At 39.7% G+C, this 144,179-nt stretch overlaps 3 protein-coding genes across 11 annotated transcripts; 1 reads left to right on the top strand and 2 right to left on the bottom strand.

The window, feature by feature from the left end:
* Positions 1-15,325: 15,325 nt before the first annotated feature.
* Positions 15,326-23,541, bottom strand: LOC309602096 (monocarboxylate transporter 13-like; the record flags this gene model as incomplete). The annotated part of the gene is made up of 4 exons (XM_082335401.1): positions 15,326-15,552; positions 17,412-18,218; positions 19,359-19,502; positions 23,340-23,541. The coding sequence occupies 4 exons, from the start codon at positions 23,539-23,541 to the stop codon at positions 15,326-15,328; spliced, it is 1,380 nt and encodes a 459-aa protein (XP_082191527.1).
* A 15,627-nt stretch (positions 23,542-39,168) lies between these two features.
* On the top strand, positions 39,169-58,950 carry ERMP1 (endoplasmic reticulum metallopeptidase 1). Its single transcript, XM_082335679.1, has 15 exons — positions 39,169-39,461; positions 40,410-40,711; positions 44,128-44,255; positions 44,602-44,707; positions 45,597-45,743; positions 47,318-47,410; positions 48,561-48,773; positions 49,757-49,977; positions 51,567-51,741; positions 52,331-52,521; positions 53,165-53,317; positions 53,853-54,055; positions 54,794-54,909; positions 55,377-55,540; positions 56,683-58,950. Exons 1-15 carry the CDS (start codon positions 39,172-39,174, stop codon positions 56,845-56,847), a joined length of 2,667 nt encoding a protein of 888 aa, XP_082191805.1. The 5' UTR covers positions 39,169-39,171; the 3' UTR covers positions 56,848-58,950.
* A 3,068-nt stretch (positions 58,951-62,018) lies between these two features.
* RIC1 (RIC1 homolog, RAB6A GEF complex partner 1) lies at positions 62,019-118,687 on the bottom strand. Of its 9 annotated transcripts, none has more exons than XM_082337197.1 (26): positions 118,291-118,686; positions 107,262-107,369; positions 102,567-102,643; positions 91,221-91,328; positions 89,948-90,090; positions 89,570-89,706; positions 88,475-88,563; positions 87,311-87,399; positions 86,151-86,295; positions 85,592-85,640; positions 84,342-84,494; positions 83,784-83,987; positions 82,313-82,351; positions 81,934-82,044; positions 81,246-81,335; positions 75,948-76,108; positions 74,816-74,954; positions 72,799-72,915; positions 71,181-71,909; positions 70,701-70,859; positions 70,457-70,590; positions 69,138-69,424; positions 68,147-68,341; positions 66,030-66,219; positions 65,701-65,889; positions 62,019-65,312 (listed from the first exon to the last, which is right to left on the bottom strand). In XM_082337197.1, the coding sequence occupies exons 1-26, from the start codon at positions 118,429-118,431 to the stop codon at positions 65,027-65,029; spliced, it is 4,269 nt and encodes a 1,422-aa protein (XP_082193323.1). In that variant the 5' UTR covers positions 118,432-118,686; the 3' UTR covers positions 62,019-65,026. The 9 variants fall into 9 exon arrangements, with proteins under 9 accessions (XP_082193323.1, XP_082193321.1, XP_082193324.1 ...); XM_082337195.1 differs by having other exon boundaries at positions 88,475-88,566; positions 118,291-118,685; XM_082337198.1 differs by having other exon boundaries at positions 66,030-66,207; positions 88,475-88,566; positions 118,291-118,685.
* Positions 118,688-144,179: the final 25,492 nt, after the last annotated feature.

The following is a 144,179-nucleotide window of genomic DNA, read 5'->3' as shown; positions in this document are numbered from 1 at the left end:
ATCATTATGTCTTTATTTTTTTTAAGGTTAGTTTTTGCTAATTATTTTTTTTGTTTTGCATCAGATTAAATTTATTTTGTTTGTATCATTCATCCAAAGAGATAATTTTCAGTGTTATAAGGACAGGAATTTTTTTTTTTTTTTATATTGAGAATTCAGACTAATATTGAAACTTTCCTTTAAGAGTCTTGATGCAAGTACATTGTCTTATTTCCAATGTTAACAATTTAGGCAGCTTATTTAAAATTCATTGTAAATTAGCCTTTTCCCTATTCTAAAACTATTTAAGCACACCCATAACTTGACATATATATTTATCAATTAAGTTATTTTAACTTTTTTTAAATTATAGGTTTGAATGTTCATCTTTCCATAATGATTAGAGGAGCTAAAATCTTCAAGTTTTATAATATTCCCTGGCAATTCTTGTCAAGGTGTAGTATACCAGACACAGTGCATTTGTTTTTTGTCAGAATGGCGAAACATCTATTAGGGAGATATTTGTTTATTCAGTATATTTCAGCATTCAGGTATTACATCAGTCTAATAGATTGCATAATGATCATACAACTTAAGAATAATGGTAGGTGAAAGAAGAGAATTTCTTAAAAGAAGAATTCTTAATAGTAGATTTTAAAAACCCTTTTCACAGTAAAAATTGTGCAAAATACTACTTTTTAAGTTAATGTAGAGGCATTGAAGACCCAATCTGGAAAGCACACCCCAACAAATAAGTCATCAACAAGTGACTGTTCACCAAGATTGTCTCACCATGTCTTAAGTTTATGTTGTAAGTAAATGAAACCTTGAATTGCTACTTACCACAGAATTAAAGTTTCTGTACTCCTGCAGAGCCATTTTGCAGTCCGGTATTGTTCCATCACCTACCACGGTTCGTATTGTGTCCACACTAGAGCTTTTGCTCTGTGACAGATCATAAAGAAATATGAGGAAGATGAAAGGAAGAAGAGGATGTGAAGTTGCAGCAAATTATGCATCATTTAATATTTGACAGCACCTTTACTGTATGGATTAGAATCTGGGATTAGAGCCAGACACAATGCCATCAAGTAAAAGAGAGGGAATCTACCTGTCACTTTTTGCTGTGTCTGCTGAAACAAACTCTCTCCTGTATTCCCCAATTACATTGCTAGAAAAATGAGAATCACATATTTTAGGTCCAGGACTGCTGCAGGAAATGACACCTTCTCATGTACCTGAATGCCTCCTCCTTTTAATCCTACCTATTTCTTTCTTTAATCTCCAACCTTTTTCTTTTCCATTTTTCCACCATTTCTTTTGTATACATTCTGTACCACTTCTCCCCTAGCCAAAACCCTAACAAAAATCTGATTTTCAAAACCAGAAAGCAGCAATCTGCAATGAGAAGGAATTAAAAAAGAAATTGTGCTTTTTGCCATGATGTACAAAGCAGGCATGAAAGAATTCTGGTCTGCTTTTTGAAGTTTTTTTTGAGCATTACCATCATTTTTGCAACATTTCACTATGAAAGGTCAGGTTTTATGTATTCTTCCAGTTCATATACATATTGGATATATCACTGGAAAGGTAACAGGACAAAGTTATCAGAAACAGCAAGGAAATGAATTTGCTGACTTAGGTGAGAGGTATGTTTTTTAATTCCAAATGGTCACATCTTTTTTGAAATATTAGGATAACTAAAACATATTCACTGTAAAACATAATTGGATAAAGGTTTCACTTTAAAGGATTAAAAGTGGCCTCCCTTTCATAGGAGAGAGAGCAGAACTTCAAAGATAAAGCTTTAAGACCTCTAACAACAGATGTTATGAGAAGGACTGTACCTTTTTTAATATTTTTTTAGAAGACACAAAGTAGAATTTTTTAGAAGTAGCGTTTATAAAGCAAACTTCAAACCTGCCCTGCTTTTTTATAGATCTTAAAACTGCAAGTCGACTTTTATACAAATACATCATGCATCACCCATACACGAACATAATATTTACTTAGTTACTTGTAACAGTTATTTTTCTTCTCTGCTTCCTAGATTTACTCTAACCATATCTGTCCTTATTTAGGGGTAAGTCTTATGAGTAGTGAATATGTTATTTAAATGAAAGTAGAGAGAACACATCATGGTTTTGTGTAAATATTGAATATAATGCTTCCTAGAGATCAGTTTTTCCACTGATGTTTTGTGCAAAGTTGGTCAACTGGATTCATCTCGCTATGCTTATGCTTCCTTTGCCTCAGTTGCAAGTTCTTCAGGGCAAGGTGTGTTTCATACTGTGTGGTTTTACCTGTGTATATGTCAGTGTACATATTGCCTGACATAATGATGTCCTATTACAGATTTTATATTCTCTGCATTAATGCAACGCAAATAATGATATTATTTTGTCAAAATAATAGCATGCTGGAAAGTGAGCTGCCATGCTTACCCGCAGACTTTTATAGCCATTACGTCTTTTGTAATAATAGCAGCCAAAGATAAGTAAAATGGCCAGCACCAAAATGAAGAGTCCAATACCCAGAGCTCTGTTGGGAAAGCAAAACAAAATAATTGACACCAGAACTAGATGCACTCTTCTGGGAGCAAGAATTATTAGAGCAAAAGTTTGTATCAGTATCCTTTTATCACAGGAAGGCATGGAGCAGAATTTACCTCAGAAAACAGAGAAAGTATTAATAACTTCAGCCAGTTTCTGTAGATTAAGCAGCTAGCTAAATTGTCTGCCAAGTTCTTAAGCATTTTAAAAATGAGGAATACATTGCTTTGAAGATAATAATCTACCAGTGACTACTCCTTCTAAAAAAATCCCTGCCTGTAAATCCAGCAAACACCATTGCGATGTTGGAAGAGAATCTGAAATAAATTAAATGCCACACCTGCAGAGACACAGCTCATGTTTATTTGTTAAATTTCTCTAGGCAGCAAGTATTGAGAAATATATCCTAATTGCATCATATTGCGACAACTGGGGACAAAAGGATTTTTTTGATACATAAAACACTACACAACGTCAAAACCCGAGTAAGAAACTTCGAATTATTCATAAAGAGCTCTATAATTCTTTAGTTCTTGTTTCGTGACATACTAGGCACAATATTGGTGTCACTGGGTCATTTTAGGCAATGTAGTCTTTGCAGGCTGTGCTTCCCACTGCTTACCAAGGACTTGGGAGAAGTAGCACAGTTCCACTATCTGTCAGAAAGCAAGCTGACAAAGCAGTTGCAAGTTTCCTAGTCACAAAACCCTTTCCTCCTGTGCTAATATCCTCTCTGTTAAGACATAGAGAATTCACTCCCCATTTTTTTGTTCTTTGCCTGTTCAGGAACAGCAGACCCTTCAAAACGCTCAAAAGGAAAAGAGGACAGGAAAAAAAATGACCACATGAGTCAGGACAAACCCATTCTAACATACTTTTATATATCTTATATACAGTTGCCCTGCAGTAATCAGCACCAGGCTTTTCCATGGGGCCTGAGGAGTGGGGCATGTGACTTATGAGAGACCTTTTATATCTGTTTTCTATCATTTTCACTGACTCAGAGTCTCATGAAGGAGTGTTTCCTTGTGACCTAAGAAGCCTGAAAGAAGATGCAAGCAGATTCATGTGGCAGAACAGGCTGTCTTTTTGTCTGAACTGCCTGTGGGCTGTTTGAAGCATGAAGCCCCTTGGAGCCAATGGGATTTTCTTTTTCACAAGTACCTGAACCTTGCAAGGTGCTCCTACCCCTTCAAGGCTTTGTGTTGGCTGGAGATCTGTTTAACCCAAGAATAGAGCTCACGGCATTCACTTGCTTTCTGGTGCGGCCGTGTTGCAGCTGATCTTCAAAGTTAGGAGATGGCTCCACTGGTTTTGTTACTGTCCCCAGCACAGTTAAAACTTGAAGAGACTACTTCTGCAAGCCACTGCTGCCTTTTCTGCATTTTGAGACTGCTTTCTGCTTTTCATGTGCTCTGTAGTTTTAGCCGTCCATTAGCCTGTATCCCCCACGGAATGTGTGTCATTTCTGGAGTTGGTGATTTTACCTCTGTATTTGCCATCTAACTCCTTCCTACTCAGAGGCTAGTATGAAAAGTGTGTATGCCATTTCTTGCAATTCCAGTTAAAGTTGCAGCTGTGATATTAGTAATCTGTGCTTATATCTTGAATGCTCCTTCTGGTACTGGAAGGAGAGAGTCACTTTTCCCTTGCGTATCTAGAAAAGCTGCTTACAGTTGCAGCCACTGGAATTCATGGCAGTTAGACGTGAGCGTGCTTAGTTTCAAGTGCTGAGACATGCGTAGCCAGCTTTCTCTTTTTGGAGAACCGAACTGCTATGGAAGGACTATGAGAGTGCCTTCCCCTTTGTTTATTCTCTCTGCCCAGGGATGAACACGGAGAAGCAAGTATCTTGCAGCATGGGGGGGGGGGGGGGGGGGGAACAAGTCACCAAGTGTGGGGGCCAATAAGCCAGTACCAGAAGCACATTCCACATACAGATATCCCAAGCACATTGGAAATATTTGTCTAAAGTAATAACAACACATCACCAGTGGGATAGTGTCTCTAGTAATCCAACACTGAACATATTTAATTGTAAGCCAAAACTAACAAAATACTAGCTTGAATTAGTTCTGCTTAAGTGGAGTCTCACCCAGAAACAATTTACTGAGAGTCACATTTGTATGGCATTGATGTCCCCATCTGCTTTTGATGGTATTTTACCATTACTCTGGGGTATTCACTTACATTATTCTTTAGGGTGAGACAATGTCCCTTTGAGGTTCTGAAGAGAGGTATGTGGATCTGGAGATAAAACTTACCGTAAAGATCACGTTGCAACAGCCTCAAAAGAAAATTCTAAATAAACCTCAATAAACCTAGTGATTTTATTATAAAGGTTAATGACTTGTGATCAAACTCTAGATTCTTGACTTCTGTAATTCTGATTTTTCTTAACCGTTGAGGGCTCTTTATGATTCTGCAATGACAAACATTAGAGACAACTACAGGATAGCTAAAATGCACTCCACCTATATACAACAGTGACTTTTCCTGATACTATTTTGTACATTTCTTTCAATGTAAATTTTTTTCATTCAGCTTACACACTAACATAGGTTTTGCTTTATACTTACTCTTCTACTGCAAGATAGCTGTATCCTTTCCCTCCGAAAAAGTCACCATGTGGATGGTGATTTCCTCTGGGCATTTTGTGAGCTTGGTCCTGCTCAAACCTACAGGATAGAAATGCAGTGCCTCACTGCAATAAATAATTTGTTATCTTTAAAGCATAATATTATCAACTTCTTTGTTTTAACGGGAGCATTTTAGGGAGGCAGGGCAATCTGATATCTTCAGAATCAAGCAGATCCATATACATATGCTACTGTCCCAATTTAAGGCAAACCTCCAAACTGTAACTATAGTCTACATTTGAATAGCTCCACTGACATCAAGGTATTTGCACCTGAGTGCAACAGAGAAGAATTTGACATTGTCTCTTTAGATACTAAGCAATGGCAGACTTCTGAAGTAAAATCTTTTAGGAATATAGAAAGAAATGCAATTTACCTGGACAAGAAAAACTATTCAGCAGAAGAAAAATTAATATTGTCCTTACAAGTAGTTTTTTCTTTTTTTCTGTTACTCTCTGTAAACGCTCAAGGGCCAGGTTTTCAATTCGCATAAACTCTCAGAGAACTGTTGATTTTCGGATGGTTATACTAATTTATATCTGCTGACAATCTATACTTAGATGTGCAGTGAATTTATATTATAATCTTAATTTCCAGTCGTAAGGGAATAATCATCCAGTTAAAAGCAGTCTGAACAGTTAAAAATCTAATTGATCAAATATAGTGAAGAAGAAATCCACAAGTAATCATGTTTCTGTCATTTAAACAGCACAACAACAGATCCTACTTGATAGTATCCAGCTAATCTACCTACCTTACACAGGTAAAGTATAAAACCCGATGACTTTACTGAAGAGAATTCTAGCCAAGGAAATAAAACATTTTCAGAGTTCACTTAGAGACAGTTAAGCCTCTTCTGAAGTATAATTTTGAAGCAACACAGAAAATTTTGGGTAGAATAAAAAAATATAAATCTTACCTCTGTCAGACCTGTATTCTGTCTGTTAACTGAAAGGCATGTACAGCTTTCTTTTCCTTGACTTGGTCTGTTTTTTCTTCTTTGATCTGTTCTCTTATGACTATCACGAGTTTAAATTCCTTTCAGTACAGCTTCTGAATGCATTAATTAGCATGAAAGAGGCAAGGAGACAACTTTTCTTTTTCTTTTTACAGTCTGCATCCTTCCCTCCTAATAAGCAGCTCAAAAATCTATTTCTTCATTTATTACATACCCTCTGAGAAATTGCTGAACACCATTGTACCTGCCTAGTCAGTACAAGCTCCTAGAGTGGGCAGACTACTTCTAAATTCAAACTTGTTTTGATTTAGGGCTGATTATTTTGCGACAGAGGGCTGGTATAAACAGAGTTTTCTCATTTGTTTAACTATAGCTTTGTATATGCACACTTTTTGCACCATTGTAACATGGAAACTAGTATAGTTAGAGCAAAACTCATAGATGTATACCATGATAGAAGCGATTACAGCAAGTACAGTTTAATGCTCTACTGGTAAGCAAATGCTGCAACAAAAAGAGAGTCTGTCCCATGGGCTGCAGAACTAACAAAGCCTGGTTTCCAACAGATTAGTGTGAATTGCCTGTGCTCACGTTGCAGTAATTCCATTTACAACACTAGGCAAGAAAAAGCAGTCTGTGATTAATTCAGAGGTCTGGGTGCTGTGATGGACCAGTGGTGTTAGTTACTGCCAAAAAAAAAAGAAGATATAAGAACCATGTTCTGCTTGTCATTTCTCCCAATGAATCATTAATTTGGGCCTCTCTATCCTGCCACAGATTTTTTTTTTTTTAAGTTTGAAGAATTCAAACTTAAAACTTTGACATTTTCACTTCTCTTTGAAGCTGTGAATCTGGCTCTAAATGAAAATGGCTGACAGACTCAAAAGTGAACAGGAAAGAACAGATAGTGTGAGAGGTCAACATCCATTTCCTTACAAAATCAGATGAAAAGTCTTAACATCAATATTCTTAGCTAGTGCAGGGCTGGGAAGAGCCAGACCATTTTTCTGCTTGTGTGTTTTATGGAATCATAGAATCGTTTAGGTTGGAAAAGACCTTTAAGATCATGAAGTCCAACCATTAATGTAGCACTGCCAAGTCCACCACTAAGCCATGTCCCTGAGCACCACATCTACCCGTCTTTTAAATACTGCAAGGGATGGAGACTCAACCCCCCTCCCTGGGCAGCCTGTTCCAGTGCCTGACCACACTTCCAGTGAAGAAATTTATCCTAATATCCAACCTAAACCTGCCCTGCCAGCACCACTTCAGGCCATTTCCTGTTCCTTCCCTGCTCCTGCTGGCCACACTATTCCTGATACAAGCCAGGACGCCATTGGCCTTCTTGGCCACCTGGGCACACTGCTGGCTCATGTTCAGGCGGCTGTCAACCAACACCCCCAGGTCCTTTTCTGCCAGGCAGCTCTCCAGCCACTCCTCCCCCAGCCTGTAGCGTTGCATGGGGTTGTTGTGACCCAAGTACAGGACCCAGCACTGAGCCTTGTTGAACCTCATACAATTGGCCTTGACCCATCGATCCAGCCTGTCCAGGTCCCTCTGCAGGGCCTTCCTGCCCTTCGAGCAGATCAACACTCCCGCCCAACTTGGTGTCTTCTGCAAACTTACTGAGGGTGCACTCAATGCCCTCATCCCAATCACTGATAAAGATATTAAAGGGAACTGGCCCCAATACTGGGCCCTGGGTAGCACCACTTGCACCTGGCTGCCAACTGGATTTGACTCCATTCACCACCACTCTTTGGGCCTGGCCATCCAGTCAGTTTTTTACCCAGCGAAGAGTACGCCCATCCAAGCCGTGAGCAGCCAGCTTCTCCAGGAGAATGTTGTGGGAAACGGTGTCAAAGACCTTGACAGGTAGACAACTTCCACAGCCTTTCCCTCATCCACTAAGCGGGTCACCTTGTCATAGAAGGAGATCAGGTTAGTCAAGTAGGACCTGCCTTTCACAAGCCCATGCTGACTGGGCCCGATCCCCTGGTTGTCCTGTACGTGCCACATGATGGCACTCACAATGATCTGCTCCATAACCTTCCCCGGCACTGAGGTCAGACTGACAGGCCTGTAGTTCCCTGGATCCTCTTTCCAGCCCTTTTTGTAGATGCTAACATTTGCTAACCTCCAGTCAACTGAGACCTCCCTAGATATCCAGGACTGCTGATAGATGATGGAAAATGGCTTGCTGAGCACCTCTGCCAGCTCCCTCAGTACCCTTGGGTGGATCCCATACAGCCCCAGAGACTTGTGTGTGTCTACATGTTGTAGCAGGTCACTAACCATTTCTCCTTGGATTACGGGGGCTTCATTCTGGTCCTTGTCCCTGTCTTCTAGCTCAGGGGGCTGGGTACCCCAAGAACAACTGGTCTGACTATTAAAGACTGAGGCAGAGAAGGCATTAAGTACCTCAGCCTTTTCCTTGTCCTCTGTCACTATGTTTCCCCCTACATCCAATAAAGGATGGAGATTCTCCTTAGCTCTCCTTTTGTTGCTAAGGTATTTGTAGAAACATTTTTTGTTGTCCTTTACAGCAGTAACCAGTTTATGTTCCAGCTGGGCTTTGGCCCTTCTAATCCTCTCCCTGCATAACCTCACAACATCCTTGTAGTCCTTCTGAGTTGCCTGCCCCTTCGTCCAAAGGTTGTAAACTCTCCTTTTATTCCTGAGTTCCAGCTGAAGCCCTCTGTTCAGCCAGGCTGGTCTTCTCCCCTGCTGGCTTGTCTTTCAGCACATGGGGATGGCCTGCTCCTGCACCTTTAGGATTCCTTTGCTGGAGAACGTCCAGCCTGCCTGGACTCCTTTGCCCTTCAGGACTGCCTCCCAAGGGACTCTGTCAACCAGGCTGCCGACCAGGTCAAAGTCTGCCCTCCAAAAGTCCAAGGTGACAGTTCTGCTGACACCCCTCCTTACTTCTCCAGGAATCGAAAACTGTCATTTTGTGGTCGCTGTGCCCAAGACGGCCTCCAACCGTCACATCACCCACCAAGCCTTCTCTGTTCACAGACAAGAGGTCCAGTGAGGTGCCTTCCCTAGTTGGCTCCCTCACCAGCTGTGTCAGGCAGTTCTCTTCCACACACTCCAGGAACCTCCTAGACTGTTTTCTATCTGCTGTATTGTATTTCCATCAGGCATCTTGTAAGTTGAAGTCCCCCACGAGAACAAGGGCTAGCGATTGTGAGGCTTCTCCCAGCTGCTTATAGAATACTTCCTCCGCCTCTTCATCCTGGTTGGGTGGTCTGCAACAGATTCCCACTATGATATCTCCCTTGTTGGCCTTCCCCCTCATTCTTACCCATAAACACTCAACCCTATCGTCACCATCGTTAAGCTCTAGACAATCAAAACATTCCCTAACGTACAAGGCCACCCCACTGCCTCTCCTCCTTGCCTATCCCTTCTGAAGAGTTTACAGCCATCCATTGCAGCACTCCAGTTGTGCGAGTCATTCCACCATGTTTCCATGATGGCAACCATATCAGTTTTCCTGCTGCACAACTGCTTCCAGCTCCTCCTGTTTGCTGCCCATGTTGCGTGCATTGGCGTAGATGCAGTTCAGTTGGGTTGTTGCTCCTGCCACCTTTTTGAGGGGAGAAGCCCTCATTCCTACGTGAACATTCTCAGGTGCTTCCGTGGTTTCTAACACATCCATAGCCCTTCCGTCTTTGCTGCCGCATGGATCTCCATATTCTGCCTCCACTGGGATGGCAGACCAAAGGACCTCACTAGAACACCGTCCCTCAAACATTGGTGTGCTGCCCCCAGGCTTATCTCTAGCAAGCCTGGTTTTACCCCTTTCCCCCTTCTAATCTAGTTTAAAGCTCTTTCAATGAGCCCTGCTAACTCCTGTGCTAGGATCCTTTTCCCCCTTTGAGAGAGGTATAGCCTGTCTGTCGCCAGCAGGCCTGGTGATGTGTAAACCGACCCGTTATCAAAACACCTGAAATCTTGCCGGAGACACCAGGCTCAAAGCCAGGTATTGATTTGCTGGATCTTCCTGCATCCTTCCTTATCATTCCCTGCAACAGAAAGGATAGAGAACATTACTTGTGCTCCTGATCCCTTAACCAGTCCTCTCAAGGCCCTGAATTGCCTAATTATGGTAAAAATCTGATCTTTCTTTGGCTATTTTTCCATGGTGGTGCCCAGTGACAAGACTAGAGGCAGTGGGCACAGACTGAAACGCAGGAGGTTCCCTCTGAACATCAGGAAACACTTTTTTACAGTGATGGTGGCTGAGCCCTGGCACAGGTTGCCCAGAGCAGTTGTGGAGTCTTCCTTCTTGGAGATATTCAAAAGCTGTCTGGGCACAGTCCTAGGCAACCAGCTCTAGGTAGCCCTGCTGGAGCATGGGGTTAGACCAGATGACCTCCAGAGGTCCCCGCCAACCTCAGCCATTCTGTGATTAACACCAGAAAGATGTAATTGTTTTTGCTAGACCTATTAAAGTTTGAAAAAACACATTTTTTTTGCGGAGGGAAAAATAAAGGGAGGAAGAAGAATGAACATTAGTGAGGAGCATAAACTTGCTCATTTGGCCAAATGGTTCAGTGTTTCTCTTATTAACTCCTCTATTATTCCAGATGAATTCAGTGGGAGTTTCAAAGGTGAAAGAGATGTAAGGAAAATTTCTGTAGATATTCATGTGTGTAAAACAGTAAGTGTGCGCTATCACAGTCTATCAAGTTCCCAAGCAACATGCCAGCCCTTGTGCAGTACTCTGAAAATGTCGTAGGGCTCATTATCAAATCATGTGTTTTCCTGTAGAAAACCTTCACTTCTGGGAGCGGATGATAACTGAAGGGTACTGTTTGTTCTTCTCAGAATCAAACCTGATTTTCACTGAAAATCCATGTGACACCAAAATGAGTCTCTGCCCATTCCTTGCCTCCAGCAGTGTGGTGAGCAAAATGTCAACTGATTGAACATTTTGAATGTCCAGTGTTCTGAATGAGTCTCTTATTAACAGTATAACAAGGAAGGGAAGAAAAGAACAACTTTGTCATGGATCTGTCATGCCGTCTGGTATGTAAATGCACAATGCTGGTATTGAGGAACTGAATGGATGAGAAGGTGAAACACCATGTCCTGGTTCTGATCTCAGGTTTTTTACAAAATCTTATTTCTCTGAGGTGGTGCTACTAACTCCGTCAGTGTAAAGTCACTGGAATTGATGTATGGATTCCACAGGTGTTACGTTTTGAAAGATAACATTTCAGGAAGAGAAGAGGATGGAAGAGGAGGAGTACTTAGGAGAAGCCCCAAAGCAACCCAGGCCTTTTGTGATAGCCAGCAACCTGTGGCAAGCCTAGGACACTGATGAATCTTGATGATAGGTATGAAATGAATGCTTCTAGTGTAACTGAAAATAACATGCTTGACCTTTTAAAAACAATAGCAGTTGTTTTTATGCATTGACAGTGTGATTCCATCTTTCTAGGACAAGATCCTGGGATTTTTATTCATTTGTTTATTTCCCTTAATTGATAATTATTTTTCTCTGGCATTTGACGCTTCCTACAGCAGACAGAGCAAAGAAACATAAGTACCTTGACACCTGATTTAGTAACGGCTTTAGTTTTGAGTTTTACGGGAATTTCAGTGCAAATTCTCAAGTATTGCAGTGCTAAATCTACATTAACAGTAACATAGTACAGTAAGACTGAATAAGAAGATTATACCCCTTTCAGGTGGTGCTGAGGATCCTCATCTCTCCATGGTTTGGGGATTTACTTTGAAGTAGGTATTATCTGGATTCCAGAGCCACTGTAAGCCTGATTTGGAACTTTTTGAAAAGAAGCTATTCCTCAAATTGCTGCTACCTCAACTGCAGACACCACCAGGATGCAACATGTTGTCCTGTAGACTGCCTTGCACAGACACCATTAATAATGTTGTCATCCTGAAAGCCTGGTTCGTGAAAGTAAGTTCCTCCTCAAGTAATTTCAAAGTGAAACTGTGGTCCTTAGTGTCAGACCCATCACCCTCTGCTCCATCTCTCAACAATGTACAGTACAGGAGTGGTAGTCTTAATCCTGTAGTAGCTAGGCCAAGAGAATGCCATGAATGCAGTGGTGTCTGCACCTCGTTTTTCCAAAGAAAAAAGATTGGATAACTTTCTGGCAGTGTTTTTCTTTGCTGCGACTTTGCTCGTGGTTGACTGGAGGTTCTGAGCCCAGGGGATTTTTCAGATTTATGGGACTTTCTCTATGAGATGCAGGATGACCAACCATGGATGAAAACTTTTTGGATGCAGTGCGACACTATCAAGGTGAGGCAGAGTTATGACTTTCCTTGCATGTAATTTCAGGAGGCCATACCTGGATTCAAGAGAATGGTGGTTCTTTCTAAAGCCTCACAGTCCTGTTTCCACCAGAGAGTGGCTAACAGGTTTGGGGTGAGAAACTCCTTGCAGGTGAGCTCCTGATTTAGGTCTCTGAGGCCATCTCAGAAACTCTTTGTTTGAAGAAAGTGAATATAGGCAACACTGACTACATCGTTAGCCACTTGGAACAAAACAGCCCTTTGCAAGTGATCCCTGCAGTAACAGTCCAGTGAAACTTAACTGGGAATATTGCTGCTAAAGCCGAAGTAAACGCAGTCCCAAAATTAATACAAACACTTGGTACTTTTTTTGTGCTGTTAAACAGATACGTAGTCATGAGCTGACAGAGTGTCCAGGTGACTAATACTATTCAGTGCATTTGGCAAAAAAAAATAAAAGAACGACTTCTCATATCTCCCTTCACAGGGTCACAGGATCCTGTTCAGGCTGGTGGGGGCCTGGGGAGGTCTCCAGCCCCTGCCCAGAGCAGAGCCAGTTCTGGGCTGCTCAAGGCTTCACCCAGTCGGGGCATGAAACCCCCAAGAATGGAAACAGCCCAACCTCCCTGAGCCCCGGCTCCACCGCTGGGTTGTCCTCATGGCTCCAACCTGAGCCTCCTGTTTCAGCTTGTGCCACTGCCTCTCGCCCTCCTGCCATGCGCCACTGTGAAGAGCCCGGCTGCATCTCCTCCATCCCTCCTGTCAGTGCCAGGGGTGCTGTTGGGTGCCCCCAAAGCTGCCCTTCGTCCTGGCTGAACCAGCCCCGGTCCTGCAGCCTCTCAGTGGCCCTCTGCTGAACTCTGTCATGTTTATCAATCAACTGCTTTCCTGTACTTGGTGCCCCAAAATGGATGCACAACTGTGGAGCAGAGGGGAATAATCACCTCTCTTTATCTACTGTCTGTGCCCCTGTTCATACATGCCAGGATGCCACTAGCCTTCTTCACTGCCCGTGTTAGATATCAGGACATATCAAAATACAGAAATCAGTGACTGAGCTTGTAAATAAAATATAGAATTTTAATAGAAAGTCAGAGGTGGAAACTGCATCTATTAAGCATCCCTCCATTCCTCCCCCCTCCAACAATTCCCCTTCCTTTCATTTTATAAAATGAAGAGTTATTTTAAGTATTGGAACACTGCAGAAGACTGAAGAATAATACTTTCTAGAAAAATCTAAGTTTTTCAATTGACATGATTGAAAAATGTTTTGTCAGAAATTTCAGGGCCTTGCTACAAGACTTTGCTCACCCAGTTTTGTCTCTTCCAATGTGTGTTCAGCAATCCAGCCCTCACAGATAGTTGATTTATTAGTGGTTCAGCTAATATCTTGTAAGTTAAATTAAATTTTTGAAATAATTGTTACTTTTATGAGACAAGAAATAATTATTTTAGATGAGTGATTTATGTTAAACTCGGCTTCACAGATAAAGTGTTTCAATGGTAAAAATTTCTGAAGTTCGTAACCAGAGCAGCTATGACATTTGTAATAGTTTCAAAGCTTTTAAGTGCTATGTTTTTTATTTTTGCTATTTCTTTTTAAATGTGATGCAGCCCTCCCTCCCTTCTTTTGCATTCTCTTTTCCACCTGATAAAATAAAAGAACCGAAAAAAGTTATTTGGATACAGACTCTTTTTATTCCCATAAATTGAGTATTTGCTCAAAGACCCTCAGGACAGTTGAAATGTGGAACTAAAGAGGACCTCAGGTCAAGTCATCGAGTCCATCCCACTGTTCTGAAGCACAATTGAATATATTTAGACTCTCTCTCATGTCTTATCTGTTCTCTGATATCTCTGTTTTCATATTCTCCCTGTAGTCTGTTTCTATGCTTAACAGGCTACAACGAAGGTTTTTCCCCATTACATAACTCTGCCTTACTGCAAATTGTATCAATTACTAATTGCCTTAACAAGGAAAGGAATTAATTGTGTCTTCTTTACCTTAACCTATTATGGATTTAAAGGCTGTTCCCATGCTCTGTACAACCTTTCATCTTCTAAACCAGACAAACTTTATTTCTTACACTTTTTCTTTAAGCTGTTCTTTCTTAACCTTTCTCATTCTTATTCCACTTATTTTTTCCAACTTAGGTACCTCTTCCAGTTAATGCCTTACAAGCATCATTATCTCCTTTATCTTACCACAGCACAAAAAGACATTTACTATTTTTAACATAGGGTTGCATTTGGGATTCTTACTTGGTTTGAAGTCCACTGTAGCCTTAGGTCTTCCTCTGTTATTCATCAATCCTTCTCCATTTTATGTGTGTGTATTTTGCTTTTTACTTCTGATATTTAGGAATCCATTTCTCTCTACTGAATTCTATTATTCATGTAACTTACCCCATTTGTCAGGCTTATTTATTTATCAGATTCCAGCCTTGCTCTGTAGAGTACCTGCAAACCCTTTAGCTCAAAACTATATTAATGTACTCTTGCTTTCACATCCAGCTTGTTTACTGAAAATACTGAACACTACTTCCCCCAGCTAAACGCCTGTGAGCTGATGCCTCTTCCTATTTGATAGTGATGGCTGCAGTCTGTATTTGGGGGGAGGGTTTCTTTTTGCTGCCCACAAGCTTCATGGTAATTTCATTTAGACCACAGTTTCCCTAGTTTGCTTATCACGGCCCTGTGGGACTGTGTTGAAGACTTGTATAGTCAAAATGAATCTTCAACATCAAAATAATGTGAAAATGGTTACTGGTCTAGTTTGCTTTTAAACTAATGACTTTCTTCCTCAGTTTCAAACATTCCTATCCAAAACTTCCATCATTTTATAAATCCTACTAGTATTGAGTCTGGAGAAAATAAAACACTTCCATATGTCCTGAAATGCTGTAAGATGTCCAATGTGGTCACACCACTACATCATGTTCTCGATACCTTCTGTTTTGAAGTTTCAGGGGATGGAGGGAAGGGTAGGGTAGTGTTGACTTTTCTGGTTTAGTGTTAGTCTGGCTTCCTCTTTCTTTTCTCTGTTGGAATTGATCTAAAGTAACTAAAAATCCAGCTGACAGGACAAGAGTGGCTCCTGCCATGTAGAAGCCTGCTCTGTAATCACCAGCCATGTCCACAATCAGACCTAGAAAGAAACAAATGACAGCAATGTGATTGATAGAAAGCAGGCTAACGTGAATTAGCTCAGCAGTGTCAACATATACTCTCCGAAAGGGAGTATGCTGGCTACATACCTGTCTTGCAGCTTTCTACATCATGAGTGCATGGAACATCACCCCATTATAGCATTTTAAAATTTGAAACAAAACTCACATCTCGTTTACTTTGCATATGTGAATTGCTAGTAAAACAAAATGCTATGCAGTTTGAAGCACTTTCCAACCTAAAACATGGCAGACAATGAAGGTAATGGCAGACAAAAAACAAATCATGCAGCTTTGTATCTGAGTCGCCCCACATTCTGTGGCATAGCTGCCATTAGTTGCTGAATTTGGACCATAACTGTACAGCACAAGAGAGTTTAAATAAGGAAAGGAGAGGCCTCTGCTGGAGACACAGCTGGACACGTTGCCTGCAGTGTTATGGGCTTTCTTGCTCATCATTTACAAAGAGTCACAGATGTTAACAAAAAGACCCTGGTTTTTAGGTAGCTTTAAGACAACCAAAATACCTAATGCCATTATGTACTGTACTGAAAAAACAGTAGTATAGTAGCAGTACTGCAGCAGTATATGTGGTAGTATCGGCTGCTCTGTGGGTACAAGGGCAGGTTCATTTGTGGGCTGATGAAGGCTGCTTGCTTGGTCTCCCATTGGAAAGTTTGTCCACATTTAGTGTACTCCCTAGCCGTCGTTCCAATCTAACATCAGCCCTGTTAGGCAAAGGAACTCTGAATCCAGACCTTTTAGATTTTGCTGTTAAAGTAGGAGAGCTCCAGAAGCGCTTAGTGTTCCCTCCTCTTCCATACCTTCTTTTTAGCTTACTGTATGTACACAAAGGGGTCACACTGATCTCCAGGTAATCAGCACTAGTGACCAGCCACTATGTAAGTGTCTCGTTATCTTTGTATTTTATTCAGATCTTCCCAACATACTTTTGATACTGTTCTGACTCAAATTCTCTGTAAATCTTCCTGATTCCTGTATTTTCAAAAGTGAATTAAAATGTTCCAGTATTCAATCTGACCCATTTGTAACCTATTAGTGGTGTCATCACCACAAAAGTCACTGTAGTGTGTGAGCAGTGGTCTTTGGATGAGGACTGAGATCTGCATTTTACAAGCCACAATGGTCATTTTTCTGCCATGTCACCTTGTAAAGTCCCTACAACTTGCAGCTTGTTTGTCTTGCGTTTTTCCAAGATGACTTTGTCTCACTGCCAGCCCATAAATCTGTGTGCTGTCTCACTGTCTGCTCTCTCTTCCCACTGTTTTTATGTGTTGCCTCCCCCATTTATTATAGTGGTTAGCTCAAATGCTGTCTGAAAACAGCAGGCATCTCTGTGAATATTTCCTTGAGGTTCACGTAGCCAAATGTTTCAAGCTGTTCATTTTGACCTTCTGTAGAAATCCTCCCAACAATACCAGCATTTATGCAACATCACTAGTGTCAAATTTCAGTTTCTTCACTGAAAGTATGGATCTGCTGCTTGTCCCAAAGGTACACTTTCGTAGCAAGACAGTGGGAGTCCATCAGGTGGGATTCTGTGGGATTCACAAAGCAGGAACACCACCATGCAATCCCTGCCATTCTTCCCTGCTTTCATGTTGAACGGGTATCTCTAAAACCACACAGAAGAGAGGGAGCAAGATATTTTGGAGAGGAATTAATTAAACTGACTCTCTGTTTTTATATACTTCTTGGTCTAGATACCCCTGAGCTAAAAAAGGGGGAAATTTGGGTCCAGATCCAAGTTTTTTAGTTCGGGTTACCATTCCCCTTTCTTCTTGTAAACTATATTTGGCAAAGTATCATCTTAACTTACCAGCAAGAGGAGGCCCCACAAAACCTCCAGTGCTTCGAATGAGCATGAAAAGCCCTAGAGCACTGTCAAAATCTGGCATGCCTACAACATCTGCTAGCACTGTAATGTGAACAGCAACCGTTGTGCCAAAGAAGAATCCATAGAAGCCAGTGAATATTGCCAAGGACAGGTAATTGTTAGCCAGTGGCAACAGCATCAGGGAAGTACTGATCAGTGTAATTGTCATTGTCAGCAAATGAATAGTTTTGGTAACGTGCAGATTGGCATACCAGCCACATAGCAGTCTGCCTGCAAAGTCCACCATAGCCAAAATGGACAGGAGGGATGCAGTCCACGACTCATCTATGCCCAGGCTGTAGCTAAGTGGAACTAAAAATAACGGAGGAACAAAAAAACTCATAGCAGCTAATATACCAAAAACAGCATAAAGTACAAACTCTGGCCGCTTCACAAGCATCCAGTTGAAGGTTTTGTGTGTGATGGGAGACTCATCTTCTTTGTCTGTCCTAGATGCACCATTGCCAGGTGGTGTCTCAGTTTCAGAATGGTTAGCCTCAAGGAGGCAGCTGCTTGCCAGGGGTCGCATCAGTACTCCACAGACACAAATATTGAGTTGGATGCCGCCTATGATCAAGAGGGCACCTTTCCATCCATATTGACTAATCAACCACTGGAAAAATGGCCCAAACGTGAATGCAAAGGCACATTCTCCAGCACTGGCAATAGCATTGGCCAAAGCTCTTTTCTTGGAGAAATAATGACTAACAATGCTAATGGCTGGTGTCCATGAAAAGGAAATCCCAAGTCCTGAAAAACACCAATACAAATAGCACCAATTAGACACTATTGAGGTATTTTGTGAAGGTGGAAAATAAAGCAGTCAGTAGTCCGAGATTTGCAAAGTTAGTTAAAAACTGGCAAAAGAAAAACATTTTTGTTCCTAGCAGAAGCATGAGCTCAGCCACACTATGTGTAAGAGTATATTTGTGGCATATGTTCTGTAAGAATGTTGTTGTTGTATGTTCAAACAAAAAAGTATGAAGTATACACTATTATATCATCACTGTGAAAAAAAAAAAAAATGTTGGTTTGACAGTTTGTCACTGGGTGAGAAATCACATGGCTGTGTGGTAGAAACCAGACAGATCTCAGAGTGTCCATGCTGTCCTAATCAAGGCTGATACTAGATCAGATTGCTGGGTTAAGCTGAGCTGTGTTTGGGGTAGAAAGTGAGGGAGGACATGAAGAAAGCTGGTGTATTACCTCTATTTGTTCTTCATTTTCTTGCCTGACTGCTTTGAGCAGGCTTCAAACCTGCTCTAACTTACAGTGATTTTAATGGCTCCCTAAAAACTATTTGGCAGCCCAGGACTGCCAAAGGGCTCAAATTCCAGACATTTTCTCAGGCATCCAGCATGGAACTGGGAATGGTTTATTTTATTCCCTGCCAGCATCGCTTCCTGTTCCAGGAAAACCTGCTAGCTGTTGGAGACAACTTTCTGGCCTGTTTTCACCTGGAGTAAAGCAAAGGATTGGAATCAACTGAAAGCCCGGGCCTGTGTTCAAAATATAAGATTATTTGATAGCAAGTACAAAATTTGGGATGTCTACGTCCTTGTACTTCAGCACCCTTTAGGTTCTTTAAACCTTCACAGAGCTCTTGGCTCTGAGCAAAAAAATAAACCACTTTTCATTTTTTGGTTGCATATAATTTGCAGGTGAAAATTACTATCATCTAATTATTCACCTTCTTTGTCATTGCAGGTTTCTAGCACACATTCTAACTTCCAGAGTGGGACATGAGGGAACTGACCTTTAAAGAGGGTTGCTGGTTCTAGTTGCTCATAAAATCAAAATAGAAATCAGATTTTAAAACTCTACCATTATCACCCTCAAATAAGGGCTGAGTTGCTGGTGAAAGAAATCCATAAAGCCATAAAGTCATACCTTGCAGGAAGCCAGTTGTTGCATACATCCAGACCATGCTGAGTCCAAGAAATCCCAGTGCCATTCCTGAAAAAGCCAGGAGTCCTCCAGTGATCACAACTGCCCGATGGGTGTACCGTACACATAGTGAGCTGGCAACAGGGGCTGGATCAGCAGCAAAATAGGAGAAAGATAAATACATTAGGAACATTAAGCTGTCCAACAGACCAAACAATCAAATAAAGCATTTGGAGGAGAAATACCCTTATAATGCCTGTCTCAAACAGCCTGAATTCTGCTGGACAGGGCGGCCAATTGAGATTTTAAAATTGGATCCTTGCTGATAGGGAAATGACTGTCCTTGCAGCATAGATTTTAAAATATATTAAAAATATGTGGACTTTTTTAAAGGGAAAGAGCATTTCAGTGCCTTCCTTGCGAAACAGTTCTACTGAATTTCATGTAAGGATGCAACTAACAACATGACAGAAATTCATGTAGCCTTTTAGCAGAAAGAGAAACCACAGCCATAGATTCTCTAGGTTAAGCTATAAAAATTGTATTCTTGCAAGTGTATTATTGATATGGCTGGCATGAAAACTTTCTGGAGAAAACTAATCTTTATCTTCTAGAGCTTTGTAAAATCATCTGTTCATGGAATTGCAAATGTTTTATAAAGGACCAAAAATTGAGGTTTATTTTGAGGTAATATTTTTCCCATAAATTTGCAGTTCATTTCTTAAATTTTTATTTCAGTCGTAGTTTCTCTCAGCAGACTGCAGAAACTCTTCAACACATGAGGGCAAAGTTGCACCAGGTACAGATCTGACTTGGTGCAGCAATTCCCAAAACCAAAGCACTGGTCTCCAGTCACTGTCTGAAAGCACCTGAAATGTTAGGGATATTTTTGCTTAATTAAGGATCAGTTATACCGCCTGACTGTTTTTCCATCAGCATCACAGAGTTAAGATCAAGGCCATACCCATCATGGAAACACATTCTGTTCTGTAGGAACAGTTTCAAACCCCAAGTACAGGATTTTTTTTAAATAACCATGGCCACTAGAGGGATCCCAAGTAACACCTGACACCACCAGTCCTCAGTGGGGTTTCACACTGCAAACAGGGAGTCAGCTCCCTACAATTTACTGACGCTCTGGAAATCGGAGTTCAGGGATAAAATGAAATTCGGTTAACGAGGACCACGTTTATAAACTGAAATAAGTGGGGAGACAATGAAAAGAGGGCAGTCAGCAAGGGAAGTTTTATAGTAGTTTGCAGGGGCAGGTTGTTATACATTCACCTAAGTAAGATAAGAAAGAAGAGCATTTGGCAGCTGGGACAAGTGAGATAAACGTGGCAGAGAGATATTAATGGCTGAAAAATCTGCAGGATGTACACTGTCTGACAGCAGGTAGCTGGCAGAAGTCCTACAAACCTCAAATGTCTCATCAGCATTTACAGCAAAATTACAATGATTTGATAAGCATGTAAAAATGATACTGGAATTCAGTCATGGTCTGTAAGATGTAGTGGAAGGGATGAGGCAGGATAAAGCATATACAGTTGGAGAGTCATACATATATGATGAACAAAAAAAGAAAAAACTAGACTCAGGATAACAAGAGAGATCCATGGAAGTGCTTAAAGACAAGAGAAAGATCGGCAGCTGGTGGAGAAATACTACCAAAAAGCAGTTTTTTTTAATAGAGGAGAATAAATAGGCAGAAATTGAATATGGGGGAGCAGGAGGAAGAAAGAAGCTAGCCACAGAACTGGAAACGGAGAAGATAGCCAGGGTCCAGAGTCTGAAAGGATAAAGGGCAATACACAGAAAACTTAAAAGCAATGGAAAGGGATGATAAACACAGTGCAAAGAGAAAGGTGATGGGAGATATACATCAGTACCAAGAGAAGGCCTATGTGTGTGATGAGGAGAATTCTTGCTGTGGTAAATTGAACAGCTTGTCACTGGTGCAAACCCCAAAAGTAGAAGCACGTGCTCTCCTTCCACACAAGACACAGAGCTGCTGTTGAAAGGATCCAAATGGGAAAAATTAATAATTCACTGATCATCCTTCATACTGAGCCAAATGACACTGAAGGTTACCCAGAGAAACATATTAAGAAAGACTAAGCCAGGCCAGGAAAGATGATCAAAGAACTGGAGGCTCAGATGATCTTCAGCAGAAAGTCTTCTGGTCCCTATAAATGAAGCAAAGGCAGGAGAAGATAAGGAAAATTACCTAGTGACCCGAGACATTATGAACTGCTATACATAAGGGTTTTGGCACATTTGGCCATCAAGCTGTATTCACTGAAAGACGATTATTTTCATAGGATTTCAAAGGATGCAAAACAATTTCTGCTGAAAGTTATAGCTGCCTTCTTTGAAGTAGGCCAGCCTCACACCTGGCTACACAAATACAGTTTTGCTGGTTTATACTTAATATTATTACTTGATATGCTCTATCCTTGATACATTCCTATATAATGTAAATATATATTCAAAAAAAAAAAAAAAAAACCAAAACCAAACAAACCCAAAAAGCCTAACACAGGACTTTGAGTTCTTTTATTCTCCTACGTTGGCTTCCTTTTGTCTCATTAAGTTCATATGCCTGAATGACAAAATATTATCACAATAGGTCAGTGATAAGTCTAATTTGTAAGCCAAATTGATATATTCCCATTTATTCATTTCCGTAGTCTGTGAAGTAGGTGGAAAAGCAGGTTTTTCATTGATCTTTCAATTAATTATTTCTATCAGAATGAAACAAGCTCTAATACTGCAAATCAAGGATAGCAGTTTATAGAACAGATAAAATATTTTCAACTCATGACTTTTGCTTTATCTTTTTACTTTGACTTTGAATTACTGTTTTGTTCTTCTGAATACATTTTTCAAAGAAAGATCAGTTGCTCATGATCTTTGGAAGTACTGCAATTACAAGCAATAATACAAATAGGTGTGGACTGAGTAGGATGCATATAATTATATAGTGTCTATGCAATGAAGTGTCTTCACAAACAAAATTATGGTAGCATTTATTACGTAAGGGTAGTTACCTATTGCAACTATGTATCTACATGAGAATATGTAGAGCAGACTTACAAATTCTGTACAGTTCCTGCCTGCACGTTTGGAATCCTCACCATAGGGGCAAAGGACCATCCAGTTTACAAGGGCACAAAGGACTCTGTAAACAACTAAGTTAAGAGTCAAATGCAGTATGTTTGATACTTTTCCCTCCTTCGTTTGGTGAGATATGGTATTTGACCTGATCCCATAGCTCATTGACTTTGACTGGGATAGTTCACTCTCTCTTCCCTTACTCTCTGTTTGCATCATCTTGTCTTCCTTATGCTCTCTGTGAGTGAACTGAAATTTTTTTTTCTTTTTAACTCGGTGAGTTTTCTGTTAGATCAAAGACTTGGAATCATTCTAAGGGGGAAAAAGGACAGCCAGAACTGGCAATACATGGAAGAAAGGGGGATCTTGGTGAAGACAAAAAGGAGAGGTGGGGGGAAAGCGAGACTGAGAGTCACCATTTTGGTAATAGATGGCTTATCTGTTAGGCAAGGTCATAGTCCTTACGTCTTAAAGTACTTTGAAAAAGTGACAGTCACTGTGAGATCAGTGAACTTGCACAAACTTGTTTAAGAGCCTGATCCAACAAGCTCTGCAGTTCTTAGGATTATCTCCAACGAGTTTGATTCAAAGCCTGTAGGAAAACTGAATCATGAGTCTAGGTACATGGAGTTCTTTAAGGCAATCAGATTCCTGTGTATATACAGAGTCCTCATTCATTAACCCATTCCATGTCTCAGGCATGGATACATTTTTATGAGAGGAAGCAAATGCCAATTTTCTGTAGAGACGGAAGAAGGAAGTATTGTTCTTACATCTTTCCAGTTTTTGTCTTTTTTTAAGGAAGCTCTTCAAAATTTCTTGAGTAGGTAAGACATTAAAATAAAGTGCTAGAGGAGCACTTCTACCTACCTCCTAAATGAAAGATGGCAATAGTTACTGATGTGATCCAGGAAGTCGTGCTTGCAAGTTCATCAAAGTGCTGCTGGATTTCAACAAAGAACAGACCAAAAGTCTTGAGGACGGCAGCAGTGAGGCCCATCACCATGAAGGCTGACACTACCACAACCCATCCATAGCCACCATCTGGTGGATTGCTGTCTTTGGCCTGCATCTTTTCTAATTCGCAGATCTTCTCTCAGATTTTTTTGCTGGGGTGGCAGTGATGGTGGTGAGGATTTTTAAAAGATCTGCAAATTAGCAGAAGGCCCAGTGTTAAAGAAATTAATTAAAAGATTCTAGGAATGGCTTACACAAGTAATTACCAAGTGAAAATACTGTATGTGTTTCAGTGGTTTGATTGAAAATATTACCTGGGAAACAGACGCCCCAGGAGACAGAAGGCAGAGTAGAAAGGAAAACAAAGAAAGCAAAAAACTGAAGAAAAGGAAAATATTCAGGTAAGGAGGGTAGAAAAAAGAAGCATGCAGATATGAAAATAGGAGAGAAGACGATGGGAAAAGAGATGATGCAGACACTAAGATTTTCAAAGACAGGCCCACCCAGGATCCTACCCATTCTAGTAACTTCAAGAACCTTATCCCACCCACTTTTCAAACCAATACATTACAGTAAACAATTAGAAGATCAAATGCCTGACAGGATACCATACTTTCTAATGTTCTCTGGGCATTGCAATAAACTTCACAAACTTCAAAGCCATCAAGGCTGCTGTTTGTACCCATCAGCCTCTTGTCATAATTGTGTGTATGGATAAAGCATAATTATTTGCCAAGTTGCTCCTATGAGTGGTTTCACTAGAGAAACAGAATAAGAGGTAGAAAAAAAGAAAACATTCCTAACCTTAAAAGGGCAGGAAGTCTGTCAGTTTCAATCTTCTGGGTATCCACATAAATGGAAATAAATTGAAGCTACTTCACTTATCTGGAAGTCTGAACCTAGTGGACTTTCCATTCCTGAAATGGCAGCCTCTCAAAGAAAGATTTCACCTTCCACTTGGCAAATACCAAAATGACATTTTAAAACAAAAGAATTCAATTTGGAGGTATTGACTATGGGATTCTCTCAGCCTTGATACTGTCTATTTAATATTGCATAAGTTCCAGGAATGCTGCAAACCTGCTTCTTCTGTTTGTGCTTTGTCTCTAAAATCCCACGTGAAGTGGCAACTTCGACTAAAGAGCAGGAATGTATAAACTTAACACTGTGTCTTGCTGTTGTTGTAAGCAATACTCAAATTCAGAACCATAACAATAATTTCTTAGTAATGCTAGTGGCAATAGGTCTTCTCCCTGTGTAAACAGGATGTGTGTAATCTCAAAAATGGTATTCAGCATGGCACTGGGGGTTACTCTGGTCTCTGAGGAGTGTATTAGGGAACCAGTATTAGATATGGTACTGGACATCTGAACACTACCTGTACACTGTGAAACTTTGGAGCTCCCTGCCACATAATACTATGGATACTAAAACTTTACATGGAATTATTAGATAAATCTGTCCTGTACAAAACTATTGAGGATTACCAAACACTTAAAAATGGTCCCTGGCTCAGGAAGTCTCCAAGCTGCAAGTAGTCAGAAACTGGGAAGTATCACTTTATTCTTAGTCTAGTCTTAATCTTAAACATCCCCTTGTGGTCTGAACCAATATAGCTGTTTTTATAGCGTGAGTAACTTGCAAGGACACTGCATGAGAATTTTAGGGTCCTCAACATCTGAGCATTTGTTAATATTCACAGCTCCAGCACTGCAAAGCATTTTTGCCAAAATATGGCACATGCTTCCTTGAAAAGGCATCTTAACAGGCAAGCACATCTTATTAAACACATAACTGAAAAAGCGTATTTCTCCTTAGAAGCTTTGTGACAAATTTGGAATCATCATGCAGTTCACGGAGGACATAGGATCTGGCTGAGGGAGGGCACATTCCTACTCTTTTCTTGTTTCTTCATGGACACTAAATTCTGAGTGCGCATGTAGTACAAAATGCAGGACACCAAAAAAGACATGGCACATGAAGCAGTTTTGTTCTAAGAGGGAGAATGTGAGCTAAAGATAGTTAATGTACTATACTTACATTTACCTTCCCTGGGTGCAGCAGGGAAAGATGAGGGTTAAGGGAATCCATACTACTAGAAGCCATCCAGTACAAAGCAGCAGTCACTAGTCCCATGATTTGCCCCACTGAGGTACATGATCTCAGGAGGACCTAAAACACTGCAGCAGGGTGGGGGAAAGAAGCTGTCAGAGCCTTGTAGGGATCAGAAGCAAAATCATTCTGCTGCCATGTGTCTGGCTCAAACTTTGGACTAACATGTGGCACTGGACACATTTGCATGACAGACATAGCCAGACAGATTAATCAGTTGCACGAGGTCTCAGACAACATCCTGAAAATCTTAAAACTTGGCCACAAGAGAGGGAGGAATGCCTTGTGGTTGAGGCCTATATGAAGGAATCTGGTTTTCATTCCACAAGTTTCTGGGCGACCTTGAGCAAATTGTTTGATCTTGCTGTGCGTCTGTTTTCTCAGTTGTCAAATGCAGCTAATACTTTCAAAGATCATGAATTCTATGAGGTCGAAAGGTTGAAAATGTTAATACTTGTATTAGTCCTCAGATACTCTAAGAAAATACAGAAACTAGATGAAGCTGTAGACATGTCTTCTTATATTGCTGGGCTCAAGTGGCATGGTCATAATTTGTTCTGAGGCACTGAAGAACATAAAAAAGGATGCAATACTTAGGCTAAATGAGCCTGCCTAGGCAGAGTGACACTGATATTACTGCACTCTGCATGGACATGCCTGGGCGAGGGATTATGATTTCTGCCGCAAAACAGACACAAGAAATCCTGCTACTTACCAGGCAGCACACAGACTAAAAGGGGCATGATAAAATCTACTACTTCCTGACACCATCCAGCACCCTTCACCTTCATTAGGCAAACTCTGCTCTAGGAGGAGTATAAATCAGGTCCTACCGCTCACAAGACTTAAATGAATTGTCTTTTTCCTGACCACAAATACATCTTTTATGTCACAGCTCAAAATACAGCCTCCAGTTTCTTTTAATGATCACAGTGTTGCATGCAACTCCAAAATGAAATTACTATTTCAGTTGTGTGATTAATTAATGAGGTAGTTATCTCCCAGGAGCCCTACAGATTTGAAAGCAGTGCAGCTACATACTGTAGGGAATTGCTGGAATGCCTGAACAGAGTAGCAGAAAGTGCAGATGTTGCAATGGGTGGACATGTTGATCCTGACATCATGCTCTGCTTTCTTCTCTCCTTCACTTGCAAGTGAAAGTTTACTACAAGCATGTAATTGAGAAAAAACTAAGCTAAGAAAACACCCAGGATCTCTTTTTGCTTTTAGCTATTGAGTAATGGTAAATGGTAAGGTTTTCATGTCTTCACTTTCTGTTCTTGCCCCTGAAACTAAACTTTTAAAAGAAAGGAGGAAAAACCTGTAGGGAAACAGCCCTTTCTGTTGTGCATGGCCACACACAAGATCTCTTAAAGAATGTAAACCCATGCCTTGGAAGCATTATCATTCTGCCTAGCATCCCACTGCCTCCTAACTCAAAGCTTTCCCATGGCAGCTGGAATGGATGCCCTATGAGACAGGGGCTTCAATCAGGAAAGCCACAATGCTGTCGTCTGTGCTTGGTGTGTGCATCAGCAAGAGCAGACAGCTCTGCCAATACTATCATTCCCCTTTCGGCAAAATTTGTCAGCAAGAATATGCAGGCAAAAGTGCAACCTTTATCTTTGCAGCTGGATAACTACAAAGGAACTTTCTGCGGCACTGGGGGTGTTCCTCTATTCATGGTCTACAAGTTCTCCAAGCTATTTCTGCTTTTATTCAGGTCAATGATTCAGAAGGTTTATCAGACAATAATAAAAATAAATTATATAAAGTTTGTCTGACTGCTTGCATTTTAGGGTGCCATATAAACTTGTGAAGACTGATACTTGCGTTACTTGGTTCTCTTGTGTTCCATGTTCTAATTTGCTTTTTACAGAAGAGCAAATGAGTTTAATATATTTGCTGCACTTTGCAGAACAAGTTGGTGGTGGAATCAAGAAAAGACTGTTGTTGCCATGAATCCTAGTCGTCTTGTTTTCATGCAACTCATACATAAAGCTCCCCAAATAACTGTATTCACTCTCCCTTAGAGCTCAGGTGGACTCCCTGTGAGCTGGTGGTACTTAGCACTTTGCAGAAACTGGTTCCCCAAGAAGACAAAAAAGGCAAGTATTGAGATTTTTCATGCTTAGATGAAGAAACGTGACTAGTTAGTGGGGGTTTGGTTTGGGCTTCCAGTACAAGCATGGCACTTTAGCTTGGATTTGGACTTACCCAAAAAAAAAGAAAAAGAAGAAAAACACACTTGATGTACACAAAGGCAAAACTACTTTTACCAAAGGCTGATATTGGGACAGGACCACCAACTAGACTACCTTGAAGTAGGAACTATTCAGCAAAATCAACTACATAAAACTAAACACAACACAGATCTTTAATAAATTGGCACCAGATTAACAAATATAATCTTGTTTTAGTTGTTGTATTAGAAGAAAGAGGGAAAGAAACATGGAAATAAATTGTAATTTATGCTGAAGCTTCCTTCACACATGTGCCTTTGTAGACAGACAGCGAACAGGTACTTACTATGTTTGTCACACTTCTGGTCTTCATCTAACACTCAGACTGGCTCTGCTGATGCTCTCATACCGCCACAGCTTCAAATAAAACAGAGCTGTGCTAGCTACTGCTCTTCAGATGCAAATTCAAGAAGACTTCTTAATAAAATTCTCCTTTCTAACTTCATTAACATCATTTTAGTAAAAGCCAGTCTAATGAACATGATCTATAACACAATTTACTGACAAAGCAGTAAATTCCTATCAGGATGGAAAAGAGGGGCTGAATGCTCTGAGCAGCCAGTTTGAAGTAACAAAAATAAAGCACACCATAAAGAAATTACCTTATTCGGGTAACCCAGGCTTGTATGGGATATGAAGCTCTTCCTTCACCTTCTAGCTGTACGTAAGTTCTTGAGTTGTGCTGCAAACCACCAGGTCATCTTACTCATTGTTCCTTGTAGGCACAGTCTAGTTGAACAAACCAAATCTGTCTCATTCAGGATGCGTAAGCCATCAGATTTTATAAGAATCCCCTCCTCCCCTCCCCAAAAGTCATTTGACTCCACCTACACTCAGAAAAACAAAGTTCTGTCCTGACTGAAGATCAGAGAAAGCAAAATCAGGAATGGGTGGAGGGAACGAAAGAAGGAAGGCAGATTTTATAATATATCTGCACTGTACTTGTACTAGACTTGGACTACTGTCCACATTTTTTATTGACCTCAACTACTGGGCCAACCAGAAAGTTCAGATGTGTCAGAGGACCTCAAACTCCCCAGTGTTCTGGGGCAGTTACTGCCAATGTTTGTTCAAATATGAAATTCATTTGTGGCTTCTCTATGATTGTGCTGTTGGGCAGATGTTGGCTACAGCTGAGCTTCACATAGCCTGCAGCAACTACAGAAATAATAGGAAGTTTGAATATGCTCTCCAGGTCCTGAGCCTGCAACATGGATGGTCAGAACCTTTCACCATATCAGAGCAGTCCCTTTGTTGTGTGACTTGATTTTTTACGGGCCCCCAATTCCTTATATACTGCTGGATCTTGTAAAGCTTTTATCTCCCAGCTTTCACTGCTAGTTATTGTAACTGATTTTTTGTTTCCTAACAATCTGCCTTGCACTAAGCATGTGGTGGCTATAGCCTGCTGTTGTAGTAGTTGGGGGGAGAGGGTCGGTTGTTGCGGTAGCTTGTCACTTTTTGTAATCTTTTTATTTACATGCTTGTGTGCTTAACTTATGACCGGGTCAGTAATCTGTGTGGTTAGTGTGTGCTAAAGGGAAGTAGGAACGTATGGACTGGTCAGTTAACTTGCACAACTAAGAAACAGATATATTTCATTTTGGAGGGCATTTTTGAAGTGGAAAGTCAGCGAGTTTGTGTGGTGATATTCTCATTTTCTTTTGCTGGGAGGATTCTCTAGGACTGTTTTGTAGGGCTGGAGAAGTCAAAAGCATGGCAAATAAAAATTATGGGGTAATTTCTGAAGTGTATTTAAGTGTGCACTGGTGACAGAAAAGTTGCTGCCATCCCTTCTTCAGCTTCCTGATCCCGTGTGGGCTTTTATGCAGTGAACCAGACTGGTGACCTGACCCAGCTGGGCAAAACACTATGCTGGGGCAGTTCCTCAATTCGGAGAAATTCATTGTGTGCCTTTACAATGGAGAAGGCAGAAAAAAGTGGCCAGGAATGAAACCTGGCAGATGGGGCTGCTTAATCCAGTGGAGAAATTCACATGGCAATTGTAGCACAATTAGTATATTCACACACCCCATGAAGCTGTGAGCCTAGAAACTCTGCCAAGGAAAGGTAGGTGACTCCAGTGGTGCCAATGAGGACTGATAACTGAATTGTAGACTTACTTTAAGACAAAGTTTCAGAGTAACTTGTCAGCAGTGACACTGCTCACGTCTCCCTTCTTCCTCCCCACACTGGAGGGAGTTATGTGCTACGTTGCTGCACAGCTTCTGTCTGAGAAACCTGGGAGGCCGTGAGCTGAAAGATGTCTTTATGCTGGATTTTCTTATACCCTGATACATATAAACTGGATTGGTAGGTCTGGTTCTTTCACAGGCTTATTTTCCCTCCTAACTCTGTAGGCCTGAGTTACCTTCCAGAGCCCCACTGTGAAAAAAATAAACTGTGTAGCAATTGTGTGTGCATTGATGGATGACACTAAGCTATACGGTCCAGACAGATATGCATATGACAGTGACTGTGATAAGCAAGACTACATATGATTCTATGATTTCTTATATAGTTAGAGATGTAAACCAGATGGAGACAAACGGCAATCCAAACAGATTTTGTTGATCATAGCAGAGACGAAGCCTCTCTGGACAACTTGTGCCAGTGTTGTACCACTCTCATTGTGATTTTTTTCCCTTAATATCTAATTTGAACTTTCGTTGCTGTAGCTTATGACTTTGGCCTTTTGTCCTTTTCCTGTGCCACTCAATAGAAAGTAAAAGACAATTCTTCATATGCCCACTGCAGGCCTACGGAGGCTTTTGAAGTCTGTTTTGCCAGTTGCACTGAACTTCCATTCAGTCCATTAGAGAATATGGCAATGCAGAAAATTAGGTATAATGGATAGCCTAGTGAATGAGGAAGAATAGCTGCTTGAAACTGCCAACCCTACGAAATACTAAATAACAAGGCATACCATGTAATCAAAATGAGAAGATTTCCATTAATAGTTTGTATCTGGTTTTTTGTATCCATTTTAAATGCATGAGACATGTTAGTACTTAGGAATCAGACAGTAAGCCAGCAGTCAGATGAGAAGAAGCCCTTAAAGATTAACAGCCTCTAAGGTTTTTCTTGTACCTGGTAAAATACATGGGACAAGAGCAGGATTCTTTGTATTAAAGAGTCTTGGAAAGCTATTTTGAGTTTGTTATTCATGAAGAATTTTTCATTATTCCAGTACTATGTTATGTTTTAGTCATGGATGTTCAAGTCTATAGACAAAACAATGATCTCTGGAATAGTTCATCGATCAGTCCATCAGATTATTTTTTAATATTATATTCATTGAAATTATTGGAGATTATGTGCAAAGGAATATTGTCATGGCCTGTCATAACTGTGGCTTAAAAACAGATTGGTCTTGTACATTGAAAGTTCACTTTCTACAGTACTTCCTACTACATACATTTAATCTTTACTCATATCATTTAGTTTGGGTTATCCATAACTACTATTATGAATTACAACCATAGCAGCTTTTGCTCAGCTCATCAGGCTGAAATATTATTTTCACAACTTTCTGTCAATGTATGGAATCTTTATGCTATACCTGCAGCTTTGTACAGTACTTCTCCCTAATCATCTTACTGCTTTTCTCCACATTTTACATTTCAAAATCAAATCTAAGCCTCTCTCATTTCTCCTTAAGAAATAAGAAAAAATGTAGACTGTACTTCTAAAAATACTACTTACATTATTTCTTGTTTAGCATTTAAGCATTTTAGAATACTCTTAAGAGAGCTTTCAGGTTTCCATTCATACATCTGAGAAAACAGTTTATTCCAGGTGGCAAGAAGAGTCACTTCTGTTCAGATCTAGTTTGTCAGCTCAGCTTTCACTAAGTCCAAGCTTAGCTTCCACTTCAAGTGCTTGAGGAAGCACAAAATATGTTCATAGGTAGACTGCTACATGAAATATTTGGTGTGAAGTGAAATGAGAATCTGCCTGGAACATCCGTACTTTAGAGAATAACAGTGATTCATGATTAGGAAGAGATTATGCTTAAATGCTGTCCAATCACGTCATAAAGAATTATTTAACCGTTCAGGAGTTAGCTGTGTCTTGGCTTTTACTATTAGGCTTGTAGAAACTAGCAATGGTTTAAACAAGAGGCTGGCTACACATGCTTTTCAAAATGCCTTTTTCTCAGTAATCTCAAAACTGAAGTTAGTGACTGTGTTCTCTGCTGCTGCATTTCAACTCCATTGATTTCAAAGTTATTTCACCCCTTTCACCACCAGAGAATTTCTTCACTGATTTCTCAATTGGAACACGGCTGCTTTTGAAGAAGATACAATATATCTACCTATTGACTATTTATTATTATTGTAGAACATACAAGATGTGGGAAACAAGTCTCCAAAGTGTAGTTCTTATTTAAATAAACTGCACAAATCATAGAAGCATAGAAGCATAGAATCATTTAGGTTGGAAAAGACCTTTAAGATCATCACATCCAACCGTTAACCTAACGCTGCCTGGTCCACCCCTAAACCATGTCCCTAAGCACCACATCTACACGTCTTTTAAATACCTCCAGGGATGGAGACTCAACCACTTCCCTGGGCAGCCTGTTACAGTGCCTGACTGCCCTTTCAGTGAATAAATTTTCCTAATATCCAATCTAAACTTCCCCTGGTGCAGCTTGAGGCCATTTCCTCTCGTCCTATCGCTTGTTACTAGGCAGAAGAGACCAACCCCCACCTCACTGCAACCTCCTTTCAGGTAGTTGTAGAGAGCGATAAGGTCTCCCCTCAGCCTCCTCTTCTCCAGGTTAAACAACCTCAGTTCTCTCAGCCCCTCCTTGTAAGACTTGTTCTCTAGACCCTTCACCAGCTTCATTGCCCTTCTCTGGACACGCTCCAGCATCTCAATATTCTTGTAGTGAGGGTACCAAAACTGAACACAGTACTCGAGGTGCGGCCTCACCAGTGCCAAGTACAGGGGCACTATCACCCCCCTGGTCCTGCTGGCCACACTATTCCTGATACAGGCCAGGATGCCATTGGCCCTCTTGGCCACCTGGGCACACTGCTGGCTCATGTTCAGGCGGCTGTCAACCAACACCCCCAGGTCCTTTTCAGCCAGGCAGCTCTCCAGCCACTCCTCCCCCAGCCTGTAGCGTTGCATGGGGTTGTTGTGACCCAAGTGCAGGACCCAGCACTGAGCCTTGTTGAACCTCATACAACTGGCCTCGGCCCATCGATCCAGCCTGTCCAGGTCCCCCTGCAGGGCCTTCCTACCCTCCAGCAGATCAACACTCCCACCCAACTTGGTGTCACCTGCAAACTTACCGAGGGTGCACTCAATGCCCTCATCCCAATCACTGATAAAGATATTAAAGGGAACTGGCCCCAATACTGGGCCCTGGGTAGCACCACTTGCACCTGGCTGCCAACTGGATTTGACTCCATTCACCACCACTCTTTGGGCCTGGCCATCCAGCCAGTTTTTTACCCAGCGAAGAGTATGCCTGTCCAAGCCGTGAGCAGCCAGCTTCTCTAGGAGAGTGCTGTGGGAAATGGTGTCAAAGGCTTTACTGCAGTCCACCCTTAAATGTAAAAGGCAAGGCTGCCATAAATACACACAGAGCCTGGCAAAGTCTCCTAGCAGTCAGCTGTGGTCAGGTGGAAGGACAGACAGCTTATGAAACCATGCCTCCTGCATTCAGCAGTCCTTGGTGGTGATCACGCTTGTCCCTCTGCCTGGAACTACCAGCTCTTATCACATACACACTCTTTTTTTACTGACCAAAGCTTTCTGAAAGCATTATATATACAGAGAGTAAGCCATGATAAAATATTGCCAGGTCACATGATTTCTCAACTAAGAGAATGTTTATCAAAATTACTGAATCAAAATGACTGTATCTTTGGTTTGTGGTGTTAAATGATTGCTGGTGTAATATAGGTAGCCTGAACATGAATTATCTGAGGACTGTGTGTAGGAGAGATGTTAGCATGGGAAAGGATTGGGAAACTACTATGGAAGAAATAAACATGCTGACGTTACTGCCAAAACAGCTGGCATGGGATGCTAAACCAAACTCGGTAAGAAATGTAGGCGAGTGTGGAGAGAGCTGAGGTCTTGAAGGAAAAAAAGATATCGATCTTGATGTGATTAGAGAAGGAGAACCACGGAGGTGATTCAGTTGCATAATGTTGTTAGGCTGACGAAGGAGGTGATTTCTGTGCTTGTTTTGTGGAGATAGGATAGTTGACAGTGACAGCTGGCAGATATTGGAGGGGCTAAAGAGCAGAAAGAGGTAGCAATCAAGCGTTTGAGTGATTAGGGTTTGGCAGAAGGTGTCAGACTGTACAAGCTGCGATATTTCATAGATAAAGGAAGACTAAACTGCTTATATTTGGACTGGGCTCTGGTTATCCTATTATCAGCGTAACAAATTATTATTAGTTTAAGATTAACTGAACCTTTCCAGGCTGGGAGCAAAAGAAGAAAAAGCCTTCTGTCTTGAAATCACAGCAGGGGGTGCTGACCACCCTCCTCCCCTCTCTCCAGGGTAACATCAAGCCCTGGCCTCCCTTTAATAACAAAAGGAATGCTAAGCCTGCATGGAAAAGGGGGCAGAGCATCTACAGAAAAGAGGGTGACCTAGAGCCTGAACTGGCTGCAAAGGGAGGGTACGTCTATCAGAAGAAAGGTTGTTTGTTTTGTTTTTCGACAAGTAATAATCAGCTCATTTTCTCTATGCAATTATTGGTTGTGATTACAGCTCCCATTACAAAATAACAGGGTGAAAAAGAGGGAGCACAGAAAACGAGTACTGCTAAACAGGGAAGAGGGAAAAGCACTGCTTAAGCTTATCAAAACAACATGGTTAAGTACAGTGCTGATGCAAACAACAGTCTACCTGTGCCCTATCAATCTAGAATCTGTGGGTGGTTCTTCCACTTCCAGTTCTCAAATGAGTGACCAGTGTTTAATCACTCTGCTTTAGTTCTAGGATGATGGTGGAAATGCCCAGTTATTGGGTATGTCTGGAGTGTTGATGAGGCATCTTCTGCCCTTGTACCTTGGGGAAGAGATGGATCCATTTGGCTAAATGAGCCCTCAGTGTCCTCTGGTTGATGCCCGAGAAAGATTTTTACAAGGATTCAGCTGAGAGCACAGACATTGACAGATATAAGCTCATTAGACTCCCTGTGCCATTTTCTTAAACTAGACTACCGTATGCAATGCCATCCATGGCTAGATGCAGTATTGTGGAGTTACGTGATAAAGTGGGGCAATAACCAAGAAGAAGAAACACAAACTTCCTTGACGGCATGAAGTGTGCCTGTGTAGAAGAGTTCTCAAAGCGAACAGCTGCTTATCTCTGAACTGAATACAGGCTACACAAGACTGACCTGTATTTTTACAAGGGTGGATTCTTGCACTGAGTTCTTACAATATTCTTCCTGGTTTCATTTTTAAGACTAGGATAGCTACAAATAATGAAGAAGAACACTTGTTGATTCAGAGCAATACTGAATGCTTACCAAGTTTGCAAGGCAAACATTTTCAAGCTTGCAGTATAGAGAATCAGAGGTGGGCCATAGTTAAGGGATGGGGACTGGACTGTGGGTAGTAATGACCAAAACAAAAAACCCCTTGAAGACAGCATAGAAAATTGGTTCAATACGAGCTTCCAGTTACAACACTGTGGCTACAGGAATGAGTTGACTGGTGGGTACATGAGTGAAGAGCGGATAGATCTGATGCCTGAGGGAGGAGTGAAGATCTAGCTCCATTGCAGCAGGAGGGCTCAGATGCTCAATGGTCCAACACTGGCTTCAGCACGCGGAAGAAAGATTTTTCCAAAGCCACAGGTGTGACTAGGAAAGGCTGACACAATAGGCCCTGGAAACTCAGGATGTAAAATCTCATTTCTCCTCCTCGCAGGGTTTCCTGCTTCCTGCTGAGTTCCAGTTTCACTGAAAGCTGGTATGGAAGATCCTGCCTGTCAGAGAAGCTATGGGACACTGAGTGGATGGCTGGAACATGCTGTAGTGACAGAAACAGATTCCCACGACAGCTGGACAGAGCTGACACTTCAAAACCGTGTCAGCATGCTTATGTTAAAGGGAACAAACAGCTCTGTCTCCCTGCAGAGTAGCAACTATTTTACCTCTGTATTTGGCACTGGTGTAGGCGCTGGAATACTACTTCTCCTTTTGGTTCAGCAATGCAGGAAAGTTACTGAAAAACTGGAAATCACCAGAGAACAGTGAGGAGGAGGATGAAAAGACTGTAAAGGTAACAGCTTATAAAGCTCAAGCTTGAAGATGAATGTAAGAGGAGTCTTGACCATGATGTATTAATACCTACAGTGGACCAGAAATGCTGTAACAAAGGGATTTTCAATTTATCACTCAACGATATAAGAGGATCCAATGGATGGAAACTGAAGCTAAGAAATTAGTACCACAAATAAGTCACATTCAAATGAGAAATATGACTATGAGAACAATTTACCAATTATTTGATGGATGCTTCAGCATTGTTTATTTTTAATCAAAACTAAAGGCTTTTCTGAACACAGTGTTCTACTTCTCTTACCCTAAATAACTGATGGTGGCCTTAACCTATAAAACGTCCATATCTGTATTTATTTGCTAAGCAAGCATGTTACCCTGCTATCATTTAACTTGGTTTTGCTACTAAGTTAGAAAAGAAAGCAGGCCCATAGTCCCTGTGGGTGAGAGATTGGAATTTTTACTTTTCCTGCTTAAAATGTAGTTTACAGGTATAATTCATGCTCAGTAAACAAGGTATTTCCCTCTGTTGTGAGATGACAAAACGAAGCAGCGTAGATTGCAAGATACTAGGTTAAGCATCAGCCTTCTTGACATAAAGTCAAACTGAATCTATGCTGAATCATTTGTTTGGAAATTAGATCCAATTATCTTAAATCGGTCATTCCAGACTAACAGAGCAATAAAAGGCACTGTATTTGTTGATGTATTTGACCCTGATGTTCCAGTCATGTCAAAACATGTATGCACTATACTTCCAGCTTAATTCACATCGCACAGTGCCCTCCCAAATGCTGTAGTCAGAACAGATGATAAAAGGGCTCTTGGTACTCCAACATCAGAAGTCTTTCTGATCTAAAGCACAAAATTACTTCTGAATTTTGAATTGGCAGAATATTAAAATTGTTTTGACATGTAGAGTATGACTGTCACCAAAATCAGTATAGTCAGGTCTTTTTCTTAACTGAGGGGTTTTTAGAGTTCAAATGTTGCCCAAAGAATGAAAGGAAAACAACCATTAAGAAAAGGATGAAATTCTTTTACAGTTCTAATCCTCAAGTAAGCATAGAGCCAAAATAAATGAATGATGCGTAGCTCCTATTTTCTCAAATCGTGTATTACCCTCCAGATCAATAATGTAGGGCCTGGTCTGACAGAGTTAAATTGAAATGCAGCAGAATGTGTTGCTGGAGAGGAACTGCCCCTGCATAAAGCTGTTTAGGTGAGTTTTTCGGGAGTGGTGGCCCCCAGTACTTTAGCACTGATGATATTATACATGAAACCAAAATAAAGCATTAAAGTCCATACTTGATTCCTTGTTTGACTCCTCTATACAACTTTAAGACCTACTTAGGAATTTTCAAAGGAGAAATGCAGACCTACACTGGCTATCTGGCTGCATCTTTCTTATGTATGTTAGTAGTACTACCTTATCATCATACAGATTATTAATATGACATTTTCAATGGGCAGTTTCCATTCCATCACATTTTTGGGGCCTTACATTTAATAAGGTTAGGTTATTCGTGTTGCAAGCATTTCACCAGACTAATTATGCACTTATATTTTTAAGAAAACCTTGACATTGGAATTTTTCATAGTAGAGCTGTTTCTAACGTAAAATCTACTTCTGAGAACCAAAGCTGGGGCTATGTTTGTCTACTTGTGAAGAGGGAGGTAATGCAGGTAAGTGAAGCAAAAGCAGGAAGGAAGGAAAGAAAAATTGAACAGAATAAAACAAACCTCTCAGCCTGGAACTATGTTACTGGGTCTTAAATGTAGTAGCATAATCTGGAGTTGTTAAGTCATAAACTGTAAGCAATAATCTTGTCTGTACCAAGGGTGCAGTGAAGCAAATGAAAAAACTCATTAAACCAGAATATGGACATTTACTGAAGCACCTGAGGTGTGCAGACAGCGTAGTCATCACATTTTAGTGCACCACTCCTTCAGACTTTTTCATCCCGAAGAGCATTGCAGCTCCTGGTAGGAAGCTTCCATGTGGCAACACAGAGGCAGGGTAGAAAGCAGCAATGTTGAGTGTTTATTTGTAACACTGGATATATTGAAACAGCCATTTCTCTGGATCATGTCGTTACATATTTTGTTTCCAGATTACGTCACAGAGCACAAGAGACAAGTATCTTTCAGGATATCTTCAGGAGTAGCCAGGTATGTTGCAAAGCAGTATGATAAAGGTAGGAAAGCTGACCATTGAACAGCTCTGTCCCATCACTCAAAGGCCCTGCGAGAGCAGGCAGAAGCATGCTCCCCTGGGGAGAGGCAAGCGGAGCGCTGCAGCGGTGATGCTCCGTGTCACAGCTCGGGCCGCCGCCCGCACCGGTGCGCTCCTTGGCACGACTTCACTAGAAGCTGCTATTCACTAGCACCTCCAAGAGTTACTGCACTTCACTGCCGGCCACCTGAACTCCCGTCAGGGCAGTGCTACAGCTACGAAATGCCGAAAACATAATGCAGCCAGGGAAAAAAACCCGCCAACCCCGACCACTGCCAGTTCCGTGATGCCATGTCTGCGAGACTTCACCACCCCTCGTCTCTGCTGCAGTGGTTTGTGGCACTCTTTATGCTCCCCCACTGACATTGCTTCTGCACGCTTTCCTTTGTGTTTTAACAAACCAACAGAAAAAAAAGCCGTGAAAACACGAAGCCTTGTACACCTCTGTGAGCGAGGCGACGCTGCCCAGAAAGCACGGGGCGATCCTCGGTCAGGCGCAGGGTCAGGCCGTTGCTCGCCCGGGCGCTGCGGCGGGACAGAGGGCTGCACCGCCACCGGGCCGGTGCCCTCCACCGGCCACCGCCGCCGAGGACTTCCCGGCCTCGGTTTCGTGGCCGGACGCCCGCCCGGGCCTGCAAGGCGAGAAGCGACCGGTGCCGCCGCCCAACACCACGCGCGGCGCGCGCAACGGACCCCAACGCCCAGGGTGCTCGGGTGCTGACGGGGCCCTGCCCGCCCCACGTGACCCGCCGGGGCCACGCCCCCCGCCTCTGCCCGCCGTCGCCAGCCGAGGCGGGGGCCGGGCGCTTTTTGACCCTCGTCAGTTTCCGTATCGCGCCTCTGCGCGCCGGAGCTCGCGCCGGCAGCCGCGACAGATCGCGCGGCCCATGGAGGGGAACGCGGCGGCTGTGAGGCGGCTCCGCGCCACCGGCGGCCACCGCGCCCGGGACCAACGCCACCCGCCGCCGGGAGAGGACGGCGACCGCGACATGGGCGGGAAGAAGCGGGGCGGGCCGCGGCGGCGGCGGCTGCTGCTGCCGCTGCCCGAGGCGCGGGGGGCGCCGCTGGTGCTGCTGTACCTGCTGGGGCTGCGGGCGCTGGTGCAGCTCTCGCACCGGCAGCTGCTGAGCCAGCCGCCCGCCGCCGGGCCCCGCGACTTCAGCGCCCGCCGCGCCAGGTACGGCGGGCGGGGCGGGGCGGGGCGGGGGCTGCCCCTCCTGCCGGCGGAGGATGCGCCGGGCGGGCGGCCGAGGGCCCGGAGGCCCTGCCGTGTCACGCCAGTCCGGGGGCAGAGTCCGCCCGGCCTTTCCCCGAGGGCGGCGGTATTGCCGTTCGCTCTCCGCAGGGTGCCCCGGCGGGGGGCTGGCAGCGGCGGCCTGGCCCTGCCTCCGAGCCGGCGCAGGGAGGAGCCTGGCCCTGCAGCGTCCAGTTAGTGGGGTGTGCGCCCTGGGAGTGCCGCCGGCTGGCCGCGGCCCTGGGGGCCTCTGCCGGCAGTTGCCAGGTTCCTGTCCCCTGCAGGGTGCTTCTGCCTTTCCCTGCCCTGGCAAGAGCGCAGAGCGCGCCTGGACGCTTCCAGAGAGTAGGTGAAAATATTGTAAGGGCTCCAGCTCTGTATTGGCTGCCTCTTAAAGGTGCTGTTTTGGGCTGACCAAACAATGCATCCTCCACAGATTAATTCTGCTGGTATTATAAAGTACTCAGTGTCTGGGAGAGTTTCTTTGCAAATTTTTAGTTGGTGTAAGTCTTGCTAAGAATGTGCTTCTTCAGACGTTCAGGGGAGAGCATGTATGCATATGGAGAACCTTGCTAAAGATAAAATCTTTAGCTTCTCCATTCACCCTTTTGTTTCTTTTTGGATTGATATGTTCAAACCAGAAAACCAGTAGTTTGATTTGATACCATGATAGATAGGATGAGGAGCCCTGAGGAAAGATTGGTCCTATATGCCCATTACCATAATGATCTTCGGCATCTTGACTGCAGTTACCGTGTAATTGTCTAAAAGTCACTTCCACTTACTGTGAGTTTTGAAATAGGACAGTGTACAACAATGTTACAGTTGTAGATAACTTACATACTAAATGTTGAACGTGTTGATGCTGAACGTGTAATTTATCTCTTACAGGGGATATCTTGACAACATAACAGCAATTGGGCCCAGAACAGTTGGAAGTCCAGAAAATGAAGTTCTTGCAGTTAACTACCTCTTAGAACAAATTAGGGCAATAGAAAGAGAAAGCACAGATGCTCACAGGATATCTGTAGACATACAGAGGCCCACAGGCTCTTTCAGCATTGACTTTTTAGGAGGCTTTACTAGTTACTATGCAAACATAACCAATGTCGTAGTGAAGCTGGAACCCCGAAATGGAGCTGAGCATGCAGTGTTATCCAATTGTCACTTTGATTCCGTACCAAATACCCCGGGTAGGTCCACGTGTTCATTCTGCGTTTCTGTATATTACATGAGGCACAGAGCTTGGCTCACTGTCTTCTCCTACCAAATAACCTTATAGCCACATGCTAGAATACTGCATGTGTCAACTAGTCTGCTTGATTTTGGTGAGATTCAGTATTTAGAGTGACAGGTTGGTCCTATTAAAGTCAGGATTTCACTCTCACTTTCTGGTAGCCAGCAAATTACAGGTACTATATTTAGATTTCTAGAAAGTTTGGTTATATCTGCCTTTCTTGTAATTCACTGCTTATGCATGTAGTTCATGTGCTGCTTCCACCTGTCATTCAGGTCCTTCCATACTTCTGTACTGATTTAATCCTGGCTTTCCTTCCACAGGATGCTTTGTGCCAGAGACTGTTCCCACTCTCACTAACCAGTCTGTGTTTTCCCCTCCCTTTGCTGGTATCATACTTTATCTAAAATTTTTAGTGTGATATCCTTAACTTATGCCAATTTTTTTTTTTCTTTCTGCATTCAAAGCTTCTGTCTCAAAAGACTGTAGTGATCAAAGATTAAGACACTGTTGCCTTGGTAGTGTGTACATTGCTTTCACTGCTACTTTCACTGTTGCGTGCTCTCTTGTTCTTGTCCCTCTGCATTTTTATAAGTCTAATCATGTTAAATAATGATTGCAGCAAGGGTGTAAACAGCTTTGTAACTACATGGTTTTAACAGTGCCAGGAAGGTAGGGAACTGAAAACCGCACGAAAACATATGTTGTAACACTCAGCCACAGGTGTGTGCCTGTTATTGCAGTTGAAAAATACCTACAGATTTCAGGCACCAACAGCACAGCTTTTACTGAAGTTTCTTCATTTGCACCCCACACAATATTTTATTTTTGGGTGTAAACCTTCTGTTCTTTAGCACATGCAAATAGTCTTCCTTATTGAGAAAACAGTTGAGTACTAGCTGGGGAAACAAAGCACTTGCCGTACTCTGTGTGCCTTTTTTTCTGCCAACAAATAGTATACAGAACTTCTCTTTCTCCTCAATTGTATTTAGGCAAGATGAGTTTCCAAATTAAACTTAATAACTGCATGATTATTATACACGCTCTGTGATTTAGGAACTGCAGAGATGCTAATTACTGTATTTATAGTCTTAATATGGCTGCCTAGACTTAGAAAGAATACTTCACAAGCATAATACAACGATTATTGAAAACTGCCCTATGTAAATTGCGTCTCTGCTTCTACGGGTTGTAGCACAGGATTATGTCTACATCAGTTATTTTCTTTACAGTTACTCAGACAGTAAAATATTTCACCAACCTTGCACAGAGGAGCCAAAAAATATTAGTGATTTATCTAGGATTATGCAGAAATCTGTGGAGGAGCCAGAAATCAGCCTGTGTGCTTGCCCTTAATCACAAGACAGCCTAGCCCTTTGCCACAACAGTGAGGAACTGCTCTGTCTTTTGTTTTCTTAGTGTAAAACATGCACATAACTTAAGCAAGAACCTTTTGTTTTCTATTCTGTATTTCTCTAAGGTATTTGCTTACAGCTTTTTTTCATTACCAAAAATGCGTTATTTAACCAGAATCAGCAGGACTCAGTGATCAATGAGTAATGTATTTGAAAATCAGATAATAAAACATAATCTGCTGTTGATGCTTATGCATACAAAATGAGTAAAGCAAAACCCAGTAAATGATTAGAGCTTCAGTGTTAGAAAGCTTGAGTTCCTTGTGAAAGAAAAACATGACTGTAAACTCCTAAAAAACATAGGCTGTAAACTCCTAAAGCATGTCTCTTGTTCTAATGGTACTAATTTTATACGGCCTATCTGATTCCTTTCTAATAAACTTGAAGGCAGAAACATCCTTGAAATTATCATCGCAGATGTAGCTGATAACGTGGTTTTCTTGGGTTACTGGTACTTGCCATAAAATCTGTTTTAACCTCCCATCAGTTTTGCTGTATGTGAAGTATTTGAGGATGATACTTTCTCTGTGAGCTTATGTCATAGCCATGGCTACAGGGCTGCTTTAATCAGAAGTAAATCTGTATGTCTGTTGAAACCAATAACTTTTATTTTTCTTAGCTTCACAGCAAGACAGATAAGTGATTAATCTCGCTGAAAACTATAATCACTGTTGAGTTTTCAACACAGCATAGGTTAGATAAAAGAACTCAGTGTAGCTATAAATTTGGGTAGCAATATAATCAGGGCTTTAAATCAGATATTTTGGGGGGGGCTTTTTGGAAAGCTTTTGGCAGAACAAAGCATTAATTTCTGAGAAACAGATTAGAGGACAGTGTATTGGAAAGATTTTGGGTTTATTTATTTATTCTAAAGTACTTCCATACAATAAGCTAAGGCTAAAATTTAGACTGAGGTTTGTATCAGGAATATGCCCTTTTCACAGAAGGGGCAGATATGTCTAAATTTTGCCAAGTTACAAGCTTTGGAAAAGCTGCTTTTTTTGTGGGTAAATTAAACAGTTTTAGCAGCTAATGGGTCTGCCCTAATAGCATGCTGAGGCCTGACCACGCTGTCGTTGTCATCTCAATACACGTTGACATCATATGTGCAACCCAGGCCTAAAGGAATGAGGTTAAATTTCTCTGTTTGCTCCCAGATTTTATTTATTAGAGTGGGGTAGGGAGATGCTACAGCTTGCACTGAAGTGAGGGAAATGGGGCAATGGGAGACCTTGGCTAAAAACTGGATGCTTAATAAAGATAAAAAAATGGCGGGGCATGGGACGAGGTGTGAGGAAGTGCGAGTAACTCTAGAATAGTGTTGGATGAGGAACTCAAACAGAGAACAGACTACTGAGCTCAGAGCAAAAGGGGTTTTCTACAAAGAAAAGGGAAAGCATCTGATCATGAAAATACTGTATTATAATATGTACTTCCATTTTAAGAATGTTTTAAAGGTGTGCATTCTGGTGTTTCCTTTGCTTTATTTTGCAATCTTGGCCTTATGTTACTTTGAGGTTTTGTCCACTTGCTTGAATGCATTTTAACAGTGTAGAGTGCTTTAGGGTGACTTGTGTAGGAATGTTTGGTTTTTAAAATTTGAGTATGCTGTAAGTGAAAGTTATGTCCTTGTTTATTTGTATTGGTCTTTAGAAAAATAAATAATTATCACTTTACTTGCTTAGTAACCTGGTTAGTCTACTTTTCTTCAACAGTAGTATTGGATCTGATAACCTGTACTTGCTCAACTTTTGAACGTAATTTTTCTTTCTGCTGTTGCTTTTAAGTAGTATAGACAAAGGGTGCAAACAGTAGCAGAAAATATACTAAAGCTTGACATAGTTGTACCTCAGTTAGATTAAGTGACTGAGATAACATAAAGTTGTTTTCTTCTCTTATCCTTGTTGCAATTCTGTGTGTGTGTTGTAAGCCATACTATTCTGCTGATTATTTTCAGGTGCCAGTGATGATGCTGTTAGCTGCGCAGTGATGCTTGAAATACTTAATACACTTTCAAAATCATCAGAGCCCCTGCAGCATGCTGTCATATTCTTATTTAATGGTGCAGAAGAAAATATTTTGCAGGTGAGAATATGCCAGAATTATAAAATATACATCAAAGCTGTGTATTAGGACTCTGGCAAAGGAAAGAGTAACTGCAGATATGACTTGTATTTAATCTGTTGAAATATTAGTTAAATGCCAGTCTTAACATTCTGAGGAAAACGTATTTGATTTCAAAGAGAAAAATATACTTAGATTAAGAATATTGTCCGTATTAATTTAATTAGAAGACTTGGATTTTCTGTTTGTGTTGTAAGTGATCTGGCTGCCTTGTCCAGTCTTGAGTTATGATCATATGTGATGGAAAATAACATTTAGGCTGGTCTGGAAGATATTTGACCTATATTTTTTTTGTTTTCCCATCAAGGCTAGTCACGGCTTCATTACACAACATGAGTGGGCCAAGTCAATTAGAGCTTTTATTAACCTGGAGGCAGCAGGTGTAGGAGGAAAAGAACTTGTTTTTCAAACAGGTATGAGCTTGCATTGTGTCCACTTTCTACACTGGGATAATTTGATCGTAAACAATGTAGACTTGAAGGATTATTGAAAGTGACTCATAAGCAAAAGACAGGAGAACCTCTGTGCCTCTGTCCCAACCCTGTGCAGCAAATAAGTCGCTCTCCGTCTTTAGATACATGTAGGCTAAAGCACTGCCACAGAAGTTGCCTCATAGGTGGGAAGCCTGTGTAGAACAGAATTACAGAAGTTGTATTTCCCTTTTACATCAAGGTAATAAGGAGAAAAACAGATTTTGATATCTCCTATATCTTGCATACTCTTACTTCCATATGCTTTATTTAATTTTCACAGCAATTCTTCCAAAATCTTTGCAGGGAAATATTGGCATTAGAACTCCATCTGCTGCTCAGGAAGCAGCAAAACTTCTGTGTTTTGTAGGCTACAATTAAACTTCTGCTCCATCCTAGTTGGACTGCAGACTTCCTTCTACTGCTGGAGCTGCTTAATTGTTTACTTGCATTGAATGCTTTAGTGGAGAGACTTTTCTTTAAACAACAGTTTTGAGCTGTGATACATAGATGATAAATTGCAAACCCTGCTAAAGGTTGTGACTTCTTCATTAGTGCTGAGTCTTTTTTGGGAGATGTCTTGTCTACTCTGCCACTGAACACTCAAGGCGTCAGTGGGTTTTTTTCCCCCAAGCGTAACTAATTCTTTCTCTCAAGTGTGAGTCATTCAGCCAAAACAAATGCACTTAATGCATTTAAATTCCCCTGGGGGGCAACAGCGTTTAAACTCTAGTGAGTTCCTTTGCGTTATTTATTTGTTACCATAAAGATACACATCTTAACTGAAGTTCAAAAGGTATTTGTTGTGAACTTTCTGCTCATCTTTTGTTAGGACCTGAGAATCCTTGGTTGGTACAAGCATACGTAGTTGCAGCCAAACATCCCTTTGCCTCTGTGGTGGCACAGGAAATATTTCAGAGTGGTATTATCCCAGCAGATACAGACTTCCGTATCTACAGGGACTTTGGCAATGTTCCAGGTATGTTATCAGAAGACATGTCAATGTGCATTAGGCAACCATTTACTGTAAGTTTATAACAAGGAGACTGCTCTGCAGTTCACTATGTGAAGGTCCTCAAATTTGGTTTGTCTTTCAGTTTGGCAGCAAATTTTCCTGCTTTTTTTCTAAGGCAAGAGCCTTTAGGTTTGGTTTGTTGTGTAGATTGTTAAGGATGTTTTTTGGAGACTGCAGTTTTCCAGAAAGAAACTACATCACAGAAAAGTTTCCTGAAAAATCAGGAAAACACTCCAGCAATTAACAGTATACTATTAAATATTCTGTTTTGAAACCTTTTGGTAATGATGCTAATAACCTGCGTTCAGGAATTAAATATCTGTACCTAATGGATAAACCAAAATCATCTTTTTTAAAGATAGTGACTTAGCGATTAATGCGTTTTCATTATTTTTTCTTTTTGTCAGAATCGAGCACAGGACAGCAGTTTTTGGTTTTGCTAATGTGTTTACAGTTTGGTATCCATTCTGCAGAGAATGACCAGTGGGAAAAAATGTGGAACACACAATGCAAACACAGTTCAAAGGAACATAAACTTCTGTAAAATCCTTGCTGTCTGGCACAGGTTGTCTTTGGAGTCACTTTCAAGAAGTGATATTTCTGAACTGATTCCTAGAACAAAACATGTTGGCATATTCTGAACTGTTCCAAAGTACACTTCTAGCCTGAAAATAAAGTAGCTGATTTTGTACAATGTGCTCTTTATTTGTTCAGAATTGTACCTGGATCATAAATGAATTCTCACTGACCTCTGTTTTTTCTAAATAGAAATGAAATAATTGAGTTAAATAACTAGTTTGTTCCTCTTTGTCCACTGGTAGAATTGAGGTCTGCTTTGTTAAACCTCTGCAAAATTGTGAGGATTCAGACTGCATACAGCAGCTTTTTGCATATGCAGCTGAGGGGGTGTGTGTTTGGAATACACTGAATGTGTAATTAATCTTGCAGAAAACCTTTTTTTTTTTTTTTTTTTTTTGTAAATATTGTTTGTTTATTTTTACAAATTATTTGGACTTTTAAATAAAGAGTAAATTTTTAAATTTACTTTTTAAATAAAGACTGGCTATTTGAAAAGCTGTTTACAAATTAGAAGTAAAAAGAATACACCTGGTATTTTGAGAAGGTGTTTCTATAGTTCCGCAATACTGCTTTTTATTACTTTTCAGCGTGGATCTCTATTGATGTTTTACTGGTAAATGTTTGGAAAGCACCTTGTACATCTTTTCTGAAGCCGAGATGATTAAGTATTTTCATGTGTTTTTCCAGTAGAGGTCAGTTTGTGTACAGATGTCATGCAAATCAATACACTAGAAAGGACAGATATTTTAAAATGTTTTAAAAGTGTATTTTTTTAAATACATGTGGAATCCCAGTTAGTCTTGCTTCTACAAAGCAGACTGTTTTGCTCATCTTTGAGGATCATCAGTAAGCTACGAAGTCGAGCAACGTTTTGTGTGAAATATATCTGAGGTTTTCATATGTTTGTTTTGAGGTTTTAGGTTTACATAATTTCAAACATGCTTTTTCTTTCTCTGTAGGAATAGATTTGGCTTTTATTGAAAATGGCTACATCTATCATACAGAATATGACACATCAGACAGAATTTTAACAGATTCCATTCAGAGAGCAGGTTGGTATTTCAAGAATTCGGTAATTTAGTAGAGAGTTGTGTTGTAGCTGTTTTTTCCCTTTGCTTTAAGACTACCATTGCAAGAAATTTTAATTACACATTTAGAACATGCTAGACATGTTCTAAAGAACAAAGAATTAACTGAATGCATGTCTTTAAAATACAAAGGAAATATGTTTAGTCAACTTGGGAAGATAAACTTTATCATCATCTGGTGATGTTGATTTGAAAGTAGGTGTGGAATCTAATTAAGATTATAATCCAGCCATTGATACCTGATTGTTCTGTGTTCCTTTTCTCTCAGTAAGTCCTCTTATTGATTGATGTTCATCATGAGGAGCTTATGGTTTAGTTGGTGGCATAGAGAATGATCTGCCAACAGAGGTTTTTCTTTTAGAATGGTTCTCAGTCAAACTTACGTGGTAGCACATAGACTGTGGATAAACAGGATTTATTTTCTACTAGCAGGCTGTGCCCATAGCAGGCTATTTGACAGACTGTAGTAAAGAAAATTTCAGTAAGACCTTGAGTTTCCCAGGAAAAACTAACATAATCCTAAATGCCTCCAGGATTTTGACCATTTCCCTCTTTAGCTTATACAGAAGCCAACTTAGATGACCAGCATGAATAAGAGTTTTAAACACTTTCTTGCGCCAATGCAGTTGCAAGACAGAAAGTAACGCTTCTAAATTCCTGTTGGAAAGGTGATTTTACTGGTCATGGTAGTTACATAGAACATCTCTTGCTAAATGTATCACAGCTAAAAAAAAAAAAAAGACAAACTTTTCAGACAGTAAGCACTTTTATAGGTCAAGTAAAAGCAAAATGAAAGCTGAGAACAATTGTTCTTACTTGATCACATGTGTTTTGGCTGTACTGTGGGAAGGGAAGAGATGATTGGTGCCTGTGTTTAAATACATGAAGCTTCCCAAGTACACTTATTTTAGTGACACTATAGATTAACTCATGAAAATACTATGCTGTGCATACCATCAAATACCTGTTTCAGAATAATCAATTCTATATTCATGTCTTTGTTGAGGATATTTCAATACAGTTTTATTTTTAAGAACACTTACATTTAAAAGAATGCTGTGTACTAATTCTTCAGCCCTGATGTGGTTAAGTTGTGTATCTGCTTTTTTAATAGGTGACAATATTCTAGCTGTCCTAAAATACCTAGCAACATCAGATAAGTTGGCTAAATCTTTTGAGTATCGACATGGAAATGTTGTGTTCTTTGATGTGCTTGGTTTATTTGTCCTGGCTTATCCTGCTCGTGTTGGCACCATCATGAACTATATTACAGCAGCAATTGCTTTTCTTTATTTAAGCAAGAAAGTATTAAAGCCCAAAACCAGAGGTAAGTCTAGTTCTTAAAAAAAAAAAAAAAAAAAAAAAAAAAAAAAAAAAATCACATTGCTCTCTAACAAATAGCAGTTAGTAGATGAAGTGTTTAGGCGATTAAGGTATCTTTTTAGATGAACTTCAGAAATAAATTTTAGGTTTGTAGCATGCCATAGCAGTTGCTTTGTGTTTAAATCTCTGAACTGTGAATAATTATGATGAAGAAAGACTATGATAGGCCTAGATCTCTAGCATTTATGCATTATGATTATGTCTCTTATCCTTTCATGAAGATTAAAGTTAAATCTTTTAAAGATCTGAAAATGGAAAAAAAAAAAATTGCTTAATATCTGTATAAACTCTTTGTTCTGTTAGCACAGGTAGGGCTTCAGAATCATGTTTCTTTAACACCTGTCCAAAGGCAGGAGCAAATAAGAAAACAACAAATGGGGAAAAAGATAACAAAGCTTAATAAAGGGTGTAAAACAACTTAAATCTTCTAGTTAGACCTCTTCAGGTATGTGTAGGAACATATCTGTTTTTAAATAAAAAAAAATCAAACCAAAACCACCACCACCCCAAAATCCAGCAAACATTTTTAGAGTAGGAAAAAGTTACAAGAAAAGCAATTTTTTTTTTGGGGGGGGGGGGGGGGGGAACGGGACGGGGACACGACACACACGGAGGAGGGACACTTTATAGATGGTAGAGTGGCTCCACTGGTTCCCTAGAGAAATTTTTACTATCGGGAACATGTTAATCTGCAAAATACACTAGGACCCTGGGAATAAATCTTGCAGTGGAGAAGACTGCAAAAAGACTTGCAAAGAAATAGGCTCAGTGATTTAGACCATGCTGTTAAGAAATCTTAAGAGTGGACTCCTCATGCAGTTTTATTTTGATCATTACAGCAATTGTACTGTGGGGTAATTACAGTCTTGATGACAGTCTGCAGTGGAATACATGACTGTTGAATGCAACTTTTTTTCTTCTTCATAGCTATTCATAACCTGAAGAAGTTCTTTACTGCATTTGGCTTAACACTGATGAGTTGGGTCTGCACACTGGTGACAGTCCTTATAGTGGCAGTGTTCGTCTCTGTCATTGGGCGGTCTCTTTCTTGGTACACCCATTTCTACGTTTCTGTGTTTCTGTATGGCACTGCAGCTGCCGCTAAGCTCATTCTTGTGCATACACTAGCCAAGAAGTTCTTCTACAAGGTAAGCTTGACTTCATTGCTAATGTTGAAGGGGAATGTAGTGTTTAATCTGTGGAAGACTTAATTTTTGAGTTGATTAAAAAGACGCAAAAAGTTTTCTGTATTGGACAGAAGTATTTAAAATGTTTCTGTAAAAATTGCTTCATCTAAGCATAGGGATTGCTCTACTAAATCAGAGAGTTAAGAGCTTTGTGATTTAAGGCTTTCTCCTTGTTAATGACCTTTAGCACCTGCTTCAGGAAAAAAATGCAAAAGCCTAGTAGAATACAGTATAAGGTGCTGTTTCTTTCCCTGTCTGCACCTTCCCTTCCTGCTATCACTTCAGTGATAAAAGAGCAGAGCAACAGCTGGAGAATTTAGGTTTTCTGATACCTTTCAATGTTCTTGATAATTACAGAATCTACATACATACTCGAATGTTCTTTGAACCTTACTGGATTCTTGCTTCTGAATGTACTTGCATGACAGGTTCCCTAAATTTAATAATTTATTTTGGTATGGTACCTCCTTATGTATCTTTTAATATTTTTATTCTTTATCTAGTCTAATTTCTAATTTACATTTTGTTGTGAAACTTGGAATTCCATTTCTCACTGGTTTATTCTGCCCTTTTATTACGCGTGTTGTTTTGGTGCTGTCATTTGTATTCATAACTTTCTAAGGAAATAATACAACCTTTTTTTTCCCCAGATGGTTCACATGAGAGCTTTTTTCTTGCATGTATCAGAATTTCTAGTTCTGGCATGCCTTCTTCTAACATAGTAACCTGTGCTGTACAGAGCTTTCTAAATGAAGCTGTTGTAAAAATTTGAGTAGTCAGCCTTCCCCATATGATTATTCCAATTGTTAGTTATTTTGACCACATCTGGAGATGGAACAGAACCCTTGATAGTCCATGTTCTTTTTTGCAATAGGTAAAGGTCCTTTAGGTCCCTGCAAGGCTTGTTGGGGATTTGGTGCGTGTTATCTTTCCATTGCTGTCATTTGTCATGATTACTGTCTATCTGCCGTTTTTGCTTAGAATTCTTTATGGACTAACCAATACAATTTAACGTGCATAATAATGTCATAATTATAGCTCATAACAATCTCATATATGTAGATGATAGTTTAATGGGTTTGTATTAAAAAACAAATAGGTCCTTGAGGTGGTGCCATGAGTTATCTGACAGATGATGCTTTTCCAGGGCAGAAGTCGACTACTTGAGCCTGTTAGGTTTAGGTTTTAGGCACAGTAATATTTAGTCATTCAGCTTGCTGTTCTTCTCAGTCATTTGTACAAGCTTTGGGCAAGGGAATGTTGGAAGCCTAAGTTGTCAGCCAAATCCAGCTTCATCCAAGTATTTGAAGAAGTTTTAAGAACTTAGTGAACTTTGACTGTATGGAAAGTTATGGGTAGCTCTGTCATGCTTTTATCTGGAAGTGGGTTTTGAAATTGTTTGGGGAAGGCGAGTGTGAACTGGTATATGTATGTTAACAAATACGTGTACGTGGTGTTGTCCAAGAAATAAGGATTTTTCTGTGTGTTCTCATGTGATGTGATACATGGAATATGCTCAGTAGTAAGTGTATTTGCTTTTCTTGTTACAGAATACGAATGAGCAGTACCTGGGAGATATTTTTTTTGATGCCTCATTGATGATTTGGTCTATAGCATTGACTGTGATTACCCAGATGGGCCTTTGTTCAGCATTCATTTGTACATTATGGGTAGCATTTCCTTTACTCGCTAAGCTGATGATCCATAAAGAATTCAGCCAAAAAGGTATGAGTTTTGAGGGGGGGAGGTTGCATTTTGAAACATCTACCCTTACTATTGTATATTGAGTGTTTCCTCCAAACTCTTATTTAAGCAAAAGAAATACCAAACTTTGAATTTGAATAGTCAAAGTAACCATGTGACATTTTTGTAACAAGAAGTGTTCTTGAACTAAAGACAGTTTGCAAGTATGGAGAAGCTCTTTAAAAAAAATACACTGAAAAACATCCTGTGTTTCAGACTAAAAAGAACAATACTATGTGAGGTTATTAATAAGTGATCAGATACTTTAATGGATAGTAAAGGTGGTTAAAAATACTGTAATATTTGAACAGTGCTTGGGACAGAACACCTGTTTAATTTTATTTTTTTTTTTTTTTGTAATACAAGAATAGTTTTGTGGTGGTTTTGGAAGAATTGTGTTGGCATTGACTATGCAAAACGAGATCCTCTTTCCATATCCAGGTCAGGGATGAGGACCAGTATTGTGTATTGGGCCTTGCAGCAGTATATGCATATATTAGTAAAGCTGTGTGTTTATGTCCTTTTAAGCTTTTACGGTTTTGTCTTTTGTTTTTTTTTCTGTCTCCTGTAGGTGCCACAGTGAAGTTTGTCATGATGTACATGCTGGGAATGTTTGTTCCCTATCTGTATATGATGTATCTTAGTTGGACTGTATTTGAAATGTTTACACCTATCATGGGACGAAGCGGTTCAGAAATTCTACCAGATGTGGTGTTGGCAGGATTTATTGTGGTCATCACTATGATTCTGTCATCCTATTTTGTAAGTAGAATTTGTAAATGTTGTTTAAAACTTCTAAACTTTCTCTAGAGTCTAGAATCAATGTTCTTCTAAATTAATACTTGAAGTTAATGATAATTTGACAATGTCTATTGTCAACAATATATGTTACAGGAAACTTCTAGGAAACATGTCAAAGATGCCATGTTTTGTGTTAGTCAAAGAAAAGTCATTGAAGCAAGGGTTACAAAAATACATCTGCTCTATGATGATGTAGTAAAGATTGGTGTAAAATATGTAATTTAATGCTGGAGTTTGAACAGGCATTCGTTTTACATGAAGTATAGTATGTGGCTGAACAATACATATACTACACTTCAAAAAAAATTCTCAGGGCGGGGAGTTGAGGGGGTGGTTCTGCTGCCCTTGCTACAAAGGTTCTATGTTTTTGCTGGCAGATGTTTTAAAAAACAGGAAATTTTTGAAAGCTCTGGGAAGTACTCACTTTATTCCTTTTGGTTTTAAATACTGAGATTACAAAGAAGCATCTTGTGTCAGGTGGTACTTGCAATGGTATCTTTTAAATGTGCTTTCAGTTCCATAATTGGATTTTAGAGTTACATGAATAGTGTCTTACTTCTTAAGTCTTGCAGTTTTATAACTCGGCTGTCTTTTTATTCTCTAGATTAACTTCATTTACCTTGTCAAAAGTACAAAAACGACGCTAATAACTTTAACTACTGTGTTTGTAGTCACTCTGATTCTCGTTTGTAGTGGAATCTTCTTTCCTTACAGTTCTGATGCAGATAATCCAAAGCCTAAGCGCGTCTTTCTCCAGGTAAGAAAAGCCTTGCATATCATATTGCCTCTGTGGTTGCACAAGTGTTTGTTATTTTCAAAGTGGAAACCTCCCTGCCTCCCACCCCAAAAAGAGTAACCTTCCCTTTCTTGCTAGATTTAAGAGCTCTAACAATTTTTCCTGGATTTGAAAGAATTGCTAATGTTTCCCTTGTTCAATCTCTGTGTTCAGTTTTTCTGTGTCAGAAGAGCAGGGTTTTTTTAAGGGGTTTTAAGTGGGAGAGTTGAGTAAGCAATGATAGTTTTAAAAGTGAAAGTGATGGGAGATGAGCAAATACAGGCACAGTCATCTTCTGAATGTAGGTGTTTTTATTGTATGTTTCTTTTATCTGAGTAATTCTCTCTACATAGTCATAAATACTCAGATATGTGTTCAGTGCATACTGAAAATGCAGTAGACCTTAAGGACTGACAAGGAGGATATTTCAGAATCGCTTCGGACTCCTGCAGACTGCACACGCTCCATCATCTTTCTGTGTATCTTTTTTTTTTTTTTTTTTTTCTTCTTCTTGTAGCACACAAGCAGAAGATTTCATGATCTAGATGGAAATGTGGTTAAAAGTGACTCTGGTATATGGATTAATGGATTTGATTATAATGGAATATCTCACATAACTCCCCATGTACCTGAAATCAATGACACCATTAGAACTCCATGCGAGGAGCAGGCTCCTTTCTGTGGACTTCCTTGGATTCTGCCAGTGCATTTCATGTTCCGGTTGGTGTGAACTCTGCTTCACTTGAGCACTTAGTGCCAAAGCACATCGGTCATTTATGCAATCTTGCTTATGTAAGGGAAGAGTAAGTAAGGATAACTTGGTCTAAAAGTAAATAATCCTTCCACTTCAGGAGACACTTAAACCTCTGTCCAGATGCAGTGTCTTCTGTCAGAATCTCTGCAAGAGATTGCTGGGTCTGCTGCAGGAGCTGTAGAAATTGATGTGTGCAAAATCGACGTCAGCACCAGTGGAGAAAAAGGTGAAGGGGGTGCCTTCTAAAGGGCAGTTCAGGGTACAAGTATATGTCTCTTCCCTTCTTCCCCCCCCTCACCTCAGCTGACAGCAGAGAAAGTCCAGAGTAGCTGGTCTCCACAGAAGAAAACTAGCTTCTCTGACTATTTCTCATACCCCAGGAATCTTGTGAACAAGAGTGTAGCAGTTTGGAGATGCAAATATTCTTACTTAGTTTATTGTTTTGTAAATTAGGGCAGATGAAGGTAACGAATCAACGCACTGGTGACTATTTTTCTATTAATATACCCTTTAAATATTTGTCTGGCCACAAGCTGCTACTTTTACCTGCCTTCTGCTAGAATCAGTAGATTTTGAATATTTCATTTAGTAACAGTAACAGTCAGCTATACTATACAAAAAGTTCTTATGGGCTTCTCATATTTAGTACCTCTGAGTGTTGCATTGAGAAGAAGTTAAAACTTCTTTTTTCCTCACACCCCCAGGAAAAACTGGTATCTTCCTGCTCCAGAAATTTTTCCAAGAAGCCCCATTCACTTTAAAGTTCTGTCCAAGGAGCTGATGCCCTGGAACTCTGTGAGATTAAGCTTTGAAGTATCTGGTGAGTGACTGAAGCTTCTGATTTGTGATTTGTATTTATTTTTATGCCCATAATAAATCAGGTTTTGAATCCAGTACTGCACGTTCTAGTGCCATTCTCAAGATAGTGAGCTTTGTGAGATTAGCATCAATTCAATTTCACAACACACTAGAAGCTGTGGGTGTTGTGTTGCAGTTGTTACTACTTGGGGGACTGATAACCTTGTGTATTTTGAGTAAGCCTTGATCTTTTTTATATCAAGTCCTTCCTTAGAGTCCATTTTATAGCTCTGTCACTCTCCTACATCATAACCTCGTTTATCTCACCACTTAAAATAATCGAAGCTTCTTCTGTAGAGGAGACAGTTGTATCATGTTTTGGAAGATATGAATAGTAATGCACAGATAACATGCTACTATATAGGAAAACAGATGGTTATTCTACCTCCACCTGTTGATACCTGTAGATACATATCTCTGTCTCTGCAGGTCCAAGTCACATGTCCCTGTACGTTCGGCCGCATGAAGGGTCAGCTCTGTCCACCTGGTCTCTCGGGGATGGTATGCCGGTTGCTAGCGTAGGAGGAGACTACTTTGTGTTTTACTCCCACGGGCTGCAGGCTACACCGTGGCACTTCTGGGTAGAACTGACGGTGGGTATGCTGCTCCTGGAAATCCGGCAATCCCTTGGTCTGCCCTGTTGTCAGCATTTCTGCATTCTTTTGTGAAAAAAGTCATAATAACTTTCTTAAGCTTTGCTTTATTTGATAGATCCTAATTCTAGCTTCCCTCTTTTAATTTGTCCCTCAACTTTATATATCAGCTCACATGTATGTTTGATGCTTAGTCCACTAACTTGCCAAACAGCCGAAGGGGGAATATTTTCCATGTCTCCATCGTCTTAGGTCGTAAGTTTGGATTTCTCTCATCTTAACCTCATAGTTCTTGAAATTTTATCTTTATTACTGTTATTTCAGAGTTCTTATTATGAGTAGTTTCCTTTTCATGTGTTTTGTTTGCTTGGTTTTGGGAAATTACAGGGAGTCCACAGTGGGAAACTTACCTGTCTTGCAGATGAAGACGGTTGTAAAAGCACTGTTTTCTAAATTTTCTTTTACATTATTTTCAGTTGGAAGCAAGGCTTCCAGCATTGCTCTTCCAGTGGGATTTATGATCCACCCCTGCCATTAAGTTGCCAGTGAAGAACTTTGTGCAGATCTGTATGTTTTTATTATAGGTTTAACAGTGTTTTATTCTTTGAGTAAATATTAGGAGAACCTTTGAAACTTCAGAAAGTTCCTTGTTCCTTCCTGGATCAGGCAGTCTGAACACTTAACCAAGTAATCCTCTGAGGGTACTTGATAAAGGCAGACAGGAATCTGCGGTGTGGCAGGCTTTGCAAGATTGATAGTGGCAAAGCTAGGCAGAAAAGGCTTTTCATCCTAAGGATTCACAACAGAAGGATCAGTATAAATACTATGTTGGAGTCCATGTCTTGAGTTGTCAGCAAAACTGACACATATGCAAACATTGAAGTTAAAGCATGTGCAAGCTGTGTAACATGTCAGAGGCACTGTGATCTAAATACCTAGTTGCAAATTCAATTCAAATTGAACTCATGTAATCAGACTAATATGTTTGAAGATACGAAGCGTTTTAACATATAGGACAAAGAGCTGCAGGATGAAGTTTGTTGCATAGATCTTAAGTCTATAGCAAAGTACATCTGGATTGATCTTATGTTTAAAAGCCATGAACAACCATAAAGACTGTGTTGCCCTTTTCTCACTTTCAGGCCCCAGAAAAGCATTCAGATGGGATAGTCTCCCTCGCCATAGCAGCACATTACTTTTTTGGGGAAGATCAAAAGTCACCTCAACTCTATGCCTTACTGGAGAGGTTTCCAAACTGGACGTTTTCTTCTGGTTGGTCCTGCACTTACGACCTTTTTGTCTTTTAACGTTGACAGTAATGCAGCACTAATAGGGTAAACTCTTTGGCGCAGAATGCTGTTGTAGCAAACACATTCTAACAAGATGCCAGAGACTTCCACAAGATTTTAAAGTACTTCGGCAACAAATGGTGTTTCTTTGGCAGTGTGACTCTTTAAAGACTACTGCTCTCTTGGGGATATAGTGATACTTCGTGTCAATGTGAATACGGTTCCCTGTGGTTCTTCCACTGAAATGGCAGTTTGAGTAGTGGGTTTCTTAAAACTGCATTTGAGGAGGTAACGTCAGCATAATATGATGGCAATTGTAATGAAAAGGTCTCATGAAATTACTTTGTTATGTAAAATATAACCATACTTCATGCATGTGTGGGGACTATCGCCTACCAATCCTATCCGTCCTATTGAAGTAAGACCTTCAGATAGAAGATGCTTGTTCATGTGGTGGCGGGGCAGAGGTGGCAAAGTCCTAAACATTACTTTTGTCACTGAATGAACACTGAAGGCTATGATGGTTGTGCAGGTTGCATTCCCAGTCCTTGGCAAATGCACAATGCAGAAAAATTGATATTATAATGATGGAATGTGGTAATTATTTATCTAGATTATCTTTTCCAAATAATATGTTTCTGTTAAAAACTTAGTTCACACCGTTTTGCCTGTCTCTTCAGTGTTACAACTCGAGTGGGTAAGTTTGACTTAACAATCATCTTGTAGTTTTGTTCCTGTTGGGATCTTTCAGTATCAGCATATAAGCATGTGACTTGCTCTCTTGTATGTAAGAGTGCTAAGTCCCCACTCCTCGACGTGGATGTCTTATAATTCATCTACTCTAAATTTCAAGTTATCTTCTAATTTATTAGAATTGGCTAATTTTTGGTATCTCCTCTGGAGAGACTTTTGGTAATGTGACAGTATTGCACTTTGCTAATACATTTAACTGTTTTTTAAAATACAGTTTGCTTTCCATAAGGAAAAATACCAAGAAGAGTCATCTTTAAAAAGATGTCTAATATCTCTGGATTGCTCTTGTTTTATTTCCACAGGATGGGTTTTATAAATGACTGAGTGATCTAGAATATCTTCCAGTTTTAATTGACAAGCTTTGAGTTCAGAAGCCACTGACCTCTTTTTTTTTTTTTTTTTATACTCCCAGGTTTTTTTCAGTGCAGTGTAATAGTTAATGATGTTTGTTAGTTTCTGAAATTCAAAGAACTCTGTGTATCTGAAGGAACTTTTTCATGCTTTTTTCCAAACTATATATAAAACATTCTGTGACATCAATACCATGCTAAAAATTGTACAGATTAGTATTTTGTTCATCTCATGAGTATTGCCAAATCACATGCAAAGCAGATATTGTGCACGCATCATCATTTTGAGTAAAAACATGCTAGTACTGGGAAGTTTGCAGGGCACATGAAGGAAAATTTTGTGACAGTTAAATTTGTGTGAGCTGTGGTGGACAGCAGCTCCCCGATCAGGTATTTTTCCTTCAAATTATTCTGTAGTTGTGTACGATAGTGGCAAGAACCAGTTTAATTTGTTGCAAAGTACATTTGTGAAGATTGTCAATTGACTCATGGACTAGGGTAAGAGGTTTAATTATTGTAATCATAATTAACTGGCCGTCAGTATCTTAAAACCAGTGGGTCTTTCTACATTAACATGTGCATTAACCATCACTCATGTGATTGATTGTATCTGATTTGAAACTACAATCCCTATATTATGCATTTATTATTTTTTTAAAAAGTGCTATTAATGAGTTGAAAAGCAGAGTTTTAGTTCATAACTCGTGTCTTGAATCGCAACACATGTTTCGTACTGTACTCTAGCTGATGCACAGCTAGTTAAAACCTGCACTGATGTTTGCTGTCTTCCTCGGTTTTGATTTTTATCTTATGTTTCGCCTCTGATGTAAAGCTTTGAAAAAGTGCTGTGTGAAGAATTTGTACCAGGAGCCAAAAAAATAAAAATGCCTGTTAGCAATTTCTGCAACTTCAGTGAAGCAATAACTTTTGCTAACTCAGGATTTGACCTTTATTAAATAATTTAATTATGAGGGATGTCTATTTGTTGTAAATTTCTGTCTTTCTAAATAAAAGCAAAACTTAATCAGTGAAACTTGATTTTTCAGCATGATTAAAGGCATATTTGCATTGTTCTTATTTATTGCACTAATGTTTTATTTAGGCTTGGGGTAGAAATACTGCTAAGTGATGCTGGAGTTAGACAGCTAGAGTTAGAGCTATGTGGGAGATACGCATGGCCAAAGAATGTAAAAATTATCTGAGCTGAGAAATGTTAAAATGGGGGCCCTGGCTGGTTGCCTGGAGAGGGAGGTTCTTCTTGAAACAAGATGTGGTATGGAAGAGTCACTGGTAGCAAAGCTAGGTATTCTTTGCAAAACTGATAGTTGAGAGCAAATTTACTGTTTATCACAGGTAGAGAAACAGGATGGAATGTTTTGCAAACTGTTTCAGTGTCCATCTGGTTCCCCATTCAGTACAAGCAGATTAGTCTTCTGCTACTGTGGTTTTTTACTTCTCATTAAAAGTATTGTGTGTCTTATTCTGTGAAATACACAAGAAGCAAGCAGCTGGTAATTTTAAGGATAGAAGTGCATGGGAGTAGAGAAAGTCTTTATTCTCAGTGGGGGCGGTAAGCAGCTAGCTGATTGGAATTCCCCTATGTTAATTTGAAACAATTGACATGCACAGCCTTTTCTAAATTGCTTTACTCTCCCTTAATGCTGGATTTCTTCCTGGAGTTTTGATAGCTTTGAGAATCCATTATGTTCTCTATTAACATACATAGTACTCTGTTACATATCTATAGGTAAAAGAGCTTCAGAAATAAGTATTTTATCAATTTAAGCATGTGGTTGCAAAGGAGGCCTGTACACATTGTGGTTATACAATCTAATGCAGCGTTAGTGTGTCATCGTACCTTCAGACTGCCTGTCAAGTAGAAGTATGCATTTGAAACAAAAGTGCAATGAACAGGAGAATTTCAGCTATCGTACACAAAGTGACAGGCTGTTGAGCTGAGTGGAGCCGTTCTGTGTTAGCAAGATCTGTCTTTAATGTCTGTTCAATCTAGGTTGGGTTCCAAACCTGTTGGAAAAACACTAATCAAATAGACAAGATCTAACAAGTCTATGCAGAGCCAATTGTAGCATATGGGACATTGCTGCTGAAGAGTTCGCCTGCATGGTAATGCTGTTCAGTACTTTTTTCCTTGAGGGCTAAACCTAATCTGTTTCTTGATAATAATGTGGAAGGAGCCTGCAGGGTGACCCATCTTAGAACTTGATATGCGGTCTTAGTGAAGGATGGTTAAAAAGCCATGCAAGATGAGTAACCCTAAGTGCTGTCACAAAACAGTGCGGTTAGACAATGTGAAGTTGCGTAAGTGTGACTTCTGTTTTGAAGATAGAACATGGATTCTTGGTCTTCATGAAAATCTGTTCCAGTCTTGGAAGATAAATTAGTCCTAGAAATTACAGGCTTCCCTGTTCACTGCAGAAGAGGTTCTGTTGGGTTCCCACACTTCATGGTTCTGTCAAAGCTGCAGATGCAGCTTGAGACCTTTAAGCCAATTTAGGGAGATTAGTCACTGCTACCTATATTTCAAGCAAGGTGTCAAGCCTCACTAGCCATTAACAAAAGTTTTTTAAAAAAATTCAGTTTCAGAAAGCTGTAAGAATCAGTCTTGACAGTTAGCAGTAGTTTGTCTAGAAAGGAATAATTCAGTCTGGTCTGAGACTCTGAAACAGATACAAGCTTCAAAGCCAGTAGGTACAGGTCAATTAAGTACCTGTCTTAGAAAGGTGCCCATGCACAGTTTATTCAGGGATGTTGCTTCTTCTGTGGGTGGTGGTGGGGTGCTTCTTTTTTTGATAGGAAATAATTTGAAAAAAGTTATGAAAGAGTGGTTAGGTGCCTTATGTCTGAACTGTTTAACTAACTTCAGCCTCCAGTTTTGAGCTTTTGTAAAAGTCTCAGTGCTCTCTGGTAGGAAACTCCTTGAGTTTACTTATTTCAGGTGGTACATAATAAAATAGAAGACTCAGCAAGTTGAATCTTTCTTTGAGTAGTATGAGAAATCTCCTCCCTTTTCTGTGTTTAAGCCCTGGGACTACATTTGCTGGTCACCCTAAGCTGGCATTCATCTCACTGCCCACTAGAATATCTGAACAGTCTTCAGCTCTAGGGTAGGAAACGATGAGACAGTAGTTGGGTCTGTGCCCCCCTGCCCCCCCTTTTTTTTTCTTTTTTCTTGGGGGGTCTCCTGGTAAGTTGAAGACAGCTTACCACCCTCAACAAGTCACCCATCATCTTTTGTAATATCTTTATAGCTGCAGATGACTTCTCTCCTCAGTTCATAGCGAAAAGAATGGAGCTCTTTTGTGCAGGTTCTGGCTAGATGATGCATTCATGGAGCTCTGTTTACTTAGCAGTGGATCTCAACCTGTAGCTTACAGACACCAGTTCTAAAACTGTTTAAATTGGTTGCTTTGGACTAAAACACACTAGTGAAAAATCAGCTTTTTGGTTGACAAAAGTGTGGTGAAAATTATCCTCAGAAATGTGATCTGACTCAAGCAGTTTTGCAAGTATACCCCGTGTGAGAGGATTTTTTTAGATGGGTAGCAAGGAATCCAGCTTGTTGTTGCTGTTTTTCAGAGGCAATTAGTTTTGTACAGGATGAGAACCAGATCAAGAAGACTTGATGATATGCAGACGCTGGTGAAGGCAGAAATTGGATATCTTTCTATGCCATTAAATGCCTAAGTAGGCCAGGCTGGCAAGAACCAGGGCAGCCAGTTTTATGTGAACTGGATAAGCAAAGTGGGGAGACACTGAGTTGGAATTCCATAGAAAATGTTGACCCTCGACTGGTTAAATAGCCCGTTTTTCCTATGTTTAGGTTAAGGTAATGGTGCATGTTTGTAGATGAATAAACCTTTGGTGGATTAATCGTGGCTGGCTGCCAGGTGCCCACCAAAAAGCTCGTGGGTTGAGATAGGGAGATTACTCACCAGTTACCATAATAGGCAAAACAAACTGGCCTAGGAAAAAATTAATTTAATTTATTGCCAATTAAAAATAAAGTAGGATAGCAACAAACACAGAGAAAAATTAAAAACACCTTCCCCCCAACCTCCCCTTTCTTCCCAGGCTCAACTTCACTCTTCTACCTCCTCTTCCACAATGGTGCAGAGGCATCAGGGATGGTCAGTCGAGGGTCGGGTCACGGTCAGTCTGTACCAGTTCCTCTCTGCTGCTGTTCCCCTGCTCCAGCATGGCGTCCCTCCCATGGGATGGAGTCTTTCATGAACCGCTCCAGTGTGGATCCTCCTCTTGATGGGGTAGTCCTTCAGGAACAGAGGTAGTCCTTCAGGAACAGACTGTTCCAGCATGGGTCCCCCGTGGGCCGCGGTTCCTGCCAGAAAACCTGCTCCTGCATAGGCTCTCCATGGGCTGCAGCTGCCTTCAGGGCTCATCCACCTGCTCTGGTGTGGGGTCCTCCGCAGGCTACAGTGTGGCTATCTGCTCTGACGTGCTCCACAGTGGGTGGCAGGGGGACAGCCTGCTTCACCATGGTCTAAAAAGACTTAACTGCTAAACAACAGTAGCATGGTAGTAAGATATTAAGAACGTTAGTATATCAGTTCATGTACGTGTTTACTTGTACAGATCCACAGGCTGCAAGGGATCTCTGCTCCAGTGCCTGCATTATCTCCTCCTGCCTCTCCTTTATGGGCCTGGCTGTCTGCAGGACTGTTCCTCACATTTTGTCCTCACTTGTCTCTCTCACAGCTGCTGCACAGCATTTTTTTACCCCTTGTTAAGTGTATTATCTGAGAGGGGGCACCAGCGTGGCTGATGGGCTCAGCTGTGTCCCGTGGTGGGTCTGTTGGAACTTCACTGTGTCTGACACAGGGGTGGCTCCTGGGCTCTACTCACCAAGGCCAGCCCTGCAGCCCCCTTGCTACCACACCTTTGCCACCTAAACCCAATACACCTCTTCTCAAAACAACAGGTGGATGTAACACCAAAGATACACTAATAAGGTAATTTTTAACATAGAAGCTTGACACCTTCATCCTGTAAAACAGGCCACGGGGTATGGTGTGGCAAACTCAGTCTTCATTGGGTAATGTCTTTGAGAGCTTTGTTTCTCTGAGACAACCTAGTTGAATTCTGGTAATTTACTGTCAATGGCTTGAAGTCAGAAATAGTTATTTTCCACAGGAGTAACTTCAAGGAAAGTTGAATACATTTGTCTTTTAATTACAGGTATAACAGCTGTGAAATTGAGATACAAAATTAGCACATGAGATTTGCATAGAGAGAATTACTACTAAAGAAGTACAAACTTCTGAAATTTCACAACTAAAAAGATTTAACTGCTAAACAACAGTAGCACAGTAGTAAGATACTAATATTAAGAATGTTAGTATATCAGTTAATGTATGTGTTTACTTGTACAGATCCAAAACCTGAACAGCAGAAAGCTGATCAGGGTGGGCCTGGCTTACATTATTACCACAGAACCACAGAAAAATATTAACTTGAAGCACAGTTTTTATTTCTTTAAACATAGATTAAGCAGGTTTTTTATCATAAAAAAGCTTTAAGTATCCCCTTATAACAATAATGGATTTTGATGTTGGATCACAACAGGCCTGTAGGTATGACAGACATTATCTGTAACCAGTAGCTACAATGCAGACTAAGCTTAACGCTGGGACTCTTGAACCGGATTTCCTTCCTATAACTTCGGTATTAGTTTCAACTCTTAAATGGAAAGTCAAGCTGCATTCACTAAAATCTCCAGCTTTCCAAGTAATACTCGCAATTATTGCACTTGTACTGGTTGTATAGGCTTGGTAAAGCCGTTCTAAAGCAACAGTTTAATATTTGTACATTTTAAAGCACTTCATCTTATCTACAAAGGAAATAAAGATGATGAAACCACAATTTATTTCAACTTAATTATGAATATTCTTAATTTTCAGAATTTAAATGGATGCGCATTTAGAAACTACACTAGAAAAGCAACAGATGCTGTAACTACCCTGTGATGACTAGTTTGGTCCATGTCAGTAATCAAGTGATGTTATAAAAAATAAACTAGTTTATTTTGTATAAAATGAGTAATGTTGCATTTTTGTTCAGATTGCACAGTACAAACAAGCTAATATCTAAATTAATACTGTTACAGGTAGTTATTACATAGGGACAGCAGCTAGAAAAAATAAGTACCTCAAAGCAACAGACTTCTGCAGCCAGCTTTCCATAACATTGTATGAAAGTTAAATGTCTTAGTTGCAAGTATGCATATTATAAAATGTTTGAAAAATGTTTAAGTATGAGCTGTTAAACTAATTTTCCATAGCAAGAGTATATGATGATTATTTACATTTAAAAAATCCATTTTTGAGAAAAGAATTTACAATGAAATAAATAACCTTCAGCAATCCCTTAAACCCAACTACAAGATCCGTAACTGGCAGTAAAAAACAGGTAAGCCACCTTGTGTCAATGTTAGGTCAGTAAAGTATGCCTCATCCAGAAAGAAGTGCAACTCTGCTTTAACTTTACTAGTAATCTAGAAACATGCACAATATATATTGGTACCTTCAAATATGGTACAACCTTGAGTATTTGTACAAGAGTATTCACAAAAACATACAATATATTTTACAATCCTTTAATACAAAATATCGATATCAAACCAATCTGAACTGCATTGATCAGACATTTCTCAAGCAGGCAAGCTGCAAAGGATAACAGTTTTTAAACTTAATCCCCTCTTCACCTTTTAAACTCAAGCAAGAGATAAATAGTTTCTTCAGAACATGTGTTGGTGATGTAAAGGTACTGATGAACATTAGCTGAAACTGTCTCTGTATGTATTCACTGTCTCTCAACACTACTAAGTATCAAAATCTAAAGCTGCAGTCTGAAGATTGCATTAAAAAAAAATCTTGCCTCCTTTTGAAATTATTAGATGAAACTGCTGCTTAGTTATCCCCACTAAAGATTTCAAAGATTGAAATATTTAAAAAAAAAAAAAAAAAAAAAAAAAGTTCAAATGCAAAACATGGAAGCATGTCTAAGAGCTGGTTTGCTTCCTTTCACACCTGATGCTTGGGAAGTTGTTCATCTTCCATTTAAGACACAATACAGTCATAATTGCCTTCTTGGCATGAATCCTCATCCTCTGTCTTAGACTTGTCCTCTTCATGCCTGCTTGCATTGCTGTTGCCGGCATCACTTTGAGGATTAGTGCCATGGCTAGATGAAGTCCTGCTTTCCTCAGCTCTGGGATTCGCTTGCTCGGTAACCTTAGAAGGATTCACTGGCTGAAAAGCTTCAGGCTGTACTTGCTCTTCTGCTATTTCACTTAGTTTCTGGATCTGTGGTTTGATGATATTTAGAAATGGCTTGTACCCAGGGCTAGGAAAATAATGGCATAGAACACCATGAGTGAATTAAAAAATAGTACTTCTGTCATATGCCTGAAAAGCAGCTTTTCTTGGGGGATGTTTAATATAAATGAATATCTTCTATAATCCTTCCTGTACAGAGACTTTTTTTTATAAACAGAGAGAAAAAGGCAACCATAATCAAACAATAAAAGTTGGAGGGTTGGTTGTTCTGGGTTTGGTTTGTTGGGTTTTTTTCCAGTTTGATCACAACTGTATTACGTGGCTGTCCTGAAATTTTCTGCAGAAGTGCTTTTAAATAATTGTTTCAGCTCGGGCTGAGATAACTCAAAAGTTATTTTTTAGGTAACTAATTATTGACAACTGGAATGAAAATGAAGGAGGAAAATAACACTTACCAATCTGTAGAAGCCCATTTGTCAACAGCATATAGGCCAGTCTTGATATTCTGACAGATTTCTCCATCAATATCAGAGGATTGCATTATACTGAAAACCTGGTTGATTACTGAAGATTCTCTGAGGATAAGGCCTATGATAATACACCAATCCAGACATCCTGCTTCCATGAAGATATGTAGCAAGTACCTATATGGAAAAACAGTCTACTCATTTCTTTTTCCACTCTGAAGACAAAATCCTAGTGTGATTCTGTAGACAGTGTTTCTTTCTCCTCATGCTGCATACTAGTCATTTTAAGTTTCAAATGCCAAGATTACGTTACTTACCGCAGCTGGACCTGTGACTTGTGCGGCCCTTTACTAGCCAGTTCTAGAGAGATATGTTCAAGCTCTGACTGAGTTAGACTTAGACTGGAGAAGTTTTCATCCACCATGGTCCAGTCACCATCCACCACAGAACTTGTTTCAGTCAGGTCCGTTGCTGAACCAATGCTGCATTCGTCACCTACCAAAAACACTCAGAAACATAAGGGAGAAAGAAACTACTTACTTTAGTAAGACTCAGAATTTCTGAACTACTTCCTATAGAAACTGACAAATTACACAGTAATGCTTCACTGTGTATCACAGTGGTAAGAAGTTACTCCAGGCATGCTGCAGATTCCACTTCAGCATTCTTCTTGTGACACTATATGGTAGAATTATTATTGCAGGAATGCAGTAGTTTTTCTATTAAATAAAAATAATCTTGCAGAATAATATCAATAAGAGATCCTAAAGATGTGTTGGCGATCATTGTAAGAGCCCAGTGACAGCCTCTTACATACCATAGTCCTACAATTAAGTCTGTAGGAAGGGTTGCAGTCTGTCTAAAGATACTGCTTTCTTCACCTCTAACTTTGGTAAAAATGAAGATGCAATAGCAAGTTCTTTTCTTCATACAAAAGCCTGAAGATTCTGAATGCTTGGTAATGTAAAGATTTACCTGCACTGATTACAAAAAAGAAATAAGTGTTTCTAATAAAAACATGAAGAGTAGATGTAGTACAGAACTTTCACAGGAACAGTAACAGCAAAGCTAAAACCATTATAGTCGTGAATAAGGAAGGCACCCACCCTCCAGAACAGTTTCCATATTAAAGTAGACGCATCTTTTCTGTGGAAAATATTTAGAAAGTCAGAAAGTTATTTTATTAGCTTCTTGCCCATGAATACCACTGCTGGATTAGTTATTTGTGAAATTATTACTATTAGAATTCAGCTTGCAATGTTTTAAAGACTATTAATTTAGTTTCACTTTAGAAATAAGCTGCTTCAAAATGCATACCAAAGTCCATTGAACTCAAAGGTCTTCATCCAGCTCAGAAAAAAATGAGATACTTGTTTACAGAAACAGTGGTAGTGGCAGACAGCAGTACAAGATAGTGCAATGAAAAGATAAATAAATTTTCCCCATTTAAATTATGCTTTTTTTGAGAGTTCTCTTTTGGAGAGTTCAAACTTACTTAAACCTAACGCACTCTTGCAGTCTTCAGAAGTAATAAACAAGAGAAACAGGAGTGAAAGTAGAATGAGGTGGTGCCCCAGCAGAGGGAGAGAACCTCACTCTCTCTTCATTTTTTAAAGACCATCAACTTGTGAAATAGCAGCTCCAAGTGCTCTGCCTCTCACAGGAGGCCCTAGCATCTTGGGGAGATTGTGGTTCACACTTAGTACTTAGGTCTTTCCCCTAATAAAGTGGAAATCACATGACATAGACACTGTTGAAAATGTTGCTCTGTGCTTGAGCACAAGAGGGAGTAAAAAAAAAAAAAAGAGATGAATGGTCAGACAAATATTTCCTGTCTCTGACTGTGGTCAGAAAGATGCATAGAGAATAAAATTCCCCTTTGTATTTTCATAAGCTGATCATACATTTGAGCTTTTAGAAAAGCGATTTAAACAAGGCCATAGGAAAAAAGAAAACTATACGGGACTATAATTTCCTCAACTTCCTCAATAAAGAATGTATCTTCTATCTTTCTAAAGAAATCCAAAAGCACAAAGTTCATGCATTAGAACAGTGCCAACCCATGCAAGAGGCCAACCTGTGCAAAATACAAAGATAAAAAAAAACTCAGGACACTCTTCCCAGCCAGACTGTAAAAATACTAAATTTCAAGTTATCGTCACAGACAGGAACTTCAGCAAATAACAGTTTCATATTCTAGTTCAAGTACTTAGAGATGTATGACATGGGCATTGTCTTTCTGTTGTAAAAATTTCAGTTCACTTTTCAACAAGTCCTCTTTTTTTTTTTTTTTTTTTTTTTTTTTTCTCCTCTGAATTATGGTTTTCAGCAGCTGAGAAGCAACAATACAGCAGTGGCATGCAAATACCAAAATATAAGTGCGTACTTCCGGGTGCATTCTTCCAATAAGCAGACAGAAGTAAGAGTGACTAACCTTTACTTAGCAAAGGAGAAAGGAATGCATCTTGCATGTGTGGTCCATGGGATGAAACTGTGTCAATCTCTCTCTGAGAGGAGCTGATAGCGCCAAGCCAGCTGCGACTCCGAGGTGCGTGTGAAACCCCTGTGTCCATTTCCATGTTTACAAAGGTGTCTGCAGACTGCGATTTTAGCAGCTGCTCCCCCACGGCTAAAAAAAAGAACCCACCAAAGAAAAGTCATGTAACCATCAAAAAAGAAATTTGGGAAGTTATCTCCAGGCATTTCAGAAAGCTAAAACATGTATCTAAGTCAATATTCAGTTAGTTTGCTAAGGGATCACCAAAAGTAAGGGAATGCAGCAAGTTTAGGTTTTCAAGAATTTCTGATCAGCTTTTTATGTCAGCACTGGCATAAAAGAAATATCAGCCAATAAAGTGTTAGCATCAATAGAACTAAATAATGGTGCTGCTACTACCAAAAATAGGAAGACTTGGCAGCTAGTATCAACTTTGCCCTAAGAAGATAAACTAGTGAACTGATAGATTAATAATACAAAGGAGGTTTACAGCAAGTCCTCAAAATTCTTACCCCTTAACATAAAGCAAAATTTCAAATATTAGGGACGTTATTTTGTTAAATATAAAAAAATTAATCAAAACTTCATATAAAGACTATATAAGAATGTTGATTTTAGTAATTTTCTGTAGCAGAATTTATGTCAAAGAGCAATATCCACGTTCAAGTCAACATCTGCACAAGTTCAGTCCACCTGAGAAAGCAAGAAACCTCAACAGAAACAGCAGTGTAATCAGACTACACAAGAGATGCCATCTGTGCTAAACAGAAACCCTTCAAAAAAACACATCCTGTGTGATAAAGCTGTGCAGGTGGCAAGCTTCAGCCTGTTCTTTGCTTGGCTGAACCAAGGAAGGACAGATTCAGACTGACGGGTGTAGGACTGCAGGAGGGAAACCTAGTCCAAATCAACTCAGACGTTACAGCACCTGTCTTGTACTTTCCATTCTTGAAAGGTGAATTAATGGACGACGCCGGTATGACTGGAAATGGCCAGAGGAAATCCTTGTGTAGCTTTTTCAAAGCAAACACAAAATCCTCCACGCGGGCAGCTCTGGCTCGCTCCTTGCACAGCCAGCCGATCAGCTCAAAGCCTAACTGTGCAGCAAAGCAGCCAAGGTCTTTCAGCTTGATTTCTTCTAGCAGACGCCGAGCATGCCGCCAGAGCATCATGTCAATGTACATGTTCTCGGCACAGTCACTGTCTTTACTCCACCTATAGACAGACCAGAGAACAGTGACATTAAGACTGATAAAACAGAGTCATAAAGGCTGTTGGCCACAACCACAGTACATCGAATGACCAGAGTAGTAGCTTTCTGTGTACCAACAAAAGCAGTTTCCACCATTCCTTGCTATTTATGTTCTCTAGAAGATCCTACTGCCTCAATGGGTGAGTGAAATAAGGGAAGGAAGTTACAACAGCAGCAGTGTCGATAGAGTATTAAACTATTAGCAATGCAGAAAAAAAGTAAAGAAGGAGAGATAAAAGACAGATGCCACTGCAGAGTGACTTCTGAGAAACAAGTTTAGAGAACACGTGAAGTATTAGTCTAGGACCCTTCCCATCAAAACTCTTAAGATAGTACTTGTATGGAAAATTACTACATAAAAGCATTTGAATTTGTACTAAGATTGTTTTGAAGGTCTTATATGGGGAAAAAAAGCCAAAACCAAGATAATAATGAATTCCAGCTCAGTGCTGCTTCTGAACATTAACACCGATCAATACGAATTCTGTATAGAGCAGTTTAAGAGGGATTCATCCCAAGCTGTAAAAGGTTCTATTTACGGCTTGGCAACACACTGCTAGATCAAGATGTGCATAGTATCACAGTGCAATGTATACTATGATGCTGCAGTACTGTGAGCTCTGCAAGACATATCTTTCAGGAAAACAGATCCTTCAAATACAAGGCATGCACTCTCACTAGCTATTTAAATTACTACATTTGCACCCAGTGGATTCAGAGGCTTTTGGTCCGCAATATCCATCTAAGTGTGCCTATGTATATATACATACAAACACACACATATATTTACATGTGTGAGAATATATTCTCCCAAGACGTAAGAGAGAGGCACAGGCATTACGAGCGTCAGGAAAAGACAAATGCAGAACGATGTGGAGGGAAACCATGACAAATCTAACTATTATCATATAATGTACTTCTATAACTTAAATTGGTAAGAGAGTTAGTACAGTACCTAACGAAGTGGGGAAGGAGAGGACATTACTACAAATTACCTTTTTCCAGATGGGCCAGAGGGCATACTCAGTGTTTTTGTCAAGTTAAATTTGCTATGGAGATTCTCTGCTGATTGGGATAAACTAATGCTGCGATGTCTGAAGAACTCAAAGCCACTACTTGAACTAGGTTCCTAAAACCAAGAAAACCCAAACATACAGTCAAAGGAGCAAACAGGCTGTATAATAGCAAGATTAATCATACAAGGTTTCATGCACAGTATTTACTATTTTCATCACAAACCTGAGTTGTTGGTGTAGCTGGAGGTGTCTCTGTTTCTCCAGAGCCAATGGCTTTAAGAAATCTGATCATATGACGACAAAGATCCCACTTTCCCTGCTCTAAGGCAGTATTAAATAGGAGAGTAGCATGTTGTCTGCTAACTGCTGGAACTTCCATATTCTGCAAGTAACAAAGGATAATTAAGTCATTTGCTTTTGCCATCGAGCAACAAAAGTCCTATTAAGTCAAGCCACATCATGTCACATTCGAGTATACCAGAGATTAGAAGAAGCAAATTGCATGCTGTTATTTTTCCTTTTTATAACAGTAAACTAACTACTTACACTGCATGATATTCCCCCCTTTATAACTGGACATAACCTCAACAAAAAACTGTTAAATTAAAAATTTGTTTAACATGCGTAACTTTGGTATGACAATATTTTTTAAATACTACAACATTAGTAAATATGACCTCCCTTGCAATATATATACCATTACCTGTAGGATAATAAGATAAGAGGCAGCTGTGTCCAAGTCCTGGGCCATTAAGCACTCTTCAAATAAGTCCTTCGGGTTTCCAACAGCAGCAAAAAGGTAATTCCACAGGGCATATTCTGTCTTCCTAGCACAATGAACAACTGTCTGCAGGAAGAGGGGGAACTCTGTAATGAATTTCGCCACAGTGGGAAGCAGAGGGTCGGGAATGGGTTCCCGCGAGGTAGCTTCTTCTTCCAGCACTTCATGAAGCATCAGTTCTAGTACGTGAGGAAAGTATGGTAATGTGGCACAGGAGTGGGCCAAAAGCAAGGCTTGTTCACCGAGGTTCCTAACCAAGAGCTGGCGTAAAATGTGATGGAGGTAGATCTGAGAGGTTCTCTCAACAATGGAGAAAGGAAAGAGAACCTCTAAGTGTTCTCTAGCACTGGTTTGAGTGTATAAACAGTCATAGAGCACAGTGTCATTAACAGCACCAAGAACCAAGGCATCTTCAAACAAAACAGCCAATGGGTATATGTTGATGTGGAAAGGCAGCATGATCCGTCTTGACAGAAAGGAATGCGGTTTTCGATGATCTCTGGGAAACAGAGGAAGCCAGACTTTCATACCTGCCCCACCACAGCTGAGCCACAGAGCCTCCAATAAGTGACGTTTCTGTTTGTTGATCCTGCAAGTAGTCCATACATTTTCAACAGACTGGGCTAGGACAACTGGAGCACAAAAAGGCAGCTATTTAAGGAAAAAAAAAATCAGAATTAATTATTCTTTTTTTTTTTTTACCCTCTTCACAAGAACTCTTTTTTCAGCTAAGAACTACTCTTTTCAAACATGTTATTCTTCTAACAAAGAAGAAACAAATCTGTTTATCCCCTAACTCCACCCTAGCACCTTCGAAAACACCACTTATTACTTACATTAACTCAAAAGACATTTCTTTCTTTTTTTTTAAGCTCCTTATACTTAGTCAGGAAGCCTGAGCAGTGAGAATAAGGGAGGAAAATAAAAACCTGCTCTCTGCTTCTTCAGTTGGCCCAAGAGTCCAACTTAGAACTGACAAAATTACTACAAACACCAAATTTGCTAGTGTTTGATTGAGCTGCAAACAACTTTTCATCTAAACTTTTCAGATCTCACTTTCCCAAAGTGTTCTTCATTGGCACAGAAAAAACAAAAAGTTCAGTCACTGATTTATATTATTGTTGGTTTTAGGAACTTCGTAAACATACTCTGCAAAAAATGATCATGTTCCATAAACATACAGAACAGTTTTAGATAGACTGGAGATTTTCTGTCATTAGTGCATACCAAATTTTGCACAGGACCTTTACACTTAAAACGTTTATCTGTCAGTGCAATACAAGTAGCAAACACACATAAATACTTTAGTTAGACATTCACACAATTACGTAATAACTTTTCACAGATTCTTAGAGAAAAAAAAAAAAAAATCACAGGACTAGCGATTTACTTCCAACTAACAATTCAGCCTGTAAGCATAGACGCTGCTTTGCATTACAGACCTCTTTTCTTTATGCCTGGACCACTCCCTTCCACAACTTCTTCAGTCACTGACAACAGCTTTGAAGCCATATACAATATTCCACACGTATTTACTCACATGCTTCCTTTGATTAGGATTATTATCCTTATCTCGTATCTGGGGTCCAGATCGATCCCTTTGCAACATGATGAGTTGTCCTGCTAAGTTTAGCATAATACTTTCAGCCTCACAAGCCTAAGGATAAAAGAGTATTATGCAAATTATTTAAGCTTTTTGAATGTATTATTTTACCCATAACCACAATACAAACCCAGAATAAAAAGAGTAAATTAACTGCACTGCCATACAGAGATGACTAACAACCAAATTCAATGCAGAATGACTCAGAAAAATCAAGTAGAACTAAGTACCTACAGATAGATTCATTTATGTAGTTCTTGGGCAAAGGAGTAAATACTGGAAGGTTTCTGGTTCACTGGACTCATTCCATGTGTTTGTTTGATATGGGCTTTTTCCAACTATGCCTCTTGGCAAGGGCAAGCCACCAGCATTTTAAGAAAACCAAAGCTCTGTATTCTTATCAGTATCACCACTATATGATTGCCAGTATCTGACTGAAAGACTAACACTGGTAGACAAGCCAAAAAGAGTTGAGCCAAAAAGAGTTTAGCCACACTTGTACAGCATCTTGAACTTTTAGAAGCTGCAGTTAGAGAAAAATCTTTCTAGTTAGGTGTATCAAGAAAGCAAAGTATTTTTTCTAAAGATTTATTTCAGAACTGTTTCATGCTAATTTTAAACCAAGTCACTGGAGCTAATACCATGCTGTGCATGAAGTTTAGTTTTAAAACACATGGTAGAGGGTCTGTATGGCAAATTTGCAGCAGGGGTTAAGGTCACTAATAGGTAACAACACTGAAAAGGCTGACACACTCTGCTAAATCAGACACGTGACTTTGTCTACAGTGCATTGTCATATTCACTGCTAACATTAATACTTTTCTTTTGATCAGGAGGATTGACAAAGTTTGAACCTATGGGCTTCTAGTTAGAAAGAAAAGGGATAATATTTGTTCAGTCTGAAGCTAAGTTTAAAATATTACTAGTGCTCTAAAAAGTTTCAGTAGCTTTTTCGCAAAATTAGGAAACACCACAGGTCAGGTAGTTGAGGAATAAGGACACTGTCTCATGGCAAGACAGACCAGAAAACCACAAGCATGTTGCCTTTTGTGCCCTTGTGTAAGACTGTGTCAGTCTCAGGACACACGTTCAGCATTGTGGGCCACTAAATTTGAATGAACTGAAGGAAGCAAGCATAAACGTTCAGATTTTACATCTGTGCCATTACTTTCATATCTGCCAGTGGCTTTGGTATGTGGAGGAAAATACATACCTTCACATGTCTACAGGCTTGCCTCATAGACCACGCAACTTCTGCACTACCTTAAGACAGCTGCACTGATGAGAAAATACGCTTCATACTGCAGCTACTCAAATAGTTAAGCTTAATTTGTTCATACCACAGACAACAAAAATCGAAGTTCTCTTTGCACTGTGCTTTCAGTGGCCTGAATAATTTCCTGGAGTTAAGACAGGGCTTCACCTTCACACCTTAGTCATTGTTTGGCTGTTGGCCTACCTCCTGACCTAACTAGTGGGAGAGATTATCTTACTTTATTTAAGTGTAGCAGGAAATTGACTAGAAGTAACCTTATAGGGTAATATGCCATCTTTTCTGGGTTTATGTTTATTCTTTGAGTAATGAAGCCTGCAAGAATGGCACTTCCTAATGCCATGGATTGCTCTGGTGTTCAACTTTTAATACACAATGGAGAAACATACCCTTGACATAGTTAAGTTTAATTTGTCCTCCAAGATTTGGCCCGAAACTTTACAAGATGACAAGAGTAGATATGAAATAGAAGTAAGACTTTGGATTTTATTTCCACCCATCACCTCCAATTCACACACAAAATGTCTACGTAACAAGCATCAGAAAAAACATTTTCTGCATTTTACTACATAAAAGAACCACTGATTTAGGATTCATTTATCAGCCAGGTAACCTTTGAGGACTAAGCTAACAAGTCCAGGCACCAATTCTTTTAAATTTTGAGCACTATAGACCTGTTACCTGCTGAGGCATCTTCAAGGTGATGCCAGTCTCTGTCCTCACTGATGTCAACGTAACAGACACTACAAGAAAAGGATGAGGAATGTACCGAGACATGGACACTTCTTGAAGAACTTGGATACTGGCAGTAGGGTTAAGACTGAAAGGAAAGATGACTAAGTTTAGTAATTTTAAAATAGTACTTAAAAAATTAATATCTTGAAGTAAACCTAATGAAAGTAAGCAACTTAACCTCAGCAAACAGTTTACTCTACAGCCCAACATGACTTCCCTTTAACCAGGAATCCCACAGGCCCACACATCTACTCTACATAAAGTTACCAAATAAACCCAAGCTGGGCTACTTTATCTTGATAGTTTGGGGGAATACAGCTATGGGTGGATAGAAGACAACATCAGATACTTCAGAGTAAGACTCTATTCACCCTTCAATTAGACAATTCCAGGGTTTGGATTTTGTTGGAGTTTTCTTTGAAAAGTATTGAAAATATTTTCCTCTAAAGTGGATCAACAGCTCGCTTTCTGCTAAAAAAAAAAGAGAAAGGTCCCTTCTTGCTGAAACCAAGATGAACAGTAAGAAAAATCACCTGCTTAGGCACTTCAAAAAACTATCTGGGAATCTTCACCTCTTCCTTAGGTTCACAAATCTTAACTGTCTGAAAGTATGTGGGTCTTATGATGCTACCTCTTTTGCACCAAAATAGCTCCCCACAACCACACCACAGAACAAACTTCTTTCTTCATCTTTGCTACTCTGCCACCTTCACCAATTCCTACTTCCAATGTTAGAAGCATTTTTTATTAAAAATATTCAAATATGTGAGTGTCTTTTAGTACCTTTTTCTTTTATTTACATTCATTTTCCAAGTCCCTATCAGCTAGAACATGTTTGCACAGACAGCTGGAAACGCACATATCTCAGTCACTACCTCCACATCTACTGTGCATATCTGCATGCAGGCAAGTGACAACACTCATGAACTATCGCTTGTGCATACAAACACCCCTCTGTATTTTAAAAATCTGACTCCACAAGTTATCAAACAACTTCATATTATCACAAGAATTGACTCAGGCCGAGAACAGATTGACAAGTACATTACTGCCAAAGCATTTAAATACTGATACTCACCCGTCAGGCCTTCTCTCAATACTGTAAAGGCAAATGGAACAATCTGCTCTGAACAATATTACAATGTCCCGGAAAACACTCAGTAGTAACGTGTCTGCTTGCACTTTGGTGATGTGTGCAAATGCATTGTCAAGATTAGACGTTCGCAGGTAGATTCTCAGCTACAAGGAAAAGGAGTAGTTTGAATACAGGTTCTGTTTACCAACAAACTAATAGTAATTGCACATTCAATTATTTTCTTTTTTTGTGGAATGACTGTCAAGGATTTCTAATAAGGCACATTACTGGGCTTTTGTTTCATCAAATGTTTTATCCATCGCATTATATCACAAAGTCGTTAAAGAACAGTACAGTCAAATCTGAAGTACTGAACAACAAACATAAGGAAGGATCTTTATTCATCAGTTCTAAAAAGCAAAGAGTAAGCAAAGCTCTTCTGCCCATCTAATTTAAAACCTTACAAAAGTGTCCCAAAATACTGTAACTAGATACCTCAAAACAGGCTTCATGCTAGCATGCAATAATATTACAAAGCTTTCAGAACAATGAGTAGATTCATGGTAGTCAGCAGAAAATAGATTTTAATGGCAATAATAGACTTTTCTGCAAAGAATTACTTACATACTAATAAAGAATTTCTGAACATGACCAAAAGCCACCTATGTATCATAGAATCATAGAACAGTTTGGGTTGGAAGGGACCTTGAAGAGTCATCTAGTCCAACCCCCCTGCAGTGGGCAGGGACATCTTCAACTGTATCAGGTTGATCAGAGCTCCTTCCAACCTGACCTTGAATGTCTCCAGGGATGGGGCATCTACCACCTCTCTGGGTAACCTGTTCCAGTATCTCACCACACTCATTGTAAAAAATTTCTTCCTTATATCCAGTCTGAATCTACTCTCCTTTAGTTTCAAACCACCACCCCCTGTCCTATTGCTACGGACCCTACTAAAAAGTCTCCCTCCGTCTTTCTTATAAGCCCCCTTTAAGGACTAAAATTTTGGCCACAGTAAGGTCTCCCTGGAGCCTTCTCTTCTCCAGACTGAACAACCCCAACTCTCTCAGCCTGTCCTCATAGGAGAGCTGTTCCACCCCTCTGATCATTTTTGTGGCCCTCCTCTGGACCCACTCCAACAGGTCCATGTCCTTCCTGTGCTGAGGACCCCAGAGCTGGACACAGTGCTCCAGGGGCAGAATCACCTCCCTTGACCTGCTGGCCACGCTTCTTTTGATGCAGCTTAGCATGTGGTTGGCCTTCTGGGCTGTGAGCGCACGTTGCTAGCTCATGTCCAGCTTTTCATCCACCGCTACCCCCAAGTCCTTCTCCTCAGGGCTGCTCTCAATCCCTCCATCCCCCAGCCTGTATCGATACCGGGCATTGCCCCAACCCAGGTGCAGGACCTTGCACTTGGCCTTGTTAAACCTCATGAGGTTCACACAGGCCCACTTCTCAAAACTTGTCCAGGTCTCTCTGGATGGCATCCTGTCCCTCAGGCATGTCAACGACACCACTCAGCTTGGTGTCACCTGCAAACTTGCTGAGGGTGCACTCAATCCCGCTGTCTGTGTCATTGATGAAGATATTCAACAGCACTGGCCTCAATATGGACCCCTGAGGGACACCACTTGTCACTGATCTCCATCCGGACATTGAGCTGTTGACCACTATTCTCTCGATCTCTCCAATTCCAATTTAGAGAGAAGGATATTGTGGGGGACTGTGTCAAAGGCCTTACAGAAGTCCAGATAGATGTCATCCATAGCTCTTCCCTTGCCCACTGATGTAGTCACTCCATCACAGAAGGCCACTAGGTTGGTCAGGCAGGACTTGCCCTTGGTGAAGCCGTGCTGGCTGTCTCGAATCACCTCCCTGTCCTCCATGTGCCTCAGTGTAGCTTCTAGGAGGATCTGTTCCATGATCTTCCCAGGCACAGAGGTGAGGCTGACAGGTCGGTAGTTCCCAGGGTCCTCCTTTCTACCCTTTTTAAAAATGGGTGCAATGTTTCCCTTTTTCTAGTCACCGGCGACTATCCCTGACTGCCATGACTTTTCAAATATCATGGAGAGTGGCTTGGCAACTACATCAGCCAACTCCCTCAGCACTCTGGGATGCATCTTGTCAGGTCCCATAGACTTAGGTATGTTAAGGTTCCTCAGGCGGCCTCGAACGTGATCTTCTCTTACAGTGGGAAGGACTTTGCTCCCCTAGTCCCCGTTTTGCGGTCCATCCACTCAAGAGGTGTGGGAAGAGAGGTTGCCAGTGAAGACTGAGGCAAAGAAGTTGTTAAGTACCTTACCCTTTTCCTCATCCATTGTCACCAGTTTGCCAGTCATGTTCATTGGCGGGGTACGCTTTCTTTGACCTTCCTTTTCTGGCTGCCATACCTGTTAGAAGCCCTTCTTATTATTCTTTGTGTCTCTTGCCAAGTTCAGCTCCAGCTGTGCCTTGGCCTTCCTGACCCCATCCCTACACAACCAGGCAGCATCCCTATACTCTTCCCAGGATACCTGTCCCTGCTTCCACTGCCTGTGCATTTCCTTCTTGCCCTTCAGTTTGACCAGCAGATCTCGATTCAGCCATGCCAGTCTCCTGCCTTCCTTTCCAGATTTGTTACCCCTGGGGATTGACACCTCTTGTGCTCTATGGAAAGCATCCTTAAAGATCTGCCAGCTCTGTTCTGCTCCCTTGCCCCTGAAGGCAGTTTCCCAGGGGGTCCTATTGACTAACTCCTTGAAGAGCTGGAATTTTGCTTTCCTAAAATTCAGGGTCCTGACTTTCCTCTTCGCCTGAGCCATATCCCTCAGGACTGCAAACTCCACCAGTGCATGATCACTGCAGCCAAGGCTGCCTCCAATCTCAACGTCACTGATTAGCTCACTCGTGTTGGTGACCATCAGGTCCAGTATTGCATCCCCTCTGGTAGGGCTGTGTGTTACCTGGCTTAAGAAGTTATCCTCAATGCATTCCAGGAATCTCCTGGATTGCCTACAGCTTGCTGTGCTACTTTTCCGGCAGATGTTGGGGTGGTTGAAGTCCCCCAGCAGGATGAGAGCCTGTGAGCGCAATGCCTCCTGTAGCTGGAGTAAAAAGGCTTCATCAATAGGCTCTCCTTGATCAGGTGCCCTGTAGTAAACACTGACCACAAGGTTCCCTTTGTTGGCTCAGTCTTACCCATAACCTTTCAACCTGCTTGTGGTTATTCTTCAGAGACAGCTCTTCACACTCTATCCATTTCCTGATGTAGAGGGCAACCCCTCTGCCTCTCCTTCCTCACCTGTCCCTTCTGAACAGCCTGTAGCCAGACAGCCGTACTCCAGTCATGGGATTCATCCCATCAAGTTTCAGTAAAGGTGACTAGGTCATAGCTTTCTAGTAGCATGGTGGCTTCCAGCTCCTCCCGTTTGTTGCCCACACTGCATGCATTGGTGTAGGGGCACTTCAGCTGGGCTGTCAGCCATGTCACCTTCTTAGAGGAACACTCCTTAATTCCTTTGAGTTACTTCACTGGTGTTTTCCTGTTGGCTCCTATTACCTCAGGAGCCCCTGGCTCATCTCCGTAAGACTTCAGGTGTGCTGCAGTGTAGGCAGCACGTCTCAGAGCAACAGGCTGAGGGCCCTCGCTAGCACCCTGTCCCTCTAACCTTGGTGTGTCATCCCACAGCTTGCCACTGGCAAGCCTGATATTATCCCCCTCCCCCTTCAAGTCTAGTTTCAAGCTCTGTCAATGAGCCCCACTACCTCGTGAGCAAAGACCCTCTTCCCCCTTTGAGAAAGGTCCCCATCTGACACCAGCAGGCCTGGTGCCATGTAGACCATCCCATTATTGAAAATGCCAAAACTGTGGCGGTGACACCAGCCACGGAGCCATGTATTAATAGACTGGGTCCGTCTGTTTCTTCCAATGTCGCTGCCAGCAACTGGAAGGAGAGGGCAAAAAATTACCTGTGCTCCAGCTTCCCTTACCAACCATCCCAAGGCCCTGCAGTTACTTTCGATTGCCCTTGGACTACACATCGCTGCTTCATTGCCACCCAAATGGAAGAGCAATAATGGGTAATAGCCCAAGGGCCATACCAGTCTAGGAAGTTTCCTAGCGATGTCCTTAACCCGGGCCCCAGGGAGGCAGCAGACTTCCCTAAGAGGAGGGTCTGTCCGGCACATTGGACCCTCTATTCCTCTCAGAAGGGAGTCACGTACAACTGTAACCTGTCTTTTCTTCCTTGTGGAGGTGGTCGTGATACGGGGGGTAGGCCTTTCTGACCTTGGCAACACCTCTGGTACAGAAGGACCATCATCCACATCGATTGACTGGCCTTCCACATCCAGAGCCTCATCCCTGTTGTACAGAGGCACCTGGGAAGGTGAGGTGGGCAAGGAGGGGGTTTGCCTGCCACCCCGAGCATGGACTTGCCTCCATTCACTCCTTTCCTTTAAGTTACTGCCTTCAGCCTGGCGGCGGGAGGATACCGGATCCCCTTGATCTTGCATTTTTTCTGGTGCCTGTTCCTGTTTCTGTCTCAGGGAGGGCAGAGCATGGTTCCGCCAGCCTGTCTCTTTCTCAGACCCCCTGATGCTCTTTAACCTTTCTACTTCCTCTCATAGCTCTGCCACCAGGCTGAGCAGATCGTCCACCTGGTCACACCTCACACAGCTGTTCTCACTACCGCCATCCCTTACCAGTGAAAGGCTCTGGCATGTCCTGCAGCCCGCGACCTGGACGGCTGCACATTTTCATGGGAGCTCCATCTGGGTAGCCACATCAGTCTGGTGAGAGCAGAGGATGTAGCTTTCTGCTGTGTGGACACCATAGCTAAGCTCCTTCTGGGAGGGTGATGAGCACCAACTGAACTCACCTCTTGAACTGGTAAGGTGACGACACCCTTCCTGCAAGCACTTCCATGCAAACTGCAGCACAAACTGCCACACCATGCCCTGGCTGACGCGCCATGCTCTGTTGGCCCACTCTGTTGGCAGCACTCCTGGTCGCTCACACTCCCCAGGCTGCTTTGTATAGGTATAGAGGTGGTCACAGTTCCTCTGGCAATGCCCAGGCCTCGCCAGTGTTTCTCATGGGAGCTGCCAGCTCCTGGGAGGTCTCTCCACTGCCCTGGCATTTCCCTGCCTCACGAAACCCCGCTGTGTGCCAAGATCTGCTGCTCCGCTGCAGATCAGGCCGGCTCCAGACCAGCTCCCCTCAGTGACTGAGCAAGCTTTTCATATTTATAATACTACTATAGAACAGATCAGATATTCTAAACATGATTTATTTACTTTGAAAAAAAAAAAATACCTCACCTCTTCCTGATGATCATTTAAATTATAACATGCAAGAACAATGAAGTCATTCCACCACGCTAAGCCACCTGTTACCATCATATTTTGCTCCTGAAATGAAAAAAGCAAGCAAATGACCTATATGTATGTATTTTTATATACACATACACATGTACATTCTATGGGTAATTTCTGAAAGCCATACATGATCTCTACAAGCTTTACTGATAGTGGCAAGACAATCTATATATAGGAAGTTTTTGTTGTTTAAAAAAAACCAAAGTACTAAAGAATAACATGTGAAGGACAAACATCATCATACAAAACACAGCTCCACAGTTCCTTATGCTACTGGCATCCCTGAACTCTCTCAAATTAGCTTTCTGTTTCTGGCCAGAATTTACAAGCTTGGCATCCAAAGCTATGCCTCACACAAACTCTCAGATAAGACATATGGGAGTAAGTGTCTGACTATACATACTCAGATTTGGAAAGCTTTTAATAATCAGACAGAAATTATTGTGCCAAAACCACAAGGTAAGTGTTTCAGCCATTTTATGAAAAACACATGCAAAACCAGCATCCCTAATCCTGAGTGTGTCTACAGGTGGTTTATTTTAAAAAGGTATTTTTTCATTTTCTCCAAGGGTCACGTTCCAACAAATACAACCTCCCCAGTATGCCTGAATAAAGTACCATAACCTCTCACCTGGGTAATGTTTCCAAACAGCTTCCATTTTTTGGTGAGTAAAGAATAATGTGCAAAACCAAACTTGCCAACAACAGCTACATTCTGTCCAAGCTTGTCAATAGCTGAAAACTGTTCAAAGAGAAAAACCCCAGAACCTCAGGAGGGAACTTATTTAAATGATATATCCTATCCAAGTACATCACTACAAGGTAATATAATGTCAGCGTCAAAACTTGTAAAGTATCTTCATGTTTTCTACTTTACGGCCCAACACATATTCTTCTTTCTGTAATTTAAAACAATTACTTCATCTTCCAGAGCTCATCCAACCCTAAGGAACAGTTATAAAAACCCAATACTTTTAAAGAAGCAAGAACATATTCTTAAAATAACTCACCCTTATAGGCCAGTTGCTCTCTAGATATGTACTATGAATCTAAAAAAAAAGAGAAAACCAAAGCCACATAAGTATACCAAGCACCATTAAAGTAGTGACTAATTATAATGTTCTAAAGGAATTTGTAAAATGTCCGTGTTTTTCCAAAACACTGGTTTAAAGGTTTTTAATGTTGGGATTTCTTTTTTAAATACAATTACTTCCCCTCCCTCAAGAAAGTTACTGAAGCCTAAATGTTAGCCTGTTTTTAATACAAGAAATACAGAAATGTATTAACAACATACAACAGCTAATACTGCATTACAGATTAATAGTCAAAATTTTCTCTTCTTCCCCCACTAGGTACTTCTCTTCCATGAGAATTTCATGGGAATGTACAAGTTTTGATAAACACAGCATTCAGGATAGACTTTCAGTGTTGGCATGAAATTTCTAACCCTATCAGAAATACACACCAGCACATCCAAAAGCTTTGTTATGACAGCACTTGACTGGGATATGTCAAATTAAATCTTGATCCTGGATTCTTCATGTCACATGGGATGATACAAATCCAGGTTCAAACTTCAGTCCTTGGTCTGATACAAGGCAGGCAGGTGCTCTCATTACCCAGCCACTGGCTGTTCTCACGGGTATGTTGCTCCACACAGTAATTCCAATTGTGTTAGTTTTACTCCTACACAGAATGAGGACTTCCCCCTCCCACACCAGTTTCAGAAGACAGAAGAGCTACCTGGCCAGCTAAAGTGGAAATTCAACAGTATCTAGAACCTGACATTCATGCCTAGAGTCAAATGCTGTTTAATAATACCGATTCATTACTATGTGAAAAACAAAATCTTGAGGACTTTTTAAAAACCTTTATTTAGAAAAATATCTACCAATTCAAGCGTGGAAGAACACACACTAGAATTACAGATACAGTTATTTAATTTTTCCTCCATATTACAGAGAAAATAGAGTCTCTCCCATTACCACGCTGGAAATAATTTCTTCTTCGCAAGCTTGAAATTGTGAAGTTTTAATTACATGCTTAAATAGATGCCACCTAAGACTGCCTGAAAATACAGCCAAAGTCTGAAGGCTGTATTCATCAGCTGAATATGCTTAAAGTAATTTGGATAAATAACAGAAGAAATCCTTAAAAGATTTCTTGCATGTTGCACTTATTCTCCCTTTGAAAGCACAGGAAAGTAATTTAACTACTCCTTCCTGAAGTCAAAAAGATATTTAGATTTTTTTTATTGGCTAGGATGCAAACTCATAGCCACAAGGCTGAAATGGCCAACATTCCTTTACCATTTGGCAATAAGAAAAAGCTGTACCGGGAAACCCAAGAGGCAATAAAAAAGCAATGCTCTCACACTAGAGGAAAAGGGTATGGCAGAGACTGATGACATCAACTACAAATTCCAGTTCTATAAAAACTCCTGCAAGCACAGAGCACATATGGGCAACCAGCAACAATTACCTGTACAACATGCCAATGTCTGTGTCCTAGTAAAGTGCTTAAACCCTGAGAATCTAAACTGCCATCTGAAAATGGGCCTCTTTCCCTGTTAGGCTTATGTTCAGAGTGTGCTGAAGTATTTCTGGGATTCTGAGCCTGCGTTGCATCTCCACAGTTCAAATACAAGCGATCTTCTCCTTGAAGAAGGACTTGTTCCTGGTTACTCTACATTAAAAACAAAACAAAACAACAAAAAACCAAAAGAAACCTCACACTCCATGTACAGAAAACAAAGGAAAGCACATGACCAATATATTAAGAAGTTCTACGTAAACAATATGAAAAATAAGCGTTAAGGCAGTTCTCAGTTTTTGTATCACTATGTATCAGTAGGTTTTATGTTACAGTATTGCATAGCAATATTTTCAAAGTACCATTTTAAAGGGTCTATGACAAAAAAGGAAGACCAGTCTAATGATTGCAAACCAGACTTAAAACCTGTTAAGAGAATAACTCAGCTCACCCGAAAACTGGAAATACATGCTAAAATAAGGATGTATTTATAAACAAAAAACTTACCATACAAGGGTTAACAGTGAGTGCGCTTTTGATGAAATTAAACTGCAGAATACCAAATTGGCGAGCTTCATTATTTGCATCTCTTTCAGGCTTCATGCTTGAAGAAGAATTCCCATCAATAACCCACAGATGATACCCTTCTGATCCCCAGGTCTGAATGTAAAAGAATAACAATAATAAAAACCTACACCCAACACTATATATTCTCAGAAAATAAGAACTACAGAAACTTACTGTAACTTATCTTATGAGAGACATAAGCCTGGTAAAAAAACACACAGTTTGGTGTTCTAAAACATATCATCACAGGAATCATAAGTAATCCACAGCAGTAAAATCCACAAGGAACAGTAAGAATCTAGTTTAAATTATTTTCTTTTTTATGTAAAAAATGATGATTAAATGAAAAGTAACTATGCAAGACATTCACATGAGTAATGAAGACTGTTTTGTTTGCAGCTTAAAGCAATTAACACAAACTCCACAAACAGAATCAGGTACGAAAAAATCCTGATCCCCAAAATTACATTCGGTTCATTAAATTCAATGGTATCAGAATTTCAATCTTGGGGTTTTTTTTAAAAGGTACATTGTCCTGTTCTTGCAAACATGTACATCCACTTGGGATGAGTTTTTTAAGTTGTCAATCTTCATTGCAACTAGGCTATACTAGAAGTCTTGTACAAAATTCATCATGGTTTGTAAATGAGGCCTTGAAGATTGTGTTTGATATTTAACAACATCTACTGATTTGACAGACTAGCAGGATTTCATATTAATTAGTTTGTATTAAAACAACAGCAGTTAAGTTTCTCTTGAATTCATATTCTGAGCTAAACTACTTCAACAGCCAAGGTTAAGCTAGTAATTTTAGAGAAGTAAGTTAGTTTACAATTAGTGTTGTTCTGTGTCTCACTGTATTCTGAAATACAGCACCAGATTAAAAACCAAAAAGATATTAAGGAAAACTCTAAGTGTTCATTCTTAATATTAAAAGCAAAGCCAATAAAAGGCATGCCATGCACACTTCATGATCAGGCATATACATGGGGTGGGGGGAAATCATCAGCTGTCCCCTTTTCCCTCTTTCTTCAACACACTGGTGTTAGGAAGTGTAGTAAAGGCACCTTACTCTTTAAAAGTAATAAAGCTAAAGAAAGCCAGTTTGATTTTCTGAAAATCTGTTTTACTAAAAATAATGTAAAAAATTAACAGCCATCCTCTTATAGCATTTTTACATTCATATTTACCATAGAACTGATCTTTAGAGGGTCCTTCTTGGCACCATCAGATTGATACCTTAAAAAAGAACAGAACAAGTTTGAGTTTGGACTTCTACTTCATCAAAATAAGAAATTATCTTCCTATCTTTGTATTGTCATATGGTTTGATACTGAACCTCACCTCAAACTATAAAGCCTTTTTGATCCATGACACTGTATGAAAGGCAATGCAATTGTCAGATGTCTAGCATAAACTGTTTGAATTGTGATTTCTGGATGTTAGCACATTTTCAGCAAATATATACTGGCATTGAGGGAATTTTAATATTTGCCTGCTAAAGCCTGCCTTTAGGGTCATTTGCTTTTGTGGCCAAAAAGACCACTAGACAAAGAAAATGATACATTTTCATTTATATTCAAATGATCCCTTCCTAAATATTATTCAATGATTCCAATATCTACGAAATTATAACAGAAAAATATTTTTAAAAGCTAATTCAGTGAATTAGTTTCTAATTAAATGCTTTCAATCAGAAAAATAAAGGTTTCTAATAAAATCTTTTACAATTTCATTAACAATACTCACGCAAAATCACCTCCTAAAGTACAGATAAGCTGAGCACCAAAAACACTCCATAAGGACAAGCCTCCACATTCCCAGGTCACCATCACAACACAGCTATCAGGTGACCATCTGATTAGTTTAACAGGTCCTGTTTTATTCCAAATATCTGTTTAAAAACAGACAATAAAATACCATGTGAAAAACATCAAATGTCCTTCAATTGCTTTTACCATAAGAGTAGAAACAAAAATATATGGAAATAAATATTTGATTTTTCAATTAACTGTTGCATTCATCAAACTGACCATCTCAAAATGAATAAGTAGCAAATGAAGAATTCACGTTTTCTTTCCAATACACGGTTTCATAGGAAACTAAGAATACATGAAAACAGCCCAGAAATACACTGTGCTATGATGCAACCATAGAACTGCAATTATGGTAAAATGATTTTTAGGACAAAAGATTTTATATTCCTCTACTGAAACCTCTAACATGGCATTTAGCACAACTGTAAAACTCTATTATTTACAGATTTGATTTTTTTGTTGAAACCTACTAGGCACACACATTTTCAGCTGAGGATGCAATTTACCCACTTTGTATGTTCCTCACTCTCAAGCCTGCAATGCTCATTACTACTACACAAAAAATTCCATTGAGTTTTTGTTCACTGCAGTTCAGGCAGGGTGCTGAATTACTCAATTTTTTCCTATACCCTACATGTCAGTTATTTCAAGTTAATTCACACCTCTATTATATTCATTATCAGTTTTGACAATAATCTGTCATTTTCTCAGGTGAGTAATGGAAAAGTAATCTCAAGACTACATGTGGGAACTACTAAGATCTGCAGCATTTAAAAACAGACAACCAGAAGCAGCACTGTCTGTAAACGGCTAACTCAGATTCAGATTTAGTTAAAAAAAAAAAAAAAAAAAAAAAAAAACCAACAAAAACATCCCCAGACCCTCACATATGAAACACATCCAAAAGTCACTTAAAAGCAAGCAGCTAAAAGAACAAATGCACAAGAGTAAATTACTACAAACTTGCAAGAGTAAATACTGATCCCATTGGTGATAATGCAAACAACAAATAGTTGTTAACTAGCCACGGATAAAAATATTCTTTAATGCTGTAAAAACAGCTGGAAAATTCTAGCAATAAAAGTAGCTCACCAGGATATTGTTTTGGTGTCAGCTCCAATTTATGAGAAAACTGCATGGCGCCAGTAGTGGTATCTATTGTATAAACCTGCACAGAGCCGCTGGAAGAGATTACACATGCTTTAGATTACAGATCATTTGGATTTCTCATCAGTTTCAAGAGGTTAACAAAAGCTGCTTTTTTCTCACCAATACCAAATTTATCTAGAACAGAAACATTGTGTCAAGTAACACTCAAAGAACTTTATGAAACAAATCTGTAAGATACTTTACAGAAGACAGTGGAGGACCCAAAACACCAGCCCTGTAATAACCAATGCACTACGACTATTTGATTCTCTGAAAATACACATGCACACACAATCCACATATATTTATGGGTTCCAACTGCAAGACAATCCATGAGGGAAGTCAGTATTCACCAAGTGCTAAAGTTTCATCAGGAGTGTACTAACGCATACCAAGACCAATGAATTATAGTAACTATTCCCGTTTCAGAGGCAAACACCAACACACTGCATTGTTACTACAACCAAGAATACTATTTCTTAAGAAGACAATTGAAGACTAAACTACCCAAATCTTTTGAATGATCTAAAAACCGAATAAAATACAATTTAAAAAAAAAAAAAAAAGCTGCACTCTAGACCAGCTAAAGCAGTATTACACAGGAGGGACTGTCTTGAAGGAGCAATAAGCAAAACACACTAAAAGCACTTTCGCAACATTTAATTTATACATACTCACAGTTACTCAAACAGACAATATTTTTCCTGACCAAATCAACACTTCACAGAGCATTTTCTCAGTTGGGTACGAAGTGTTGATTCTTGTCCAATATTATTACAATTAGCTGCTTAAAACTGACTTTATAATCCTGTTTTGATATTAACTGGGACAGCAGCACTTTCCAATCCTTACTACTGGTCCAGCTACCTTTTACTTTTTTTCCAGAGCTGAACAGCAAGCATCAGTTTAAACTGCAATTCGAGCAAGCAACCATTTCTTTCTTCTTCCCTCCTACCTTCTTGGCAGAGCAGATTATACTATTTCTAGGAAGACCAATTGTTTTCATCTTTATAGCTCTTGCAACACAACTTGGTAAGAAGAAACTAGTACTTAAGCTTTATAATGAAATCATTTCCCCCCGCAATGAACCAGGCTTACAAAACTTACTTGGCACATCCAAATGCCATTAGCCTGTATTTGTTATTTACTGCCACACAAGTTCCATCAATCACATCTTGTGCCCAAACACCATGGAGCTGCTGTAAAGAAAGGAATTCACAGAATTTTTGGTTAAACAGTGCTTTTATTCCTAATAGTCAGCTTCTGCCTGGGTAATACCCACGTACGCCTTATTAAAGATCTGCCAGTTGACCTTCATCACCTCAAAAAATTTCTGTTGCAAATATCAGTATTAACCGACATGGCTGAGATAAACAAAATCTGGTATATGTAAAACTGGTTTCATTGTTCTTAATAAAAACTACAGAAAGATGCCAGTATGTAAGGAAACTGTTTATCAGAGCTCTGAATAACCAAAGCAAGTCAATACCTGAAAGGCAAGAATATCCCTGATACTGCGTTAAAAAATCAGTAGATGGTACTAAGGATGAAGACAAAACACAAAACAGGAAAATAAATTCCCATCTGCAACAGCTGAAATCACAGATACTGTGTGGGAAGGAGTTTGGGACAGACTACACAAATCCTTCTGAGTTTTCTGTAATTAAGATGAAGAGATCTAATGACACAATGTAGTACAGTCCGTAGGCTGAATTACAGGTAAGAAAACACTTAACTTGGAAAAGACTCCTTTAAAACAAATTCTGAAGTATGCTTGTCACTATTCTAAGAGTTAGGCTAAGAGTTTGGCTTGATTATGGCTAAAAGCTAGAAACAGCACCTATGATACTTTGCCATAGGAGAAACCACTTCTTATCACCTCACTTATAACTAGCAACAGGAAGTCTGTTGCAGAGACAGTGAGAAGATCTCAGAACTATAATGACATTTTGAAGCAATACACAAAAATTAAATCTACTATCAATTATGCTCTCCCATACACAGGTACTAGCCCTAGAACAATCTAGTTCAAATTATGGTATGAAATATAGTCTTGTTCTTACGTTATCTCTTAAACAGTTGATAAATTTTAATTTCTTTGCAGCTGAACAGAATTTATAATAGAAAGCTAACTGAAATGTAGAGACCAAGGAAAACACATTTATTGTAGAGAGCATGCTAGAAATACTAAAGGAAATATACCTCAGCAGTGAATCTACTTGACATTGGTGCAATGAAACCAACTCTGCCATCATTAAAAACAACTGCAAAACCATCAAGCGTGGCACAGTATTCCATATCTCTGATGTAAACATCTTCAAAGCCCAAAAATGAACCTGCTGAGAAAATACCAGTAATTTAAAAATATGTGAACACAGTGACATTGCAAGCCAACAGACTTTTCAGTTGTTTACTGATTACTTCACAGAAAAAACTGATTTAAACAGACTATTTTATTCACATCTACAAAGGCACATTTTTCTCATCTCTGCTTGAGAACAGAGATAATATTTTATGTTAGATGGTATTTCGCCAATAGAGAACTATCTATCATAAGCATTAAAAAAACCCAAAACCTACCTCGAGAAGACTGCAGGTCCACAGAAAATGGAACTGTACATAGGTTGATGGCCTTCCTTCCATTGGTCATACCGTCCCAGTGAACGAGATGGAGAAATCCATCAGCAGTAGCAACAAGTAGATCCTCTAACATGGACTGCAAACTAACAAACGTATTTGTCATTCCCTAAAAAACTGCATCTCAAATCAATGTCACAGAAAAATCAATTAATGCAACAAACACCATATTACTGCTTCTTGTATCAGCAACTATGTTGAAAAGTTACATCAAATAAGTCACAAACTAAGTGCCAAAATCCTCTAGACAGTAAAGGTACCAAGCTGACAAAATATGGTATATGTCTCTCTTTTTCTCCAGGAATCAGAGTTCGTGAACTAGTCTGTATTGTTAGAGTAACTGTTTAACTGGTATATGAACTGCTGAATATCATTTTAATGCTTTTGACTAAACGTAAGACATTACTGTCAACAATCAATTATTCATCTATCCTAGAAAATTACCAATATTGCCTAGGCTGTAAATAATCCACACCACTTTCTAACCCATGGTCTAAGCTCATTGATGAAGCAGAAATTAGACTTCTCCTAAATCCTTCCCTAAAATTCTGAAAACTATTGTTAACCTATTTCCACGCAGATAACCTGCAGCCTCCCAGAAAACCTTTTTCCAATATATACTGCATTTCTTCCAACATCCATTTTCTCCTATGGGGCCTCTTGCCAAATAGCACTTTGTTACTCTCCCACCCCACCCCAATGCTATGGAGTTTCACCAACTTTTCACACACACTTATTTAGCATGTTCAAAGCTTATTTATAGGGAAGGCAATCACCACAAAGAAAAGAAGAGGTAAACAAAAAGTTTTTCCAGGACAAACAGGGCCCCTCTGCAGCAGCTGGAGAAATGCTGAAATGCTACAGGCAGTTTTGCTCTTATGTACCTATGTCTCCATGAAATCTCTAACCCATACTGTGAGCTGAAGGACAAACATATTTATAGTAACATAATGTAATACTGAACATACATGTGCTATATTCTTCTATATGCCAAAAATATCAGTATAGCCAAGCACAGAAAGAATTCTTAAACAGCAATTTACTTTTTTACCTTCTCAGACTTACTATTAGTAACTTACTATTAGTAACTATTAGTCCTTACTATTAATAAGTCTAAAAACTTACTAGAAGTTTTTTCCATCCAGTTTCCCCTTCAGTTTTTAACAAGTAACCGCTATATGCGGAAAAATTCTTGAGACATGATTAGTAAGCATACCTTGTGATAGACGTTTGCAAGTCCAGCACTTTCTTCATTTCTAGATTTAATGAAGGAGCACATTGTTCCTCCTTATAATGTGGGGTTCCCTTTAGATGCGGGCTTCCTCTAAAATAAAAGAGAAATACTACAATTGAAACAAGATGTCCCTCAAAAGTGATAAGAGTTACCGACTTACATTCCCGTGGGTTTTTTTCCGCCTACATATACACACACCAGACACTCACGTGCAACCTTCCACAAGCAGCACTTAATACCTAGGACATAATTTTAGTGCAAAAAGTTTAGTCTGTCATATTATCCTATATGCCTATAAAGAGTATGTAAGCAAAATAAGACAATGACCAGAGAATGAACATTACAGTAACTGCATGGCCTGTCTTAATAATCCTAAAATAAGTGATATGTATTAATGCAAATTCTGATTCAATAAAATGGTATTCAACTGTTTCCATTAATTGTGTTGAATTTTTAAGCATCTCCAATTTATTCTTTGCCAAGATGCATTACAGATACTATAGACTGTAAAATGTTCATGCTTCTTCAGTTCCTTTTGCCATATCAATGTTTATACTATTAATTCAGCATGCATAACCCAACAGGTAGACATTTATTACAATAATTCATAAGAATATATCTCCCTATAGCAAATTAACAATAAATGTAAGACCTACTAATAAAAGAGAAGACTGAATACTGATTCTCTTCCTTTAAACAGACCATTACACAGTACCAACATCTAGATGCAGAAAGCTTCCAATTTTTATTTTCCTTATTTTAAATTTCATATTTCATTCTCTAATGAAATGCAGTTATTTTAAAACTCAATACAGCATCATTAAAGTTTTCCTTATTTGTCTGGGTTGTCACGATGTGTCATGTGTTTCATTAACTTTTTTTTTTTTTAAATGAAAACTGACCTACAATTGTAAGTATTGTAACATGTCATCCAGCTCATCCCTGTCAAGAGCATTATGCTAGTAAACAAAGCAAACTATGCATGAAACAGGCACTGCAAACAAGTCGGAGTTTAGTATAACTTCATTAGTCAGAAATAAAGATTACATAGATTTGTGTAGGTACCTGTTACCTGGATTTTAACTGACAGAACACTTATTTTCTTTTACACCAGAGTAGCCAATGCAACTGCCTAAGACCTGGCAGAAACCAAAGCAGCTGCAGTTTTAGGTAAGTTTAACACCACAAGGATACCTCCATCTCTTTCCTGCCTTGGTTATCTCGGTGGATATCAAGTTCCTTAATTCCATTACCATTTCATAGTAAAACACAAAATTCATACCTGTTATTCTTTGATGAATACACCTTTTCTTATGCAGCAAGGACAAAGATATATGCTAGCTAAGGTAAGATCAAGGCAACTTAAACATTCTGGCGTTAGCAGACAGAAGTAGTAACATCTTTCTGGAACAAAACCATGGCGACCATGAAGGATTATAGCAAAAAGTGAGAAAAAATTACTGTAAGGTTAGTTAATCTACCACCCACAGGTGGTAACTTGTATGAACATTAAATTATTAAAATGTTTGTTTTTCATTTCAAAAGAAAATTAATTACAAAATACAGCTGTCTTGGGAAAGAGTAGCCCTTCATGTAAGCTAGCTATCATGGACTGACAAGAGGCCTGACATTAAAAAAAAAAAAAAAAGTTGAGTAGTTAATACTCGTATTGTGGGATTGCTGCAGTTTCTTCTAAATGGTAGATGAGACTGCATTTCTTTAAGTCCATGAAGCCAAATCCACCTGATTTGGCCTGGTACCTTTTAGTCAGGAATTTCACAGATAAAAAAATACATCATGCAGGATTAATTCCTTAAAATCTCTATGTCACTATCTGCAATGCAGCATCCTAAGGGCTGCAGAAACACTTAGAAAATCCCAGGTGTTTGGAGACATGCCTTTCAACCCGTGTGGTCATAGAGGTTGAGATAGCATACTCCCAAGCAAGATGAAATGACTCTGGGTTATCAAGAAATCAGTGGTACAACTGAATCTTGTAAGCAAACGACTAAAACTGAGAGAAAGGGGGTGTGTAATGCATAAATGTTACTGTTATGTACGTATAACACACCATATAACATGCCTGTTGGAACTGACTGAGATACATAACCAAGTATAAACATAGTGTTTCTGCACAGCACAAATATAAAGCCAGAATGAGAACAACATGGTTTAAAAGACATCCTTTGCTGGAAGAGAATTTCAAGTCTCCATGTGGGCAGGCTTCTTTTTCTTTAAACATCTTTGATAAAAATAGTTTGCAAGAAATTTGAATATTTTCAGTTTCACGAGTCAGGCTCAGCAAGTTTGTTACCATCTGCGGAGTATATCTTTTTCCACTGAGGCACTATCATCATGAAAAACTCCAAAACTTCGGTATTTTAATTCATTGCCTGTGATTATGTCAAATTCATTGATTCAAAAAGAAACCCTTAGTATGGGTGCAAAGGGAGCGCAATCAAAATACGCTGCATTCATATAGTCCACATCTGCCTGAGTCAGCCTTACTAGTAAAGTTACTTTGACCTTTAAACGAAGAATGTGCACTGCTGACAGAAGCAGGAAAGAATGTTTGGTCTGGGTTGCCACATCAGCATCTGCTACCGTTGCAGCCAAACTTTAAGTAACTCACTTTTGCACAAGAATTGAGAGGAACGGACACATTCCAGGGACCAACCAGCTGCATGTCAAAATAAATTATTTCACTTCTATCCGCACAGCATCTGTTAATGTAACTAAACCTGCGAATAAAATCTCTTAATACTCAGAATTGAGAAAAATCTCCCACTACATCTGCAATCCAAGAAAACCCCAAACATGGAAAGATTAGGAATACCAGGCTGTTTTTTTAAGGTAGAATACAAGGTTTATGGGGAAGTTTCAGATCTGAATTGAAGGTCAAGGTGTATTTTTTAAACCACCAGGTTCATTCTCTGTTCCCTATTTAGCATATCGTCAGTGATATGCTTTTTCACAGAAAACAGATTACTATACAGTGTAACAAAATGTCTTTCAGATGTTGAAAGCCTATGTAACTGTATCTCATGAATCCCCTTTTAAGTAAGGATAAAGAGGAATGGTAAACGTAAGTCTCCCTTAAGGGCTTGCCCTCTTTCTCCAAACTCCAATTCTCTCAAGCTTTCCCCACATTAACCTTCTCCGGCTGTTCAGTTCAAAGCTGGCTTCCCCAGAACTAAAGAGGAGCCTACAAATAAGTGAATTGCTAAAATTCTTAGCATGAAGCCATAATTTTTTGTATTCATTTGATCTTCTTACAGCGGAAGAACCGGCTCTGGAAGTAACACTTTAATTCTGTTAGAAGAAAAAACTGTAAGCTCAAACTATGATGCTAGATGCAACTATGAGAAAATGGAGAAGTGTATTTAACCCACACACACAAAAAAACCCCACAATCAACAAACCTTAAGCATCCTAAATTCAAGAAAGAGGCAGCACCACGCAAAAGCATAGTCAGCTAGCCTCCTCTGAACTGGGAGGAAGAATTTCCTTGGAGTTTGCTACCTGGGGCGAGGGGAGGTTCAGGGAGGAAACAGGACACCAGCCAGCTGATTTTTCTAGCAGCACAGAACTGCATTATGTCCTCCACTACATGCACAGCGGTTACACGATACAGCATGGTCCACGGACAAAACTCACTCAGAAATATCATTACCAGACTTAGTCACTGCTAGCAGAAGCAACTAAGAAATACTCAGGAAGTTAATTACAGCAGAATCTGAAAGGATGTGCTTATGGACTTCTTTATAATTTGTAATTACGGTATATAAAACATCTTTTTTAGTCAGTTCTAAGTATTTCAAAATAATGTTCAGTTTTTCAAAATAATGTTCACTGTTTTCTGCTTATTACTGGAGAATTCTGTTCCAGAGGTAGAAATAGCGTAAGATTAGGACTTAAGTTTCCACCTTACTATCTGGGGTAATCACAGTAATACAGGTAGATGTTATGGCTGGATAGTAGTTTAGAAAAGTTCAGAGATGCTCTCATGGTCAACAAATACTGTGCTTCCAAAAAAACCCTAGTGTGGTTAATGGCAGATATTACATTAATTAAAACAAACAAACAAACAAACAAACAAACAACAAACAAGTCACTAGCATCCATTCCCACTAGTCAAGTCACAGCTGCTTGGGAAGTAGTGGAGACATTTTACTAAAAAAAATATTAAAGACTCCAGACTTGTTCATCTGTAAATATTTTTGGAACAAATAATTGATACAAACAAGGTAAAATATTTTTATACTTCTTTGGGGCTATGATATTCTTAATTGTTGCTGCTAAAATGGTTTCTTCAGTAGTACTTTTTGGAATTAAAAAAAAAAAAAAAATTTTAAAAAAACCCCAAACCCCAACACCTTGATGTTTCGATTATTAAGAGCATTACACATGTGAGAAAAACAGGGCAAACAATGTTTCTAAATGAATTTACACCACCAAGAACCAAGTTGCTCTCCTTGAAGGCACAAAAGCAAAAAACTGACAACAGCTATTACTGTTGCATTAGCACAATTACACAATGTTTATTAACCGTTTTAAAATGGCTCATGTGACCAGTTAGTGAATTGTCTGTACAGCTGAGGACTTAATTTTTTTTTATACCTGATTCAAAGAGCCTGCATCATCACCTCTAAATGTGTGATTCTTCACTAACAATTCACTGCCCACCATGCTTTTTAGGAATGGTTCTAAAACAAATAAAAAAATTACACTATGAGCTTTGATTTCCATATGACTAGTGTCTTCTCACCCCTAAACCTGCGTCTCTCCACCCTACACTGCAGGCAGCCACCAGCTGAAGATGAAATAAGTCTGGCTGGATTCAGAGCTAAACCGCACACAGACTGGCAAGAGCTGGACAAACAAAAATTTACAGTCTACGGAAACAATTATGAAGAATGAATAAGGGTTTGCAAAAGCAATTCTTAGTACAGCCATTTCTACCCAATTGAGTAATAACAGGTTTCTGCGGTTTGAGAAGACAAATAACGAGCTGGCATATTAATCAACTATTCATGTAAAAAAGCTAAATGGTTTACCAAATTATTATTCCAGTTGCAAAGATTTCTTGATGACATTTTAAACCTCCTGAACCACATCGAGGGCTAGCAAGTGCCATAATCATTAAAAAAAAAATTCTACAAATAATCTAGTTTTAAAAATACATTTTCCAACCTATGCCAAAAGCAACTTATGGGGAAAACCACACTGTTAGAAGTTTAGCACAAGCTTAATTCCCAATAAAAATTATTTAGTAAGTTAATTAACTGTACAGCTCATCAGTTACCCTTGTAGAGTTTAAAGTTCAAAACCTTTGTACACACTAATCTTAAGTCCGCTGAATCAGTTAAAAATTCCCCACTAATTTATGGCACCTATAAACCATCTTGCCACAGAAGAAGAAAAAGCTTTGAAAAGTGCCAGAAAGAGTAGGACATGAATACAGTAATCAGACGTATAAGGAACAATACAGCATTGTAAACCAGGATATAAACAGTGCCTTGTTCACGTGCCCATACTGGTTAGAAAACAACTTCAATTTTAAAATTAAAAATCTAGAGCATTGAGGTCTCATTCTAAATTTATACAACGTTCGTATCTCTTCCCTCCACCCCAACCCCAAATGCAGTCTCCACTTGAGGATATGAGGAAATCCGAGGCAAAAGAACCTCCAATTACCACATTTAGTTTACTAGCCATGTAAAGTTTTTTAGGTTTTGTCTTCTTTAAAGGTAAGAATATCCTCAGCGTTAAGTCACCACACACTGTCTCTTTAAGTGACAAATCTTAAGTCACTCTCCTTGCCAGAACTCTAAACAGAAATAACTATCAGTTTAGTACAGGGAAGTCTCTACTGTGATGATATGACACATCTCTTCACTGTGAAACAAAGGAATATCTGTATAAATTCCTTCAGAAACTCCTCAAAAAAATATTACTGTACCTTGCCACAGCTTACAAAGCTACAAATTTGCTTGTACACACTGCCACTTTTCTTAAGTGTATCACAGGTGGAGATTAATTTTATTTTACCATTCTATTATCTTACCATACATACATTTTCTTCATGTTTTACCTTGTAATGACTTTAGTAATAAGGTGGTATGATTAGACTGAACTAACTGAAGTGGGACTTTGCACTTGTGCTCACTGCAGGAAAGTATCCCAGAATGCGGGCTAACAGCCAACACTGATTCTCTTGCAAGTCTGCTCTGAACTGGAGCAAAGTCTCTAAGAGCTGGAATGAAGCTGCAAACTATTCTGGCTCAATTTAAAAAACAAAACACAAAACCTCCACACAATTACTGCTTTTTTTCCTGTTTTTGGTCTAACAAATTAAGCAGGATACTTTAGGTTTTCATTGAGTATGAATGTCTGTTCACTCCAAGAACAGGCTAGCAATTCCTAGCCAAATATCAATAGAGCCAGAAATATTTTCTTCAATAGAAAAACTGCAATTCATAACATTTCCCAAAAATACTACAATTTGACGAAAAACTATTGGTTGACACCAGCAAACATTTAAAAAGCTTCCTTTTTTATATATAAATACTCAGAATTCATGACACAATGCTGTGCTTATGATATGAGCACTTGTTTTATCACATTAATCTAATAATAGATTTTACACAAAATTTGCATAATGCCGAACAGGTCAGTTCCTTAACCCTTACCATATCTACATAAGTATATTTTAAACTGATTTAACCTCTAAAGGTATAAAAGAACTAGCATTTAAGAAGAATTTCCCACTCCACCATCTTAAAGTATTTCGTATATTCTCAATTTCGTAAGAGCTATGCCCTCAGATATCGATAAAACAAACTTAAAAGCTTTTGTGGGCTCCAGCCACAAACACTGATAATCTTGAATTCCAGCACTTCCATTAAAACACTGAATTTCAGAATATAAAGACCGTTACAATAGGTTGATATGAAAAGGAGGAAGTCATGCCAAATGGGCATTTTTAAACAGGAAATCAATTTTCCTAGACTCTGATTCTGTCTCTTTTTAAACAAACAATAGCAGGAGGAGTTCAGTCAACCTCAGTTTCCAAAACCTGGTTATTTCACACTACTAAAAGATAAGGGGAAGCAGAGACTCTTGCATTCAAATGAATTCTCACCAAACACAATGAAAGCTTAGCCTCAACTCATGCTTTAGCTCTTCTACTAAACCTGTGTTGGTTAGATTGTAAGAGAGAGAAGACTTAGCCCTAAAAAAAAAAAAAAATAAATCATACTGTCATTATATATCCTGCAATGTGTATTGACTTATAAACAGCAAAAGTGTTTCTGTCACCTTCCATGCAGTTTTATTTTGTTTTATACCTTGAGGCATTTCGTTCAAGCTGTACCAGCAAAAAACTTTTGCAAGTGTAATTACAGTTTACACAATAACTGTATGCTAGAATAGTTCTGTTAACAGACCATATATAGGCAAGCTCTTCTGGATCATCTTGCTCAACAGCCATATATAGAAACAAGTTTGTGTAGTAATAACCATAAACTGGAAGGATTGTACTTTTTCTCCACAAACGTCCCTCTCCCATATGGACAAATTAGGAGTGATTTTTATTTTCAGCAACTTTTTTTGGTGCTTTTCTTCAAATCAAGGCTAAACCACTATCAAGCAAATTTTAAAGCAGTTATTTAAAAAATACCAATACCACATAAAGCTGTAACTTTACTGCAGTGATCCCAATCTGGAAGACTGCAAAAATAACTAAAGCCAAGAAACTATCTGTCTATCATATACCTTATGACCTGCTTTTCTGACTTTTTTTTTTTTACTTACGGTAAAATATACACATTTCATTTACATGAGAGCTAAACTGACAGGAAAATTTAAACACAATCTTTCTCAATGTTTTCATTTGTATGGGATCAAACCTAGCTGCAAGTTCAACTTCAGGATACTGACTAAACTAGAAAATCTTGCACCAGAATTTTGGCGCAGCTGAGGACGTTACTGGTGTGTACTCCTAGTGCACGACCACCTCACTACGTTGACCTGCACTGCTTAAGAATTCTGTTCAAGCTGAAGTTGTATTAAGAGAGTTTTACTTTAATTTTGTAGTCACTACATTGAAATTTTATGTTTCTATCAGAACTAGCCATTATCATTTAAAGAAAGGAGAACAGGCTTTGTTCTGCTTACAAAAAGTTAGTAAATATGGACAGTTCATCAACATTAAGAATTATTCATAGTTTTAAAAAGTACAATAAAACTGAACTTTTAGGAGCACTGACAGAAGTGTGCTCACTAGCTAAAAAACCAAACATACAAAAAAACTCCCACAACTGATGATATTCTACAATATCTCTTAACTTTCTGGGATGTTGTGGAGGTGTCCAAAGAGAAGAATGGCAGACAAAAAAACCTTTACCTCAAATATGCCAAGTGTGGAGACCTACATTTGAACCTGTTGTCCATCCATTTCACTGTGTCTACTAACTTATTTCCAGCAGCTGTCCTATCACACTGCTAATGCAGAGACAGCCTTACATCTTTATACTCTCCGCAAAAATCACCACCCTCCCACTCACTTTGCCTAACATAGGTAAATAACCACATAAGACAGAGCTGGACAAGCCATAATTAATATTTGCATGAAAGTTAAAATGTTGCAAGCAATTGCTTTATCATGAACTATCACACAAGCATTATCATACCAGTATCACTGAGCAGCCACTCCATGTTTTTGAACTTCCCAGCAGTGCTGCTCAGTGCTACTTCAAGGTCGCCATTTTCTAATGCCAGCCTTTTATTATATGCCAACTTGCAAGCTACTGGAATCCAGGAGAGGGGACGGAGAGGGGTAAAGAAGGGAGACAGGCGGGTTTAGTTTCCCCATCGGGTCAGCAACCTGACTTTACTTAAGGCACAGCTGCGTAATCGCTGCTGCCAACATAGAGCAAGGAGCCAAGAACACACTGTTACAGTGGGAGAACACAGTAACATGTCCGCTTTCAAGCACAAGGCAAGTCACATATGAGGCCTTTCACTGATTTTTAATGGGTTCCGAACTAACAAAATTAATTTGGTCTTGTTCAGTCCAGTAGAAATGAAATCCAAGCATTTCAGTGAAATAACCAAATGCCAGAAGAAAGTGAAAAGTTTCTATTCTGGGCTTTTGGTTTAGTTTGTCTGTTTGTTCATTTTGGGTTTGTTTTTTTTTTTTTTTGGTCGGTTGGTTTTTTTAGTATTTGATCTACAAAGCAAATTAGTGAAGCTGCCCACAGGCAGTGCACTCTATCTGCACCAAAAAAAAAAAAAGTTCATCCCATCATTATAACTCATAGAATAATTTGATGTTAATCACAGCAGGCATAATTCACACACAAATGCTTGTGTCTTTCTTTTGATCTACAAAACCAGAAGAGTAGTAATTTTATGCAGGTTTTCAAAATTGAAGGCTAAATATAGACAGAGTAGTAATCCCAGTAAATTCAGTGAGATCATTCATCTTCTTAAAAGTTAAGCGCATGTATTAGTCTTAAGAGATTGTGAGCAACCTATCATTAACACTCTAGGGACAAACACTTTGTCTTACTCATCCACAGAATCGGCATTATACCCCTTTGGGCTCTACAAATATATCTTAAAATCTTGACCATTCAACACACAGCTAACAGAAAGACTTTTTCATAAAACACACGCTTTTAGGCTGACGACACAAATCAATTAACAATGTTTTATATAAAAGTTAGACTGGTTAGTCATTGATTGCTTAACAAATATTTTCAAACCTTCCTACATGTGGCATGTCTAAACCAACTTTACAAAGCTTTTTTTAACTTTTACTGCATATTTGATACATACTTCCATTTATTGGCAAAATCTGAAAATATAAAAAACAACCTGCCAAATAGAACAAGAAGAACATACCATAAACTATTGGTTTTGCATTATGTACAGCTGAAGATACACTATCCCTTTATTTATTTCAACAGGTTGCAGCAACAGGTTGTCTGCTTTTTTTTTTTCCTCTGATGACAGTAAGTCAAATGTGAAAAGTCAGTTTGAAAAATGCTATTCAGGTCTCAGAAAAGGCAAATAAAGTAATATAACTTGTCTGCATTAGTCTTAAGTTTTTGGAAAATAGACAAGTAAGTTGCAACAGTAAATTCCATTTAATTCCAGAGCTTTGAGGGCTATTTCAGAGGCCAAAAGATGCATTACAGTAGTAACACGCACGAAATTTTCCACTCAGTGAAGCAAGAATTCACTCTGAAATCATTTACTACCTGTCAAGTCATTTCTTCCTCTATGCACTTGTAAAAGAATAGAGATTTAAAATTTAAATGCTCATGAAGACCTGATTTTTTTTTTTTTTAATGTTCATGGTTTAGCAGTTATGGTTTAAAAAATCAAAATGTTTTCATCTTACATGACAGCATAGGTTATCCAATACTCCTCATAGATGTCAATTTGCAGACACCCACCGATCAACTTTAACTTGTTTTATGCATATGAAAAAAATTTACAGCGAAGGTGACTAGCATTATCATAGTGATGAAGGTATATATACAGATACATCAAAAAAGAAGTTTCTAGCCCATGAGAAATCAAGAGTGTTATTATTCCTGTGGGCAAATTTGATCCCGTCAATGACTACAGATTCTGCCTATCTAAATACACACAGACACACATAAATACACCCCTTGAGGTTTTAATTTGTTCTAAATATTTCTCAATTTTGCCAAATCCAAGGTCAACTAAGTCAACCACAAATAACTCCAACATACAGTCACATCTTAACACACAAAATGTATTCGGTCATTCACAGTAAGGAAAAAAAGATTATAATGACAACGTAACACGCTGCAGCTAAAATACTTGTATTCTTACTAAAAATGATTCAGAGTCTTTCCAAAATATCAAGAATTTATTCCCCATTTGTTTCAAAAATCTCCAAGTTATTACAAAGTTGGGGGAATCTGTTAAAATATTGCACCCTAATAGTTCCTAAGAAACATGACTTATTCAACTGAGTTACTCAAAAGGAATTATTAAAGCTTGTTACAGATCATGAATTCAACATCAACATCAAATTATAAAATTAGACAATTTTAACCTAGCTATTTAGGATTTTGAGAACTTCTAAGATGGGCCTAAGGAATCTTACCACAGCACAGCAAACCAATTAGGCCAACTTCTCTGAACTGACTAACTCATAGGAATGATTCTTCATATACTCATCAAGTTTTAAAACATACTTTGGAAGGAAATATATCATAACATCTGCTTAGGACTTGTCGTATTTTTTCACACTGTGGGGATGTAAAGAAAGTTGAGAATACTTACTTGGGATACATTGGCTCATAAAGATACTTGTCTCTTGCTGATGGGATTTCAAAAAATAAGATGTATCCATTTGCAGTCTGAAAGAGAAACACTGATAAGATACATATCTAGTCTATCTCATGAGTAAAATCTATACAGACTCTTGCAATTTCTACATACGTCCCATATATGGAACACAAATATACACTCATGTCAAGTTTCAGATATATTAAAAACTGTGCATTGAAATTCATTCTAGGTAAAATCCATACTAGCCCTTAAAGCTCACTGAATAGATCACTTAGTAAGCAGAAAAACAGAAAAGCACGATGTATGCATCCAGCGGAAATTTTCCTCTGATTCATATAAATACATAAAACCAGACAGCTGCATCAGATATTTAAAACCTGGGCACCTAATTCCCACCAATGAAGAAAATTAACGCCGAAAGCACGTAGTAGAAGGTAGCAAGCCTTCAGATGAAGACCTCCAAGTGTTTGAACAGATATGGACACTACAGGGTGCAAAGAAGCTAGGCACTGCCTCTCAATGTTGGTCATCCAGGTAGTTTTCAAAAAATCCTCATGTCACACAGTACTTTTAGATAACGTAACAACTTTTCAAAATCTTCCAGTGTCTGAAAAAAATTCTGCTATAATTCAATCCCAAGTCATATTCTGTCATTCTGGAAGACTGACTTCAAACTATAACACTATTCAGAGAACAAATATAAATCATTTAGTTATCAGATGTTCCAGTCGTGACTAGAAGCTGATCCAGTGTTTGTATAAGCACAGGAGAGGCAGATGACCAATAAGGTTAGTTGTTCAAAGAAGTATGACTTGTTTAAAGCACAAATTTATCCTTCAGGCATATCAGCAAATGCATTATGGCTAAACCGTTTCCATCCAATCATTTTAATATGGGCTGGGCATGTACCCAAAGCACTATTACTGGAGACAAGAAGCACTGAAATTAATGGTTTCAAGTTGCTTTGCAAGGCTGGTTTCCTTTTCTTTGAATAAAGGAAAAAGTAACACTCTTATTAGCTCAGTGTATCAGTTCACAGATGCCATGTTTTTCCCCAGTCAAAAATTTTGCCTTATCATGAAAGAAATTTGTGGTTTGCCTTCAAAGTCCAAGAAACACAATTATTCTCATTCAAAGTGAGTATCTTTCTCATGCAAGAATAAAATCCACACCATAGTGGTGAGCTTGAGACAGGCTGAAAATAAATGGAAGCTTTCCTATGTGCAGTAATATCACATTCAGGTATTATGTGGTAAAGAAACGTGCTCATTTCTAACAAACATCTTTACAGGTTCTTTCCATTACATCATTAAATATTAACCTGTAAGTTATCTCATCCTGGAAGGAAAAGTAAAACAATACTGTGAACTATCTTTATACTGATATTAAGGCACAAAGGGCCTTACTGAACACTATTCAAAGCACAAAGTTGCTATTGTTACAGGCTCATTTCTAAATAGAACCTGAAATTCCATGAAGAGCTGGATGAAATGCAGAAGCATTCAACAATACGTTTCCTGCAAATTGATCATATTCATTCACATAGGTTTCTACATTGCTTTAGAAATGTCTGTGTTGCGATGAAACTTACTAAAGTAACCATCATTGTCATCCATTCCATGATCATTCTCATCTCTGACAGTCAAAAGTATAAACATACAGTACCTTGCAAGGGATTTCACTACATGCTTTCTCATATGCTGCCATGTTTAACAAAGCTCTGCCTTAGCTATGAGAATGCACACTGAAGAGCAGCCTGTATCAGAGGACTGCCTGTAGCAGGGGAAGGACTAAAATGCCTTGTATATTTCTCCATATTGAAGCATCTTGACCCAATTCACAAGCTTGTTTAACTACTAGAATTAGCTACCTTGGGTGTGTGTACTAACCTAGACAAGAAACAAAATATTTCCCAGTAACACTGGAAAAATTACAAATGCAGCAATATGGCAGAAGAAACTACAAAATGTCAGGGGAAAAAAGATCAGTTTAGAAAATGTGCCAACAGTTTAGCAATAAAAGATACTAGTAGTAAAAGAAGTTAGAATTGCAGGGGGATAATGCCAGCGTGAGAACTGCTTAAATTTGTTTAACTGCACACCATTAAAGCTACTTGAGGTATTTTATAAAGCCTTATATGCTAGACCACAGTTTGCCTTCTGTACAAATAATAATTACCTCAAAGCATATGCTACAAAGTGATTTATTTTCCTAGAAGTGCTCTGAACACTCTAGCAGTCAGAAACAAAAACCACTGTATATCACTGCTCTAGTGCGCATTCAATCCAGACTACACTCCCCGTCATTATATCATTAAAAAAAAGAAAAAAAGAAGTGAATGTACCACTTGGCGAATAAGTACACACTAAGCCTTTTGTTCACCTTCTTAAAAACAAAGTACAACATAATTTTATTATTACATAAAACTACTACAATCAAGAAACTCAAGAGCACAGGTAATAACAGGTGAGAAACTAAATCACCTAACCCAGGTTTCAAACTAGTATTTTTAGCTATTGCACAGGACTTCAGTAATTAACTGAAGTAATTAACTGAAGTTAATTCAGTTCAACAGAACAAGTAGTACAAACTATTCTCTTTTTAATTAATATTTTGCTTTGCTATGGCTCCTTCATTTGTACTCATTAGTTTTGTTCTTAAGCCACAAAGGAGGGAGAAAAATGTTTATTCTCTTGGAAAGAAGTTCACAGTTTTACTTGGGGATAAAAGTATCATGCATCAGCAGGAACACCTTCTTCATTAAGCTCCTAAAACTGCCTGTCCATTCTGTCTCTCTCTAACAAAAATACCAATATTTGTAAATGTGGTCTTTCAGTAGGACTCATTAACTGTTTCAAATTAAACTTCATATATATTCCCAAAGCGTATTAAAAAATCTTGCAAAACAGAACTGGTGTTAAAAGTACCATAACAAACATGCTTGACTATATTATTTGTATATATACACCCAGGAGGTGCAATGTAAGTGTAAGAAACATGAAGAATACCAGAAATCCCATGATACTCATTGTTTTATAAACTGGATTTTTGGATTTTTTTGATTTTAATTTGTAAAACTTAACTTTACAAACTGAGACTTTGTGGGTATTTAGATTCTGACATCATCTGCCAAAAAGACTACTACAGATTTAGCTGCAGAAAAACTTGGAAGTACAGTAACTGAACTGGCAGAAATTAAAGCTAGTCTGACTGTCAGCTGAACCATAAGGTCTCCTGAGCAAATGGATCCCAACATCACAGAAAAAACATAATATGCAAAGTAATTCAATATAACAATTTAAATCTCTTCTCAACTACTGCATAAAGGTATAATTAAAATGTGTTAGTATAGTTTACTTGTGCTTGTATGCTGTACTATAAAATTGAAGAATTCTTTTTTATTCATAGTAAATGTTACAGAAGTCCTTCTGCCTTTGCTAGCAAATATTAGCGTTTGCTAACTGAAAATATAATCTGACACTAACAGAAATATTTCACTGCATTGATTCCATGAGATCCTTTTAGGTGATTTAAACATTCTAAACCAACTACTCAGAAAAGTCTACTGCCGCATTACACATAAGAAACAGGAGCACAGGAAGTTCAGCTGGTTTTAAGTCATGATGATATTGATAGAGACACGAACTATTCCATAAACCATCTGGTATTTTCCACTGAGATAACAATATCCAATTGGTTTAAAAACTACGAAGCATTACAGGCATCATTTTAAGCATGAAACATGGTTTATATTAGGAGATTAAGTCAGTGTACCAACAAATACAGTAGTTGTTATCTAGTTTGTAATTCCACATAACCAGCTTCTGATGGGAAGTGTAATATTTCATTCTTTTCTTCTGCACCTTCTCACAAGAAAATCTTAAATACAATAGCCTCGATTTTAAAAGCTAGAAAAACAAACTCACCCAGTTTAAGACCTGGTCCTAACATAAGACCTGACCAAAAGTCACCAAGAGTCATCCCATATTCTGACTCCTCTAAACTCTACTCCCACCTTTGTTGTGTCTACATCGCAGCTCGAATTTTTAAATGCTGGTGCTGAAATGGTCCACTCTACTGCTATGAGCACAGCATCAGCTACGAAACAAGATTTTATTTCCATGTGAGACAAGATTTCATCTTTACCTTTAAGACTCAACAGAAGAGTCTATGTATCACCTATTGCTGCCCTTGTTTCTGTGGTCTCAGTGCCTTGCAATTTTTTTTTAATCACCAAAAGATACTGCACCTTAATAAAGGCATAGTTTCATCCTCTTAAGACTCACCTTTCTAAAACATCTGTAAACCCTATTTATCAAGCTAAATATGCTTATGTCACCTAACTCCTCAACTATTTATTTCATTCACATGTCTTTAAATTCACTTATTCTTTGCGACCAGATTACTAAAGTAATGAGATGCTGGATCACCCCTTGCCAATACATCTAAACATTATTTTAATACAAAGAACTGCAGTTCATTCTTCAACGGAAAAAAAGAATTAAAATTACTAAAGGAAGCTTCTATCATCCAAAAAAACGTACTTGGTACTATTATATATTTTCACAAGATAAATATCAATTAAATGTATATACAGTCTGCAAGTTTGTATAAGCACAGAAACTGGTAATACAAAACTGTCTTTGCAATAGTTTAACCACAGTAAGAAGTAAAAACCCTACTTACTGAAACAGCTATCATGGTGCTGTCAGGCCGCCATTCTGCTTGTTTATAAGGTCCAAATTGAGAAGCTGCTTTTGGTAGTTCCTTGTAACTTACGATTAATACACTGGGCTGAAGAAAAAAAAAAAAAAATTACATCTCATATGTAGAAGGAATGGGATGTTTGTTATATTGTGATGTAACTGCAAACAACTATGTTTCCTTAACAGCAACAAGAAGTTTCCCTTGAAGAGGGAGGTTAAAAAAATAGTGCATATTTGACAATGCTTTACACAATGGTGTTTTTAAAGGGATTTTATGCAGAACTCCCACCACACTGTCTTTCCTAATCTCACTCACCAAAGACATTTAAATAAAATACTTCATTTGCCCACAAAGGAGTCATTACAGAATACAGAAGTAGTTTCAAGTTAGACAAAGGGTGGCTGATGCTTAAGAGGAATAAAAGCATCTCAAACAGGTTCCTATAATGAAAAGGACTGTCAAATTAACTAGGATGAAATATTCTATAGAGTATTTGGTACAATCCATTTGCTTAGTTTCTACTAAATGGATGGGCCACTGTATTACAGAGAATGATAATGAGGAAATCTGCTTTATATCTTTTCAAGAACAAGTTGCCAGAAATGATGCAGAAAATCCACCTGTATAGTTTGCTGAAAAGATTTTGCAAATTATGAGATGCACCCATTAGCACCTTTCCTCCTGGGAATGGAGAAGAGCTTTGGGGTCATGAAGCCCAGACAAAGTTACCATAGGCACTAAGTCTTCATTCCCTTTCACGAAAGCAGTTGAGAGCTGTGACACAAAATCCTAATGGAAAGTTACCCTTTCTTGCTCCAGTACTTAGAAAAATTCTTCCTCCGCAAATATATTTAAGAACTGTTTGTACGTTCTTGCTCTTGAACCAATAATAGCTTTCAGCTTAGATAGGTATTCCCCCTTCTGCTACCCTCCACCACCCGGAGGTGAGGATGGAGAAATATGTGCATATGTATTAGTTAGATGACAACTGTACTTCCTCAGCCTTCAGTTAAATTAAACAAGCCACGTTCTTCTTGTCGTAAAAGAAGTTTGCCCTCAACTTCCTAACAGATGCTCTCCCTAACTTTATCAATGCCAAATTTTCTTCAGAGTTGTAGCAGCAAACTCTGTACCAAAAAGAGCATGCTTCTCCAGCCCCTGGAAGGGAATCAAAAGGCTAAACAGTAATCACTCTTTTTGTTGAAAGTAACCATGAAACCACTTGGCAAAGCTTGTCACCCACCACTAGGACCACAGGTGATGGCAACTTACTGTTGTTCTTAGTTAGTTTACTTGCTGGTACAACAAATCTAAAAACATTCATTCTATCCAGAAATCATGTGGGTGTCTGCTACCCCTGGATTCCATGTGTATCTACTACCATCCTATTTAGAATCAGTTTCTTCAGTTTCCCTTAAGAAAAAGTAGAGCTACAAACAGATTAATTTAAAAGGAAAGATAGTATGAAACAAAGTAATCAAATGTTTTCACCATACCTATAAATAAGGACCTGAATTAATGTCACACAGGCAGTCTTAGCCTTGGTAAATTTATAGTATGACTTGGCATTCTGTAAACAGCATTATTACTTAAATTTCACACCCACACATAACTGAGTTATCAAAAATAAAGTTAAATATTTATACTGTAAAGTATAATAAGCAAATTAATCTTTACCTTAAGAACTATTTACACCAGCTTTTTCAATTCATGTGGCTTCTTTTGTAGACATTTGCAAATCAAATTACCTAACATTAAATAGATAACTAATTATTCTTAAGAGATTCTTATTGATTGTTCTCATGAACTACACAGCCTCTCACTGCTTGGCTTTGACCCACCTTAACTGCCTTAGATACACACAGAAAAAGTGCCTTGTGACAGTACAGTCTTGGTAATCTGCATCGTTAGTGCAGATTTGGAGACCAATCTTAAAGCAGTTCTGTGCGACAAGCATTTTAGCAGCAGGCAAAGAAAACATTTTAGAAGCTCATTAATGCGCAACAATTTTCTTTCTATACGCTACTTTTACAGAACATAATGACAGTATTTATACTGTAATGTTCTTGTGACATTTATTCACAAGAAAGCTGCTATTACACCTTAGAACCTGGAAGAACATCCTGCATACACAGCAGCTATAAAATTTATACAAATTGATTTCTAGACTGATCTCATTTTGTGCCTTACAGATAAGGACTGAACGAGTTAATATTAGGAGTGCAAGCAATCATTTTTATCTTTTTGCAGCTTAAGTAGCTTCTTTTCTTATTAGAAAGCAGACCCACTTCTAATTCAATAGGTCACAAAGGCTACGTAGCTAATGGATAAACCATAAATATTTCACAGTTTATTTCCACATACTCCACAACTCAAAAGCATTATTTCACATGTGAGGAAAACCCTAACATAAAAACTTTATCCCTCTGTTTACAAGCTTCCCACAAAAGTGTTAACCGCTACAAGATTAACAAAGCTAGAAAGGTAGCTCAATATCCTGCTCTGCTCATGCAAGAGAAAGAGAAACGGTAATTTTACATCTGAAGTGACCAAAGATGTATAATGGCACAGGAGTATGTTCCATAAACAGAAGTATACCAGCCTAATTTTAATTACTTGCCCCAAGCAGAGCAAGCCATTAAACACACACTTTAACAAAAATAAGGGCTTAGTTAGTACAATACTTTTCTCTGGTTAATTTTGGATATTTAACTCATAGCCTGGACAGAAACAGTAGGAGTTTAGATTCTATTACACAGAATTTTTCCTAAATCTTTACATTTGTTTCTATTAGAAAAAACAATTTTCCAAGTTAGCTTCATGAAAACACCATGTTTTTTTTTTTCTTCTACACACTTCTGCATGCAGCTACTAAAATTATAAAGAAATCTAGTTAAGCACAACTAATGAAACATGCACGCTGTCTCAAATAAGCCAAGATACTGATCCTCATTCTTTATAATGATTAAAATCTGCTTGCTGAAATATTAATGGTAAAGCCACAGCTTTTGGAGAAACTGGTGATTCCAGAAACATAGCAAGTGACCTAGCAAATAAAGAGTTGTTTTAAAAAAAATAATAATTTGTCTACACAACAAAAGTAAACACCCTCAGTTTTTAAGGAAGAAAGAACAGGAGACTAAGGAAGAAAGAACTGAGCAAGCAAGTCTTTACTCAAATTGCAACTTAAAACTACCAAAAGCTTCCCAAAATAGATAAGCAGCATATCTGGCATTTTACAATGTGCTGCAGAGAAAATCTAGCATTTTGATATAGTGCACTTTGCCTCTCAGGAGGAATGTAAGGTCAGGCAAAAAAGAAGCTGCCACTCACTTATGAACAGAACAGCAGAGGTTTCACAAAAATGGTGAAAAGAAAAAAATAAAAAAAGGGAATGATAACCTTAAAAAGAATATAGTAGTATCATTGCCACAGAGCAAACAAATTATCCAGTGCTCTAGTTAATGCTACTGAAAAGAGACAAACAGAACTTCTCGTTCCCACAGTTAAATACACTTTATCTCCTTCCCTTCTTACACACCATTCAGCTACCTTGTCTACCTTTTCACAAGAGCACTTTCCACAGGAGCTCTTACTCCGAAATCTTTACGCTTTTCAACAACGCCCTTCTAGCATAAAACATGCTTTTTTTTTACTGATGTGAGATTATGACAACATCCACAAGAGACAGCTGAAAGCAAATGTGTTTTGGATGAACAATACCGAAACAGAGGAATTGAACTATTTATAAAACAGTAAGGTAGCAAGCTAGCTTCATGAGCAAAGACACCTAACTCAAACTACTTTAAAACTCTCTTTTGTTTCATTATCAGTTGTTGTCGTACATTAAGAATTCCTTTGGACTTTCCACTAAGATGAGCTCTACATCAACATGAGGACAAAATACCTAGGCAAACAATTAAAAAAAACACCACAAAACAACACACAAAACCAAACCCACGGTGAAATAATTTAAAATCATTACTATTTCACTTAGTTCTACCTGACAAAATACATCTTTCTTGTTTCCCTTTTTTAAGCAATAACTATGAGCAGCATAAGTAGTCTCAGAACACTGAGCCATATAAAGTCGTTTTTATGAAGAAATCTATCAAGATAGACAAACCCTGAAGCAAATTCTCTCAGCAAGCTTAGACATGGGATATTACCACTTCATTTCTCTAAACACAAACATTCTATCACATCTGATGTAAATGCAAACCAAGTAGACATTTAAACCCTAAACTAAGAAGTGAATGTTGCTCTGAACAGGCCGTCTTCGAATAGGATGTTTGTTTGTTTGTTTGACAGAATATAAAATAATGAAAAAATGAGTTTTCCTTAATTTGGATTCTGTGGTTTGACTGCTGCAGGTTAATGACATACTGTGCATATAGTGGATTTAACAAGTTACTTAGGTCAGCAAATACAATGGAAAACTACTGGACCAAGTTTGAGAAGTAAACGCTTAACAGCATGTATGCATTCAGATGTCGAAACTTCTTAGCACTCCTTTATTTTTAGTTGCTCTCTTACCATTAATTCACTTCAACCCAGGAGGAAAGAGAGCAAGACAGAACACTACCATTTATAGTTGCCCAAAAAATTACTAAAAATATGAAGTAATACTCTTGCTCAGGCCTGTGGATGTTCCTGTAAGACACCAGCACTCCCATAATTTTTATGCAAAACAAAGAAGTAGTTATAATATCTGTAGTAAACATGAATAGCAAAATCATACCCTTGCCTAAATTCTAAGAATGTTGCATCAAGCAGTTGATAGTCATACTCAAATTCTTATGTACTGCAAAAACTTAATGATTTTTTTTTAAATACAGATCAAGTTGCACTGAATCCAATTATTTCTGCCCAAATAAGACCCAAGAACACCGAGTAGTTTTGCCAAGCCTATCCATAGCCAACATGTTCAGCTCTGAACTCCATTTTTTCTTTTGCTCTTTTTATTGTAACTATAAATCCAAAGTAACTTGAATTTTAAATGCAGGCAAATTTCACAATCCTTAATACTTCTTCCTCTCTTGTAAAGGATTCTCATCTTTAATGCCACCAACTCACTATTACTAATTTAATTTCCAAAGAATTTTTTACATTTAATTATACCTTTCAGACACTGAGTATCTGGAAGAGTAGCAGTCTTTCAACAACTGTTATGTCTAGGAAGAAGATTCTTGTATTTGCAGAGAGCATGCAACAGTATTAGCAGCTGACAACATGCTACTATGTATGGGTTTGGGTTTTTTAATGTAACATCAATACAAGAGCCTGCATGGCCATAGATAACTGTTAAAATCCTAATATTCTCATCCCCCAATAATTTAATATTCTAGACATCAAAAATTAATCTCATTTAGAATCAAGAGGCAATTTCTTTCAAAAACATAAACGTTCTGCTTAGTTTTATAAGATAAATGCTTCAATGCTTCATTAGGCTGTAGGCACAAGACAAAAATCAAAAGCACGCTGTTCTGATGAGCTTATGATCTAAGTGACAAAGACAAGGCTGGGAGAAAACAGAACAAAAGCCTGGTGACACTGTGCACTTTATTTCATCATTAGATGGTCTGTGCTCCACTTTAAAGGCTGAAGCTTTATAGGTTTATAAACTAATAAACCAGAAAGGTTAGATGGAGAAAAGAAAAGCATGCATGCATGCATAAGGAAGAGGAAAATTCATTAGTAAGGACCAGAAGAAAAAACAAAGATAGACCACAAAAAGCCATTTTGTCAGTAACAGTGATAGAAGGTGCTGATGAAAGAATTTCTAAAAGCAGGGTTAATTATAGAAATATAACTGCTTTAATTCAGTTTTAAAAGCAGCTGGAAAGCTTAGAATCAGCAGAGTATCCATCCAACAAACACAGCAGACACAGTTCCCAATACTGTGCTTCACGTAAGCTACTGTGAAAGAGTTCAAAAAACCAAAGCGCATCAGAACTGTCAATCACCACCTCTCCCAAGCGAAAGTTTTCAGTTAACCTACTGCTCAAAAAACGTTGCCAATAAGAAAGGCCACATTCTATAGATCTTTGCTGCTCCGCAGCCCCATGAAGTGCCAAGTGCCTAAATTTGGATTAAATGGAATTGCGTGTGATGGAAAATAGACTCTCTAACCTAATTTCTGATCTCATACTGGCAAACGACTCTGTTGTGTACAACTAATTAGACAGTCAAAACTCAAAACTGAGGATGCTTTTCTCTTCATGCAAGTAATTCTGAGATGTCTTTCAGGGGTCATCTGTTTTATATTAATGCAGGAGACACCAAAAACCTGGTAAGGCCTACTGAATATTCACATGACAATTTTACATTTCATGTGATAAATCCATCAGTCTAACAGGCATTTCTCATTTCTTTAATTATATAACCACAAATACATCTTCATAATAGAAGCAACAGCAGAACTATTACTGTTACTGATGTATAAAAAGAAATGGCCTTCTTAGACAAATGTCTGATGGATATCAGTAAGAGGTTAGCATCTCTGGGGTTAAATTACTAAGGAAAAAACACAGCAGGAGAGGCAAGACATCTTAGTTTGCACTGATGCTATCTGTGTCACGTTCTTCACACTACACAGCCACTTATATCATTATCAAGACTTCTGTTGTCCATTTTGCAATCAAATTTCAGATCGAAACGCTACAGAGATTGTATCTAATCCTATTTAGGAAAAGGCCACATAAAATAATTCAGTAAATTATTCTGCTTACAGTTCTGAGATGAAAGCATAAACCTGAAAGCACAGTGAAAACATAATTTTTTTTTCTTTCAATGGCCATCTGTAATAAAAAAGATTACCAAAACAACTGTGTATTTTTTAATATATTTATTCATATACTGTATGAACTATAAGCACTGGTGTCACAAGTAACTCCTTTTTTAGTGTGCCAAAATTCCAGGTTACGGAGATCACTTCTCTAACAGAAGCACAATCCCCTGTTTTGTCCTATTTGTTTAAATAACATGTATACTTAGATTTAAAGCACATTATCAAGTTCAACTCTAATACTGCAACAGCGTGAGATTGAAAAGTACATACAAGTGAGTTATGAGAGCTGCCTGAATATAGACTTATTCAGCATTTAGAATGAATACAGATTATTTGACAATCTAGAATTCTGACATGCATGCTTTCCCATAAACTTATAGTTCATTTGGGTCAGATCATCACAAAAACCAGGGAAGTTTAAAAACAACAGTAGATGTAAATTAAAGAAATGAGAAATGCCTATTAGACTGATGGATTTATCACATGAAATGTAAAATTGTCATGTGAATATTCAGTAGGCCTTACCAGGTTTTTGGTGTCTCCTGCATTAATATAAAATAGATGACCCCTGAAAGACATCTCAGATTTACGTAGATGGTAGATGTAAATCATAACCACCTAGGTAATTAAGAAATGCTCCTCAAAATGAGTAGCTGGGGCAAGCTACTCTTGGCATCAAAGAGCTTACAAAACTGGTTTTGACTGGCAGAGTCATAGCAGATAGTCCAACAACCTCCAGGAGTCTTCATTAAATATTCAAGGCCAGTACTTATTCCTGTCATTGCCACAAGTTTGTTATGATTAAAGAAAGGAAATGCTGAACTATATTTATACATACAACTACGTCATCAGACTATTCTTGTTGCACACAATTCACTCTTCAACACTTACAGGGGAAACTCCGCTCATCTATCATGCCTCCTTCCCTGGTTGCGTACACCTTCCCTTAATATCTAGAGCCCTGTGGGTGAATATCTAGAATTCCCTGTACTAGCTAAAGTTCTTATTTCATGAGATAACCAAACCAATTTAAAAGCAACTACTATTAAAGGAGTAACACTTTCAGCGAGCCAACTACAATGCTCCTTTGATCCCTTCATGAGCTGAAAAAAACAGGCTTCTCTTTGTTCAGCAAGCTGAACAACTCTGTAAAAGCCATCACTAGTCCAGCATAAGAGCCACTAAAATATAGGTGCAAGCAGGAAAGATCACGACACTTAGGACTGCACAGCTGCCTCGTGAAACCTCACCTTTCGTTCCCAACTCAATCTATTAAACATCTATTACCTCATTTTAGCATTTCGGAAAGTTTCTTTCATGAATTGAAGTTTCTCATTTCAAGCATCCAAGTACTTAACATTACCAGAATGAAAACATTGACAATGCTGTCAATTCAAACAGTTTCATTGGCTCTTAGTCCCAAGGAATCTTCTGAGGTACCTAGGCCAAAAATTTCTTCTGATTTAGGAAAAATACTTGGAACAGCAGGCTCCAAAGTAGAACGCATTTAATACAATCCACTGGGGTGCAAGAAGAAAATATTTTTTGTACCATTAATAAATAAAATAAAGTAAAAACTTTAAAATGTATTTATTTCGGCTTTACTGCATTCGCCTTTTTTTTCCCCAAACACTGGAACAGGCTTCCTAGAGAGGTGGTTGATGCCCCAAGCCTGTCAGTGTTTAAGAGGCATTTGGACAATGCCCTTAATAACATGTTTTAACTTTTAGTCAGTGCTGAAGTGGTCAGGCAGTTGGACTAGATGATTGTTGTAGGTTCCTTACAACTGAACTACTCTATTCTGTTCTACTTTACTTTTTAATTTTTATGTTGTGTATGCTTGATAATGTGCATACTAGTACAGTAGCACATGCTTATAATTCATAAATAAATAAATGTACACATATTGGGGGTGCATGCTCAAAAATCTTTCACCAATACTGGTGCATGATCAAAAAGGTTCACCACTGATAGGTGGTGAACCACCTATTGTGATCCACAATCCAATCTCTCCCTACAAAATAACATGTAAAATAGTCAAGGACTTCTTGGCTCAAAGACAGTAACAGAATTCCATCTGTTTTTACCTACACAATTTATCCTAGTTTCTAATCTTAATACCTATATTGTTTCCAAACCAGAAAACAATCCACACTTTGGGATAAACTTTCCTTAGTTCCATTAGTTCTTAGTGCACGGTAGGTGAAAAAGAGCTTTAAACATTAGCACTTCACTTGAAAAATACACATACTGAATGTAAATTCACACGCCTTGAAGTATTTCAAAGGGCCCTCTGTTCCTGAAAAATTCAAAACAGAACTTCACCAGCCTCATCACCTCATTCTTACATGAAACCTTTCATATATAGTTGAGATAGTATTAAGTCTTAACAAGAACATTAGCCTGAAGACTTTTCTACTTCAAGAAATTGAATTAGTTCAACCTGACCAGAACTTAGCCTTGTTCTAAAGAAGATACTTCTGACAAATGAAAACATTTTCTAGAATACAAAAATTTTAGTTTGTTTTATGAAAGTCCAACATATGATTTTAAGCTTCATCTTCAAAACCAAGCCAAAACCAAAAAACAACAAAACAAAAAACCTCACTCAAAACCCCAGCTATATGCATAAAAGTAATGCAACAGTTTCTCTTAAAAAATTTCCTTAACAGAAACCTTTGTCTTACAGGATCTTGCTAATGGCCGGACGTCCGCAGAGGTGGTGAGACTGTAACATACTTTTTAGTCTAAGGTCAGTCAGTGATCAAGCCTAGCAAAGTCAGCACCTTCCTCAAAAGCACCTATTACATACTGAATAAAAATGTATTTAAAAAAAGTTAATGACCTGTAAGTTTGCTCAACTTTTCTGCTTCGAGTGAATTCTTTTAGTGCTCTGCCTGTAGCCAGTTATACAACATCTAACATTTCAAAACAAGTCCAAGCATGTAAGTTAATGAACGTCATCCTCAGGAATAGACCATAAAGTAAACTACATGCTAGACAACAGGGCACATCTGGAGAAGCATTCTACAAGCCTGTTCTTTTTTATGTGTTTTCCTGGAAAAGAACATCAGTTGTGCACTGTTGACAGACTACAACTATAGGTTTAACAACTGGCAAAAGCCAGAAGAGCGGACATTTTTATCTACACTACGTGCCACAAATCTAAGAAAACAGAGGCCACGTGATGTGCACACAGCATAGTTACTGGGTTGGTATGTCCTCGTTGGATGCTTGCATAGGTTAAAAAAACAGCATCAGCACCCCACCCAGGAACTAACGAACAGCCACACAGAGTGCAACACAAGGTAAAATGACGAAATCTCTGCCTAACTTAAAACAAGATTTTAAGGCTATAACTATCATTTGATACCTTTCAGTATCAGCTTTCTAAAACTGGATTGTTACTTTTCTCCTGTAATCCGAGATGAAGTCTATAAATTATCTGGAGTTGGAAATATTTAGAGACAGATTCAGGGTCTAATCTAATCTAAAAGGATCCCGTATCAGAATTTAAAGTCAATATCAAAGTTGTTTCATTGACTGCATCAAATCAAACTGACAAACAGCATTTTTGTCACCATGCTAATTCAAAGTGAATTAAAAGCAAGGCATTTGATGTCAATTATTCATGTAGTCTCAAACCGGATGTTGCTAGAGCAGCAACTTCCATGCAAAAGCCATACCAATTCTTCTGTTCGAGGCCGCAAAACTTTTAAATTTTTCATGAAAAGAAAAGTTTGTGACATTCTGAGTTATATCATTACACAGAACGTTATAGTCTGTTCTGTGTCTTTTAAAAAATGTGTTTCATATGTCCTACATTCATACGTTCTTTTATATAAAACACAGAACACATGCAGACATGAAGCATATTTGCAAAAAAAGCATTGCTACAAACACTCTTTGTATTAACCTTAAGCGCTATTTAAAGTCAAAGTAAAAAAAAAAAAAGTTGGTTAGAGGTCTCATTTTCAGGAATAACAGGTGTTAACTCCAAACAGATTAATCTTACATATTTTCTTAACACTTCGTTGCAATCAGTAAACATAGTGGCTTAACCGCTCTGACTCGCAAATAATGAAGTGTTCTGTAAGCTTTAGTCCCAAATTTTACAACCCTTTCTGGAACAGGAACGAAAAGGAACATTTTGCAGATGGGAGAGCTTTTCAGCCGGGCGAGCAGGGTCTGAGGGCTAACGGGAGGACGGATACTCACTCTGCAGTACCAGATGCTCAGCTGAGATGGGGACAACACTGCGAAGAAAGCTCTCTGGGGATCCGTCTGGATGTGAAGAGGCTGCTCCAGGGACTCCAGAGGACACAACAGCCTCTTGGGCCAGCCGCTGAGAAAATACATGGCTGTGGATTTCCCTCTTCCAAGAAGCGGGCTCTCAGCTCACTCTAGCCTAGGCGGGGGACGGCGGGGACATCGGCCGAAGGAGAGACGCAGGAGGGCTCGCTGCCCGCTCGACGGCCTCCGGACGAAGGGCTCTGACCGCCGGCCCGGGGCCGACCGCGCATAATCACCGGCAAAGCGACGCGACCCCTCGGCTCACCACCGCCGCTGGGGGCCGCGGGCCGTCGCCCCCAGCCGCCGCCGGTGCCGCCGCCGGTGCCGCCGCCGGTGCCGGTGCTCTCACGCGGGCCTGGGGGCGGGGAGCGCCGCAGCCGCCGAGGGCAGGGGCGGAGGAGAGTCCGGGGAGGGGCGAGAGCCAAGCCGGCCGCGGCCTGAGGAAGGCGGCGGGGGAGGCGGCCGGTCACTGCTCCGAGCGGGCCCGCGAGAGCTGCGGCGGCTGCAGCGGCGGCTCCTCCCTCCTGCGGGTGCCTCGCCCGCCCGCTCTCCGTGTCGCTGTCGTCGTCGTCGTCGTCGCCGCCGCCGAGGTCCCCGCCGCCATCTCCCTCCTCCGCCTCCGCCCCCGCTACGGCGTCTGAACGCCGCGGCCCCGAGCGCGACGGCGGCGGCGCCGCGGCGGAGGGAGGGGCAGGGCGGGGGCGGGGCGGGGCCGGGCGCGGAGGCGCCCATTGGTCCCGGCGGCGGGACCGCGCGGAAGTGACGTCAGAGGCGTCTGCGGCTCCCGCCCCCGGCCCCGAGAGACTCCGTGTCAAGGTTCCGGGCGAAGAGGCGCGCGCCGGCGTCGGAGGCGGGGCGGGGCGGGGCGAGGGGCGCATGCGCGTACGGGGGGCGGGGTCTGCGTAAGGGCACCGCCCGCCGCTTGGCGGCGTCTGGTGGCGGTCTGCGCGTGCGCGGGCGGGGGGGGGGGGCGGGGCCGCCCGGGCGAGGAGCACTTCCGCCGCCGCACCGGGGCCTGCGGGCGTCCCGCCGCGAGTGGTCGCTGAGGGGCCAGGGCGGCCCTCCTTCCGCTGGGCCGCCGCCGTAGGACGTGCCCGCAGGGCGGCCAAAGCCGCTCCGAACAGGCAAGGCGGGAGGCCGCGGTGCTCGGGTGAGGCTCGGCCTCCGGCTCCCGCCGCCGTCGGTTGGGCTGCTCACGCCTCACAGCCCTGGCGCGCCCGGGCCGGCGTCGGGGCTTGGTGCTGTCGGAGCCTTTGCACGGAGTAGGTCCCTTTCGCACCCAGCCCGCGACTTAGGAGAGGACGAGGGGGGTTTAGTGAGAGGGGTGCCAGGGTGGGCTGCTGTAGCTGGGGAAGACGAGTCTGGGTGCGAAGGGCCTGTGAGTCGCCAACCTGGGCGTTGCCATTGAGGCTGTGTTTTGGGGACAAGGTGAATGCAGGTGCAGGGGACAGTTACTCATGCAGTACGTGCACAGCATCGTGGGTTTGGCATCAGGCTTCTGCCAGGTGCTGACACAAATGTTTCTCCCAAGTGACGAGTTGGATCTGATTCATCGGGGAAAAAAAAAAAAATTCACTAGGTTATTTTTCATCTGAGACCTGTTCCTTAATCTTGTTTCCGTGATTGCCCAAGTGCTTTTATTCACACATTAAGGGGAGAACAGGAGCATATGGTGTGAAGGATGAAAAGTAGAAACTAAAGCTATAGCTTTAGATGTAGTGAACGAGGCTTGTTAGACTCCTCTTGTGATTGGAAAATAAGAGGAGATGGAGGAGAACTAAACGTAGATGTCCACACCATTGCAACGGCAGTGCCTGTGTTGGAAGGAAATAGCTACTGGTAGAAATAATCAGGAAACTTTACTGAACTGGTCCCCCATCACTGCTTGTTAGAGGAGTTCCTCTGTTCTGAGCTGTCTCGAAACAGGTCTCACTGCAGGCAAATTACCCAGTTCCCTTCAAAGAACATGGTCTGTCCACACACCTAAGGCCTCCTCTCTCCTAACATCTTTCTGGTAATAAATTGTTGTGCCCATAGGAATACCACATTCCAGCTGAAATATTTCCATCTGAGCACAAACACAAAAAGAGAAATGAGTTATAAAGATGTATATATTAGAATCCAGACAAGACTGTAATATATGTTGAAAAACAATGTAGTAAAGGAGCAAAATACCAAGATACTTTGTACCCTAGACTTTTAAGTGGGCAACTTGGAAAGGCCTTACCATCAAATTCCTTGCTGTCAGATAGATGCCAATCAGTGCTTCTGCTACAGACACCCTCCTTGCTATAGTCTCTTCTCTGAACCCTTTTTGGCCTGCTTTTTTGATAGCTAGCCTTCTAAATCAGGAGATTAAAATAATGTTCAAGAGTGTAGCAGCATCTCATTTATTAACTCCCCTTCTGTTCCTCATATTACAAAATAAACGTCACAAAATACGTCCTGAAGAATAGGTATGACTTTCAGAAATCATCCTTCTTCTGGATTTTTTTTGCCTTTTGCCAAGTTCATCCTACTTGATAGAAGTACAGAGAAATTTCTCAAAGAAAATCCATGAAACAATTAGTAAGGGACTTGAGTGTCTTTCATACTTCTTTGTAGCTTCCTTAGTCAATGCTACAGCATCCTAACACATGTATGCATAAGAGGCAAACATGCTTCGTGCTGTTCCTGCGGAACAATGCCAGGTTCTGTGCCGAGAGCAGCATTAATGAAGGAAACAGCTACTGCTGTTAACAGCAACTACATTGTAGGATTTTGTTGTAACTGTACATTGTGCAAAAAGTGAAGAGACTGAAGTCTTTGTAATGTTTGCAGTGCTGCTGTTGTTACTCTCTCTGTGGAGAAGCATAAGGTACATAATTGAAATTAGAAATAATGATGGTGCAGTGTTTTGTTAAAAGTGTGACTATCAAAATCCTCACATCAGTGATATGAATGTGATCTAAACTATGTCATTTTTGGTACATTTTTGTGGGCTGAATCAAGAACATATTTAGATGCCTGGAATGGTAGTTTGGTAATAATAATTTTTTTTTAATCATAGGCTGTTTGTACTTGAGTACAAAAACTTAAGCACATTTCTCAGTGTTGCGGTATGGGAATGTAACTCATAATGCCCTGGGACCCAAAGGTTGTGTAGAAATGAAATGCATGTAGGGGACCAAGCTCACAAGAGTTTCTTGAACAGATCTGGCGGTGGCTACCAAGGCACAGCTACAGGATATAGCTGTGACACTATGATAACAAAGCCTGACAGAGTTGTGAAATCCCTTTATGCACAGAGGTCCAGTTGTCAGTTATCATCAAGGTCACCTAGCTGAAGATAAGCCTTGCTTGCAGCTGCCTACTCAGGGACAGTCTTGTTGTTTTGGAAACTGCACTCTTGAGATAGCTGTGTCCTGAAAAGGAGGAGCTCATGCAGAGCTGTGGGAACATGCAGGGATGTTGAATATCCTAAGCCTAAGATTGCCGTAAATTAGCCTGTTATTTAACCTGCCTGTTTTATTAGTCATCCTTTGACCCACCAAAAATGGCCGCCTTCATTAAGAACAGATCCATCTAAACAGAACAAGGTAGGGCAAATACTGAACTCATTTTCCTATAGACCATCTGCAGAGATGATTTCAGAGAGTGAGTTATAATGGTTGGTAACATCCTTAAAGATGAAATCTAAAGAAATATCAAAATATTAATATCAGAAATTTGAAAGAAAAAACAGTAAAAGGGAAGTTATTTGCCATAACACCACAGGAAAATCTTATGTATTTTAAAAGGGAGAGGAAAAAAAAAAACAAAATCAGTGGATTAAATGCTAAGGCTAGTCAGCTGCAAAGCCGTGAGTTTTAATAAAGCACAGAGAAAAATCACTCTGATTATTGCAGACATTTTCTGAATTCAGTCAAGAGACATGGAAGTATTCCTGTGAAGAGACTGTTAGAAAGAAGAAGAACAGTTTATTCTATTGTTACTGCAAAATCAAAGTCAGCAAAATATGACCTGAAATACTGGGACAATACTCGTTTACAATAGCTGGACTCCATGATTTTACCACACAAAACAATCATTCTGGAATAGACCAGTACAGTTCTTTTAGATTAATTGTTACGTTTATACTCACTTTTCTATCAAATTTCTTTTTTGTTTTTATACCCAGCTACAGTTAAATAGAACAAAAAGCTAATTCTGAGCAAAGAAAGTGCAAGTAATAAAATTAATTGAATACATTCCACCTCTTTTTCCTAGTAACCAATAATTCACAAATGGTCACAAAATAATTTGGGAACATTATTTACTGTTTCATAATTTGTACATTTCTGCAATTAATAATTATTGGTTTCAGATCATTCTCTAATTACCTGTAAATACTCACCATCCAGTGGTGTGTCATTTCACACAAGTCACACGGTACTGTTCTCAGTTTCTCACTGGACAATTTATGTAACTAGCTGGCAGTATAAGCCAATAGTGTTAGAACTCAGTTTCCTGAGTTTTGCAATAGAGTTTGGCAATAATGTTTCTGGGTTTTTTTCAGTGGATGAACTGAACAACTGACACATTTTTATTCTGAATTTTGGAAATGTGTATGTTACTCAGAAGTGGCTTTCACCAAGTATTCAAGAACCCAAACCTAAAATTTACAAGTAAATTAGTAAATTTGTTAGTGACTTTTGGAGTGGAAATATATGTGGATATAAATACTACAATAAAGTCATACTTAGGGTTTAGTTAGGTTTGAAATCAAATAAACTCGGGCCCAAAATACTTTCTTATGTTTACTTGTCTCTGAGAAAATACAAAGGGAAATCAAAGCAGAGGTCTTACCTATACATTAACATATACAATATAAACAGCCAAATATGAAGGGACTAAAAGATGTGAAACTTCTGAAAGCAATCCATATCACTTAATGGATCAATCAGTGTCAGTGTCAATAAATATATGTGCCAAAACCATGGGCTGTCAGATTTAACATAGCTACCACAACGTTTGCAGAAGATTTAGGTTCTTTGGAATAAAATCCCTATAGAAACAACCCTGAGGACTTCAGTTCGGTTTTCATAACTGCTATAAATTCAGTAGGGTTTGGTTTTTTTTAAATTCCTCTTCTACATCAGTGAAAATATCCTTAGAAATACATTATCTTCTTTCAGATTTTCTTATCTGGGTTTCAGTGACTAATAAATATGCTCTTAGTTTCATGAGTAGCCTACCACTGAAGTATTTGCTCTGTGCACACAATTACTTTGCCAAAAACCATTGTGGTTTCTGAACGTGTCTAGAGAATTGCATTCCTTGAAGGTGTTTGATACTGGGAAGCTGAAACATGCAGAATCACAGATCATTTTTAAAGTGTTGGCTTTAGGAAATAAGTTTATTCTTTTAGATTCTGGAACACACAATGCAGCCTATTAAGCAAAGCACCAACATTATGGACTGCAGATCATTTAATTGTATTAGATCTCCTCTGATCAATAAAGACGCTATATACAAACTATAAATGGCTTTCCAAGAGGGAAAAAGGGACTGTAGAAGGAGCTAAATGACTCTGGTATGCATTTCCTAACATCATTTTCAGTATAAACCAGTGCTGGAAAAACATTTTCTATTCAGTGTAAACAAACTGACCAAAGCACCGTGCAAGCTGCCATGTGTGGAAAGAAACGAATTAAGCTTCTTTGGGGTGATGGCTGCATGTTTTTACCAGGTAACACCCTCTACCTGAAGTACAAGGTGCACAGTGCGGTTACAGTATATTACATGGGTATGGAATTGAGGACAAAATGGATGGAGAAATAGGAGTTCTTGCATATGGAAGCATTGGTAGATAGGATGACCTAGACTTGTTGTATGTTATACATATTGGTTTTACTAGGTGTTTCTGGAATATTGCGAACATTTGCTGTATTGAATCATCTGAAACTCACAAAACTGCACTTGAATTATGTTGCTATATGTATTTATTGATACACGTTGCTATATGTATTTATTGATACATGTTATCCGTAACATGTATCCATTGATACATGTTATCCATAACACTTGTGTTACGGATCCAGTGTTATCTGTAATAGATCATGCCTCGACTCTGCTGCTGAATTTGAAGAAGAATGTTTTCAGTCCGAAGATGAACAGTAAAGGAGAACATACACATGGGAGGCAGGAGTCTGATCTGGTAGGCTGTTGAACATCATCTGCAGCATGGGACACCATCTCTATCCAAGAAGCAGGATCCTGACTTAAAGGTGTCAAGATGCGCTGGGTTAAAAACTAGCTGGACGTCTGAGCCCAAAGAGTGGTGGTTAATGGAATCAAATCCAGCTGGTGGCCGGTCACGAGTGGTGTTCTCCAGGGCTCCGTGTTGGGGCCGGTCCTGTTCAACATCTTCCTTGATGATCTGGATGAGGGGTTTGAGTGCATCCTCAGTAAGTCTGCAGATGACACCAAGTTGGGCGGGAGTGTTGATCTGCTCGAAGGGCAGGAAGGCCCTGCAGAGGGACCTGGACAGGCTGGATCGTTGGGCCAGGGCCAACTGTATGAGGTTCAACAAGGCTCAGTGCTGGGTCCTGCACTTGGGTCACAACAACCCCATGCAATGTTACAGGCTTGGGGAGGAGTGGCTGGAGAGCTGCCTGGCGGAAAAGGACCTGGGGGTATTGGTTGACAGCCATGTGAATATGAGCCAGCAGTGTGCTCAGGTGGCCAAGAGGGCCAATGGCGTCCTGGCTTGTATCAGGAATGGTGTGCCCAGCAGGACCAGGGAGGTGATAGTGCCCCTGTACTGGGCACTGGTGAGGCCGCACCTCGAGTACTGTGTTCAGTTTTGGGCCCCTCACTACAAGAAGGACATCGAGGTGCTGGAGCGTGTCCAGAGGTGGGCAACGAAGTTGGTGAAGGGTCTGGAGCACAAGTCTTATGAGGAGCATCTGAGGGAGATGGGCTTGTTTAGCCTGGAGAAGAGGAGGCTGAGGGGAGACCTTATTGCTCTCTACAACTACCTGCAAGGAGGTTGTAGCGAGGTGGGGGTCGGTCTCTTCTCCGTAGTAACAAGTGATAGGACGAGAGGAAATGGCCTCAAGCTGCGCCAGGGGAGGTTTAGGTTGGATATTAGAAAAAACTTCTTCACCAAAAGGGTATTCAGGCACTGGAACAGGCTGCCCAGGGAAGTGGTTGAGTCTCCATCCCTGGAGGTATTTAAAAGATGTGTAGATGTGGTGCTTAGGGACATGGTTGAGTGGTGGACTTGGCAGTGATAGGTTAGTAGTTGGACTTGATGATCTTAAGGGTCTTTTCCAACCTTAACGATTCTATGATTCTAACATGGAAATCACATTTGCAAGTATATTTTTGAGCAGATACAAGGGACAAAGTAAATGAAAAGAAGAAAACAGAGGGATTTTCTTGTATATGATTAGTTGATATTAACCTTAATTTTGTCTTCTGTGTCTCTTCATTGTAGGCACTTGTGTGGACTGAGATACTTATTAAATAACCTCTGACAGTGCATTAAGGTGCCTATAGCATTAGCAGTGCCTTCTGCAGGCTTTCATTTGGTAAGCAAAGAGAGCGGTAGCAACTCCACTCTGTTTTGATTACATATTTATACTGGCTGAGCAAGTTCTTTTTAAACATTTTGCTAGAAAATCATCATCTGAACTTTGGAATTTTATTCCCAAGCCACTTGGAAACAAACACAGAGTGCTGTGAGTGAACATCCACGAAGTTCTAACGCAAACAAATTAAACGCTTGTTTCAAGAGCCTAGTTTCCTGTCAGTTTTTGTGTTACAACCATACAGGATCCTGGGCAACGGGAATTCTAGTTTCCATTTCTCTCCCTCTTAGGAGCTCATCTCTGTCTATACTGACTTGGCTGTGTCTGAAAGAAACAGGTGATCAATTCAGTTTTTAGTTCTTTGTGATCAGTGACTACACTGAAAAAAAATCAGCTTTTTTATAAGGGCCTTGTGTCAGATTCAGCCAAGTTGATACTGAGGTAGAATTGTCCCAACATCCCTAAAATACAGCTGCAAGTACAACTGAAATTATCACTGTCAGAGAAGGCATCATATTTTTGAGCTGTTTCCTGTTCAAGTGCAACGTGAAATAAATAATGTTTGAACTTTGCTTTTTTTTCCTATTTGTTAATGATCTTAAAATATCTTCCAGTTGCAGGACAAAACTCGGAAATTATTTATCTCTTGGTAAATTACATGAAAACTGATTGCTCATCCCAAATCATCACTGATTAAATGGTAACCCATTCAATTCAAGAATATCATCAGCATGAAGTAGAGCCTTTTCATTACTGTGTTTATGAATAAATTGCTCTTCTTCATGCCTATCCCCTGCACATCAAATAAAATATGTTTTCCAATCAGGAGGCTCAGAGCAGTGGGGACAAATACATGCCAAGTCCTCTGACTTCTGGTCTGAGACCGTGCAGGGACATCTGTGTGGTCTCTAGGAAGTCACCTAAGTGTTTGTTGTTAAAATCTTGCTAATAATATGTGCCTCACCAAACTGTTATGTGTGTAAATTAGTTAAAGAGACAGATTCCAAGTTGTTTGTCAAGCAGAAACTTGCACTCCAGCTGAAGGTCTGAAGGGGCACAAGATGAAACATCAGGACTACCTGGTAATACATACGCACACAAGAAGTCTGAATACTGTCAGTTATATTCGTAGATGGACCTCACAAATATTAAATAACCTATCAGAAAAATAAACCCATTAAAGAAGAATGCATTAGGAAGATTATAGAGAGTTGGTTGACTTTATCCACATTTAGAAAAATCTCTAATTAACTGTCCTGTGGCCTGTATAGAGGTTTGTAATTTGTAAATAAACACTGTGTGGAGCTATAGAGCTTGTTCTTCTCGAGATGTAAATCAGATAGCATCAAAACAGCAAAACGAAATAAGTGCTATATGAACTTCTGCTTTTAGGCTACGCTCCAGTAGTCACATTTTTTCAGTCAGTGAACCATGCCAACCTTTCAGCAGTTCCTTGATAGAGTTAAATAGACATTTTCCTAAATGTAATCAAAGCACTTGTTTTCGGTGATAAGATCTTAATTAAAAAAGAGAAGCATTTCAGCTTTTGTAGACCATACCCGCAAAACTATTGAGTGGGAAGCAAACTGGTTGGAATGCTGGCAGAACAAAATACAATTCTGTACACTGACGCTTACTTGTTTTGGTGAGCCTGTTATGTATCATTGGATGCCAGCTTTCCAGCTCAGATACTGCTTTATGACTTGGCTTAATACTTACAGTAAATATAGGACAATTAATGCAAAATAAGGGCATGTTCAGGCAGAAGTGTTTCTATTACTCATCTTTTTGGAATCATATGATGAAACATAGCACCAATTGTCCTTAAACAATCCTGGGAAACACGGGTCTCAGAGTGACTGGCATATTTACAGTCTTAGTAAGAATAATTACTACGTTTTATTAAGAATACTGTACTTTCATATTAAGAGTTATTTTCCTGTTCTACTTCTGTAGGTCAACAAAAACTGCTGGCCAACCTCAAATATGTTGAAATAATCTCTGTGACTGAAAATGTGCATGTCTGTGAGAGGACAGATGGAGCAAGATGTTTAGTCAGAAGACTCCAGTTTAGTAAGCATGTGCTTTAAGTGCCTCTGTGACTCACATTGGCCTCAGTGGTACTTAAATACATTAGACACTTTAGTACTTTTAGTGTGCCCTACTGTAAAGATGAGAGTTTTTTATTCACACATTGAAAATTAGTGAGCATGTTTTTAATGCACTCCTAAACCAGGGCTACAATATCAACTCTTAAACACTTTTTTAATCATTGATGTTTTGGTAGTAATGAGAACGTTATTTTATCAGTGTATAAGTTCAAGGTGTTCTTGTCACTTGATCACTGTTGGCTGTTCTCACCCTCACGTCAAAAAGGGCACCAGGGGCACCAAGAATGAACACAGGCCTCAGGAATGCAGGCTGCTGACTAGAATCTGATCCAGGGGTAAGCTGAGTGAACAGGATGTGGAAAATCATTGTATGTGACCAGAAAAGGACTGCAAATGTGAATGTATATGTAAGATATGTGAGTGGGGGCATGTATATGTTTCACTCTTGACCTTCAAGACTGATCAGCCAGAGAGGAGGAACTGGATCAGGCCGCCTGCATGTCCATGCTTATGTGAGTGTGGATTGTGTTTACATGGGAATAACGGAAGGAGGAGATGAGGAAGAAATGTTGCAAAATCTATCAAACTCAACAGTATGAATAAGGATCTGTCCCTTCCACTGTAAGACCTAGGGAGTATCCCATGAAGCGTGCCTTTGGGTAGGTACTGAATAAACAGAAGGAGAAAGTCAGTGGGTTCAGTTCTTGAGTGGGCCGTTATGTTGCAGACACGTTTTCTTCCCATTTTATTATTTTTTCCAAAATGAATGGATCAGCCAGTAGCTATTGTTCCTTGAAGAGCATGAAGAATATTGCATAAAGGATAAAAATCATAATGCCCAGAATCAAAATCACTGTCATTTCTGTGTCACCTCCATTTGGGATGCATAATACATAGTCCATGAGTAGTCACCAACATTAAATGAGGCAAAACTCTCATGCTTCATCCACAATATCTAATGATTCTCCTTCAGCTTTTACTCAGATAACACATTTCAAAATGCCGTGTTTTGTGTTCTTTGACAGAGTATCCATTTTATCCAGAAACCATGTATAAATAGACAGAATTCTAACTGATCTCTATTGAAATGAAAAAAGGAACCTTAGTGACTCGCCAATTACAAATTAATTTTTATTAGATGGATTCGCAAAATTTTATTTTCTGTTCGATTCTTCTGATAGATATCTGAGAGCTTATGGGAAGGCACACAGGCAAAACTGCTGTTGCAACCTTTGCTTTTTCAGCTGGAAAAAATTACAAGTTTGCAAGGCTTGTAAGCAAGCACAGGACATGCATAACTGAAGTCAGTAGAAAAATCTAGTCCTCAAAACAGCTCAGTTTTTGCAGCTTGCATTGAACATAAAGAGACTTGCAAGAGCTCAGTACCCCTCAGGATTTAGCTCTGTGTATACATGGAAAAAACAGATATGCCATTGCTCAGCAAAATCTGGAGAAAAGCTAGATTTAAAGTAAGTGCTTGTTCATGTGCACACGCTGTGTTGAGTCATGTGACATTCTTGGCCTTGTGAGACTTCTGTCTTGTGATCCTCTAAGTTTTATAACAGTCCTTGAAATACTGACATTTCATCCCTCCTTCCTTCATACTCCCACTAAGAACTGGATTTCAAAATAATATGCCTCTTGCTGAGACAGCAAAATAAAATGCCCATGTTAGAGGCAGAGTCCTGTACTATGTTGCATATGTGGCTGTAAAGGTCTGAAGAGAAGATTGCAAATGAGATGTGAAAATCTGAATTAAGGTGCTGAAAACTGAACTACTACCAGTAGAAGAATACAAGAGGTGCACAAATACAGGATTTTGCACCAAGAACAGGCCATTATAATTTCACTATTGATGAAACAGGTGGAACCACTTAGCAATCTGGTGTTTCAACATGCGAATGACAGGTAAAATACACACCTCCCTCATGCCAACAGCAATGGAAGGTACCACTGTTAAGCCTGTTTGACCAGGGCTAGGTGTCATTAAAACTGTAAGAACACTAGAGCTGGATTCTGAGTTACAAAATGGGTACATGCTGCTAGTGCACACAACTAATTTTTTAAAAAGCAGAAGAAAGAAAAACAGATCTCGCAGGGGTGTTATTGTTTTCCCTCAATGTTTCCTACAAGAAACAACTTGTGCTGTTGTTCTCATGGCATTCAGAAAGAGCCCTCACACAACCCCAGCATCCCTGGACAGAGCAGAGGGCTTAGGCATCAGACAGCTTGTCTGATTGTATTTATAGAGTCTGACTCGACATGGCACCTTAGTCAAATAGCATAACATATTCAGATCTCTATATTTGTAAAATAAATCATAGAATGCTTTGGGATGGAAGGGACCTTTAACGGTCATCTAGTCCATCCCCCCTGCAATGGGCAGGGACATCTTCAACTAGATCAGGTTGCTCAGAAGCCCCATCCAGCCTGACCTTGAATGTTTCCAAGGATGGGGCATCTACCATCTCTCTGGGCAACCCGTTCTAGTGTTTCACCACCCTCATCGTGAAAAATTTTTCCCTTGTGTTTAAATCTACCCTCCTTTAGTTTAAAACCATTACCCCTTGTCCTATCGCAGCAGGCCTTGCTAAAAAGACTATCCTCATCTTTCTTGTAGGGCCCCTTTAAGTATTGAAAGGCTGCAATAAGGTGTCCCCGCAGCCTTCTCTTCTCCAGGCTGAACAACCCTGGCTCCCTCAGCCTTTCCTCATAGGAGAGCTGTTCCATCCCTCTGATCATTTTTGTGGCCCTCCTCTGGACCCACTCCAACAGGTCCATGTCCTTCCTGTGCTGAGGACCCCAGAGCTGGACGCAGTACTCCAGGTGGGGTCTTACCAGAGCAGAGTAGAGGGGCAGAATCACCTCCCTCGACCTGCTGGCCGCACTTCTTTTGATGCAGCCCACGACATGGTTGGCTTTCTTTCATGTGCAGCTTTTCATCTATCAGTATCCCCAAGTCCTTCTCAGCAGGGCTGCTCTCAATCCCTTCATCCCCCAGCCTGTATTGATACCAGATACCGGGGATTGCCCTGACCCAGGTGCCGGACCCTGCACTTGGCCTTGTTGAACCTCATGAGGTTCACACAGGCCCACTTCTCAAGCTTGTCCAGATCCCTCTGGATGGCATCCCGTCCCTCAGGCGTGTCAACTGCACCACTCAGCTTGGTGTCACCTGCAAACTTGCTGAGGGTGCGCTCAGTCCTGCTGTCTATGTCATTGATGAAGATATTCAACAGCACTGGCCCCAGTACGGACCCCTGAGGGACACCACTTGTCACTGATCTCCATCTGGACATCGAGCCATTGACCACTACCCTCTGGATGCAACCATCCAGCCAGTTTGCCGTCCACCAAACAGTCCACCCATCAAATCCATATCCTTCCGATTTAGAGAGAAGGATATTTTGGGGGACCATGTCAAAGGCTTTACAGAAGTCCAGATAGATGACATCCATAGCTCTTCCCTTGCCCACTGATGTAGTCACTCCATCACAGAAGGCCACTAGGTTGGTCAGGCAGGACTTGCCCTTGGTGAAGCCGTGCTGGCTGTCTCGAATCACCTCCCTGTCCTCCATGTGCCTTAGCATAGCTTCTAGGAGGATCTGTTCCATGATCTTCCCAGGCACAGAGGTGAGGCTGACAGGTCGGTAGTTCCCAGGGTCCTCCTTTCTACCCTTTTTAAAAATGGGTGCAATGTTTCCCTTTTTCTAGTCACCGGCGACTATCCCTGACTGCCATGACTTTTCAAATATCATGGAGAGTGGCTTGGCAACTACATCAGCCAGTTCCCTCAGGATTCTGCGATGCATCTTGTCAGGACCCATAGACTTACGTATGTTCAGGTTCCTCAGGTGGTCGCGAACCTGATCTTCACTTATAGTGGGGAGGAACTTTGCCCCCTGATCCCTGTCAAATGGCCCATTGACTCAGGAGGTGTGAGGAGAGAGGTTGCCAGTGAAGACTGAGGCAAAAAAGTTTCAGTGGTACTCTGACTCAGTTGATGTTAGTTATGTAGGTAAAAATGTTAACAAATGTGTTGTCATTTTATTTTTGCTTTTTCTGTGGCTATTGGCACATAATCCTCAAGAGAAATCTGAAATCTGAAACATGCAGAGGAGGACAGGAGGAGGGGAGAGGAACCGGGCAGAAAATAGGACTGAAGACCATTAGTCTAGCATACAAAGAAACCTTTACTAATTTGCTAACAAATTCCTGATTAGAGACCCCACCAAAATCCTGTTGCTGTCTGAGACACACACTATGCCAGGGTTATGTGCCCAACAGCCAGGGCAGGGGTTAAATAACTGAATAGCAACAGAATTTGCTTAGATATGAAACTATTTTCTTTTCACATCTGCAGGGCTGCTTAGTGAAACATGCTGCAGATTTTTAGCAGCCTGTTCCCTGTTTTGCGGGGGCGGGAGGGGAGAGTATCATAGTTACCATCTGTTATTGTCTTTTTTTAATAGTACTTGCTTTGTTCTTGCATTTTGCCATGTTTTTTTCTGTAAATGATGGGATTTTATTATGGGATCTTGTTTATAATTCTCCATTACTCTGTTTGCTATTAGGTCTTTCTGAGCTGATGATTTATTCAACTGAAAATCACTTGGCTCCAGACCATGATACCTTGTATAATGCTCTCTTTAAGTTAAAAGCCCTTGCCTGAGCGCGGTTGCTCAGTAAAGGCGGAACTAGTGCAAGGACCACTTGCTATTGTGTTATCAGCCATACCAATCTTATGGTCTGCTGTGTTGTGAGAAGTAGCAAAGTTGCAAAGTCATGCCATGTAGCTGTCGGAAGCTTCCCTGAGATGGCATCTGGTTAGATTTAACCAAGTTTGCTTTGAAAAAGAGAGAAGTGAATAGGTCACTAAAGCATGTAACCAATCTGCTTAACTTGAGATAAGATCTCTTGGCAGCATTGCGGTCAGCTCAGCAGAGCTTAACTATAGAGAAGCTGGGACAACGTTTGTTTCTTGATTACTTTCATATTTTCAGGGAGAAGAGTCCATTTGACGGGGCACAGGGATCAAGTCAGCTGTATTTTTGCTCAGAGTTTTCCAAATCCCTACTCGGAGCTCAGACTTTTCCTGCTTTCCTCAGGAAAAAATTGGGCTGCTGTGCAATGAAGAGCAACTGGAAGTTAATTGACTTTTCATTTTTGTTAACAGTCAGTTATAGTTGAGTATGAATATAATAGCTCTATGCATCTATGCTTCCCTATTGCAAAAAAACCCTCTTAATATTTAAAAATAGCAACATGCAGCACTGTAGTTAAATATGACAGTTAGTTGAAGCAGAAGGAGCATAGATACTGCAGAAGTGGCTGCTCTAAGAATAGGAGTCACAGGAGATGTCCTGCTCTTGTACAAAGATGATTGCTTTTCAAAGTAGTAATAATGAACACAGGATGTTTTATAGAAGACAATGAACTCCTCATTGCCAGGGGGCTATGTGGAACAGTAGGCTTTAGCTGCTCTGGCCAGCCTCATCGGTGACCCCTCCAACGCACCCTCTGCCCATGGGCCCAGGAGTCCCCTTTAAGGCCATGCCCAGGCACCCAGGCCTTGCCTGAGCTGAGCTGAAAGTAGGCCTGCGCCCAGCCCTGTCGCCTGTCGTCCTGACTTACTGCTTTTCCTGGCCAGACCATGGGCCTGTGCTGTAGATTGCCCTGTCTCCAGGTCTAGCTGGCTGTGCCTAGCCGGATCCCCTGGGTGGGTCTTGGACCTGACTCATCACCTTGGCTGGCAAGGGGTTGTTGAGCGATTGTGTCGCCAGCCCAGGTACTGCCTAGGCACCATGGGGCTGTGCCCTCCTGGGGAGGGCATGGTGCTCAGGCTGCCCTCCGCTCCTGGTTCATAGCCCCTCGTGGGGCAGCCCTGCACTTGCAGTTCACTGACCCTTAGTTTGCCCTGCAAGGATAGCAAAACTAGTTATATGGGGATGGTAGTGAAACCTCAAGAGATGTGGCTTTTATTCCTTTGATGTCCTTCAGTCTGCTTTTATTAAGGTACATGCTTGCCCTCTCCATCAGTAAAATAGTATGATAGTGTTTACACACACTTGGAAAATACTTCGAGATTCTTAGATATGAGATACTGTGTTGGTGCTTCACTAACTTACAAAACCACAAAATTGGCTAATTAAATCCTTATCTCAGGAAATTCTATGCTTCTTACAAAGTAGATAAGATGACAAATAGCAAACAGTAGTCCCTAGTCTTTGTATGTGAACTCATACCCAGGATAGAAAACAGGGCCAAAACAGGCCGCCTTGTTCCCTCAGAGAGCAGCCGTTTGACTTTTCAATGCAGTTACTCCTACTTTTTCAGGAACATAGCTGTTTTGCTGCTGCTTTTAGCAGCAACTGCTTCCTAAAGTTAGAAGTTCAAGTAAATGTGGTCCTGTGATGCTGAGGTGTATGGCATGCTGTTTGGACAGACACTATTAAAAATAGGTCCCTACATTCAAGTGTATTTGCTGCAGCACAGTCTGCCATACTTTAGTGGGCTTCTGTAAACATATAACATCAGCTTATAGAAAGCACCTTGCAGCACTGAGATCTCCAGTTGCCAATTTTTGGAGGAAAACAAGCACAATCTTAACCTGTTGTCCCAGCCTTCCAAAAGCCAGAGGAGGAACCTCTCTTTTCATGAACTAAAGTGGACTTTTAAAAGACACTGTATCCTGTTAAAACACTAATAAAAACAAAAGTTCAACTTAAAGCTACCGAAGTGGAAAAATGCAAAGAATTAGGCTGAAAATACAAGCTGGATTCCCTAACTCATTCCAGTTTTGTTTCTCTTAGCTCCCTGTGGCTTTTTTGGATTTAATTAACGATTTAAAAGCCTTTCAGGGACGTTCATAGTCACAAGGAGAGGTTTAAACCAGTTTGTGTCACTTTTGCCCCCTACACTGTGTTGCCACAGACTGTCTAGCACGGTTTGTTTCAAATGCTTTTGTAGCTGCTCTTCACAGAGCGTATCTTCATGGCAGAAAGCCCAATTCTCCAGACAGCCTCGCTGCATTGTGCCCGCGAAAGGCACACACACACGTTAGCTGGCCGAAGCCTGCAGAATCACAGCAGCAGCCAGGGCAGTAACTCACACCTGTCCTCTGTACGTGTGCTCCCACTGCCCGACAGCTATGAAGTGAAAGGCTGGTGCAGAGCAAGCCTGAGCATCTAGCTACACGTGGGAATGACTAGCTCATGGTGGTCACCACATAGGACTGAAGAACAATTTACCTTGTTCCTTATTTCTGCTGTGAGGCTTCTGGTTTCTAAACCAGCAGCAGGCCCCTTTACTAGAGCATTTACTTCATGACACTGCAAAATGAAAGCTGTTTCTCATGACAAGTGAGGTTTCAATATATATCAAAGCAGTACACATGTTCTTGTTTTCCTGGAAAAACCCAGATTTGAACAAGTGTCTGGCCAGACAAGGTAATTTTTTTTTATTAAAACAGGCTTTTTTTTTGTTTATAGGCCTAAGCAATCAGAGTCTCTGAGTAGGAACTCAGTAGTAGATAACTGCAGCTTGTTACTCTTGTTTATTAAAGGGAGTTATGAAGGAAAATTAATACAGGCAACACTTACTGGGTGGGAAAGAGTGTCTAAAAAGTTATAACTCCAGGAAAGCTGGTGTCCTCACAGGTGTAGACCTCAGCATGTGGTAAAAAGGGTTTGTGGGATCTTTAAGACAGGAGCGCAGAATTGGAGAGGGTCTCATGATTATCATGTCCAGTGCCCCAGTGTCGCAAGACCCAAATCATACAATCCCTTCCATAAACTTACTGAGCTCTAGCTGTAAACAAGTTTGGGTTTTGCTCTACCACTTTCACTGAAAAGCTTTTTCTGAGCCTCCCTACTCTAAAACTCTCAAGAAACCTAATCTCTACATTGCATTTAGTGGCAGAGCCACTTTATATATTTGTTTCTATGCCACTATTGACTTTTAAACGACTCCTTTCCATCCTTGTGGACTATTCCTCCAATAACCTAAATGAGATATTTTTCGTAACAGCAAACCCGTCTTCCCTCTCAGGCAGGCAGGCAAAACCCAAGGAGTGCTCAAGTACTAGAAAGGGCAATGACAAAAAGGACAACTATGCAGGCATGGAAATGGGAAGCTATATTATCTCAGTTAGGATCTTGTTTTGAAATAACATCTCAAGGAGCAAGTCATACGTGTAGCCCAGAACTGGAGCTAAGTTATGTACGCAGTTGTGCTGCTGTAACTGACAGGGTACCTGAGGCACATCAGTTAAAGAATGAAACTGAAAATATGCAGATCAACAAAGGATGCATGACTTACATCAAGACCCAGCACAGAGAAGATGCGTAGGTTGATGACCTTTGACTTGGGAAAATCTTTGGCCTTCTCTACATGGGACTGTGAGCCCATCTGTCTAGTTAATTTTGCTAATCATTTCCTACAATTCTTCATAGCTTTCACTATTTCAGTCAAGAGCCTTTCAGCTTCTGCCCATTAGCAGTTCTCCTGTCAGGCAAGATGCACAACTAAATCTCCATGTTTCAGACTGTAGCCAGTCACCTGGAAGCACTAGGAACTTTAAGTTATCCCAGTGCCCAGTTTGGCTTCCAGCCTAACAGCACCCTTGTCTGAAGTATCGGAGATGGGGCAAGGTCAGCAATGACTAACTGAGCAGAGTTTGCTTGTGCCCTGAAATGGCTTCCAGAGTATATCTTGTTCAAGACTGTCTTGACTGATGCAAGAAAATTTTTCACACTCTTGGGCTTTTTCCACCTTCCTCTCACCCATGGGGGGTACAACTGGACAACTGAGCATTGTGGAAATCCTGGAATACCTGACCCAGCCAACTTCCTCCCAGTGGAGGCGACTGGGGCTCTTATCTTTTGTTCTCTCGCAGAAATTGTCATATACATTTTCAGTTTTGGAAAACTGAACAGCTTTGTAGAGCTGAAGTTTGAGGCTTGTTATAAAGAACCTAAATAATCCTTCATAACCTGTAACATAGGGGCAATTAAAACAACTGATCAGTGGTCTCTTCTGAAGTTAAACTGTTAAATCTATGTCAACAGCAGAATGTATGGGAAGGTGGAAATAGTTCCCATTCACAGCATATGCTAATCTTCATCCAGCTCTGTGAAATTTAGACTCTCATGTAAATAAGCTTCTCAGCTGGGAATTCACCAGATTCTCCATCTCTGAGTTTGCTGAATCAGATTCTGCTCCTGGCTTTGAGCATTTAACTAGCCCAGAAGCAGACTCTATCTTGGACTTCTTTCCCAATATCTCAGTAAGTTCTATACTATGTGGTTTACATTTTACTTCACAACTCTTTAGGAGCATGAGGTATGTGCATGGCAGACATACAGAAAACCAAAGACTTTGCATGGAGGTCTAAATACATTGCTTTTGTTCAATAAATTTGCAGCTATCTTGCTGCCTCAGTTCTCTCACCAGTCTGAGACAGCTCCGTGGACTAGGGTTGCAATATTTTGGGGATGTACAGAAGCATCCCTCAGCAATTCATGGCTTCTTATATGAACCAGGAAATTCTTCAAACTCACAGTCCTTCATCTGATTTTACTATTCTCACAAAAATTCTGGGTCCCTCTTGAAACAAAGATTGTTGACCTTCTCCTGTTCCCTCTTCCCACCAAAAGCTTCTCCTTTCTCAGTGACATTCTCAGTTTTATATGCCTATTCACCAATATCTGGCTTCTTTGTTCTGCCAAGTTTTACTTTACTGCTCCATGAATACAAGGTGGAAAGAGGTATTTCACCATTTGTCAGCTTAGCATTTTGGTATAGTTGTTGCCAAGCTGGAGCGTTGTTAAAACTGACAATTTTATTTTAGATCTGGTGAAGTGTATGTTCATCATCTCACCTGAAAAAAGATGGATTTCATACACAAATGCAGTCATCCAGTAGCACAGCAATGTTCTCGCTAGCAACATTTCCATTTCAATTAGAACTCTAAATTTCTGAGTAGATGGATTCCCCATCTCACCACAGAAAGCCCTGTCTTCACCAGCTGAGACTCATGTAATCATCTTGCCCCACTGCTTGAAAAACACGTGTGTATGGAATGCACTTAAACCCACTCTTCAGATTTCTACTGCATATGGTTTGTTTTATTTCCTTTTGTAAAGTGGTTTCTAACATAGACTTTGCATGAAAGAGATTTCACTTCTCACTTGGAAAAGCCCGTTAAGGAAAGAGGATTGTGAGTAAACAAACCTCAGCTGCAGAAAAAGGGCAGTGAACATAAAAGCCAAAAGTAAATACATCTGGACTTGATTAATGTTTCTTTCAAGTCAGCTTTTAACGATGTTTGCACGGTACACTTACCTGTGTCAGCTGCTTTTTACCATATGGCTGCATATTGAAGTTGAGTGAAATATTACAGTGCATGGGCTACAAAATAGTATTTCAGGGCACACTTGACAACATGCTGAGGAAAACCAGGATGTCTTGTCAAAACAGATGGCAGTCATTGATCTGGAGCTATACTTTATACTATACATACCACACTTTATATACCACACTTTGTACTTTATACTATACATACCACACTTTCATCAGAGTATAAGAAAAGTCAGATAATTACAAAGGATATGGAAGCTAATTTGAACAACAAATTTACAATCAAAGGTCACTTTGGGTTAGAAGGGACTTCTGGAGGTCACTTAGTTGACCCCCACCCCCACAGAAAGAAAAGACAACTTTGAAGTTAGATCTGTTCTAGTAACGGTGATTTTTTACAGTATAGAGGTGGTTTGTAAAACCTTTCTTCCTTGCTATTTTGTTAAGTAGGAAGTGGCGGCAAGCAGCATGTTTCTGTCAGGTGAAAGAAGAAATTCTGTAAGAAGAGATGACTGCATCATTTCTTACAAAAGACATAGGGGTTTGTTCATTGTCAATCCAAACCTCTAAAAGGCATTTCCCACTACTCCCAGTAAGCCATGGTCAGAATCAGCTAGTAGTTTTCTGGTATGCAGACCTAAGTCTTGTAAGACTTATATTTCAGCTGGCCATTAGAAATCCCTCTTCCACTTCAGTCTTTTTCCAAAGATATTAACGTTCTTGATGTTAACTGTTGCTTTCAGCCGTGTGTGTGCTAATGGAAATCAAGTAAATGGAGTGGGTTTAGGCTGTTGACAGTATGAAAGTGAACGTGGTACAAAACAGAGCTAATCTTACTCTCCTCTGTTCTCCTAATCACAGAGCAAGCTGCAACTCAGAGACACTAAAGATGTTGCTGTGATAGAAAAGCCCAGATGAACCTACTGCAAGCCCTTAAAATCTATGGTAAATAGCAGAGGTGAGGAATGAGCAGGAAGACTAATCACCCAATTTGCCAGTCACTCTTGTGCTAAAATGGCAAATATCTCACTCATAGTAAAGCAGGTCAGAGGACTGCAAAAGTAGTGTTCCTTAGCCAAGCAAGAAGAATTCAGTACTTAAAAACTACTTTTTTTTATACTTGCTTGTGAAAAATCATCATCATCATTAAAATTCAGTGAGCTATGTTTTTGATGACTATAAACCAGTGAGTAGATTCTTTGCGCATCTTTTCATACAAACATCCCACCAACTTTAACTGAATCCATACCTTTATACAGTACACTAACATGCTGTTGCTTATGACATTGTCCTAGTTGGGACAAACATATGGAGATGAACAGAGGAGGTACATATCAGCAAAGATAACAGAAGCTTCCTATGCAAGGTATCCGCTGTGCCACTCTAAAATGCCAGTTGAGAGTGTAAGTAAGTTTATCCCTATAAAATAATCTTTATATTACGGCTAAAAGTATCTAATATTTTATGGTCTAATAATATCAGCTCTTGACTCATTGCAAACTTCAAAACTATCAAAAAACACCCCCCTAAACACTTCAAACATTTTGCAGGCTGTTTATCTGTATCTGAAAACTCTTACTTCAGCTGTTTCAAGATAACAGCGTGTAGAACAGTAGCTGAAGCCAAAAGAACAGAGAAGCATTGTATCACACACATATCATATGCTCAATGGTTTACAGTAAAAAAACAACTCATGCATGAATTCATAGACATATAAACTGGTCAAGCTGCTGACAAGCTAACTTTCACATACTAAGATGTGACAATCATCCTGATTTATTTTTATTGCGGTTCATAAGTATCCAGTGAGAGCTGGTAAAAATAGAAACTTGTAAACCAAGATATGTTTCTGGGTATTCTTATGGTTGTTACAGTAAATAGTACTCTTGCTCTTTTCATATGAAATGGAGTGGGTAGGGCATAAGATTGTTCGGCAAAGCTGAGCTGCCTCTGCCTAGGGATGCCGGGTGAAACCTTTCAGCGCACAGACCATTAAGAGGGAAAGCAGGTTAGCGTTTGCTATGCCTGTAAAATGGGCAGGAAGCACTGCCCGCACCTGTTCTTCCCTGCCCACGCCAAGGCAACATTTACTCAGTAGCATAAGATAATGTCAGGATGACTTTCATTTCAGTAAGGAACAATGATAATCACTACAATCTAATTTCAAAAGCTGTGATGTACTCTTTATGTTCATCCACATAAATTCAGTTTGAATTACTTCCATTTTACAATTATGAGGAAAAAAAGAAATAGAAAAATGCAAAATGAAGTCCTTCCAGGAACACAGTGGGTTAGATTTTTCACCGTGGCTGACAGAAGGGGCTCGTAGTTCCCAGTGGAGTACAAAGCTGGCATGGGAAGAAATTGCTTGACCTTATGCACTCACCCTTAAGTACTGCTAGACGGTGCAAGCCAGGGCAGTCCCCAAGCTGCTATTGCATCTGAAGCTAAGCAATGCTTCAAGAAGCTGCCTCTGATTCTCCTGACATCTGCCTGATTTGCCGTGTCAGCAAGGACATAGTAAGCCTAGTGTGGATTTGTCTCAGCTGAATCCAATGACTACAAATGAGTATTTAAAGGTACGATACATAGATATTAAAGTAGAGGTGGTGTCAGAGAAAGATTCATTTTTCTCTTCCACAAGTAAAATCAACAGTAGCCCTGCTATTTAAAATCAGCTATCCTGGTGAAACAGAAGAGGGTGTGAATGCTGTCTTTCTGGTCTCATAGCAGCACTGTAGGTCCACTTTGTGCTGGAGTAAATAGTTGCAACATGACACTGGAGAAGCAGCTTCCATCTAAATCTAGAGCAAGTGCTATGAAGAAAACCGTAACGTTACTGATATGATATTTTTTGTGAAACAGATAACCCTTTTCCAAGAGCAAGATAATGACAAATGTTGTTTCCATGTGAACACCTTTCTTCAACCTTGTTATGTCTATCTTCAGAGAAAACACAGCTCACTAGAGCCAGTGGTCTATAAATAATATGATAAATCCTACCCAGTGCTCTTGCTTCACTATCTGATGACTATCTAAGATGCAAAGGTGTTTCCTGTTGGGCATTTTTTCAAAACTGGCACTGTAGAAGCTAGGCCGAGCACACAGCATATTTGGAGTTGAATGAGGCATTTGTAGGTATTCCAGTAATAGTAAGTAAAACAGATAAGTGCCTGGCATAGAAAGTACTCATCTTTTCCTCTGATAAAAGTTAAAACTACTGTTAAAAATAATCAGTGGAGAAATCTAGCTGAGCTTCATTTTCACTTTTACTTCCAAATTCCTCCTAAAGAAAATTCTGTTGAGTAATCAGTTCAAATGTAAAACTTCTTACTGTCATGTAGCATAGCATCACAGTTCATGGTTTTTTTACCTGACTTACTTATGGGATTTTACATAGACTGTGCATTAAAATTCTCTTCTGTGACATAATGTTGATTTACTGTGGATTTTTTTTTGTCTGTCCTTTGATTTAACTTCAACCTCTTATTGCTTTTGTGATACAAAATATCTTCCATATATTGCCATGCTGGTGGGTACTTGTGGTAATTTCCAGTTTAATGTGGTGGAAAGTTTGGAAATGAGATACAGGCACGTAATGATGTCGCCACCTGAAAGATGACTGTTTAGACATAAGATAGCATGTACAGCTTTTATTTGAATTCCCACAAGATGTTTGAATCCAAGCACCATTCCTGAGACTGGAACAGTTAATAAAGGCATTCTTAAACGAACATTCCTTAAGCAACAGTAAGTCCAAAAGTGAAGTGTATCAAAGGCACTCAGATAACCTCTTCACAATGGTAAACCACATTTCATGACAGCATAATTCTCAGTAACTTCAAGATATGGCATCTGAAGAGGCATAGCTTTCCATTGCTGCAGTGCCAGTAAATCCCCATGAGTTCACTGTTCATCCCAAAGCTAAAGTGCTGTAGCTTTCCTTTGAAGGACCCAAAAACAGTTACAAAAAGTGCAAATTATGGCATGTGAGATGAAGAATTTTCACAGACCCACACTCCCACTGTCTCTTGAATCTGTGACAGTTGACAAGTATAAAGCCTCAGTTTGAGAGTTAAAATCATCTCCTTAAAGAAAAAAAAAAAAAAAAGGAATAGTATTATTTTAAAAATCTGCAATAAATTAAGCAAACAAATAGCCTGATTTTAACAACTGTGTGGTAAAGAGTGAAAGCTCTATGTTCATTGAATGCAAGCTTTTCTGGGCCATGCTGAAGTTACAATGGCTCCTTAAAGCTGCCATTAATTACAAAGACATCCTGTTGCAATCTTTTCAGAGGGAAGAATTCTCGCTCTCTCTCTCTCTCTCTCTCTCATCTGTGGTCCAAATTCTGAATTTTCTATTACATCAAAGCTATCACTGACTATCAGCCATATAAATGAAATAACAAAACTGAAATCTGGTTAGACAGCATCCATGGGGAATGCTTGTCAGTAAAATCTGTGCATCTGAATAAAAGTTTGCAGAAGTGGGACTTCAGTGATGAGGTCAAATGTCCTACATCTTCAGTGCTGATACAGCTTGAGCTGTAAGTTAAAATGATAACATGAACAATCCTTGTTCCTGTAACCAGGGCCATGTGGGTCATTTCCAAGGCTCTCTGGTAAAGTATTTGTGGCTTTTGTGCTTCAACTACCTACTCATCTTGGAAAAAAGGTTCTTTCCAGTGTTTCTTAAAAATATATGATGCTGAGAAATATAAATGTTTGTCATATGACTTACTGCATGTTGCACAAAGATTTTCGGTCATTAAAATGAAGAAGTAAAACAAAACCACAAAAAGCAGCCTGCTCTCCTTTAATTTCTTCATTTCAGTAAGTGCACAGAGGAGGCTAAGACCTACAAAGTGCAAAAATTCTACAACAGTAATACAAAAAGCCACGCTGTGCTCAGACAACATGCACTGGAATTATGTCTGGACATGCACCAACGCTGTCCTCCAGATTGCTGCTTGCCTTGAGCTTTTGTTCATTTGTACATGGCATAATTCTACTGAAGTTTCACACCATCATGTGAAAAATAAGAAAGGGCATCTTACTACAGCAAGTGCTGATTTCTGAAAGGTGAAAGTGTTTTTCTGAAAGTGTCATTTTGACTGTAATATCTACCAATGGCAGAGGATTGGACAGCTACGGGTAACATGCAAAAACTACAGTCTGAGGTGATACGGGAATCAGTGAATTCATGCCCTCTCCGTCCAATCCCTCGTTTTCATTTCACCTACGGAAGTTATTTTTTAAGCTGGTGACTTCTTGACGTATTTTTTTAGTAGTGAGAAACACAGGTGGCTTCTTGAGTAAATCCTGTCCTTGGAAAAGCCCAAAGCTGCTTCTGTGTCCAGAAACTGCTATGTATTGTTTCTTCAGGCTGCTCAGTCAGCTGCACCACAGTTTTGCTCTAATTTTGCTCCTTGGAGGAGAATCAGTCATATTCCTGGAGCACAGTAGGCAGCCTTGGGGCTGGCCTCAATAGGCTTTGTTAGGGTCTGCTTGGACAGCAAGGAATTACAGCTGAAACAAATACCACTGTACCTAACACTTGCCACAGCCTCTCTCCTGACAATACATTAACCTATCAGACTATAATTTATTGGTAAAAAAACCTGATTTATATAAGTAGGTGTTTTAAGAGCTTTCTTATCATATTGCTTTATAGTTTTCTACAGTGGTTTCTTTTTTTCAGTTCAATTTTCATACAGGACAGTTATGCATCCTGATACTTTTTTAGGCATTACCTTGCCTCTGCAATGTAAAAATTCCTGGATGTC

Source organism: Platalea leucorodia (genome assembly GCF_965183815.1).
Source record: "Platalea leucorodia genome assembly, chromosome: Z".
Taxonomy (NCBI): domain Eukaryota; kingdom Metazoa; phylum Chordata; class Aves; order Pelecaniformes; family Threskiornithidae; genus Platalea; species Platalea leucorodia.
The sequence above is the reverse complement of the archived record's forward strand: the minus strand, read 5'-3'. Positions and strand labels throughout refer to the sequence as shown.

What these genes read in the sequence shown, in the direction of transcription:
- RIC1 (XM_082337195.1), bottom strand. Translation starts at nt 118,431, where the DNA reads ATGTATTTTCTCAGCGGCTGGCCCAAGAGGCTGTTGTGTCCTCTGGAG. An exon ending in GCACCATGATAGCTGTTTCA is followed by an intron (nt 102,644 to 107,261) that starts GTAAGTAGGGTT and finishes TTTCTCTTTCAG; the next exon opens with ACTGCAAATGGATACATCTT. An exon ending in ATTGAGAGAAGGCCTGACGG is followed by an intron (nt 74,955 to 75,947) that starts GTGAGTATCAGT and finishes CTTTCCTTTCAG; the next exon opens with TCTTAACCCTACTGCCAGTA.
- ERMP1 (XM_082335679.1), top strand. Translation starts at nt 39,172, where the DNA reads ATGGAGGGGAACGCGGCGGCTGTGAGGCGGCTCCGCGCCACCGGCGGC. An exon ending in AGAACTTGTTTTTCAAACAG is followed by an intron (nt 44,708 to 45,596) that starts GTATGAGCTTGC and finishes ATCTTTTGTTAG; the next exon opens with GACCTGAGAATCCTTGGTTG. An exon ending in CCAGTGCATTTCATGTTCCG is followed by an intron (nt 54,056 to 54,793) that starts GTTGGTGTGAAC and finishes TCACACCCCCAG; the next exon opens with GAAAAACTGGTATCTTCCTG.